The sequence below is a fragment of the Leishmania braziliensis genome, chromosome 12 (assembly GCF_000002845.2).
Source record: "Leishmania braziliensis MHOM/BR/75/M2904 complete genome, chromosome 12".
Classification (NCBI taxonomy): Eukaryota; Euglenozoa; class Kinetoplastea; order Trypanosomatida; family Trypanosomatidae; genus Leishmania; species Leishmania braziliensis.
In genome coordinates, this window is record NC_009304.2 from 1 (window position 1) to 108,183 (window position 108,183).

Below are 108,183 nucleotides of genomic sequence, written 5' to 3' on the forward strand. Positions count from 1 at the left end.
CCGAGACGTCTGCTCTTACTGGGACTCTTCCGTGAGGGCACCGAAGCTGCTCATATCCAGGGCGGCGACTTGCGAGCCATCTGCTCCGATGATGGGTGCGTACGGCGCGCCGCCTTCCAGGAGATCGCTGCCGTCTCTTGGCGGTGTCCGAAAAATATCTCGTGGGCGTGTTGTGTGCGTGCCTCCTCCTTCGATCCTTTGGGTGGTGCTCCGCTGCTTCTCGTTCTCAGCCGCTTCAAGTGTGATACGGTTAAGGTGTGCGAGTCGTTCCGTTTCCGGAACGAGAGGTGCGTCCAGCCGTTTCAACACTTTACGCCATTGTCGCATCCCTCCTGCGACGGATTCGGCGACTTGCACATTGAAGGCAAGCAATCGCGACGAGCACGTCTCATCGACAAAAATGGACAGCCATTCGGCAATTCTCTCATCGGCGCTCATTTCTTGTGCCTCTGGTCCGGACAGACCGAGTAGAATTGTCGCCGTTGCCGCGGCCATTGGGGACATCTGGTTCGCCAGGATCGCCGATTCGACCTTGGTTTTATATCCCTCCAATGGGTCCTTTGTCGCTTTGATCTTCGCCCGGGCTTCTTTCCGCTTATCCTCCATGTCCATCACCTCTTGGAGTTCCTTGTCTGCGAAGATATTGTGAGCCTCCATCATCTCCTTCTTGACGTCTATTGATGGGGCTCCTTTTTCGCCGGCTTTTTCCCACAAGGAGTCCGCCATTGCCGCTGTCATTTCCAGGAACTCGCTTGTGTTCGTTTTGCCCTCCATGTATTGCTTTTTTGCAATTTCCGCCATGGAACGGGTTGCCTTGTGCGCAAGGTAAACTTTTAGTGTCCTGTCCAGCTCTGCCTCTGTGAGGCGTTCCTGTTTGTCGGACATTTGTGATGTGTGTGAGTGGGAGGAAAGGGAAAACGTGCGCTTGTGTCGCAGGGACTCGAGTATGTGTCGGGAGGATCGCTTAACGTTGTGTAGTCGTTTTTTCGTCGCGGGCCGCATCAACACTTAGAGTGGATTACTTCATTTATGAATAACACATTAGAGAAGAAATAAAGGGACAATAGAAAGTAATCATTCATAACAGAAACACATATTTCCGACCTGTGGCCATAATTTCCAATCGGGAAACATTATGGCACCCAGTCTGTATATTTCGCAAATCCATCACCACATCCCACCAACCACCCCCATCCCCCTTCCAGTTCTTTTGCCCAGACAAATTAACCCGGCCAACTATAAGGTCAAGTGCCATTCGATTGCCTTTGTGGTTTTGCACGCCGCCAATGGAACCCTAACCCTAACCCTAACCCTAACCCTAACCCTAACCCTAACCCTAACCCTAACCCTAACCCTAACCCTAACCCTAACCCTAATGCCACCGTCCTGTGTGATAGGGTGCTCGCGAAGATATGATTTCTTGAAGACAAGTAAAGGGCGAGAAGGGAGAAAGATTTGTGGAAGGCAGATGGGTATGGAGAGAGTCTTCGCGACCCCATTGGGAAGCGGCAAGGCAGGCACGCAACCACGACCGCGGCGCCGCGTCATGATTATGCCGCCGGTCCCCTCTACCGCGCTCGGTCGCGTGAGGAGCACATCAAGTCGTCTTGGACTTCTTTTGTGTGCTTTTTCTTATGGCTTGGCACCGGTACCGGGGAAGCCTCCCCCACCGGGTGCCCATTCATTACGGTCAGAGGGCGGCATGCCAAACGGACATGCGGGGAGTCGCCAGAAGAAAGGAAACGAGTCGGTCAGCCGCCGAAAAAACAATCAAACTACAAGCGCCAGCACCAGCGGGGCACGCAGGGACGCACGTACACGAATCCAGGCGGCGCTGCGGTCGCCAAATCTACAAAAACGGAAGCTACAGAACCCGAAGGGATCGCTGGGAACAATCGGGAACCCATGCCGCAGAGGAAACTACAAAGTCAAAACTACAAACGCACAAAAGTAGAAAAACAGGGTGGGCTGAAAAGAAAAGGGGAACTGGGTGGATGATGGGCGCGCCCACTCGCTTCCAATCGTGTCGTCCGCGAGGGTCTGTGCTGTCCAAACCCGTTCCCGCACCTGGCTCGTCGCGGTTCAAGGTTTCACCTCGCCAACTCCGAGTCTCGGGGCGACGCTGGGTCCGACATCCGCATAAAACCAGGGCCGAGACCCTGTTTGAAAACGGTGCATCTCGTGCGCCTTCGGGGACGAGTCCCCAGGTGAAGACCGTTAGGGTCCATTCTCAGGGAAGGGAGAAAACAGCTTAGCGCCAGGCGCCTGCCATCAGGAAGGAAAAACAAGAGACAATGAACAATGATTAAAAATGAGAAATTAAAAATGAGAAATCACTTCAAAATTTACCTGAAACGAAAGCCATTCATGTTAGGAAAAAATACAACTCGCAAAAATACAACTCGCCTCCTGCGTTGGTAGGCTCAACTTGCGGTTCGTCCACGCCGTGGTCGGCACCCGCACCCTCCCGCGGTTCCCGGAGCACACACACACCTCCGCGGAGGGAAACCGGTTCGCCGTTCTGTGGCCTTCCGGTCCGTTCCGGACATCCGAGAGATTCATGTCTAGGGTTGGGTGGGTGGGCGTTTTTCCGTCGCTGGCCGCATGAACTCCACTTAGTGTGATTACTATATACATTTGGAGAAGAGATAGAGGGACAACAGTAAAGTAAGAATCCATAGAAACAGATGCAAGTACATATTTGCCGACCTGTGGCCATAATTTCCAATCGGGAAACATTATGGTACACAGACGGTCACACATCACAAGTGGAAGTGAGGAGTCGGTTTCCGAGACACACACACTCACTCAGGATTCCTTTTCCACGGATACAAGAAACCGATTCAGCTATCGGTCAAATTTCCCAGATCCAACACCACATCCCACCAACCCCCCCCCTATAAGGTCAAGTGCCATTCGATTGCCTTTGTGGTTTTACACGCCGCCAATTGAACCCTAGCCCGTGTACCCTAGCTCTGTCGCTTTATAAAAGTATGCGCGTCCGATTTCATGGGTAAAGCGAAGAGTGGGCTGGCAATGAATAATTTGGGAAATGCGGACCATTTTCTTGAGAAGGTGAGGAGTGAAGACTGCTAGAACTAGCGTTTGAGGAGGCGGAGGCCTTTTTACTCTTTGAATGTTTGTTTGTGCAGCGCACGATTGGTGCTTGATGGTGCCTTTTATCGCTTTCCCGAAGGCGTATCTTCGATCCGCGTTGACATTTCTGGTGTTTTCCTACGGAACCTAGCTGAGATTTGTTTATTCCACATGAATTTGATGTGGCGGGGTGCTGTTTTTGGACTCCTTTTTTTCATTTTCCTTCAGCGCTACGATGTGGATCATAGCCTCTTGTAAATCACTGCTTTTCCCATGATCACGATTCCGTAAGTTTTATTGGCCAATGCTGATGCAGGTGGCGCGAAGAACGCGGTACGTGACAACCGGGCTTCCGGGGCCAGCAGCGTTTGTTCTTGCCCAAGCTGAAACGCGGGGACTTACGAGGCACGAAAGGAAGCCCTATGGCGGGCCTCGTTGTAGGGCTGCCGTGAACAATCCGCAGCTTTGTGTTTACACATGTGCCGAAGGGAGCGTTTCTGTTGCGATGAAAACTGCGAGCATGGTCTTTCTTCTGCCTTCAAAGAAGCGCGAGGGTGAGATTCCACGGGCTGTGATAATCACCTCTTGAGAGCTTTTTGTTCATCCGGAGCTATTTTGGTGTGGTTCAAAGCTTTTTTACCGGCCCTTACGGGGCCAGGGGGGTGCGCAGTATCATGTCCTGCATTTTTTGTGCTATCGGCGGCAACCGCATGCGCTGTTTTCTGGAGACATCTGCGGCACGAAGTTGGATTCACAGAGGGGGGGCCTCATACCGTTTAAGTGGCCGGCCGGCGTTGCATGCGGTCATTATGTTACCCTCACATTATTTAAAACTGAAGCTGGGAATTGTTTTTCTTGTTGGCCACCACTGCCTACCCTTTGTGGTGCGTAAGTGGTTGATTGGGGTTCGGCAGCATGCCATTTATGTAACCCCGGATCGTTCCGAACGTGCTGTGCGCGCCCTTTTGGTAGGGAAGAGGGATGATGGGTGGTCCTGCTGGGCCCTGGGGTGCGTGATTTGATACATAGTGTTTCCCACATTATTTTTTAGAGGTGCGTGGTGCGCACCCTTTTTCACTCACCCATGGAGTGAACCGTGCTATTTTACACTCATTTTTCTCACATCCTCTGGCTGCACGTTCGCGCCAGTAGGTAATATAGTGTTGGCAGTCGAGCCCATTTATCGCTTGGAGGGCTCCTGACCCCGATGGTGTTACTGCGCAGAATGGAATGATGTGCAGATTCCCGAGCTCGCCGCATGTTAGTTGGCGTTGTTTTGTTGCTCTTGCAAGTGAAACTGTGAGATGGTCAGGAAGGTTGTCAACTCATCTCTTTCATCTCTTGACGTCTCATCGACTTTTCTTTTCCTCTCTGTTTATATTGAAAAAACGCTTCATTTGTGTGTAGAGGTTACAAATGAATACTGCATTCATTCTTGTGGACACAAGAACTGGTTTTCACTTGGCTTCCAGAAATCTGAATGCAGTGAATTCAGAAATAAGGAGCAAAGAGGCCTTGGCTGTGTTGTGTACTACAATCTTTCTTCAATGGACATGTGTTGATGAGAATTCTAGCGGCGTTGCCTCGAAGGGTACTTCGTCTGCCTTTGTGGCTGAGACGCAACTGAGTAACAGCACATGTGGCGATGTGCAGTACTTTCATTTCAAAGGGTCGTTTTTGTGTGTTGTCTTTTCGAGAAGGCGGCACGATCTCTACACACGCTTTGCAGAGTACATGGTGGAGGAAGCGGTCTGCGGTCGGACACGTGAGCTGAGCGCAGGAGCATACATTAGGAAGTGTGCAGAAGTGGTTTTGAGAGAAGGCGTGTGTGCTATCTTTGGAAGGGCAGGTGTCACTGACTACGCAGTTTTTGTGCACGGAGGGCGGTCTTCTATTCACCTTGGTGGGGGCTTTTTAAGGGATAGGAGCGACTCTCTCAAGGCCCTTATTTCTCGCTCTTGTTGCTCTGGCGTGCACGTTTCAGGCGAACTAGCGTATTTTGTGGATCGAAGGGGTGACTCTGCGTATGCGGTTGTTACGGTGGGTGTATCTGTCGAGTGCTTCGAAGCGCTTATCGGCGATTCAATTCTCGCTTCGTGGGCGTTGACTTTGTGTGATAGTGCAAAGTCGTAGTGCATGAAGAAAAAAAAAAACTGACTATTCCGTATATCCAATGCGCTGAAGAAGGTGCATGTTTGGTTTGCAGTGGATAAAGATCGTTTTTTGGTCTATTACGAAATAGACTAGGGATCTTGCTGGTAATACTAGGACGCCGATTGTACCTTGTACTCTAGTTTGGATTCTTCTTTCTCGCCTTCTCTTGTTAGTTAAGAGTTACTTTGGTGTGTGTGTGTGTGTGCGTGTGTGTGTGGCTTTGATTGTGTATTTAGGAACCCCTATATGTGTGGAAAAAAAAGATGGATGTCCCAAGCGACGATTACGATGTGAGTATTATGATAGAGGCAATTCACGAAGTGCAAGCTGTTCTGACCTCTCGCCAGTTTGCTACCTTTTCCGAGGTAGACACCGAGATTGCAAAGACACTTAAACGGTATGAAGCTTTCGGTGATGGTTTCGAGCGATTTCACGTGAGCTTGACTAAAGATGTTCTGCAGTCGAACGATTTACAGAAGAGTCTCAAGGATATGGATAAGCGATGCCGAGATCGTCTAAAGGACTGTGAGTCTAGTCAGAAAGACCAGATTAATGATATCCTGCCGTTTATCCGTAAGTCATCCGCGATTCTCGTTCACGGATCGGGTAATTTACTGGCACTCACTATTGCCTGCTCTATTCAGGAGCATGAGGGCGTCCGCTTTTACATCTGCGAAGGGAGACCAGCACGCAAGGGTTACCCTAACGGCTCTGGCGAGCAACTGCTAAAAAGGGTGCTTGCAACACCAGAGGGAACACGGCTAAAAGATAAGCTGCATCGGTACTGCACGATTGTGCCTGACAGCGGTGTGAGCTCGGTGATGAATAATGTTGACTTTGTTGTGATGGGTGCGAACTGTGTGACGGAGCACGGTGGACTGGTTCACTCTACAGGCTCCCTTCAGATCTCCATCGTGGCCGCCTTCCGAAATGTTCCGTGCTACGTCCTGTGTGAGACCTTTAAGTTTGCGCACATTTTCCCTTTAGGCACTGACGATCTGAAACAGCCTGAGGATGGTGTGGGGCAAGTGGTTCCTTTGGTGGAGTTTGTGCCACCATCCATGATCACGCTGATCTTCTCTGAGCAAGGTATTATGCCCCCGTCTGCAGTGGCAGACGAGATGTTTCGCTTTCACACAGCTCCTTCTGCTCCAGGAAAGCAGCGATAAGAGAGCAACCGTGTGGAGTGTGACGTGTGATGTGTGTCGGTGTGGTATTTTTTCCGCAAATTTTTTCTTTTGGGAAGTCTTATCGTTTAGTGCTACTCGCACGATTTATGTCTGTTGTGCTAAAGCAACTTTGCTGATGCTCTTTTCAGCATCGCAGAGCCCCTGTTACTCCGCGCATGTTGCTTGGATTAGCTGCATTAGGTGAAGAGCATACTTGCGTGAGGTCTTCTTCTGCATGGAAAAATAGTGATGCGACACATGTGCTTATTATTTTGAGCCTGACTCTTACTCATCATTCTTCTCGCTTTTTTTCTTTGCTCTCGGTCGCCTAAATATGCGCTTACGGCTGGCTTTCAAGGAAAGTTTCCTGATGCTTTCGCGTGGAAGAAGAACGAGATATTTATAAGCTTTGCAATCAAGGTATCCACATGCCGTGTAACTGTCGCCAAGGAACTGCACTCCACAGTCATGTGGACGACCAACTGGCAAGCGAGGGAGTCTTTGGTATCGGGGTTCCCTTGAACGATGCCGTAGATATTAGTGCTATTCAACTCTGGAATAGCCGAAACACACCCGCCGAAGCAGGCAGGCTTTTTGATCTGAGCATGTCATCGAACCAGGACCCGATCTGCAGTGACGATGATCAGGAACTGCTGATTTCCGCCCCGCTTTCGTCTCTGTGCCGCATTAAGGGTATCTCGGTTGTGGCACCGGCGAACGATACTGCGCCGTCACGAGTCAAGATCTTTGTCAACCTCGTCAGTGTGTCAGGGTTTTGCTCTGTTCGGCGGCTGGTTCCACAGGAGCAGCTGCAGCTTGCGGACGGTGGCTGCGAGGATCGTATCATCTACAGGGTGAATGCGACCAAATTCTCGGCGGTCTCCTCGCTTACCTTCTTCTTCGATGAGAGCTACAATGGCGAGGAGACAAACGTGCTGCGCATCGAACTTTTTGGTGAAAATACAGGCAAGTCTACGCAGCAACAGGTGGCAACGAATATTGTATACGAGGCTCGCGGAAATCCGGCAGATCACCAGAGCGGGGAAAACAAGAAGTCGCTGTTCGAGGTCAGATGAGAAAGAGAGAGGATGGCATGTAGGTGTCTGCCGCTGCTTTGCCTATTTGACGGCTGTACTCTGTTCTGCAGAGAGGATACAATGCGCGTCTTTGTCGAGCTAAAGAAGTGAAAAAGGGAGTTGTGTTTTTTGTGCCCTCTTTTGGTGACGCTCTAGAGGACCTGCTCGTTGCCAGTCACTGTATCCCCGATATAGCCGCAGCGTTTTGCGGCCATGGTAGTGTTTCCATTTCTTTCACTTCTCACAGCTGTCACATTTTCTTCCCTCTTTTCTGTTCTTGCTGCTTGCTCAGTGCATACAGTCTTCCTCAGTTGATTTATACAGCTTTTTTGCTTCTTATCTGTCCTTGCACTGGTTCTCACATCTGACTGAAGAGAAAAGAAAGCGAAAAGATGCTCCAGCGGCCTGATCATACCCTTCTGCAGGATCCATCGTATCCGAAAGACACAAGGCAGAAGCTGACGGAGAATGGCCCAGCACAGGCGGCCAAGGAACTGTTTCCGGCGGATGCTGCCGTCATTGATCCGCAGCTAAGCGAGGCTGTCTCGCTAGGCACAACGATTCTCGCGGTCTCGTACAAGGGTGGTGTTGTGCTGGCCGCGGACTCGCGCACGTCGTCGGGCACATATGTCGTAAATCGGGCCAGCAACAAGCTAACGAAGCTAACCAAGAAGATTTACTGCTGCCGTAGTGGTTCTGCCGCAGATACACAGGCGCTCGCTGAGCGCGTGTCAAACTACTTAGGTAGCTATCAGACAGACGTTGGCACAGAAGTGAACGTTGCCACGGCAGCGAACCTGTTTCATAAGATGTGCTACATGAACAGATGGAACATCTCTGCGGGTATTATTGTCGCGGGGTACGACCCCATCAACGGCGGCTCAGTGTACAGCATCCCATCTGGGGGCTCGTGCGTGAAGCTTGACTACGCACTTGGCGGCAGCGGCTCTATCTTTCTGTACTCTTTTTTTGATGCCAACTACAAACCGGATATGTCGAAGAGCGAGTGCGTTGCCTTCTGCCAGCGCGCTGTCGCGCACGCGTTCAGCCGCGACGGCTCCAGCGGCGGTCTGATCCGCACCATCACCCTTGATGCTGGCGAGCCAGAACACCAGACGATCCCGTGGAACACCGCGCCCTACTGTATGGAGAAGGACCCCAAATATCAGCAGCAGGCTGTGCTGCACCAATCTCTCAGCAGCAGCGCAAAGGTTACTGGAAATTGCATGTCTTCTATATCGTGAAAGCAGACGCTGTTGCATGCACCTCCGTTTTTCCTTTGTATCTGCCCTTTGTAGGTGGAGTCTTTTTTTCTTTTGCCTTTTCGAACCCTCTAGGAATTGAACGTTGAAATGGTGGTGAAAAGCGGCCGTATGAATGAAGAAGAGATCCTGTAAATCTTTTGAGTAGACTGATAGGGTGTCGCGTGACTTTGGCAGCGTATGCAGGCGGGTTTATGCTCCACCTATACCCCTGCTGCGCGAAATAACGACGCAGCATGTCGTCTATTCTCTAGCTATAGTTATTGATGAAAAGCGTCCCTTGTGGTGCCCGGTTTTTGCGGTAGTACCTCCAGTGTGTTCGTGATCATGTAGCTGTCGAAAGTGAAAGTACCCGTGCCTCTCGACCGCTGCTTCTCCGCTTCCCTCATGGCCTTTTTTTTTTTGATCCTCATGTCGATTTTGTTTCCGGCTGATGTTCTGATAGCCCAACTCCTGTATCGTAGCACTTCTGTGCGCTAGCAATGAGAGGACAGCTTGGGCGAAAAGGCGTGGCGGCCCTTTACGCCGGCCCAACAATCACCTCCTACACGGATGCGTGTGAAGCCCCAGTGGCCATGTGGGAAGGCGCAATTCCGCTGAAGCATGAGCGTGTAGTTAAAAATGGCATTGCCACCCATGTAGTGAAGAAAACATACGCCCATCCGCCAGAAATTCATCCGACCAACCTAAGCTTCAATGACATCGATTCCATGTACTGCCTGGGAAACGATGAGCTGATCAAGTACTTCCCAGAGGGCGTGGGCGGAAAGGTGATGCAGCTCATGCCCCCAAGTCATCCACGCGGTTTCCTGTACCGGAAGCAGAGTCACCTCCTTAATTGCTTCATTGATAAGCTTCCCTTCTGGCAAAGCAAGGAGAGGGCGCTGCGCTCTCTCACGAACGGGCGACCCGGATTCATTATGGATGGTCCGACTGGGAGCGGCAAGAGCGCACTGCTCTGTCAGGCAGTGCACTACGCACGCTCTCGCAATATCATTACCCTCTACATCTCTAACGCGAAAGCATGGACGCACGGGGAGTGGTGCTGGCCCAGCACGATCCTGCCAGGCTTCTTCGATGCACCTGATGCAGGACGAGAGTTTCTTCGCACAGTGGCAGAAGCAAATCGGCCTCTCCTGCAGACGTGGGAGCTGAGGGTGACGCCGCAGGACTTACCTCTAGAGCAAGGCGAGAAGCAGCCACGCTCCCTCTATGACCTTTGTGAGTGGGGTCACCGCGCTGTTGCGCCAGCGTCTATTGACCGTCAGAGTGTGTGTATCAAGTTTTTCTTCGACGAGGTCAGCGCCGAGAAAACGAAGCCGATTGTCATCGCCGTGGACGGGTGGAATCTGTTTTCTCACGAGACGCACTTCCGATACCCACACCCCGACTTCCTACGCACTTTGACTACGCTGAACGACGGGTCGACGGACGTTGACTTGTATCCACAAGAGCTACCTCGCATTCCGGCGTCGCGACTGAGCTTTGTGCGCGGTCTCAACAAACTGATTCTCTCAAAGCAGGACCCCAACAAGTTTTTCATCACTTGCACCACGCGTGACTTTAAGCCCTTTGACGGCATCAGCGGATTCACCGATGTGGAGAACGACCGTTTTAAGAACAGCCTCGACGAGTACGCGCCGTATGATCCAGAGAAGGACTCCTTTTTTCACCCTATCGAGGTGGACAACTTTACTGAGTACGAGTACAGGGCGTTCCTCCGTTTCATCATCAACTCTGGCGAGTTAGCTGGCCTCGGCTGGGGCCCGATGTGGCACTACTCAAGCGACTTTGAGCGGAAGTTGTACAAGATCGACTTTATGTCAGATCGCAACCCGCAGAGGGTGGTCAATCACTATCACCAAGAGCTCGTGTGGCGTTACGAGTACAAGCGCACGCGGCAGAAGCAGTACCTGCTAGCGCGACGCAAGATGTGGCAAGGCGCCGAGGTGTCTTACGGACTGCACAACGGCAAGTGAGAAGCACGCGCCTCTCCTCAGTGCGGCGGAAGCGAGTTTGTCTCGTAGCTGTTCACATGCTTTTTGTGTATGCCTATTTATTTCCTTTTGAGTAGTTCTTCTTGGAGTGGCTGTGAGGTGTGCGTTGCAGTGGCGACTGCAGACGTTGCTGCGGACGTCTACAGAATAAAAACAATTCTATGCTGTTCGTCCCGGACGCAATCCGAGTTAGGCCCGGACTCCACTGAGGGTAGCTCCTTAAGTGATCTGCAGGTGCACGCGGCTGTGCCGATGAAGCAAAAGGATGTGGACAGTGTTTTGGGGGCTCCGTCGAAGAACGTGGTACCGCGCCGCCCTCGCGGTGCTCGATCCAAAACCCAAAGGAAGGGCCTGACTTTTGCGTATTCCGACCCATCATATGTTTGGTGTCCATTTACCTCTCAAACGTGACGAAAGCCTCTCTGCTCTCTGTTTTCCCTCTCATCTGCAAATTGATAAGGGAAGAAAAATAGGACGCGCTGCTGCTTCCCTGCTCCTTGACAAAGCAGGTAACAAGCGAGGGTACAGCCCGTTGCCTCTCTTCCGAGCCATGCTAACCGGAAAGCAGCCGCGGAACCATAATGCCGAAACGTGACAAAAGGCGCACAGCGCTGGTGCAACAAAACTTTGACAGCTTGAAGAGGTTCTATGCAATTTCGCCCTTTGTGGCTGCGGAGCGAGCGGCTCTCCCACCTGTTTACTCTGGGGCGTACAGTCGGCGTGCCGCGATGAATTGCTACCACATTGTAGGCTCCTCACGGGAACAGATTGTCTCGGACGCCATGCGCACCTTCACCCCATCCACATGTACGACGGAGGTGATGAAGTTATACCTAGAGGTGGCAGCACTCGTGTCGCTTTACTTCGATACGAAAGAGCAGCTGCTTGCGCTGCCAGATGTTTGACGATCGCTTTCAAGTGGGCAGGGCACCTTCCGAAAAAAAAAAAAAGATGCTATATTTCGTATGCAAAGAGTCGACGTGTTTCTGGTTTCACACATCCTGCATCGTGGGCCCACTTCCTCCACATACCTTGGTGCACACGAAGGGGGTTTGGCCGTCATGAAGGCCGCTACCGGTACTCGCCTGTGCATGATGTCTTTCGTTGTCGAGGACATGGACTGTAAATGATCGAGCTGCACGTTGTATCCTTCCCGCTCCAACACCACCTTTTACACCGTGAACTTCTTTTCCCTTTTCTACACCGTTTCTACTTGCCATGTCACTTCTCTCGCTAATGAGCTTGTCGTGTTTCCTCAAAGACAGTGCTAATGCCTGAGTATGGCGAAGTCACTGGAAAGCACCAGTAATGCTTCCGACGAGCTAGTAGTCTGGAAAGCTGCAGAGCGAGTTAGACAAGGCGCCTCTTTACACCTATCAAGGGTAGCTCTCTGTATCGCCTCTGCCACGGAACTGCTGAAAGGCAAGACAAAGCTGGTGGAGCGGGTCTCCGGGGACACGATTGTGTTTGGCCCTCTTCGCGGCCACGCCACCGACTTTGCCAATATTCTGTTAACGAAAGTGCTTCCTAATCGTTGCGTCAGCAATATTGTTTTCTTGGGTAACTACATCGATGGGGCACACCAGTCGCTGGGTGTTCTGTACCTAATCTCGACGCTCATTGTCTGCTCTCGGTTCCGCATTGTACCTCTCATCGGCAAGCACGAAATGATGTACCCTGTCCAGCCGGAGAGCTTCGGTTCTCTTCGAAACGAGATGCTTCTGTGCTGCACGCGCGAACGCCAGCCGCTGGAGCAGTACGAGGGTGCCATGAGGGCGTTCTTTTCAGTTCTTCCCGTTGTGTGCGTGGTGGAGAACAAGTTTTTCTGTGTCGCTGGTGGACCCTCCTCGGGGTTTCGCACGTTGGAGGAGATGGAGGTGATAACGGTGACGCAGGAGGCGCTGAAAGAGTTTGTCTTGAATGAGCCAATGGATGAGGATGAGGAGCGTATCGCTGGCGGAAGCGCTTTTGTCGCCTTACAGGGGAGAGAGCTGGCGTTCCGCTATACATTCAACGCTGCCTGTAACTTCCTGAGCCGCAACAAATTGGCGATGTTTATCGTGGGCATGGAGTACCATACAAGCCTTCCAGACTACAGCAGCTTTACTCGACCTAACCACTACAAAGAATCAATCTATTTCCCCGGATACATTCTAGGTCGCATCTATCCAGAGACACAGTTGCCGGCAGTGCTGTCGGTGTTCTCTGCCCCGTCGTTCTGCGGGGTGAACCGCAACAACGCGTGCATCGCCGAGATCACAGCCAAGCGGTTGGAGGTACAGGAGCTGAGCGTTTATGCGAACCGCCCTCTTGTGACGCCTGGAACACAAGATCACGCGTTCTCGTGGGCGGAGCCGATGCTGGAGCGTGCAGTCGTAGCTATCACACGCGAGATCATTTTTGGAGGCAAGGAGGATGCCGCTCCTGATGTCGATGCTCGCCATAAGCGCTTGGAGGAAGTTGCTGTGGCGAAGATGCGGCGTATGGGTATGCTGCTGCGGATGTACAACATCCCTCTTCCCGATATACCCAAGCTTACGCTCGACTGATGCGGCCACAGTGCTTCTTTCTCGTGTGTGTGTGTGTGTGTGTGTGGGCGTGTATCTGTGCGCTGTGCTTTATGTTAGCAATTGCTTTTCTTGGTGTAACGTTCTGTTTCCGCCTTTGGAGGTGGTGTACATTTCTTACTTTTTGTGGGGAGCCTTGAGAGGGTCTGGCATGTGCGCGTGTGGCTCTGCGTAGATTGCTGCTGACGCTCACTTCCCATGCATTCTTGTTGTATAAACGCCGCTGTATACGGTGGCTGTCTCACTGAGAGGCTTACGAGTGGGTTTGACAGTGTATGTACATTGCTTCTTAGGTGTGAATGTCCTTGTCTATCTCCCTGAACGCTCGTTCTCTGCACAAAGCGAAAGAACCTCGTGCATGTGCTATGGTGCCTGCCGTGAAAGTGAATCTTTCTGCGCTTTCTTATCTCTGCTGCTCCACGGACTGTGCCATCCCACCACTGTTTTCCATCGACCACTCCCGTACTCGAATCTCGATTCCCTCACTTCTCGTGTGTAGCTTTATCCGCTGCTACACGTCATTGCACAGAGTTTCAGGTTCCTGCGTCTAGCGAGAGCATACTTAGTCTCTTCCCCTGCACCTTGACTTTCTCCAGAACGCGATTTTCCACCTAGTATAACCAGTTGAAGCCACAAAAAGCTTCTGTTGAGAGTCATGTCCCGCTTGATACCACATTACTCCATGGGGAAGACAGCCTTCCTGTGTGTCGATCTACAAAAGGCGTTCAGCAAGCGTATCGAGAACTTCCCAAACTGCGTCTTCGTTGCCAACCGACTGGCACGAATGCATGAGGCACTGCCCGAGAACACCAAGTACATTGTCACAGAGCAGTATCCGAAGGGTCTCGGGCACACCGTTCCGGAGATTATTTTACCCGAAACGGCCCAAGTGATCGAGAAGACACGCTTTTCATGTATTGTGCCGGAGGTGGAGAAGCTGCTGAAAGACGTGAATAATGCTGTCGTCTTCGGCATTGAGGGACACGCCTGTATCCTGCAAACAGTAGCTGATCTCTTGGATATGAATAAGCGCGTGTTCCTTCTAAAGGACGGTCTGGGCAGTCAAAAGAAGACAGACTTCAAGGCCGCGGTAAAGCTGATGAGTTCATGGGGCCCCAACTGCCAGCTCACCACCTCCGAGTCGATTCTGCTTCAGATGACAAGGGATTCCATGGACCCCAACTTCAAGGCGATTGCAAAGCTGCTGAAGGAGGAGCCTCCGATTCCGCTCTAAGCAAGTGCACGACTGACAAAGCTGACGAGCGTACGAATCCAACAGGAAGGGATCTGCCGCAGAAGTCCTGCAGCAGCCTCGTTAAACATCCACCTTTTTTGTCTCCCATCTGTGTGCAGAGGGTGGCTTCATGTCTGCTTGATGGCTCGTTAAAAGTGGCATGTGTTGCTGTTCATGATTTGCAAACGAATCTAGTTCATGTGCAGCTCTGATGGGAGCAGGAGTTCCAGGCACCACTTCTCTGTTTCCTTTCTAGAGCCTCTGGTATCCAATGGTGTTTCCCTATTAATCACCTTTACTCTTTTTGTTTTACGAGTACATATGCGTCCTTTTTCGTTTGACTTGCTTCATTTCCTTTCCTTGTGGCTTACAGCACCTTTTCTTTTCTCTTTCAGCAGATTTCACAGGATGTTCAGGAGTGGCCAGCGGTGCTCTCCACCCTCAAATTACAGTGAAAAGATAAGGAATCTTCGCGTTCAGCGTGCATCCAAGTACGGATAAGTGGCGCGCAGGCGTAGGTTTCGAGGGCACGGTCAGATCTTCCCTTTTCGTCAGACTAGCTGTACAGCCTCTCTAGAGACAGTGCTGAGTGACGCGTCGAAGGTGCGTAGTTTGCCATTCCGGCAGATTAACTGACCACATACACGCACATACCTGCTGCACACAGCTCGTGTGCCTCTGTTTACACTAATTGTGGCGGAACGAGCTAGAACGCGGCTACACGTTTGCCCTTTTGGGGGGGGTATGCCGTCATGCGCCCATTCTTTGCTATCCTTTCCTCAGTCTCACCTTCATTTACTTCGTTTTCTTTTTTCACTACTTGCGCGCGACGTGGCGCACTACTGCGCGGTGTTTGCGTGTCGATTCAAAGCATCCAGAATGGCTGCGGAGTTCTCACTGCTACAGTACCTCGGTGTCACCGTGGACAAGTGCGATTCCTCCGCAGATCTCGACTCTTCCGCGCTTTCGAAGAAGGCAATGTTTCGGGTATGGGCACCAACACAGCACCCGCCATCCAAGTGCGGTCCACGAGAGGAGACGTGCCGGGTACTGGAGAAGAATCGAAAAGGTGCCAACCCCTGGTATGCAGACCCCACCGGAGAAGTGCTTTTGCGTCGCAAAAATGGGGTGGAAGTTCAGTACATGGTGCACAACTCCAAGATTCCATCTGTCTATGGTGTGAACAAGCAACTTGCCGAGAAAAGGGTGGATCGAGAGCGCGAGGAGAACTCCCCTTTGGTCCACTGCAGTCTTGAGGTAGGCAAAGATGAAGCTAGGCAGAAAGAGGCGCGACGCGAGCTGCTACGAGAATTGCTTCGGTGCAACCAGGAACAAGCACGCCTGAAGAAAGAGGAGGAACTTCGCGAGCGCGCTCGACGGATAGCACACGAGCGCGCCGTTTTGCAGTACAACGCGGCTGGGGTTGTACGTGGAGAGGTAGTCCACAAAAAAGCAGTGCATGGGGAAGCCATGCGCGAAGCAGCAGTGGAAGCCCCCACCCGACGAGAGGAGCGCCGAGCGGGTGCAAATGTAGACGCGAGGGATGTTGTGGTTGTGTGGGACGGCAAAGACCAGGATGATCGGCGCCGCCTTGCCGCAGCGGAGCGCACACGCCAACTTGCCGAAGAGAACCTCCGTGTTGCGGAGCAGCGACGCGCAGAGCACAAAGCGCAGGAGCAGGCGGAACGTGAAAGGGCGCAAGCAGAGCGCACGGAGCTGCAGAGGCAGCTCGCGCAGGAGCATGCAGAGAATGTGGAAAGACACCGCCGTAACGCTGAGGCACTGCGAAGTGCCCAAGAGGCCGAGCGCGAGCGCTGGTGCAGGGCAAGCACCACTGATGCGAACCTGCAGGCGGCGCCGCTCTTGTCCCTCTTCGACACGATGGAAAGGCGAGAGCGGGATGAGGCGATTCGGGCACAGCAGAAGCAGGTGGACGACATGGCTCTGAATGCACGTCATGCTGCGCAAAAGCGGGAATGCGCGCAAGCCGAACGGGATAGGGAGCGGCAGTGCACCGCGGATTATGCCAAGGCAGAACTGGAGAGCTTTGAGCGTGAAGTGGAGAACGCGTACCAGAGGCGCGAGTACGAGCGTCTGCAGCTACAAGACGCAGCAGAGGCGGCTGGAAAGGTGCGACAGGCCCATGCAGAGGCCGCACGGCAGCGACAGAAGTCTGTAGAGCCTCTTCTCTTCTGGCCAGCCGCGCATTCACCGAGAGCCGAGGATGCTAAGATAGCCGAAAATCGTAGGTTTCACGAGGACCTTCGCCGTCAGGCCGAGAAAAAGCGCAACGATCGTGCTCGTGAAGAAGAAGCAGAACGGGCAAGCGTCCGTGCGCTTATTGAGTACGATACTCGATCGGCGCAGGAGGCTTTCGCGCATGAGCGTAAGGTGGCGAGAAAAAAAGCAGAAGACCTCCGGCGCACTTTGGAAGCACAGATCGCGCAGAAGCGCAAGGGAGCCGAAGGGCAGCGGCAAGCATGTACCGCTGTCGATGCTACACGTGTGTCTGCTACCGAAGCAATGATACTGTATCGTTGCCCCGTGACGGGAGAGCTTCTGCCTGCCAGCGCGTACGACTTCGGCGTTCAGCGAGGACGTAAATGAACGGTATGTTTAGCTTGGCCACAACCATCTGTGCTGCAGTTACTGCAACCTGAGGTTCTCGCACTTCTACTTTCACTAGTGATGGAGCGTGCGCTTTGGGGAGTTGTAACGCCAAGTCCGACCGGACTGTGAAGGGGGCGGGCGCGATGTCGCGGGCTTTCTTTTTGTCCCATACTGGCGACCATCGCGCTTTTTAGATCGCATCCCTGTACATATCGCCACCGTTGTGCTAGACGAAAGGGAAACAACAACAACAGGAGAGAGCAGCCCCCAGAAAAGGTAGCACAAAAGGGCCTTTCAATACTCATGAAGCAGCTAGTTTACTGTAGTGGGCTCTGCTAGGGGGTCGACTGGGCGGCCGTGCGCCATGCGCACTGTTCACGCCGCTTTTTTTTCCTGAAGGCTCGTGCGGCCTCTTTGCGCTTTTGCCCTGCATACTTTGTGTATTATGCTCTCTACCGCCTCCTCTGGAAAACACGCGCCTCTTTCTGAACGGATGTCACCGGTTGTTTAACCATGCACACGAAAAGCTGCGTACGCCCAAGCTACTATTGCAGACTAAGCAATAAGCACCCAATAACAGGTTAGCAAGACACAGCATACCCGAAGGGCTCTCACGGAATCGTGGACGCTTCGACACTGATTGGCAGTTCCCGTGGACGGGCTGACACTCTCTGGCCAAGACGTGTTCGCTGCCACAACCGTAAGGGAAGTGCGACAGATGCTCATATGGACCAACACTACGCCGATGCTGCTCCGTTTCAAGGCGTGTGGTTTGGGACCACCCCAACACACGACTTCTACCTGACGACTCTTGAGAAAGAACTGTTGCGGATGTCGGCGATGGAGCACTTGCACGCTTGCTGTTTAGATGACCCCCAGCTGCCTACTGCGCGTGATGGTGACAAGCACTCACTTCTGCGTAGCGTGCTGCACGAATCGGCGCGAGTGTTTCTGTCTCTGGTGTTGCTCCTATGCCTTCTAGCACACCTTCTCAACTGACAGCAGGATCATCCAGAGGGTGTGGACTCCCTTACTTGGCGTGCCATAGGCTAGCACACGTTTTTAGCTATCTTTTTCTGCTCACTCTTTGCTCTGTTTCCTGCTCAGTGCATTGCTTCCTGTAATGTAACGTAAATCCGTGATGAGAGTGTTGGCCTCCTTTGTGCTCGTGTGACAGTGCAGCTGTTGCGTGTGGGCTGGTTGCTTGACCAGTCAGTTTCTTGTCAGTCATGCATGCCTTCTCTTCCTCATGTCACCAAATGTCAGCTATGATCTGCGTCAAGTGTTGCCGCATATCTGCAACTGGAAAACACAAATCGCTGGATGGTCCTCCGTGGCCTGATGTGAGGTTTCTGTTGTCTATCTCGTTTGCCTCATCTTACTCTTATCTTGCTTTTACTCCCGCACTTCCTCCTGCTTTTACGTGAACGCCAGTGGGCTTGCAGGAGTGATTGACTGAACAACGGCCCACTACGCGCTGCCAGTAAAGCAAAGATGCACTCAGTGCTTCCCTACACCACCAATCCAGCGCAGATGGCGTCAATCGAGACGCTTAAGCTCATAAACCCCTCTTCAGCAGCTGCTACTGGACCCTATGTGAGCGTGCGGGATCCCAAACTAGTCGTCGGAGGGCTGCTGCACAACTGGGATGCAGAGGCGGCGCACGCGCTTCTTAACGCTCCAAAGTCCGTGCAGACGTGGGACTTGTCTTGGACTGAAGACGAGACCAACTGGGAGGAACAGGTGCATCGCTGCACCTACCCAGAAGAGGTAGAGGATTTACTGCCAGCAAAATGGATCGGCTACTGTGTCCAGAGCGATGTGGATGAAACCCTGGCACGCGTTTGTAAGCTGTGCACAGCGCTGGTGAACAAGTTCATTTCGCTCTCTCAGGGCAACAACGCCAACTTGTCCACTGCTAAGTGGCGCCAGCGCCAGGCTCTGTATGACAGACTCGGCGCCGTCATGGAGCTATTGGAAGCGTCTGTTGGTGAAGCGATCCCTATTCTGAAGCTGAAGGACCCAGAGTTCATCCACAACTGCTGGAGCCAGATGCAGGATGATGAGCGAGTAGAAATTATGTCTGCGCTGGGGACCAAAGAGTATGACTAGACCTGCAATCTTGTGAGCACGCTCCTCCGATTTTTGTCTGTTTGCTTTTACCTTTCTTTCTCTTCTCCTCCTCCCTTGCATATCACAGACGAGTTAACCGCCTATTGGTTAGCTCGTCTGTAGGCGTCTCCATCGCAGCTGTCATGTGGGGTTAGGAGAAGTGAAGGGGGTGGGGACTTTTTTCTCTTTGCTTTGCGCCCCCCCCCCTCCCACCGCTAGAGAGAGCCGCGTGACACGGGCGCTCGATGTTGTTGCTGTTTTTATTTGCCTTTCCCCTTTTAGATCCCAGCGCCTAGCACGCGCAATGCTCAAAAAGAAAAGGTCGTATTTTGTAGCTGAGCGAGGTGCTCGCGCTTGTTTCACAGATCTCTGGGTATAGTTCTCCTCGCTCCTTCGCGTTTTTCTGCTTCCCTGCCCCTGATGACCTCTGGTGTCTTTCACTCGGCGGTGGGACTGCAGGTCGTGTTTGCGACTTCAACCATACCGCCATGTTTGCTCCTATTTTCCCCATTCTTGTTCTCCGTGCTGTGTTACTCTTGCACCCTTCATGGCCACTTTCATACGTCATAGCTGTACTAGTAAGCTTGCTAGACGCTGTTCTATGCGCCGTTTCACAGCCTGGCTCCAGCTGCTCACATTTGAGGCACTTCTGTGCGGAACACATGCCGTGCTACCGTCCCCAACACGTCTTGCTGCCGCATGTGCTCACGCCAAGGAGGAGTTTGCATCGCAGTGCAGCACGAGCGCGCCACCGCCAACTATGCTGACGACGGCTGTTGTGGCCACTCACCTATTGAGCAACAACCTCAGAGAGGCCGCAGCAGTGCTTGCGTCGCACCCCCGTCAGCAGCAGGTATTGGAGGGAGTGCGGGATTATGTGGCGCGTCATCCTGGCGTGTTCGCAGTGTCTACGCTGACGGGCATGTTAGAGGAGATGCAGTGTGTGGGTGAGGGCGCGGCGGCTACCTTTCTGTGCGCAGCCGTCAAGGAGTTTCTTCACAGTTCATCCACAGTAGATGCAGCGAAGGACGAAGCGACCGAGTGGAATGCGCAGCGCGAGAGCTTGCGCTCGCTGGTGCTGCGACATGTTCGCCTTCACCCCACCTATGCATCCGCTCTCCTGGGTTCACTCTGTGCAGTAAGCCGAGGCTGTGCAGAGGACCGCGATGACGTCATCGACGTAATGCAGATCGCCATGCGCGAGCACTCGATGAATCCGCGGGACTTCGGTGGAGTGTTGGATGTTGTATGGAAAACAGGAGAGCCGCGGCGTGTCGCGATGATGTGGAGCTGGATGCAGCACACATCCGCCTGCTGGGATGTTCGCGCGGCTTCGATCGCGATCATGGCGTTTTCGGAACTTCATCAAATGGATGAGGCAGTGGCGTGCATGCAGAAGCTTGCGGAGGCTGACCGCGACCCGACGATCGACGCTCAGGTCGCCTTTGTAAGGTTTCTAGGGGTGCGAGCACACGCCCTCCTTCAGTACGCAGCTCGGTTGGTGCTTCACTGGCATCCCTCCGGCGAGCAGCTTTGGCGCGGGGAGGCTCAGGCCGTCGGAATGGAGCTTGTTAAAGTTTGCTGCGCGTGCGGCGAGCGTAAGCTGGGTATGGAGATGCTTGAACAGATGGTGGCGACGAACGCTGGTGTCCCAGCAGAGCTAGACGTATTTATGCTGCGGCCAGGTGCTGCGGCGCTCGGTGAGGAGGTTCGTGCATCGGTGGTTACGAGCAAGGCGCTGCAAGAATTGTTCATTGACGTTCCCTTGCGCCTGTCCAGCTTGGGTGATCAACCAGAACTAGTCGGGCTTCTTCTTTCTCTTGGGATGGCGGCCAATCGCCTTCCAGAGGTGTACGACGTGCTGGGTAAGACATCGCTTTCGCCTGCCAACTTTCAATGCGCCCTTAACTACTTTACGAAGGGAAGCGCCCTGAAGATAGCGAGTCCTGCCGCCGTGCTGGCCTGCGTGCGGGAGGCTGGTGCGCGAACGGGTCATAAGGTTCCCAAAGAGATGGAGTCGTGGCTGCAGCTGGTGATAGATATGTAGCTCGAGAAAGGCTAAGAGAGAAGGGGTGTCAGTCGGCTGCACCTTCCCCTTTTTGTTGGGAGAAGATGAGAGGCGGAGGTGCTTTGATGATAACGTTGCCTCTCACCCGTACGAACGTGAAGCACCCAGTGCATTCCTGAGTAAAGTCAACAGTGGTGAAGGGGGGTGAGATGGAGAATGGTGAGCACGAGCGTATCTCCCTATTTGCTGCCAGCTGAGGGGTGGGTGGTGTTGCCTGGTTGCCGGCCCTTGACTGTTATGAGTACGCAGGGGGGCTGCACCCACAGAGCAAGCATGAGCAGCTTCATACGAAAAGGATTACGCTCTTTTTGTCGCTCATATTCGTGACTTTTTATCAGCGGGGCCGTGCCAGCTGTAAAGTGAGAAGACGAGATGTGTAATGAGAGACTGGAGAGGGGTCGTGCTCCTCCCCTCGCACCTTCATCTTCGCACAGGCACACAGTAAAGAGAATGAAGCGCGCCCCCGTTGAACAAAAGCGCATGCACAAAATCTCATGATTATGGGGAGAGCGGCGCGCTGCAGTGCTTATCACTTTCCATCACTCTTTGGCAGCTGGGACACGATCAAGACTGTCGCCAGCGGTGGGATGAGGTTCCCCGCTTCACTTATTTATGCCACAGTCTCACTCTTCTGCCTCCAGACAGTTTTATTTTGTGCCCCATCAACACCAGCCTGTCGACGAGACGGCCCTGCAGCACATTTTTGCATTCCCTCTTCTCTGTCGTTTTCCGGCACACGTCACCACATCGAGACATCCAGAGTTGAGTGCGCACCATAGCGCACGCACAGGCGAGTCAATACGATGTCTGCCTCGATGAAAAAAAAAACGTTGGCGTGATGTGCTGCCAAATAATAAAGGCGCCATAACTGATCACCAATCACGGCATTATCGGTGAATTTGTCGCTTTACCAGAGATGTTGGACTTCTCCTCATGCCCTTGTCTCCCAAGTAGACGCAACGGGCGTACTACACGCAGGACAGGCTACTCGGGTGAGTACTTTCCATTGAACTCTCAATTTCTGGGGACATTCCACCAGACAAGCACGCCAGCTCAGGGTGCATTACAGAGGCAGCGTCTGCCGACCTAAAAGGGTAGAGCTACCGTCGACGCTGAGGGATAGAGTGCCGTGAGTATGAGGAAGTTTGATGCCTTTCTCGAGGATATGGCGTTGGCTTCCGGCGAGGTGGTGCAAGTGGCGCAGTGGATGCGTCTCTGTGGCGTCGCGCGCAACAAATCGCGTGCCACTTCAAGGCCTGCTGTTCAGCGCTAGAATATGTGGTGTGCTTTGAAGACTGTATAGATGTGTCTGCCAATTGATTCAGAGGAGTACCAACGTACAAGTGGCTGTGCGGCGCATACAGGCGAATCCTGTCGGTGCTGCAGATACAGCGCCTGTGAGCGCCTCAGGTATCGGTGCCACCGACGAGAGTCAAGGCGCGACGGATGAAAAGCCCAGCTGTGCGACAGTGCCGGCTAACGTGGTCAATATGAATATCAGCAGTGACATTCCGTTGGCGCCAACGCTGGCCTCTTCGGCGCTGTCGGTGAATCAGGTGATGACCAAGTGCCGGAACCGGACCTTTTCGGAAGTGAGGTATGCCGGGTAGCATATTCAAATTCACATGCGAGGCCATCAGCAAATCCTTTCCCTTCTGCCCGCTCCCTGGGGCCAGCGCGGCCGGATAAGTACGCGGTTCTGCAGCCTTATGCACCACCTGCAGACCATGTGCGCTGACCAGTGTGTCCTTGATGGGGAAACCCTCATGGCAAATATTCAGACGTGTCCCCCTCCCCTTTGGCACTCTCGGGGAGCACAAGCACACGCAGTTCAACGTCACGCCCTGCGTGTATTCCTGGACGACATTCTTTACTGGGATGGGTAATCGCTCTTAAAGAAGCCGCTGGGGCAGCAGTGCGAGGAGATGCGAAAGGGCATGTAAGCCATTTGAAGCCGTGTGATTTTCTTGCTCCGCCCCATCGAGGGCTGATACAAGCAGGGAGGAGCCGAGCTTCAGCAACATCTGCGGCGAGCCACCATCGAGGGGCTAGAAGAGCTTGCCATCAAAGGCACAAGGAGCTTCTATGAGCCGCATGCATGCAGCTGGCTGACGTTCAAAAAGGTCCACCTCGAAGACCTTGCGGACTCTTCTGATGTGCTGGCGCTCTGTGCGGGGTACAGCCGTGGGAGCAAGGGCGGTCAGTTCTCCATTGTCGCGAGGGGCTATCTTGAAGCTTCCCTTCCCACCGATTCACCTGGGCGGCACAAGACGGTCTGCAAAGTAGGGGGTGACCTCAGCGAAGTCCAGCTAACGACTATCACCCATGCCTATCGTGCGCGAATGGTTGTCGTGCCACGCGGACGGGGGCGGCGTACCAACCGGCTAACCTGTCCGATGTGGTTCTGCGCCACCCAAGCACGGCAGACATAATGGTAGTCATTGCAGCGAAGTTGTCTCTCGCCATAACACACACCTCTGGTATGTTGGTGTATTCTCCCTGCATCTTGTGTATACGCCCTGACAAGATAGTGCCCACGGCTGCAACCCTACGCGAGCTGCAGCACATTCAGGCACCTGAAAAGAGAGCCTCACCTTTGTCGGGGTGTCTATCCACTTGCGACTTGTGGACAGGGACACCATGCTTCCGCATGAGGAGGAGGGCTCTTCTACTGTTTTGCCGGGGCTGTCGGCCTCGCGGAGCAATGACGCAATCGTGCCGAAGATAGCGCTCAGCGTCTCTCATGAAACCTGGCAGCGTAGTCGTATATACTGTCTCAAGCGGGCACAGCCAGAGGGTGATGGCCTGCGTGCAGCTTCATGTATCCTTTCACGGAGCTTTACGGCCCCATTGCGGCAAAAGCGCACGGGCAGGCGCCCTCGCTCAGCTCCGCGGGTCCGACTCTTTTTATCGGGGTCAGACCTGCCAAGTGTATATGACGCGTGCTTGTTGCATTCATGTTCGTGCAGCACTCAACGCTACCTGGCCAAGTATCCCAGATGGATCGAGGATCCCTGGAGGAGGTACTCGCGGAAGCTGCGACGTATGCACTTCGCAATGCCGCTCCACTGCACGTTGTGGTGTCGCTCGTGGACACACAAGTCCAGGTTTTTCCGTTGCCCCAGCTCGTGGAAACCCTCAGCGAGCAGCGTTATGTTGCGATTGACGTGTATGTTGTCTTACGAGCAGCCCTCGGTCTCCCGACCGCTGCGTACCCCTGAGAGAAAGGTACCACCTTCTTTGGTGCAGCGCAGCACCATAACTTCTTCGGCCTTTGTTCGGAGGGGAGGCGAGACTGGCGGCCAACATTGCTGCGAGAAGGGTTGACTCAGAGTGTCTATGCCTTGCCTAATGTAGCGGTCGCGAAGACTGTGCAAGCTGAAGTGGCGTACATGCATGGTCGCTGTGTGCAGCTTACCACTACGCATCTTTGTAAGATGCCATGCACTCATCTTCTCTGCGTCGATAACGCCTCACTGGTTCACCTGGAGGGATCTTAGCGACAGCCTACTGCAATTGTTAGCGCTGAGCAAGTGCACGATTTCTCCTGCGAAGGCGTGCGCTACACCGAAGGCATTTACCGACTGGAAAGCTCGTGACCGACTGCCCGACTTCTCGCAGGGTAGACCGTGCTGTTCAGCGGTGCGTTGCGCAGCAGGAGGCATGGCGCGGTGTTATGAGGTCGACCGCTCTACTCGGCGACGAGGTGCACTGCACTTCACACATGGTTAGGAGATACTCCACTATGCTGGCTCTCACTGACTTCTGAGAAGGCAGCTGTGCAGCAGTATAAACACTCGCAGGAGGGTCACTCGCTGCCAGCGACGTGAAGACTGCGCCTTCAGAGGGGTAGTGCTACCTCTGGATACCTACGTCTTTGCCCTGCTTGCAGATGCACGGGCAGCATTGTGTAGCGCACGCCTCTTGAGGGAAATACCCCTGTAACTGTGGTTCCTGCCCGACCACAGCATTGATGCACTCGCCACCGTGACCCGCGACAAGTTTGGCGCCAATTCGACGAACACTGGGAGCTGTGCATAGCACGCTCTGTTCGCGCTGGGCTCCGCTGCTGCCTGCAAAGCTTCTACCGACGCTAGAGTCGATCTCAAAAGGGGTATCAATGTGGAGTAGAGACGTCACTATGACATTGCTGGGACCCACATCGCAGCTTCTTTCGTGAGCAACCCCGCTGAGGAGGCGTCGAGCGTCCGTGACACCACCGCTTCCGCCTCTAGCGAAAGCACAGAAACTTTACCCAATGGATTCGCGAGCAGCTACGTATGGCGGCGCTGACGGCTAGCCTGGCAAACGCCATGCGCGATGTGGTTGTGACCGCAGCGACAAAAGTCGGCACGCATTACGGCATCGGAAGGAGAGGATCACATGAGAGACGTGCACGATTTGGCATTGCCACGCGGAGGCTGCGTTTGCCCTACCCGCTCACTCCATCTCTGTTTAAGGCTCTCTTTGCATCCGATTGAACGATATTCAGCTTCTCATGGACTGAGTATTTGCACCTGCGCGTGTTCACGCTTCGCTGCAAGGAGTGACTATGTCGCAGTGCTTTTGGTTTTATTCTACCCCTTTTTCCTCCGCAATCGCTCCGTGCACACGGACACACTCGCACCGTCTTCATTGTCTTTATTCCACTGAAATGGCGGAGCTTCCACCGAATCCTCTTTTCCTCTGGTGGACATACATGCACGCGTCCGTTGATGCGCTGCTCTCTGTTTTTCAAGCGATTGAAACGACAAAACAATCAGTACTGCCAACGCTGCTGTGTATCCATCTGTTGTACTGCAACGACGATGCATTAATGATGGTGCCCACCCATGAAGCTGTACGGAGTAAGAGGTCTTGGGTGATGTGGTTACCCCTTCGCCCATGCCGGGAAACGGGCTGTGTACCTACGCCTCACACCCATGTCTGAGCAAGTGTAGTGTGTGTGTGTGTGTATCACCCCGAGCGTCTTATGGGGGCCTGGCTGTGGCTCTACCACGCCGCGCTTCTACCTTCCCCCTCCCCTCCTCCTCCTTCATGACTCACGCTGAACACGCTCGAAATGCAAAAAACACCCCCAAATGTGTGCCCCGCTTCTATTGGCGCACTGGCAGTGTGTATTCACATTGCAAGCTGGAGTCAGCGCAGCAGGGAATTCATCCGAGAGCGCAAATGAGCAGAAATCATGCGAAAGGTTCGGCGAACGCGCCGCCACTGGACATGCTCCAGAAGCTGCAGCTCTTTCGGTCAACCCTAGTGAACTTTTTAGAGTGGCGCAACTTCAGCGACGTGGTACATGGCTGCTACGTTCGTGTACTACTGGAGATGCGCAGCGCCGAGGAGAGTCGACGCGAGAGTCCCGATAACTACTACATCGCGCTTGTGAAGGGGGCCCAGCGTGGGCCGGTTTACTCCGGCTTCTCCGCTGAAGCTGTGACCACAGAGTGGCACATTGTGATTGAGTTACCGCCGTGCTTCCGCTCGACGCAGAACGGCAATGTTGTGCAGCTGAACTCCATTTCGAATTCCCCATTTAGACAGGCGGAGTATCAGAACTGGGTAGACATGACAAAGGAGACGAGAGAGCTATCCTTCCCGAGCCTCCCGCAGCTGCAGTTCCGCCTAGGGATGCTGGAAGAGCACAAGCAGCAGGCCCTCGCGCCGGAGCCACGCCGCCATAAACACGGTGAGGACGCGCAGACCGCAGAGCTGCGAGATCGAGCGTTGGAGGAGAAGCGAAACCGCATTAAAGAGGAGATCATGGCTACGCACGTGAAGCTGCGCCGAATCGACCAACTGAAGACACTTTCGTTGGAGGACTTGCAGGAGGTAGAGCGAGAGATACTCGATTTAATCACAGGGGTGCGAATATTCATCAATGAACGTTCGAAATGCATGCTTTGTCACAACAGAATCTGCACGGAAATCTGCTACCCATGCAAGCATCAAGTACTCTGCAAGGACTGTGCCAAGTCGATCTGTGGACGATGCCCAGCGCCAATGTGCAAGACACATGTGCAGTACACGTTTGAAGCGTTCACATCGTAGCATCTGCGTGAGCCTTTTTGTGTGGGTGTCGAAGCTCAGCAGGGCCTGCGCTGCCTGTAATGCTGCATCTTTCGTTTCCTCGCTTGACTTTTTGTGCCTCGCCGCCACCCTACCACCCCTTCCAGTGTCGCAACTCGTTACCGGTCTCTTCTGTCACTTTTGGCTCTTCGACCGCCGCCGCTTCGGGTGAACCGCTTTCTCTATATGCGGCACCCTTGCTCGGCTCGACTAACGGCCTCAAAAATGGCGACACTTTGAGGTGTTGGCGTTTTCTCTGGCGGCATGTACTCTCTCACTCTCTCTATATTTCAGTGGTGCTTCGCTGTTCTCCGTGACTGGGCTACGGCGGTGCACTTGGAACTCATGGATGTGTGCCACGGTGCTTTGGGTCTCTTTTCCCCTTTGCTTGCGCGCATTTTCTCGCCTCTGCTTGCTGTAGTTTTTCTCATAACTTCTTCGCATCTCCGCCTTCGTCTCGCAAGTTTGTTTTCGGCAGCCTCTGCGTCGTGGCAGCGTCTGCACTGTTTTGTCTGCGTGGGCACAACGGTGTGGTGGCTCTTCCCATCGTTTCCCTTCGCCGGCCTGGCTGCGTTGGCGTCTTTCCTTCTTGCTGCGTGTGGGTGTGTGGGTGTGGGTGCGTACACGTGTGTGGAGGTGATGCCGTTGAGGGTTGTCATCGACGGGAGGGAGGCGAGAATGAGAAGTACTTTGATGCCCGAGCACCCCATGTGCGCTCGTGATCGTCCTCCTCCTCCCCCTTTGGCCTGACGCTGACCTTTTGTACTTTTTGTTGTTCTTCTTTGCTCTCTCTTCTCCCTCCCTCGATCTTCAATAAAAGCCACTTTGGTGCCGCTCGCCTATTAGAACAGATAGACACGTATATCAGAAGACAAGCGAAGAGAGCACACGGCAGCACAGTCACTCATTCTGTGCCACTTGTGCGAATTGCGGCTGCTGCATTTTCTCACGAGCCGATCGCCACCTCTGGCTACTCGAGCAACACAGCAGACCGATGGGATGAGAGTTGGCTCAAGCTGACTGTGGCAGACATCCAGCAAGCATGCACACCCGCAAATCGACGGCGTTCCTTCACTGCAGCGACTTACCCTTGCAAGGATAGGGCATTTTGTCCAGCATGTGTAAACGGTGTGACGGGAGAGGTATAGGACGTGTTTCCTCTAGGTCCATTCTTACCAAGGTTGCACTGCAGCACTACGGTGCGGCCCACCGCCCCCCTCCTCTACCTGCTGTCTGCTGTCCCCTCACTACACTAGTCTCCTTTCTAACTCTAACATTTTTGTCGCCTTCGATGTTGACCCTCTTCCGTTTCACCTCTTCACAGCGATCTCTCGCAGCCGCTACCACGGCGGGCTGGCGAGTGCCACGTCGTATAGAAATAGATAGACAGGAAGCGGCACCGATCCCTTGAGTGGGCGCTGCTGGTGCTTTTCTCCCTCTTGAGCAAATTCACACAAAGGACTCTCCGGCACGACTCATCGAACCCCATCTTTGAAGGCCTCCTTACCGTGGATTCCCATTATTGTTCATAACCCAATTGTTTTAGTTGCTCGTCACCCCATGCTCGCTGGGTCCCTTGCGCCAAGGCACAAGGCTGTATCACTACTGCTTCAATTATTCCCAACAAATCAACCCCTTCCACCGGAGAGGAGAAATAAACAAACCTATTACCCTATCGCGTTGGAAAATGCTCCGGAGCGTACCCACGTTTCAGGCGGTCCCCCAAGACGAGTGGCCCATCCCCTCCACCGCGCGCAAGTGTGTTCAGTGTGGCAAGGCATTTGGGCTCTTTCAATCTGCGGGAAACTGCCACGGATGCGGCCGCATATGCTGCCCCGGCTGTCTCGCAGAACACCTTGTGCTACCGGGTCAACCAGGCACTCAGCCGGTGCCCGTGTGCGCCATGTGCTCTAAAGCCATCAAGCGCTTGCTCGAAGAGGCGGAGATGGCCGTACACCGCTGTCGTCTACTTGAGGAGATGCTGAATGAGCAGGCCATGCAAGGCGAAAAGCTGCGTACCGATCTACACGAGCAGCAAGAAGAAAACAAACTCTTGACGCACGAGAAGGAGAGCCTTAAAGCGACCATTGCGAGGATGGAGATCGAGGCCGAGGTGGCGGCGGCGGCGGCAGCTGCTGCTAGGACAGTCAATCCAGTAACGCCAGGGCACACTCCCGCCTCGACGCCCTCGAAAGCAAACGCTGAAGTGCACGTTAATGCTAGTGCGTCGGCCGAATCTGTGGCTGCCGTGGAGGAAATGCTGAGCAAAAAGAAGCGGCAGCTGGACGTGCGCGAGGCAACACTGAAGGACGCGCTCAAAAAGGTCTCGGCCGACGCGGCAAAGGTCGCGGATCAGCGTGCTGCGCTGCAGGAGCAGGAGAAACGGATGACGGCACAGCTGACAGCCCAGCTCACCTCTCTCTTCGAGGAGGAGAGGCAACGCCTGGAGGACATTTGCGCAGACGCCGTCACGGATATGCAGAACACGTACAGGGAGTGGATAGCGCAGCAGCGGGACGCTGCCGTAGAGCGCCGACGGAAGTACGAGCATGTGATGGAGACGCGTCTGCAGCGTGCGACTTCAGAGGTAGCCGAAATGAGGGCGGAGCGTGATGTGCTACAGCAGACACTGGAGAATCTGCGCGCCCAGCTGGCAGAATTGCAGGAGAACGCGTCGAGGGTACAGACGGAGAGGCGGAGCGAGACAAAGGACGGTGGCCCCTCGTCACAGTATGCAAGAGAAGAGAAGGAGTCACTCCAGGAAGCCGTTGCGGAGGGCATACCGCGTGCTGGGGCGGCAAACGAGCGGCCTCGTGCAACTCAGACAGACCCGGACTTTACCGAACTCTTAGGCGGTGGGGAACAACCGAAGCACGCTGACGCGGCTGCTGCGTACGCAGCGCTGCAGCGGCGAGCGCAAGACAGCATTGCGGCCCTCATGCGTGACATGCGCGCCAAGGAAGTGGAGTGGGAGAGAGCGAAGGCTGCTGCTGTGGCTACTGCTGAATCGGCTGCGCGCCTCGCGGAGCGTGAGCGGCTTGGGCAAGAGGCCGAAAAGATTCGACAGGAAAGCCAGCGTGAGATCAAAGAAGCTATGAGAATTGTGACGCAGCAACGCGACTCCGCGATGGACGCACTCCGTACGCAGCACCAGCGTGACAAGGAAGAATGGCTCTCCAGGATGCGCCGACTGGAGGAGGGCCAACAAAATCAAGAGGAAGCCTGGCGTGCGGAGAAGGCGGCATTGCAGAAAAAGTGCAGCGAACTTGAAACGCACCTAGAGGGACGCAAAGCAGCAGCAGGGAAGCTGCAGCAGCAACTGCGCGACGCCAAGCGGGAGCTGTCAGAACTGAAGGCAAAAGCACGCGACAATGAGGATGCCGTAGCAGAGGAAAGACGAAAGCGAGCCAACGCCACTGCGAAAACTGTGCAATACTCGGCATCCTCTCTCCTTAAGGAAGCTCAACAGGGACAGCAGCGGATCCTCGCAGCGCATGCTGGCGCTCTGGCACTTCTGCAGGAAAAAATGCAGAAACTAGCGCAAGTCAACTGTGCAGCTGCGAATTCCAGAGATGAGAGGCGACGTGAGGTGACTCAACGGCTGCATACGGAGTTGGAGTGCACTCGGCAAGAGCGGGATACGGCACTGGAGCAGTTGGGTAAGATGCAAGAGGCGGCAGAGGGCATGAAGGCGCGAATGAATGAGGAGAGTGCGCAGTTGGGCGCGCTGCGTGACGTGATTCAGAGGCAGCAGCGAGATCTAGCTAGACTCCAGGAGCAGCATCAGCGCACCGTCGACGAGCTGCGCGCGGCCCGAGCTGCCGTGTCAGCACCCAGTGCCGCTGATGCTGCTGCGTCGTTAGCGGAGTCGGAGAATCCCGTGATGCGTGCCACGGACGACACCTGTTATCGTGTGTTACTTCGACTGGAGCAGCGCTGGGTGCTGCAGCAGGCAGATCTACAGTGCTGCTACTCGGTGGCGCTGTATGCGGTGGTGCAGCGGACGTGGACGCAGATGATTGGCAGGATGACGTCGTCGTTGGTGGCAGAGGCAGAGCGGCAGCGGCGTTCGCGCGACCGAAGCGCAGAGGCTCTTGAGAACACGACGAGCACAATCAAGGAGGTGCAGAGAGATCTGCGCCTGCGCATGCAGGCGCTGCTGCAACAACAAGTCGACGTTGAAGAGCGTGAAAAGCGTCTGCAGGACAAGAAGAAACGAATGGATGTGGTGTGCCGCAGCCTGCACACGGTGGCTCAGGAGTTGCGGAAAAAGCATCTCGACGCCACAGAGAATCCCACTTTGGAGGAAGTAATGAAATCAGCTCGTGTGATGAGTGAGTCCCCGTAAACTACTGTCATACACTGCATGAGCAGAGTGACTGATGCTGCATGCGTGGCGCAGGCGCTCGTGCTGGAGATGGGCAACGTCGGTGGCATTAAAGATGTGGAGGGGGCGTCACCCTGGGCACTTCTGGTCGGCACGTCTGTCGATTATTCTCTGCTGTTTTGCGCCCCTTTCGGGCGTTCACGACTTGTGGGGCTCGCACGGGCTTTCCGCTCATTTTGTTCTTTGGACCATTTTAGTGCCGTCACCTCAACTAGAAGTCGTACATTGTGTGCCGGGCCCTCTCTCGAATACCCCCGACTCTCTGCTCGACCCCCAAAGCGCACATACACGCACCAACACCTTCGGTGCGCTCACCTCTTTGATGACTGCACGTGCCTCTGTGGGAACCTCTTCTTCTTAGCCCCATGCTGTTGTCACGTATGTGTTGTCACAGCGTGATCCGCAGCGGCTGCACCCCTCGGCTACGTTTCGTTCTAGGCCGATGTGCTGTGAGTACACGGGCGCCAACAAACACCCCTGCGTACCTCCCGCGTGTCTTCTTCCTGGTCACCAATGACACGAATCGCCCAATTTGCTTTGATGCTGCCCGTTGGCTCTCGCCCCCCCCCCCCTCCCCCTCCTCTTTTCTGCGCTTTTCGAACTGATTTTCCGAGCACTTACGCATCAAGAGAAACGCCTTCTGACGTGAATACTAGGACGCTGGTGCGCGTGACTCGAGCCTTCCGTCCGTGGTTGAGTGAGCCATCCACTGCGTCCTCTTCCTCGCGACATCTCTACAGGGGAGGAAGACGCATGTCCATTGCCTTTACGCCAGCCTTCTGTTGTCTCTCTGTCCTGCCTCGCAGACGCAAGCCTGCACTCGCGACTGCCTGAAGCGTGTTACGCGTCTTCTCTATCTACAGTCATATTTACAAGTCTCCGCCACACCCCAACCCGCGTCTCCCTGACCGGTACACACACACACGCACGCACACTCGTGCACAGTACCATAAAACGCCTTTTTTGGCCAGCTGTAGAGAAAGCGAATAGGCGCCCATCGTGCCACCATCCGTAGGTCAGTGGCATTCCAGGGGGGGGCCATTGCGCACATATACCTAAACATACACGGAGGGCAAGCCGCAGAGCAAAATGTCCTCCTTCTCTAGACCTGCACTGGAGATGCTTCAGGCAGCTGAAGTTGCCCTCACGCAACGGCGCTGCTACGGCAGCGGTGTACGAGAAGGGACAGGCACTTACGCCTACAAGACCACCGACACGAGAGGTGGCGACTACCCTACTGGGCACTGGTACAGAGACCCAAACAATAGAGCGCCGTTACCCGTCGCGAACGTGGAAGAGCTGCAGCAGCAACTTAGTCGCGCCATGCGTGAGCTGATCGAGTTGCGCGCTGAGCTCGCTGCTGAGCGAGATCGGCGGTACGAGACGCTGATCGCGATGGGACGACAGTGGAAGGAAGACGTGTTGGTCGAAGTTCACCGGCGTGATGCGGCCCTTCACTCGGATGTGTCAGCTGTAGAGGAGAAAATGGCGGCGCAGTGGAAGGAGAGCAACGAAGGTCGTCTTGTGATGCAGCGGCAATTAGAGGAGGCCATGCGCGCCGGTAAGGTTCGCGACACAAGCCAATTTCAGCTGCGCGAAGAAATGCAGGAAACGGCTCGGCAACTGGAGGAGCGGGTGGACGTGGCCATGTCGCAAAGCAGCGCAGCCCGCGCGGATTGCAGTCGGCAGCTCGAGCAGGAGCGGGCTACTCTTTCTCAGCGTCTGGACGCTGAGCTGCTGCGGCTAGTTGAGATGCGGCGCGACGATCAGCGTGCACTACAGCAAGCAAAGGCGCTGATCCGTGAGGAAGGCCTGAAGGTGAAGGGCGAAATACGGAGGACCGTCCAGGAGGTGTGGGAGGCGTCAGCGTCCTCGCTTATGAAGACCGCCACAGAACCCCTCGAGCAACTCCGCGCGGAGCTTCGACAAACCAAAGCAGCTGCGCATGCAATGGAGGAGAGGGTGGCGGACTGTGTGCGAACGTGCCAGGCAGAGTGCCGAATGCTTACTACGACAACGACGGAACGACTTCATGCGCTGGAGTCCAAGGAAGCAGTTGCCACCTCGTCTATCGATCGTGTGGAGCGCAAGGCAGACTCCGCGTATGAGACCGTGCGCCACATAGAGGCCACGATAGTGGCGGCGAACGAGGCAACAGAGCGGGCCATCGTCCAGGTGGCCGGTGCTTCGGAGAGGACACTGAAGGTAGAGCACGCACTTACAGACCGTGACAATCGCCTCGTTGCTATCGAAGCGCAGCTGCATGCCATTGCTACTGCAGAGGGACTAAGAGCGGAAGTGGAAGCCTGTAAGCGGCAGGCGGGTCGCCTGGAGAGCCACATAGAGGCTGCGGGGGCGATGTGCACACGAGTGGAGAAGCTGGCAGACCGCAGTGCTGAGCAGGTGCTGTCGTTTGCCAATCGCATTGACAGTTGCGAGAGATCGACACAGCGAGGTGTTGATGCAGTGCAGAGAGTACAGGAAGGTCTGGAGGCCTGCAAGTCAGAAGTTCAGCAGATGCGCACCCACTTCGACACCAACGAGGCTGTCCTCCAGCGCCACACCCACCTCTTCGCGCAGCTGGAACAGCGGGTTGCTGGGCAGGAAAACCGCCTGGGACTATGGCGGCAGCAACAGGAGCAGTACGTGAAGGATCAGATGACGGTGCAGCGTGAACTGACAGAGCGCGCGGAGGTAACGCACAACGTGGCATCCCGAGCTCAGCAAGTCAGCAGTGATGCGCGTGCAGAGGTGCACCGCCTGGAGCGGCGCCTCGACGACGCTGACCGTAGCCTCACTTCTATTTCCGCCGAAACGACTACCCTACGCGGCTCCATCGATAGCCAGCGCACGCAGGTTCTTGAGGTAGAGAGGCGGCAGAAGCAGCAGGTGGCAGACGAGTTACGGTCGTTGGAATCTCGGGTAGATGCGCAGATGGCCCCGGTGAAGAAGCTCGAGAGAAAGTCAACGGAACTGATGGAGCTGGCGGAGGCTCAGACGCAGGACCTTAGGAAGAAACTGGTGGAGTGTGAGAAGCACCTTCACGAAATGGGTGCCCGCGTGCAGGACTACCTGGAGGATGCCGTGCAGCACCACGTTAGTGGAGTTCAGAAACGCCTCTTCACCGCTCTGAACGAGTGTGTGTCGGGGGTGACAGAGCGAGTGGCGGCGGTCGAAGAGGCGACAGAAAAGTCGCAGCAGCGTATGGCTGATGTTCCACAGCAGCTGGCCACCATGCAGCAAGCGTCCGCGAAACTGGAACTCCAGGTTAAGGTTCTCGAGACCAGTCTTCAGTCCTTAAGCAGGCAGGCGCAGGAACTCGCAGCTCATGCAGACACGCAGGCAGGCAACTGCCAGTGCTTGGGCACCATGCAACAAGAGGTCATGCGTCTCACGGCGGTGCAGCAACGCACGCAGCAAGACATGAAGCTTCTCCAGGAAGCAATACGAGCACTGCAGGCCATGGTGACTGCCGGCTCAATTAGAGAGCGCTCGCTCAGCGAGCTGGGGATATCACAAGCCCGTACGGCAAGCACGGATATGGTTCCTGTGGCAGAGGCGATCTCGTCGTCCCCGTCGGCGCACCAGCCTAACTCCTCCGGCGTGCGCACATCGCCGCACACATCGGTAGTCGGCACACCCGCTCAGCCGCAGCCACAGCGGGCAGCCGCAGTTGCAGCACCGCCGCTGGCAAATATTTCTAGAGCTTCTTTGCAGGAGCTGCAGGATCGCCAACGTGCGTCTTCTGGCAGCAGGAGCAGCAGCAGCAAAGAGGGCAGCGGAGAGCGGCAAGCGCTGCATCTCAGCGGGGTGTCTTCTGTGCGGCCCTCTGGTGAGCAGGAGGAGCGCTTGCACTCTTTCGTCGAACCAGCAGATCACAGCGCTGCGTCTGCGGGCAGCGACGATGCTGTGGAAGCCTTTGTAGATAGCCCTGGTGCGGTAGCGGGGCTGCGACGCACCTCCGCCGGGACTGCAAGCTCGGTGTCGGTACCACAACTTGCCACGGCAGCAACGGAAACGGTGGAGCAGCTGTCTGCGCCGGCACAGGCCTCGACGCAGGCCTCGGCAGTCGGCACTGTCAGCCAGTGCACCGCGATTCGAGAATTCACCACCATCACCTCGTCTTCCTCGTTATCTGACAGTGACTCAAGCGAAGATGGCGGGGAAGAGACGCAAGAGCGTGTGGTGCCCGCCCGGCGTGCAGCGCCTTCCGAGGAGCGCACCGACGACGTGTCAAGCGACTTGACCACCGCCATCACGCTGACGAGCGAGGCATCGCCAAACCAAAGCAGCCGACGGCACAACCTCCCGCTATCGTCGTTGGGGCAACGACGGGCAGTGAAGATGTCCGCCGCCTGGGGGCAGGGCTCTTCTGGGTCGTCAGAGGAGGGGACACCAGCGTCACGCGGCGCAACAGTGGCGAAGGCGTCCCCGTCACAGCCGCAGCAGCCGACTTTTCTCAGCAAAGGTGAGCTGAAAAGCGCGTCGCAAAGGGCCGAGTCGATGGACAGCAGTGACGATCGCGTACAGGCGATGTCGCAGCACAACTCCGACACAGAGGGAGTCAAGCCAGCAACCATGACGGAGAAAGTGAGCGTCGACGTGGAACACCTGCGGGCCACACGTATAAGCCAGGCGGCCACTGCGAGAGACTTTGCACTCCCCCCCTACAACCCAAACTGGAATAACTGGGACGAAGACGCTGAAGAGGACAACGGTGAGGGGCGCCGGGAGAAGAGCAAGGAACGAGGTGAGGCATTTGAGCCGCAGCCCTTTAGACCTCCCGGAGCGCTACACACAGCCGTTCCCGCTAGTGAAAACAAAGCAGATGACGCTGCCATGCAGGTTACGAACGTGAATACGTCGAGCGACACGCTAGGGTCACGAGGAACCAGTTCCACAACCCCCGCTGCGGGGCCTGCTGCAACAGTACTGCACCACCGGCAAGACGCACCTGATGAACTGCGCGCTACGCCGCGCCGAGTGTTTGTGAGCACCTCTGCCCACGGCCGAGGTGTGGGGACGCAGCAACAAGCAGAGCAGCTCTCTGACTCCGTTCCTCGGCACGGGAGGAGTACAACTTCGTCTTCTTCGTCGACGGAAAGAGTGGAAGCACTGAGTCTTCGAGGTTCTCGGCAAAGCCTGCCGCAGCGCGCACCCACGGTAATGCGCCAGTACACCAACTTCGATGACTCCACAAGCAGCGAAGACGCCTAAACGTGCAGCACGACTGCTGAGCGACGTGCAGCCGTTCTCTGCTGTCGTTTCCTCTGCTACGCCCTGCGACTCGGTGAGGCTGTTCTCCTTACTCTTCTCTGCGCTACGATGTGAGGCGGGCGCCTCACAACGCGCGTTTGTGTGTTGCGTGTGCACCTCCACTGTGCGCCCCTTCCTCAGTGGACTCTGCGCATTAGACGCACTCGACTGCGTTTTGTCACTCCCCCACGCATGTAATCCGACGGCGCATGGAGGCAGCACCGCTTCTTTCCCCGCACCTGCACCGCGGCGACGACGATGACTCTTCGAGCTACCTTCATGGAGGTGCGGGGTACACATACACTCGTGCGGTGTGTCTGCGCTTTGTGAGTGTTGGTGCGACTCTAGTGTTCTCCTTCACATTTGTAATCGCTTTTCTGCTCTCCTCCTCTTCGGCCCTATCGATAGGCCCGTGCATGCCAGGGCGCACGCGCACGGATAATCATACAAGCAAAGGTGGGCTGGTGTCCGTGAGCGCTCTCCTCTACGTGTGTCCTGCAGGAAAGGCCAACAAGTGCAAACCCACGCTCTACCACCTTTCTCAGCTGGACGAAAGCTAAAGTGTTGACACAACGGAAAAGCGCTGATGTGAATGCGCCCAAGTGTGCGTCGAGGGCGGATAGGCTCCAGTCGTTACCTGGTTCATATGTCATCCCTCTCTCCGCCTCGTATCCCTCATTAGTCCTTCTTGGGTAAAACGTGGGGAGGATGGAAGGTGGTCGGTGGGGAACTCACTACGTGTTCGACGAGGACTTACTCGCGTATGGCTTCTGTGTCCTCCTCTCCTTCCTCGCACGCGTCTCCCTGGGCAGGAAAGAGGGGGCGCAGCGAGGCGCAAACCACCGCGAGGCCCTTTCACAGCTGCGGAGACTGCGCCATTTCTGAAGAAACAAAACGCGAATACATTTTAATGGCTGGGGACACCCCCAATGCGTGGTATCTCGAGGGTTCAGGGGCCACGCATTGGGGGAAGAAGCCAGGCTGCCCCCTTCCTCTTCTCCCTGCCAGTGCCGAACCACCGCTGGTGGTGACAGGGCCAAGCACCTACGATGTGGGGAGGTCAGAGCGACCTGCGGCAGTGAAGACGCTTGTGCCACTCATAGGATGGGCAAGGTGTCCGCGTGACTCGAACGCACCCCACCCGACCATCGCCGCCTAGTGGCATGGGGTGCCTGAGCCACCCCGAGAGGGATGCACCAGATGGCGAGTGGCATGGTAGGAGCGGCTGTGTGGCAACCTGCGAAGCACATCGGTGGGCAGGGTCTGAGATCGGAGCCGTACAAAGCTGACCGAGTCGGTGCATTGCTGCAACGTGTGTGTACGGCTGCTTCGCACCAGGCGATGGGCCCGGTGGCAGGCGGGGGTCGGGACGGTGTTGAGCTCGTGTTGTGTGGCAGCGAATGAGCCTGTAGAAAGTCACTTCTCTTCGCGTATGGTGCGAAGGCCGCGCTGTCCACCGTGTCGCCTTGTCAGCGCCCCGCGACACGCCCTTTTCTGTTACCCCTCCTTTTGGAGTCGCTCTGCTCCACCGCTGTGTGGGGTGGCGGGGCACACCGATACACCACAGTGGCGATCAGCATCCTCACAAGGGGAAGGGGAATTCTCAATCGCTGAAGAATCGCCCCTTTTCCACCCCGTGCAACAAAACATCTTCTTCGCGCTGGAGCACCGCTGCTAGCAATCCAGGGCCCCTCCACCCCACCCCCAACTGCTGGCGCTTTCGCGCGTCTTATCATCTCTCACTCTCTTTCTCTCACTCACACTGGCGACAGCCTCGCGGCTGCGCTCCTTTCTTGTCGTGGGTGTTATTGTTTGTTTGGCTGCACGGAATGGCAGCACCGGCTCCTCCCAAAAAGGCGCTGGAGGTTTGTACCACGCTAGCACGCCTAGAGGGAGGGAGCGGACAGGGTGCTGAAAAGCTAAACAGCGGAAGTATGTCTGTGGGTGTGTGTACGCGCACAGCAGTGTTTAGCTGCAGTCTCCGTGCTCGCCGGCGTCCTGTGCTCTCTTCATCGCAAAGGGTTCCTCCCAGAGCCTATATGTCACCGCGTATGACCAAGGCGCCATAACAAGTTCGCTCTGCAGTGGCACGCACGTTGCCCCAGTCTTGGAGGAGTAGGGAATTCGCGTATGCAGGCGAGCTTGTTTGCGCTTGTCGGCTCTCTTCCCGCCGCAAACAACTTTCCTACGCTTCGCTTTCACTGCTCCCTCCCCTTCGCCTCTTCCCGTGTGCACTGCAGCTGTGCCCCGTGCGTGGTACCAAAGTTGCCTCCACGGCAGTCTGACGCGTCGGCGTAGCCCTACTCTCTCCAAAACGAATACCATTCACTGACTGCGCTCCGCTACTCCTCCCTTGCCTCTGTGGTTAGCGCCTGACCCCCCTTTCCATCTCTTCTCTCAGCTCCCTCCCTCCCCCGCACACACACACACACTAATCGACCACCCGCAAACAGTGGCCCACGGAGGGCTCAACTTCCCCCCCCCCCTCATCACAAACCCGCCCCGATAGCGCCTGCAGAAGAGAACGTACGCACACGCGTCTCACCTCCCCCAGTCACCTGTGTTCACTAACTGCGCAAGAACACCACTACGCTCGGGAGTTCAGTAAACCATTTGAAAGTCAGTACCCTCGCCGCATCTCACTCTTCCTCCCTCGCCGCCACCTCCGCGAAGGGAAAGTGACGTCGGCGTTCGTACTTATTCGACTCGCCTCCATCTCTTTCTTTCATTATCGCTATCGGGGAGAACTTCCGGAGGCTGCGCATCAGTGATACGCACTCGCCTACGCAGTGGCCTTTCCCCCTCTTCTGCCCTTAAAAGGGGGAGCTGAAACGGCCACTTGGTGGCTCTGGTGGGCGCTTTTCTCTACCTGTGTGCTTCCACACTGTACGCGGCTCGTCTGCTGAGTGAAGCGTGTGAGCCTTTGTGCGCTGTCCGTGCTTACGAGGGCACCGACGCGAGTGCGCCTACCGCCTCTCACAAACAAAACTTTGACTTCTTGCGCAATTTGCTCTTCATTTCTTTCCTTTGCTATTTTGCCTACCGAGGGTGCAGCTGCGGCTGTGGTGAGGGGTTGTACAGCGAGCGTATAAGTGGACCTTCCTAGCGCCTGAGATCGGTGTATCGAGGCACCGCCTCTCTTTCCTTGTTAACCTTCTGGTAATCTGGTCTCTCATCACGTGGCATCGGTGCCGCCGTCTATCGCGTGGTGCACCCGGTGCAAGGAGGCAAAGCGGCGCACCACTTGCCCAAAAGGCGTGGCCTTTTTCTCAGCTTCTCGTCTCCTTTTAATTTGAGCCGCTCCACGCTTGTGTCTGTCTCGGGCTCTCCGTCGACGCTGGTGGCGCACGCAGAAAATTATCGGTGCCTCTCCCCGGCCCTCCTTTCCTTTTGCCCTGGATGACTCGCGCGGCTTTGCTCAGCGATTTGTGTAGAGAAGACCGATTAACCGAGTGAGGAAGAGGGCGGGGGGTGTCTGTGTTGACTTGCGCCGTTTCCTTCACGCTGCACATCGGGTAAAGGGCGCCAGCGCTTGCCTGACACAAGCATCAGTCTGCGTACTGGAGCGACTTTCCTCTACTTCAAGCGTCTTTAGTGGCTACCCCGCCTCCTCCTCCCCCCTCCGCAACACTACAGTAGTCGGTGCCCAACGCCGCGCTTCTCAAAAAGCCAAAGGGAGGTGTGCCCAGGCTGCGGTGTACGTACTCTGGGACCTTATTTTAGCTGCAAGAGCCCACGGGGGTGTAATACCAAAATCGTCATGGGCGATCACCTTGGCTCGCGCTTCACCGTCATTGAACAGATCGGCAGCGGCAATTATGGCTCTCTCTACCGCGCCATCGATGGTGAAGCGGCGACGCTGGCCGACCGAATTATCGCCACAAAGAAGTTGAAGGACACGATGAACCACCCACACGTGCTGCGTGAGGTGAGCGTGCAGCGCCATGCTCAGCAGTGCTCGCCGCACATTGTCAAACTGCTTCACGTGGTGCCACGTGATCATGTGCGGGCAGCGCTGGTGCTCGAGTACGTGCCGCTGGACTTGCGAACCTTTCTGAACGCCTTCTACTGTGACCGAGCGAAATCATCGGCACCGCCGTGGTGTGCAGCTGCTGGGGCCGGTGCACTCAAACCGGTGTCGACGCCGCCGAGACACATACCCTTGATCTATGTGCGGCGAATGCTGCGAGGCCTCGTCGAGGCGCTGCACTGCCTGCACTCCCGCGGCATCGTCCACCGTGACGTGAAACCAGAGAACATTCTCGTGGAGCCGCTCGGACTGGGGCGCCCACTTCGGTGTGTTTGCCCGCCTATGGGCTCTTCTGGGACCGCAGGTGAGGCTGCGGGCTGTTGGGTGCACGCCCCTCACAGCCCTCACCCACAAGAGGAGGAGGGTGTAACTCAAGCGAGACACCGACCTGGTACACTGGAGTCGTGCCAATTTTTCTGTCAAAACTCAGTGGCGCTGCATCATGAACTGACCGGCGACGAGCTGGCGTCCGCCATTCATCGGATACACTGCGAGACGTGTCGGCGCTGCCCACACGCGCCTGCCGGGGTACAGGAATACGTGCTTCAGCGCCATGAAGACAGCAGTAGAGTGGCAGCAGGCACCTTCTGCTCGCAGGAGCGGCAAGCGGGCGCCGTGGACAAGGAAGGTTCAGCGAAGATGGACGAAGACGAGGAGGACAAGTGCGCCGCGTCTACGCCACCGCTCGTCCCGGATGTCAAACTATGCGACTTCGGCTCTGCGCGGCACATTGGCACGTTGCGTCTGCGCAGTGCAGAGGAGCAGCGAGAGGAGCTCACCCCGGGGCCCACAACACCGGTGTACTGCGCTCCCGAAATGATGTTACTGCAGCACTATGGAACGTCGGTGGACATGTGGGCTGTTGGCGCCATCCTCTATGAAATGCTCACAGGCGAGTTTTTTCTCAGCGTGGGTACGCTGCGCTCCTTCTCCGGCAATGTCATTGTTCAGGACGACTACTGCGTGATGCACCGACTGAATCGCATGTTCCTCCACCTCGGCACGCCATCCCTGGACGAGTGGCGGTCTATCGCTCACCCCCTCTACTACCCCGACGAGGTGCTGGCCCACCTACCGCAGGTGCGTGATGCAGCACTCTTCCGCTGCGTAGCCCAGTCCATCAGCCCTCCCGAGCGTCTTCTGCAGGACAGCGGCGACGGCAAGGCGAACGGTGACACCGAAACGACTGATGAGCAGAAGGACCTCAACGTGCAGCCACCTGTCGGGCCGTGTTCATGTACACCACAAGCGTCAGTTAATGGTGCGACAGACTCGAATGTCGCAACAGCGTCGGAGCCGTGCTACGGGATGCCCGGGGTGCCGGCCCCGTCGAGTCTCTCGGACTTCCTCTATCAGCGCACAGGAGCAAGCGGCGTGGATTTTTTGCTCTCGTTGCTGCGGTACGACCCGGCACAGCGCATGACGTCCGCGGAGGCGCTACGCCACCCCTTCTTGAATCCTGAAGGGGCGAAGGGGTACACTTAGCAGGGCGGGGATATCCGCTGCGCACGACTCGTGCGCGACGGCAGCTGAGGCGACGGACGTGCATTTGCGATGGTGGGCGGGCGGTGAGTACGAGGCGGGGGATTGTTGCTGTGCTTGTGGCGGCTTCTGCCGTTGCATCCGCCCCTCTCCTTTTCTGTGCTCCACTCCACTGGGTGGTCGGTGCTTGGGTCGCTGGTATCGTGGGTCTTTGTGCTGCCGCGAGGGAGCTCGGAACACCTACTCGTGTAAGCACTACCGAACGATCGAAGCGGCATTCAGGGTACTCCCGACTCTCTCACACCGTCCGCCCTTCGCTCTCTCCAGCCTTCTATGCTTCTCTTTTCAAATCTCAAGTCCGCTACGCGCCGGTCATGTGCGCGTGAAGCCGATGGAGGACTGAAAGGCGGCAGAGTCGGTAGTCGCAGAGGAGCGAGAGAGAGAAGAGGTGTATGTGGGTGCGCTTTTTTCTACAGGCTCATTCGCTGCCACACAACACGAGCTCAACACCGTCCCGACCCCCGCCTGCCACCGGGCCCATCGCCTGGTGTGAAGCAGCCGTACACACACGTTGCAGCAATGCACCGACTCGGTCAGCTTTGTACGGCTCCGATCTCAGACCCTGCCCACCGATGTGCTTCGCAGGTTGCCACACAGCCGCTCCTACCATGCCACTCGCCATCTGGTGCATCCCTCTCGGGGTGGCTCAGGCACCCCACGCCACTAGGCGGCGATGGTCGGGTGGGGTGCGTTCGAGTCACGCGGACACCTTGCCCATCCTATGAGTGGCACAAGCGTCTTCACTGCCGCAGGTCGCTCTGACCTCCCCACATCGTAGGTGCTTGGCCCTGTCACCACCAGCGGTGGTTCGGCACTGGCAGGGAGAAGAGGAAGGGGGCAGCCTGGCTTCTTCCCCCAATGCGTGGCCCCTGAACCCTCGAGATACCACGCATTGGGGGTGTCCCGAGCCATTAAAATGTATTCGCGTTTTGTTTCTTCAGAAATGGCGCAGTCTCCGCAGCTGTGAAAGGGCCTCGCGGTGGTTTGCGCCTCGCTGCGCTCCTTCGTTCCTCTCCGGTACCTTTCTGGTCTCTTTTTTGCTTCCGCGCCAAGATGTGCTCATTAGGACAGTGTAGGATACATACGCGGGTGGGCGGGTGCTCGGGCGCCATCATGTGCGGTGGCATCGAGGGTGACAGAAGGGATACCACTCCTTCACCACGACCACCTTTTCCCCTTTCCTTGCTCTTGCGGCGTCTAACGGCGTACGCACGTCGTGTTCGCCGTTCGCCCCGCACTTCTCCGGTGCCTGCGCCCGTGTGCACGGGGGCTCTCGTTGTGCGGTCTGCTGCAGCCTTTTTATATATTTATTTCGGCGTCCGCTTTGATGCTCAGCAGCGCTATACGGCGTATTGCGACTGTCGCTGCGGAGGCGCACTATGGCCCGCCTAACAGTGGGTGTGTGGGTGGGTGTGATTGAAAGGGCATGACTAGTCGTGTCGATTGTTTGCTGCGCAAGGCAGGGCTCTCGAACGCGCGCTGCAACTCCAATTGCGTGTCACGTCCTCGCCGCCTTCTCCGAAAGGCTCTCTTTTCTGGTCTGACGTCAGTTCGTGTTTTCAAGAGATGCATGTTTGCTGCTGCTGCTGCTGCTGCGTTACTTCTGGGGAATGCATGTACACGCGTGTGTTGGCTGCGGCGGTGAGTTTTATGATCGCCTCTATGTCTGTCTGTGTGGTGCTCTCCAGGCCATCGATACTTTTAAGGCCTTAACTAACACATGTTGGAATGTTTGTGGGGCCGAACAGAATGCGGCAAATGAGAAAGAAGCGCAAGCACGGAGGGATGGGAGGGCTCGGGAGATGTCGTTTGCCAACGTTATCCTCCTTCCCTCTTCCTCTGCCGCCCGTTTCAGGATGCAACTCCGTGAGTCTTCTCCCTGAATTCGTACATGAGCCGCCGTCTCTCTCACTCACAACGAAGAAAGCAGCAGAGAGCCAAAGAAATGCGAGCGGCGAATGCACCTCTTGCACTGGTGGCCCCCGGGGTGAGTGTAGCGCGTGCCAACTCACTCCACAGCGACCTATTCGGAATGGGATTTGGAGGGCGAGTCAGCACGCCCCGTGTGGGTGTGTCTGTCTGCCAGCCGCAGTCTTGTGGGTGCAGGTGCGCGTCTTCTGTGATCACCGCCCGTTAGCGTTGATTCCCTCAAGCCACCACCACCCTACCCTGCAGACGCATCGCGTATAACGATAGTGATGCTACATGCATCCACACGCATCTGCCCCCACCTTCTCTCCTTTACCAACCTCTCGACCCTCACAATTTTGTGCGTTACACTTCTCCCTCTCTTCGTGACTGCTGCCGCCGGCTTTGCAGTCAGCACACACGCAGCCGTATTGGCGCCCACACATACTTGTCATCAGGGTGACAGCCGGGCCCTGCTAGTCGCCGGCGCCATCTCATCTTTTCTCGTTCTCACGCAGGGGCTATGGACTACACTCTGGCGTTGTGCATCAGCCTCCTCTATGCCCCACACACCGTCCTGTGCGGGCTGGCGCTGCTCTGGCAGCCCATCCTGCTGGTGATCAGCCTCCTCGCCTCCTTTGTTGCCTTTCTGCCACTTGTGATTACGGGGCTAGTATTTCAGGCGCTGCGCTGGACCGGTACTGCGGATGTGTCCACTGCAGCGGGGGTGGTGGTGACTCACTTCGTTCTGCAAAATGTGACCCGAGTTGGAGCGCTGAACTTGTGCTTGCGCGCCCAGCGACTCGGGTGGCATCATGGCTGCCTGCTGGTGCGTAGCCGGTTTCCTTTAGTGCCCCTGAGCATCGCCATTGGCGCCGGGTTCGCTACGACGTCGCTTCTTGCGAGTGGTGGCGTCCTTCTTGCGGAGGCTTGGGGAGTTGGAAGGGGTTTGAGTGAAGGTGGGCACACCGCATCAACCTCGACTGCCGCTGCGCAGGAACTTGACTTTCTCGCTTCCAGCGGCGGCTGTGCGCGGCTTCCTCGGCTTGTGCAGTCGTGCTTTCAGCAGACATTCTTCAGCTGCGGGCAGGTGGCGTGGACGGTGATGATGGGACAGGCGTACGCTGCGCTGTGGCCTCGGAATGTAGCCATGGGCTTCTCGGGACATACAGCGTGCGCGAATGGTGCCGATGAACCCGCGACCCTCGGGGTTGAGATGGCGGCAGAAGCCGAGGAGCATGGCAGCGCACCTACGCCATGGGCACTGAGAGCGGAAGAAACTTTGCGGCAGGACTTCGCTGGGCTCCTGGTGGTGGATGAGGAATTTGCGCCGGTAGTTACAGACCACATGCCAGAAACTGCAGCTTACAGCTGGAGTAGTGGTCATGCGTCTTCCACTGCTCGGCCGAAGACGCGCGAGGAGGCCGAGGTAAACCAGTACTTGCCCTGCAGTGCTGTGGGCTCTGAGAGCGGTGATGCGGGTGCGGTGGCTGACACAGTACCATCCGCGACACCATCCATGCGTGAAGCGACGAGATCTTCCACTGTAAGGAAGCATCAGAACACGCCATCGTCGCCGTCGCCGCCAGCCGGGGTGGTTGGGTGGCTTGTGGCTGACTCGGTACTCGCGCAGCGGCTGCCCACTGCTGTCCTCACCGGTGCTGCCGCCTTAGTTCTTCACTTGATATTTGTACTGCCACCTCTGACGGCAATGGCAGCAGACTCGGCCTCTGCGCGGAACACGTTGATTCCTTCATCAGCCAGACGCTCGAACAGTTGCCTCGTTGGCGTATCTCTACAGTGCATCGTAACGATTGTGTCGCTGGTATGGGGGCTGTGGATTGTAGAGCTTGAACGTCACCCTTCCACCTACATGCTTCTCCCATCATCGACACACCCGTGAGTGGGCCAACGTGCGTCGCAGCTTGCCGGATTGACAGTGTATACGAAGTGGTTCCTCTCACTTTCTGTGTCTTTGGCGAGTGGGTGTGGATTGGTCTGGGCGCTGCTGTTTCTGCTGATCTCGCCACTGGACCCTCTCTCCAACGCCCCCGCGTCACCAAGACTGTCGCCTTCCACCTTGCTGCAATACAGTTGGGTGCGTGTTTGCTGGAGGTCTTCTTCCACGGAGTTGTACAGAAATCCTCGTCGTCGTGTGCACCATGCGGCATGTGGATCGCAAAATCGGGGGGCACCCGTGTCACTGCCTGGACTTTGCAGCAGGCGGTGATGTCAGTGTAGTGCGCAAGCGCATTCTCCGACGACTCGGTGCTCAGTCAGGGGGAGGGGTACCGAGGCATCTTGTCAAGGCTCGGTAGGGCCCCTTGCCCGCCCACTGGCCATGCGCATTCCTTTGCTTGTTTGTCTGCCCCATCATGCCGGGTCATTCCTGTTGGTCATCATCATCATCATCTCTCTCTCTCTCTCTCTTCGCTACTTCTTCCCTGCTGACCGCGGCCTCTCTTCCTCATATGCCTGCACGCCTGCAACTTTCCCTTGAGCAGCAGACATCAGCGCTGGACACCGCAGCGGTGTCATAGAGACTTTGAAAAGACTTCGAGTGCACTATCGGTAGAGCAGCTGACAAGGGCTTTTTACAGTAGCGCTCAAGCACACGTGGGTGTCGAGAAACACGCACGTGCACAGCAGAAGTGAAACCGACCACATACGCAAGCACACTGATCATCCCCGTCGTCATATCTTCGTAAGTCGAAGGTGAGCACCACCACCTCTGCTCCTTCCTGTGCCGCCGGTGCGGAATACAGCGGAGCTCTATCGCTCACACACACACACACACACACACACACACACACACACACACATGCAGGCGCACGGTGTTCTGGACTTCTCCCTTTGCTCGGTATTTCCTACGCCGCTACGTCCGTTCTCTGCCCACGCCGCTCCCCTGCCTTGCATCGCGTAGCCCGTGCCCCTCTATCGTGCGACATCGTGTTCTCCGTGTGTAACTCCTCGGTGGCACTTGCGATGCTGGGCGAGTGCGAAGTCTACTGGAGCGGAATACGTCATCGTGCAACGACCACAGCAAGCGGAATAGCCAAAGACCCAAAGGGCGCTTTTCGCTGCAACCCGCCTTCTCCACTTTCCCTCACCTGCGAGGGCAGAGCTGCCACCTCGCTGCACGGCTGCTGGTCCGGTGCGCTTGCTGCTATTGCCTACATTCGTGCAGGGTAATCGTAGCGCTAGCCCCTTGCGCAGACTCGCTGCGGCTACTCTGTGCAGCTGCGCTGACATCATTAGCACGACAGTTTCAGCTCTAGAAGAGATCGAGCCGCGCACTCACGCGGCTTACTGCAGTCGTTTGGAGAGGCTTGTAAAGGCACGCCACGGTGCAGGACGATAGTGGCCTGTGTCCTGACGTTGTGGAACACGGAGAGTGAGGGGCGACCTATAGACGCATTGTATAGGCGCCCGCTCGTGGTGCAGGACTGGGTGCGTCGCTTTTTGAAGCCTCTCGTTTGCCATGGAGACGCAGAGTGCGGCCAAGGGTGCCTCAAGGAGAAATGAGGTGGAAAAAGGCGCCGTACCCCAGGCGGAAGGGGGCATGATTGTCTCAGCCGCCGTGCCGTCAGCGTTGCGGTCGGCAATCAGCAAGCGGGGCGGCTTCGCTCACAACAGCAGCGTTGACAGGTCCCTCGCTGATGAGCCGAACAGCACCACTGCACTGTCGTCGTCCAGTTTGGCTTCCGCGAGGCTCTACAAGGATCCGTACGCAGCAGACCTCGGCCCGCGCGAAAGTTTGAAGGCGTCTCCTCACACAAGGGCGTCAAAGGCGTCGTACGTGAGTCCTGCTAGCTCCGTGAAGCGGGAATGGAAGACCGTTGCTGCAGCGATGACACAGTCGTCTCCGTCTCCCAGTGTAACAGCACCGCTGTTGGGCAACTCTGCCGCCGCTGCCTCCTCCGCAGCGTGCTCAACGGGCGAGTCACCCACAGGCTCGTCTGTGTGTAGTGGTGCTGAGTTCAATAGAGCACACAAGAACCAAACGAGCATCAGGTGTCCTGCTTTACGTTCCAACACCGATGCTTTCGACGAATCTCCAGCCGCCGTCGCGGCGTCTCGGACATCCAACTCACCGACTGCAGTGCTAGCGGAAGCGGCTGAGGTCTTGTGCGTCGAGCTGCCAGAAGTATCTCTTTCTCAAACTTCACGAATTGCCTCCGCTGCCGGGGGTGGGCGGCTGGAGGTGCGCATGCGAGGGCTGGTGGCGCTTCCCTGTCTGCACGTGCCGGCATCATCTACCCCACCATCCCTGGATGAGAAGAAAGCATCGGCTACGTCGTCGTCCGCTCACGGCAGCGGCGATGTCGTGGCCGGGCGTCTGCACGCTGTTAGTTTTCGGCAGAACGCAATCACCAGCCTCGTCGTCCAGCCTGCTCGCAGCACGTCGAGCCCGAAAGTCTCACCAATCACACCTCGCAGCTCCCCTCTGCGCTGCTACGCACACGTGTCCTCGCTTGATCTCACACACAACGCACTTGCATCGATCGCTGGGATCGATGCCCTGCGATGCCTGCGCTCGTTACGTCTAGGGTTCAACAGACTCACTTCACTGGCGCCGCTCTGGGCGTCACCGTACGTAGCGGAGCTCGACGTGCTTGATGTGAGCTCAAATGCGCTGACCGAGTTACTCTCCGCAGATGATGTGCACGCCTTGAAGAGGCACCATATTCGCATCGTCACGCACCCCACGCAGGCGCACAGCACCGCCTGTGCCCACCGAAACAACAGTTCGAGCGGGCAGAAATATATGCAGCTGCGGGTGCTGTACGCATCTAACAATCAAATTTGCGAGGTGCCAAGTGCAATCTACTCCTTTACGCAGCTAGCAGATCTGCGGCTGAACAAGAATGTCATCAATCGTGTGCCGGACGGCTTTCCGGCGCGTGTGTGTTTGCCACTGCTGACGCGCGTGGAGCTGAGCATGAACGGACTCCCCTCAGCCGTGGTGGAGGCTGTGGCAGCGCGCGTTGAAGGGGCGCACCGTTTTCGCGGTGGCAGCGGCCCCTCTGCAGAGGCAAAGACTGCCGCCTTCTCTCCGTCCGCCTCCAGGACAGGGGACAGCGTCTCATCGGAAGAAACGAGGAAAGGCACTGAGCGCTGCACCGAGCGGAGTCGCGATCACCACTTACTCCGACCGGCTGGTGGCGAAGAAAAAGCCAGAGCACCGGCAGACGAGGGCACTGGCGCGGCGGCCTCGGCCAGAGCTTCCGCCCCGTTCAAGCGGAAGGCTGCCGGCTCTCTGCCGCCCACGGCGCCTGTCATCACTACCGCATCGGCACAGGAAGCAAAGCACCAAGACGCTGTCCAGTGCATAGCGGAGAACGTGTACAGTGTTGACCTCAATGTATGGGCTGCTGCGGTGCGTCGACGGCTTGAGGAGTTGCTGAGGAGATCATGTGACAGCGATGCGAGTGGCGCACTGAGTGCTACGCCAACGTGCTCCATGTACGAGCTTCTGGTATCCCTCTCCGACATTCTCAGCGGGAACAGCTGCGGCGGTGGCGCAACGACGCTGCCGCGCTATCGACGCCGTCTGACGACTACGGCCCGCACGATCGCATCACTTCTGCCGTGTCTGCCGTCGTGCTTCCTTGTCTACTACGAAGAGACCCAAGTGCGTTGCCCTCCTCTTCTTTTGCTCACCGGCGTCACCGCTTCTATGGCGGCAGACCAGAGCGAGCTGCTCCTCTACGAGGTGTTGGCCCTTCACATTGTGCAGAACTGCCTGTGCATGGTGAGGGGTGCCACCGGTGGGGTAAGTCAGCCGTATGCGAGATTCACGCCCTCCTCTCTGGCGCTGCATTCGCCTGAGCTCTCATCGCAACAAGCGTGTAACGCCGAAAACAGCAGCGCGTCAGCCCTTCGTACCGAAGCGCCGGCGGCCAATCGTGCGAGCGGCAGTAAACCAACTCCGCGGCGGCCAAGTAGCCCTGGAACCTCGCGGCAGTTGAACTTTGCTGTGCCTCTGCAGGTTATCCATGTGATTGCTTTCCCCGAGGCTGCAGTCACCACCCACAGCTCCACGTCGGGCTTGTGGGCATATCTGACCTGGCGGCAGCGCTGGGAAGCCGCCGTATCTCGTCGCCGGCTCCCAAGCAAGAGCTTTTATGTATGTGAGCTTGGGACACAGCCGGCGGGCGCGCATGCGTCACAATCACTGTCATCTGCAAATCAACCATTCACGGCGGGAGAAAACTGCAACGGTACTCACGAGACCCCGAATCCTGCAGAGCCGCGGTCTCTTTACCCCTTCACTGCCAACACCCCCATCCCACGCGTACTGGAGTGGCGCCGGTTGAACGAGTACAGACCCGCGTCGTACTGTGCAGTACCGCCTGCCTGGGACCTCCTCTACGATCTGCTCCTCCGCTCCTCCTTGCCGGAGAGTACCGCGCCAAGTCAGCCGCGCGCACTTGCCATGCCGCCACCGTTGACTGGGGTGGGCAGCCGCGTGCACCACGCACGTGGCATTCCCGTCTCTCTCGCATGCGTGCTGTTGCGCGCCATTGAGTATCCGAACTGTACTGGGGCGCCAATAACGTTTGCATCGCCAATATCGCCGCTGCTGCGCTGGCCCACGCCAGGCACTGGTGGCTCTGCTGCCAGAGGAGCTCACAGCGGCACCTCTACTACCACCGCGCCCTACGCCCCTTGTGAGGACGTCATTCGCAGCGCCCTTCAGTGGCGCTACTACAGTCAGCAGCTGTGCAACCGCGTGGAGAGTGAAGTCAACAGTGTCGCCGCGGAGCAGGTGACGGTGTGCAACATGCCGCTGTACAGCGCTGAGGAAGTACTCCAGAGCCAGCAGAGAGCGGTTGCGGCGCTGAGCTCTCTGGGCCCACAATACACTCGCCTGCGGTGTAAACCGTGCAGGCAGAACGACGTCTCAGAGAAGCCACTCGAGAGCGCCGCCATTTCTAAGGAGGCTGCGTCTAACCTGCCCCTTGGGCGTTCCGCTTCAACGAAGCCGAGATCGCAAGCGCTACGCTCTACTTCGAGCGCTGTGACGTCCTATTTCGCAGGGCCATGTGCGAGCGAGGCCATCACCACGCCGGATACGACCGCGTGGAGCCACGAAAGTGAAGCGATCGACACACCCGCAGTGCCGGTTGGCGCTGATCGCGGAAGCACGCCGACTGCAGGAGCAGATGCGGAGGGCGGCAAGGCAGATGAACTGGGCGGCATCAAATAACAAGGCGCTGCTGACGCAGTTGCGAGATTCTACCAGGTGGGTGATGAGAACACGGCTGTCAACGCATTTTCGGCTGCTGCGACGGTAGCGCAGAGGACTGACCTCACCTCGAGGGATCCCTAGTCTGTCTGTGAGAGCTAACGAGAGTGCTCAAGAGTAAGTTAATCTTTGTCGGTACGATGAGCACGACTACGTGTGCGTGTGTGGGTGTGTGTGTGTGTAGGGGAGGGGGGTATGCCGCGGGCACATTTGATTTCTGAGAGTTCACAGGCGAGCGAACGATCGCACAAATCTGAAGGCTCTGGCCTTCCTGCAGAGGCAGTGCACTAAAGCGACGCGCTGCAGAGTCGTGTTTGCTGGCGCATCTCCAAGCATGGCTGAGCACATCTTCGGGTACGACATCCCGACAACTTTCGCGACGACAAAGCGTCTCGCACCCACTTGTGTGGATATGCGCGCAGTACTGCGCAGACACCCGCTCCGTTGGGCGGGGTCGCCGCTGATAAACTTCCCCCACCTTCTTCCTCTGCCACTTTTCTCTTCCTCCTCTCTACAAGCTTACCTCTCTCGCGACGGACGACGCTGAGGCTGCTCTTCTGCGGATGCCCTCTCACTCCCCCCCCCTCGTACAGAGGCACTCACGTGTCTCGTCAGTGCGTCGGTGCCACATGGTGAGGTGCGCGTCCGAAGTACGGTGCACACCGTCCGCCTTTCTTCCAAAGCCCTCACATCTGCGGCGCTCCCTGTCTTCCGTGCTCTTCCTGCACCATCAGCAGCGACACGTTGGCATGACCGCCTCTTCGAGAGAGGGATCGCGCTGCCAGGCCAGAGAGGATGAGGGGGTGAGGGCACATACCCTCTGCATAACCACGCCTTAAACGTGGGGGCACGGCTCTTGGGCCTGTCTTTCCCCTGCCCACAGATCCACCACACCCCTGTCTTGTGCCGCTGATCCTCGGCGCTCTTCTCCCGTGCACCCTCCCGCTTGTCTCCCTCCTCATTTACTGCCGCGTGTGGGCGTGTGCGCGCGGAAACGCTGCTGGCTCCAACGAAAGGCACATGTTAACATGATAATCTTTGGGGGCTGGCAGGTACCGCTCCCGCTCTGCGCTTCTACAGCCGCGGACGATTCTCGTCTCGTGCCCTGCTGTATCGCACCTGTGCCATCGCACGTGTGGGCAGGCATGTGCGTGGGTGGATCGGGAACGCTGGAGGTGTGAGTAGCAACCCCATGGCATCCTCCTCCTGCCCCCTCGACTCACAACCCTCCTCTCTCCCGTGGTGTGACCGGGCACCCTCTGCTACTACCGCTATAGCCCTCTCCATACGTACCCCCTTGTGATCTCCTATCGCGTTTCCTGCGTCACCACCACCACCTTCGACCCCATCCCACGCCTCTGCTCGATCAGGGCAGTACCGCCCCAATGGGCGCTTGGACGAACCAAATCACGCGCAACTGCGGACTGTAACGCACGCGTCGTCGCGCACAATTTGCGCTGTCATCCTTCGGCGAGCCCCGTGGGAGTCATCGCGGCGCTCTCATGCCCTCCCGGGCAGCGGCAGCGCGCACCATACAGGTGTGGCTGCGCAGACGGCGCGAGCTGCAGTACGCGCATCGTCTGCTCCTGTGCCTCCATGTGGTGAAGGTCCTCCGTGCCCCCGACCAGTTACACTGCTCGGACAGTGTGAACCCGCTAGTCTTCCTCGCCTTGGGGGGAGTGACATCCTCTTCCTCTTGCTCCGTCGAGCATGGTGTGCCAGTCGAGGAAAGCCTCTTCACAAGGCTGTACGAGACTGTCGTGGAGTACGAGTCGGCACTGAGGTTGGAGAACTACACGCGGCAACTCCTCTTCGAGGAGTACTGTGCCACCAGCGATGCGGCTCGATTGGCTTCGCAAACTATGCGTCACATGCTGCAACAGCGACATCCAGCTCTACGCCCGCTGTCGCTGAGCGTGGAAGTCATGCAGCAGGCTGTGGCAGGTTTTACTTCGGCCCCTCAGCTCACTGCAGACTCGACGATGACAGCGGCGGAAAAGCTACAGGCCTATCTCAGCCCGGCGCACTTCGCGTGGTGGCGTACATCACAGGTGCCCTCCATCGTTAGTGCATCGGTACCCACAGCGGCGCCCCTACACACCAACGGCATGGTGAGCAATGTGAGACCGCAACCCCCACTTCCCCTGCGCATAGAGCATAGCAACACACACGCGGCTGAGAGCCCGCAAGGCGAAAGGTGGGAGCCTGTGTACATGGAGGTGGATGACCAGGAAGAAGAGACGAGTAATTACGAGGTCGCTGTGAACGCGGCGTACACCAGGGAAAGGGAGGCGGCGGAGAGCGCTGCACTTCTCGCTGCTCAGCAAGCCACCATGGCAAGATGCCCCACCGGTTTCACAGCGCATGACGGCCGTCAGCCTGCAGACGTCTCACTGTACAACGCGTCTTCAACGTTTCTGCCGGAGGAAGATGACATCAGTCTTGTGGTTCAGCCTGTCCTCGGCTGCGTTGCACAGAGGTGCTGTCACAGCGTCCATGAGTACCTGGACGCTGAGCCATCATTGATGCCGAGCCCTGTCATGGTAACTAAGTCTCAAGTTGGAAGAGAGACTACAACACAGGTGTGCGCCGTGTGCGAGCTGGACGGCGTCGTCGCGAGTCCGTACAGCAACTGTGGCAAGGCGGCGGAGCGGTGGGAAGAGGACATGCTGCACCCCTGCGATACGTGTGGCGCACTGGTGCACCTCTGCTGCGCCTACTCGGGCGCCACCGCCGATACCCATTTCTGCTGTGGGCACTGCTGTTCAGGCGGTGGCACTGCGTGAACAAGACGATCGGTGCCGAGTAGAGGGGAGAGAGGGGGGAGCGCACGGCTGCACCGGTGCTTTTCTCTCCGCTGCTGCTGCGCCTACCGTTTGGGTCTACCTTCATACGTGTGGGGGTTTCTGCATATATGAGAGCGCTCTGAAGCTTCGCCCACGCGCCGCACCGCTGCCACGCTGCCGTTGAGCGAAAAGAGGGAGAGAGGGGCGCCGATATTATGTGAAGAGGTGGAGCGCACGCAAGACACGATGCACAATGCGGAAACTCGTTGGAACGATAGGGAGCAAAGCCCACAAAGGTTTGTACGTGTGTACGTGTGCGTGTGTGTCACAACAAAGTGGCACGGCTGCTTGTCCACTCCCTTCCCCCCCCCCTCCACCGCGCTTTCTCCCCATTTATGCGTGCAGCGAGGGTGGAGAGAAATGGGTCCAGGTGGGATGCTGAGGTGTGCTCCCCACCAATCCCTCCGGTGCGTGACATGGGCTGAGCCGCGGTCGTTGGCGCACACCGTACCTTTCTCCTCTCCTGTCCGTCACTCTTCTCCATGTGACCTATGTGTCTGACCGCTCCGCCGCGAGTGAGGCCATGCACGAGTCCCCCTCTCCTCCTCCTCCCCACACACATGAAAGGTAAAGTTATTCGCGCGTACCGGACGCACCAGCTCTGCGAGCTGAGGGATTACGACGGAGAGAGAATACACTCACTGGCCGCCAGCGCGACTCATCCACGCACAGGCACTCACAGGGGCAGCCGCCATAGAGCACAGAACGTCACTCACTCCACATCATCTCTTTCTTCTCTCGCCGTTGCAGGTTGGTAGCCCATGTCTGACGTGCTTGGATACCTCAACGGGGTGCTGCACCGAGTCTCGGCGACGTTCATGCCGACTGAGATGGACGATGTCGCCTCTTTCTTGCGCGGGGATGCGTGGGTGGTTGCGACAGCGGCTTCTGCGTCAGCCCCGCAGGCAACACAGTCATCCTCCACAGCAGCGATTGACTTGTCGCGTGGGGCCTCGATGCCGACTTCGGTGCGTTACCCTCTTGGTGCTATATGCTGGGGCCATTTCATTCCGCTCGGCATTGCAGGCACCGCGCTCGTCTCCGCTGCTACTTCCGGCAGTCGTACTGTGCTCCTGAACTTCTTCGAAAACAGAGGATTTGCGCAAGTGTTCACCGTGAGCCTCGTACCCACTGAGCAGCAGCAGCAGCAGCAGTCGCAGTTGTGTCCGTCAATGCCAGGTGCGATGGGGGGTGCGGGCTCCTCTGGCGGCCCCGCTGTCTCTCGCGAGGGCCACCGTTACGCGGGTCTCTGGCGCACCCAGCAGGCTGCTTCCTCCTCCTCGCTCAGCGGTGCTGGCGATACGACCGCGTTTCGTAAGCGGACGCGGTCCAATGCAGCCTCGTCTGCAGTTGTCGACATATCGCTGGACAGTCGCTACAGCACCACTGCGGAGGAGGCGCGACACGTGTGCATGGCTGCCGTGCGCAGCTGGTTCGAGGGGGTAGAAGAGGAGGCTCTGCTAGACTCCAGTGAGCTGAGACAAAGCGAGGATGGACGTGCCGCTGACGGTGCGCACTACCGGCACGAAATACAGCTACGGCGCCTGCTCGTAATAGTGCGGTGCTGTACAGATAATCGTGTTGCGTTCTCCACCTGTGGTGGTGCCGCTGGCGCAGCTCAGGCCTCATCGTCGGGCACAGGTCGTCGGCACCGCCGTGGCGAAGACCCTCTCTACCTCCTGCTGCATGAGCTCGCCGCCCTCACAACGTTATACGAGGTACGGCTTTCTGCCACGTGCTCCACAGTGCGCCCTGCAGTGCTGCTGCTGCCAGAGGACGACAGCTACGGTGGGTCCATGCTGAGGCAGCAGCTCCGGGAAGAGGTTGGACACCGGTATTGGGTTGAGCTTTTCCCGCAGCCTGAGGGTGCATCGAGTAGCAGCGCCGCGCGCCATGGTGGAACTGGCACGGCGGACGCTTACCGAGGGGCAAGGAAAGGTGGTGGGTGGAGAGCAAGGCTGATCAGCTGTAACAGCAGTGCGAGTGGCGCGCCTGGTGGGTCAGGCAGCGTCTTGCGACAACGACAGCATGAGCAGAATGAGACGCCACTCACACGGGCCTTCCGCCTGGCGGCACAGTGGGGTGTTCTGGAACTGCCCTCGGCAATGTCAAGCGAGCAAATGAATGTTGGCGGGGCGGTAAACACGAGCTCTGCAGGGAACTCGTCCCCTTCAATGAGGGTGGGTAGTGGTGGTGGTGGTGGTGCCGCTGAACAGGCGCCGTCATCCATTACAAGCGGCCTCCGAGGTGTGCGGTGCATGTCTACGCAGCAGCAGGAGGAAGAGCTGCGTAGGCACACATCGTGCTTTTTCCTGCGGCCCAGCAACGCTCCGCTGTGTGTCTTCTTGATGGAGGCGCTGCGGCGCTTTCCCGTGCTTGTTCGTCCTGCTGTACTGCAGTACTGGCAATCCACCTGGACAGCACGCCACTCCTTGGCAGACGTGCTGTTCGCCTTCCACACCGTCCTCTGCCCCTTCGTGATGTCGGCGTCTTCGGCTGAGGTGACCGGGCACTCTGAGGCGCCGCTGGGGACAAAGGGCAGTTCGTCGTTTCCCGCCTCCGCGATGCTGCAGGACACGACTGACCTCTTGGATGCTTTGCTCTCCGCCGCGCTCACGCTGGCAGAGGAGCGCGATGCTGCACAGCCGCTGTCAGTCAACGAGCTCACTATCGAGCAAGCAGCCCTTTTCCTTCTTTTCTACGAGGCGCTGGTGCACCAACGAGTGGGTCGTCTGCGTCGTATTCCCGGCGTCGTGCGCGTCCTCATCGATCTATCGGACCGACACGCCAGCGCCACTGCTGAAAGCGGCGTCTCTGACGCGTCTGCCGCCGGTGTGCCGTGTGCTGGGGCCACGACCGACGCGAAGGTTCGCTGGGCGGTGCACCATCTTCTCCCGTTTGCGCCACTGAACCGCTTCTCTGAGCGAGTCGCGCAGCTCACGGCTGCCTCACATACGCGGCGCGACGGTCGGCGTGAAGTGCTGCCGTACCCGATGGACCCAATCGCGCTTCCCATTCGGCGCCTGTCTCTTGCGCCACAACTGCAGCACAGCACGCTGCTTGCACTGATGCCGCTTGGTGAGTCTCTGTTGGAGCTGCAAGGTGCGGCGGACCGCGTATGGCGTGAGGAGCTGCCCGCGTACTGGCGGCGTGTCGTCGCAGCCGTGAGCACACGTGACGACGACACCAGAGTACACTCCTTACCTGCAGCGCTGCGGGTGGCCAGGGACGACGCCGGCACCCTCACACCCACTCAACTCAGCGCAACGAACTTTTATCATCCTCTGGTACCACACGCTGTCCGAGTCTTGTACGTTCTCACTGCACACGCCCTGCGCGCACCGACCGAAGCGGCGAAGCAAGCTCCGATTGTGCAGCTGCAGCTGATCTGCCAGTTATCTGACGAGCAGCTGCTCCTCGTGCTCAAGGAGCTGCAAGTCGCAGGCCTGGCGAGTACAAACCTGAAGACGAAGACGGCACGAACGCTGCTTGACACGATGTGACGCGCAGAGAAGAAGCCGAACGCGAGGGAGGGAGAAGGGTTTGCACTCGCTGGGGGAGAAAGCCGTCACCAGTGAGCCCCCTTCCCCTACCCTGCACATGCGCGCCCTCTCCCTTCTTCAGTTCTCTCTCTCATTAGTGAGGTCTTCTCCGTGCGCCACCGCGCCCTTCGCCGACAACGGCGCATCATGAAAAGGTGAGCAGCATGGTGAGAGGACACGAGGTGGGGTGTTTGAGTGTTTTTGGTGATGACATGACACTCGCCCCGTAGCGCCGGTCCAAGCAGGCGCTGCGCAGTACCTCTTCTGACCAGCGGGGCAGTGTATGCATGCCTGTGTTTGGCCTTACGCAGCTGCATCACCTCTGAGGTTGTCATCAGTGTGCCCCTTGAGTAATTCCTTCTCTGCCTCTCCTCCTCCCTATGAAAGTGCGAAGAGGGAAAGAAAGCTCAGTTGGGCTCTTGTTGTCCGATGCGCAGCTCTCAACTGCTACATCTGCTCTCGTTCCTGGTGCGCAGGCGCGCACTCGAACGGCACGCCCGCAGAACCGTGCGCCACACCACACCACCCCTTGCCGCCTCCTGCGACTCGCTGTGTTCTCCTCCCCCCTTTCTCTCCCCACCCTCCGCGGGCAACTCATCACGCCTGCCCATGTTGGCAGCTCTTCTCCGTGCCGCTCATCCTTCTAGCATTTTCGTTGCACACTCATGCGCCTGGCTGGCAGCTGTGACGACAGTGCTAGAGCTGCCTTCCTTTCCGTGCTCCGACCCCGCGGCGCTTGAGCCCTTCTTTGCTGAGGCCACAGGCGGAGACACACGCACCCAGAGCGGGAGCGGGGCTAAACACGCCAGGTGGCAACGAAAAGGAAACGCCTCGCTGCACAGACATAGAGCGGCGCACCCCTCACGCCGACGTACACACGCACGATAGCTAGGAGCAGCATTGGATGGAAACATGGCCAAGCTCAGCGAGGAGAGCGCGTCTGCAGGAGCAGCAGACACGCAGGTGGAGCGTGACAACACAATGATTCACCAGGAGCCGGAGCTGGAACCGGCGCCGCCGTCACCCCCCGCGGAGTTGGTCGTTGCTGCGAGTTTCCGTGCTGACGAGGTGTCGTTTGGCGATCCAGTGGAGTTCATACTTGGCCGAGTCGACACCATTGAACTATGGCGAGCGAAAGTCGTGCGTCTTAATCTGACGCAGATTGGCGTGTCATTGATGCGCGGTGTACTGCGGCACTGTCGCTTATCAACACCGCCGATGCGTATCTTCGACGCCGTGGAGTCGACACCGCCGGCAGCGCAGGCATCAGTGCAGTCGCTTGGCCCCTCGCCGGTGGTGCAACCGCCGCTGCTTCCCTACACGGCGCTCGAGTCCAGGCAGATGGATGTGCGGGTGGCGGAGCACAGTGAAGCGGTACAGACTTCCGTGCAGGGAGTCGTCCCTGTAGCGCGCTGGCAGGCAACATATCAGCCACCGAATCACCACTGCAGTGCACATCCCTCCCTTCAATTCAGCGTTGCTCGGCGCGCACTCGTGCAGACCGCAAGCCGCGCCTCTGTCCCACTTTACATGGGTATGCTCACGGCCTTCATTGGGTACGGCGTGGCGTCCATGTACAGCGCCGACACAGAGGCCGACTCGCTCAGCGCAGGTGGCGCAGCGGCAGAGGAATCTGTCAAGCCCCCGGCGTCCACGCCCGGAGCCGCCGCCGCCACAGGTTTCCAGATGCCTGGCCGCCGTCTGCAGTTCACCGCCGAGATGAACAACGCACTCCACGAGGTCCATCGGGCAGCGGCCGAGGTAACGTGTATGATAAATCATGAGGCGAAGGAGATGCACGCGCTCGCGACGGCGGCGCTCCAGTCGACTAGCAAGGTGACAAGGTATCTGACCGACGAGGATGAGCGGGTGCAGGACTTGCGCCAAGCGCAGCTCGGTCGATCATGTCGACACCTTTGCCGCCTCGTGGCAAATCTCTACTCTCTCGTGTCCCTCCTTGACTTCTTCGCCGTTGAGGGCGCGTCCCTGCCGACGCAGGCGCCGGCGCCAAACACCGCGGCTGCTGCCATCGCCGCTTTTCATCCGTCGGACGGAGAAGTAGCCAGGGTGATGGGAAAGGTGGTAGGCACTGGAACAAGTGGCGCAGGTCACTCCGATACAAGTAAAACCAACGTCAGCCTCCTATCCTCATCTTCCGCTAGGAGGGCTGTGGCAATGCGGATGGAGAAGCACCGCGCTCAGACAACCCCACTGGCCCCGCGCACAGACAGCAATACTCTCTGTGCCACACCCACGTCCCCCGCCGCTACGAAACCTGTCGCCACCGCAGTCGCACTGACAGCAGCAAACCAAACCTTCGCGGGGGCACCTGCGCACGCCTATACAACGGAGCGCTTCCATAAGCTCTTTGGCGCATCCGGTCACCTACCGCAGAGCGTGTGGATGGTGTTCTCCCCCGTAGCTGAGACTTTGAGCCAGTTTGCAGTGTCCTGGTCTCTCACGACGGGTGATGCGAGAAGTCGGCAAGCCTTCAATACCGCAGCCTGCGCGATACTCGGCGAGGATCAGCGCTGCCTGCTGCTGCAGATGCATCGACTGTGCACGCGCTTTATCGTGCTACGGCACCAGGTGTACGCACTGCACCCCGTCAACCCGCTGCTCTTCAAGGTGAAACAGATGCTGGAGTGGAACGGCCTCTTCGACGCCGACAAGCCAGACGCGTGGTCGTACAACAATGGTGGCATTGACCGGTGCGACTTACACACTGATCTACTGCACAACACCTACGCGCATGGTCCTCAGTGGTGCGTGAACTCCTGCAACAAGATGGCGCTTCAAGCGGTGATAGCGTGGCCGTACACCACAACTGCTCGCAACTCGGCGCTGCGTGGGATTAAAGAGGTAAGCACGTTTTCTCCAAATGGTATCGCCTCTGCCGGTGCAAACGACGGAGCCAACGCCACCCTCTCTGGGCTTCTGACAGAATCACCGTCGTCAATAACTGTGTCGCCAACACAGGGTTCCAGCGTGGCCGCACTATCCCAGCTCTCTGCTGTGCCAGGCTACGTTGGGCTGCGGAACAGTGGCAACACGTGCTTCCTCAACAGCGTTGTCCAGCTGCTCGCCAGCGCTACCTTGTTCTGTGACGACCTCATCGCTCGAGTGCAGGACACCGTCTTCGGCCACTCAGCGCACGCAGATCACCGGACTACTGTGGCCGAACATGCCGTCGATTCCAAGGCGATGGCGACTCTCTTCACCAAGTACGGTTGTCGCCTCGCTATGGCGCTTCTGCTCGGTGAGCTCCAGTGGCGTGGGAAGCACCGCCACAAACGCCACGCAGTGCTGCCAGACTACCTCACTCCACACCTGCCCCCGCCGTTCGATGACTATCGACAGCACGACGCCTCGGAATTCTGGCACGCACTGATGGACAACCTGGACGTGCCGAGCCAGCCCGAGGGGGCGGTGGTGGCGAGTTGGTTTAGCGGCCGAACGGCGACGACGATTACGTGTGTGACCTGCCAGCGCCAGCGCCTGCACAATGACACCTTCTGGGATCTCTCCATCCCACTCCTGCGCTCTGCCTCGGCTCCCTCTGCGCCAGCGGCTGGGACGGATCGGTTGGTGAGCCAAGTGGAAGTGCACCACTTCGCCCGCGCCACCGCTGTCACCACCACGTACGCAGACACGCCAACAGCCGACTTGTCAGGCAACATGCCCATCGCAGCAGCCGCCTCCGCAGGGCTGGAAACGGCGGAGCGCACAGAGGAGGGGGCCGAAGAGAGAACTAACGAGAAGACAGCACCGACTCTGCGCCATACTGTGGTTCGCGGTGTGGCCGAACCTCATTCCGTCACATCGCCGCTGCCGCCCTCGATGGTGGCAGCCAACGAGGCATGCAAGACGCTGCAGCATCTGTTGCTCTATGCGCTCCACCCGACTCTCAACAAGGAACTTCTGTACGGCAGCAACGCCCTGGACTGCGAGCACTGCCGTCGATGCACCAACACCGAGCTCACAACACACCTTGTCGCGGAGATCGAAGTGGAGGGCGGAACGGGGGCCGATGTGGTAGCAGCAGATGTGCCCGATAAAGGCGTGGGCGTCGTGCAGCATACGTGCGTCACTTCCGGCTGTGTAGCCGCCGTGGCAACGGGGGAACTCCACGTTGAAGGGGAGTCGCCTAAACCCCTTGCAGCAGGTGCGCATTCCCCTCCCCACGGCGGGTCGGCGCTGCCACAACCTCTGACCAGCACGGCAGCGGGAGGTGGCCTCCCCTACTACCTCGCTATTCAGCTGAACCGCTTCGCGTACCAGCGCGTCACGCAGTCCTGCGACAAAATCGCCGATGGTGTACCCCTCAATGAAGTCATCATCGTTCCGGTGTACCCCGAGATCACGGCGCTAAATGGGGTACCGGCATTCCCTGCCTGCTCACAGGGGCCCAACCGCCCGCCTGGGGTGACCAACGAAGAGGACGGCGACGCCAGCACACAACACGAAGACAACCATCACCACAACACCCCTTCCCATCGAGCCCCTACAGCACCGCGCTCTGCGACACCGGCGGCTCCAGTGTGGATTGCGTACCGTCTGCAGTCCATCATTATCCACAGTGGCTTCACCCCGAGTAGCGGCCACTATTTTACCCTCACACGCCGTCCGGTAGCGGCACCGGCACAGGTGAACATCGATGATATCAACCACGACGAAGACGAGCACCATGTGAGTGCTGATGCGGACCTGCGGTCCATGCGCGCGTATGTGGAGGAGCTGGGGGCCGCCCTGACGAGTTGCCTTTCCACAGAAACCCACTTCTCCAATGCGGAAGTGGTTCAGACAACAGTGGACGCGGGCGGCGCTTCGTCAAGGTGCACCGATGTGGAAGGCGCAGGACAACAGTCGAAGGATGGGCCCACGTTGGTTTCCTTCTCGGCCGGCACAGGGGAGACGGTGCAGTCCCCAACCCTTTCCTCACTGCCAACTCTGCCAACCGCTGCCGTGTCCGTGAGCGGCGGCCGCCTGTACGAGAACTGGGTGATGCTTAACGACTCCAGCGTGCACATAGTTGAGCCGGACACGATGCGCCGCATCCTACACGGGTACGGAGGTGGTGTCTACTCTGCGTGGGAGACGCCGTACATCATCTTGTATGAGAAGGTGCCCGTCGCGTACGAAGGAGCGGTATCACGCGACGTGTTGCCAGGGAAGGAAGAGCAGACAACTAAATGCATCGCTGATCCCGCACTTTCAGTAGCGGCGAGGCTGCAGCGCTTGTGGGAGTCCCGCCACGCCTCGCTAGGGGCTCGAAGCGCCACCTCTGTCGGTGATACCGCCGTCAAACCGATTCACTTTGCCCCTGAAGTCCTGCAGATCTTCAACGAAAGGCTAAAAAACGACACGGCGTGCAGCGCCGCTCTCAATACGGCCTCGCATGCCGCAAACGAGCGCAGCTCTGCGTCGTTTGACAGCAGCGGGTCACGCTCACGTCATGCGTTGCTGCGCACGGTGGAACATCAGGAGGCGTCTGCCACGACTTTGAGGACTGCTGTAGCCTCTCCCCTCGGCGCCAGGAAGGACACATCCGCATTCTTGAGTGACAGCAGCAGCAGTGCTGACCAGGCTTTCGCATCGCCACGGCCGCGTCGGCTAATGTCCACCCCCAAGGGCACCCGGCGTTACAGTGTCAATCCCAACCACCAAAGCGCAGAGGAGCACCGCAAGCATAGTGGCGCCGAGCACGGCGCGGCCGCACTTAGCTCAAGTTGCAGCGACGCAAGCTCAGACACTGACGACGAGTAGAACAAGTCTCGAAGCTGGGGCTTCAGAGGGCGCAGACAGCAGACAGCAGACAGCAGAGTGCGCATCGCTGCGCTGTGTGTGTGTGTGTCGGTGGGTGGGGATGACCTGAGGACTCAGCCGCTTACTACACTCGTCATGACATTTATGCGTGTCGTTTGACTCTTAATTGCTCAGCAGGGAAGGCAGGTTACCGGCGACAAGTCAAACGTGAATGGTGAACAGCGTCGGGGGTGGAGGGGAGCACAGGGGAGATCCAATGCGGCGAGACGCGTACCATGACGGAGCGACACCTTTGGCTTCATTTGCGCCTCATAGCCACGCGGGGGCATCTCGCCCTGTTACTGGCTGGAACCGCAAGTACGGAGGTGCAGCACTGAGCACTCGAGTCCCTGTCATCACCGGCGCACTCATGTAGCCCCCTGTCCTCACGGCACCAGGCCCTTCTCCCTGTGTGCGACTCTGCGCGTCCACCCCTGTAGAGTGACTCCTCCCTTTCTATGCACTCTTTGCGTGCTCCCGGATGATGCCGCCCACCTCACCGTGCGTGGGATCGCAGGAGTCCACAGCCACACTCTCGGTGCGCAAGCGCACGCTTATGCACGGGGCCCTCCCGCCTGGCACACCCGCTGCTGCCACAGACTCACGGCGACGTCCCGCCGGGGGCGGCACGCGCTGTGAAGCTCAGCTGGCCGGGGGGTATCGCACGTGAACAAGGCACGGAGAGATCCGCACCAACCAGCCCCGAAGCGCACGTGTGCGAAACACGCAGCATCTCCCACACCCGACCGAGTGGGCTGGTGCAGCACAGATGCCGGAAGCATGGCGGGAGCACCCCAAGCGGCACTATCAAGTCCTCCAGACTCCGCTCTGGAGAGTCTCCGAGGGACTTGACCTGTGGCTGGCCGGCCTCCTCCTCGAACCCATCGGGCATGCACCCGGACCACCCTTTGTTGCCCGCACGGCAGACGCTACCGCCTCCGCCCTCGAGCTGGGCCCTGAACGCGGCCCGTTCGCACCAAGGCGTGGCGTCCACCCACAAGTCCGGGTGGCACCCATCGCGCAGCGCGTACGCAGGGAAAGACGAGAAGGGGGCCCGTGAGACGCATGGCCCGACTCCGCGGCAGGCAGCTTGTCCCAGGCAACCAAGATTGGGTTGTGGGGGGACAGACGTCGGTAGACTGTGGCTGCAAGCGCGTGCCTGCTAAGTTGCTTGTGGTAGAAGAAATACATAGAAAGAAAAGCTGCTCGTTTCTCTCTCTTGTGCTGTCCTCGTGATGTTACACCGACGTGCGTGGGGCATTGCCGACATACGGCTGCGCTCGCACTCTGTGTTGTGTCTACGCTTGCCTCTAGCACCCATCCGCTACCTCTCCCTCTCCCTCTCCCTCCCCCCTCCCCCCTCTTGGGCATTACACACACACACGCAGGTGTTCACTCAATCAAGGCTTGTTGTTGGGTAGTGCCAATCTCCCCCCTCCCCCCCCCCCCCTCCTCTCTCTCTTGTGCAGAAAGGCGGCTATTTTTTTTTTTACGGACATTAGGGGACACCCCACCCACACAGACAAGCGCATGGTGGCACCTCGCTTGTGCATTGCGCCTACTTTCCTCGCTCTGACGTTCGGGTCACTGCCTTCCACCGCTGCGCTCCTCCTCCCCTGTGCGTAGGCGTGGTTGACGCCCTCGCGCACACTCACGCGTCGCCTCGCGTGTGTGTGTGTGTGTGTTCTTCGCCTTCTCGTGCCAACGTCTTGTGGAGCTTTTTCTTCTCCGTCGAACTTCTCGCGCCTACAGGGACACTGGAGAGCGCTGCGTGAGCGCTTGTCTGTGAGCGTGTCTGCGTGTGGGTGGGTTTGTGCTTATCATTCTTATCCCCCGCCCTTCCTGCTACACTGCAGACGACGCTGCCGGCTACAGAAGCATCTCGCGTCTTTGCTGGCGCTAACGTCCTCCTGCCCTCTCGTCGTTTTACTGGGCCCACCGTGTCTCTTCTCTCCACGCTCTACAGCTTGAGTCTCCTCCTTCTCTTCCGGCACCATATCTGCCTCTCTCGTGGGCTTTCCATCGTCACTGTGGCTTTACCTCGCCCACATACATCACGGTCCTCCTCCCTTGTCTCTCGCTGCTTTCTTTCCCGTGCTCCTACTCTCCCCCACTACGCCGTCTTTGGTTTGGTCCTGTTCTCTGGTGAGTCGGCGCCGTGCAGGAGCGTGTGGGGGGTGCGTCTCTCACGACATCCCCTTCTGTGTCTTCCACCTTGTTTCATTGACTAGCAGTGCGCATTGTTCTCTTACTTCTTCTGTCTCTTCGAGCCTGTTCTCGAGTGCGTAGTGCCGACAGGCATCGCTGTCATTGTCCTCAACCCTACCCCTCAGCTGCGTGCTTCGCAGATTTGCTGTGGTGTTTCGCCAGGACGCCATTTCACATAAGGATGAACAGACGACCGCATCCTTTGCCACTTTGATCTCCCCTGTGTTATCGTGTGTGTCCGCGCCCAGGCGAGTCGTACTGGTATCCAAAGTCCTCCAAGCGTTGTTCTCAGCTGCAGACGAGAAGCCGTGCTCGGTAGGTGCTGTTTCATATAGACCGGGCGCACCCACCGTACATCGCACTTGTTCGAGCTATCCTGTTCCCTCCCCCCCCCCCCTGTCCCTGTAGGTGCGGCTCTGTGTGTGTGTGTGTGTGTGAGCCCGTGTACTGGGGTAAAGCGAAGGTAGCCGCATTCGTGGGCTCCCAGCCGCTGCCTCTTTATACATCTCCTTCTACCTGCATTCGTCTACTTTAATTGGCCCTACAACACTTTCGTTTTTCGCACTGTTAGGCAATCGTGTCTCTCCCTCCTCTCCCTTCCTCATCTTTGCATTCACCCCCGCTCAGGCACGCGCAGTCCTGCCAATCTGTCGTCGCTTGTATGCTTGGCCACGTGTCTCTCTCTTAGCTTTCTCTTCTTTCCTTCATCATCACTGGTCTCTCTCCACCCACCACTTCCGTACTCGAGTCATCGTGACTGATCCTGCTCCTGCTGCGGCATCTTCTTGAGTGTTTCCTGTTCTTCTACCTCCCTCTGTCTGGGTGCCGCATCGCTTTACCTCCTCACCCGCTCCCGCACACACACACACACACGTTGTTACCGCCCAGTGAGCTCCAGCAGTGAAGCTTCAGCACCTCTGCTGCTTTCTCTCTGATTTATTTTGCTGTCCCCCCGTGTGTGCTCGCCGCAGGAGTCGAAGGGCAACACGCGCACATCGTTGATCCCCCACTTCTCTGTCGTTATCGGCTTCTTTCCTCCACCTCTTATCCTGCCGCCTCGTGTCTTGCGCCCCTCAGAAGCGTCGGATCGACTTTGTCTCCTGATCGACTCCGTACGCCTCGTTGACTTGCTTGTCGCTCAGGGCTCATTGGACTTCTCTGTGTCTTCGTTTCTGGCATCTGCTTCCCCTTCGTAGCCGAGTTCGAGGTGACCGTCTGCTGCTGCTGCTGCTGCCATGCCGCTGGCGCAGTCGTCATTCCCCGCCCCGCCTGACTCAGACGGTGGCAGCAAAGAAGGCAAACCCGAAAAGGCCAGCATGACACCAGAGCGTAGGACGCAGGAGCGAATGTGTTCATCGCTCACCTCTGCCAGCGTTCTCACAGGTACTCCTGGTGCCTCTGTAACCACTTCAGGGAGAGGCAACAAAGACTGTGAGGCTGAGCGCATCGATGCCGAACACCACGCTGTGTCAGACACACAGGATCATGAGCCCCTGCTGCACCAGTTGTCGTCCTCGACAGACATTACGGACTCTACATCGTCACTCCTGCGACCCCAGCTATTCACCCTCCTCCACGGTGCCGGCACCGCAAGAACTGCTGCTGGAGACGGCGCGAGTAGTAGTGTGGTGAATCCAATTCTCGCGCCGATTTCCTCTTCCACACCCACAACGGCGGTGTCTAAGGTGAGTGCGGAGCCGCTTGGCACACCCTCGCCTTGCCAACAAATTGAACCACAGCTGAGCTGTGACACGAGTGCCGCTGCTGCTCTAAACAGCAGCAGCGCAACGACTCCCCTAACAACCGCTGGCGTCTCCGCATGCGTCCTGTTCTTCTCTTCTCCCAGGGGCCGGAATCTCTCTAACGCTAGTCACCGCCTCTATCAAACCTTCTTCCTCTGGGCTGACGCGGCGGCATCATTGGCGGCGTCGTCGTCGACGTCGTCGCCTCAGACGACCCCGACAGAAAAATCCCGCGTACTGCCGCCGCTGAGCAGCAGCAGCACTCGAGCCGGTCATGAAGATGCCTCAGATGCTGGCGCCGCCGCAGCGGTGGGGCATGTGGAGGCAGAGGGCCGATCAGAGTCGACGGGAGTCACTGCGCCACTCCTTACCTGGGTGCACCCCGCCATTGAGAAGCGACGACCGGCGGGTACCGACCTGCCTGATGATGGGACAGCAGCAGCGACCGCAGCAACGCCATCCGTGACTCGGCAAAGGCAGGCAGCGGGCGTCGGCTGCAGCGATGTCGTCCCTCCTCGCAGTGTTGCGAGCTCTCTAACTAGCTGCTCTGTCACTGCTGTCACGCAAAGTGGTCCTCAGGCGAAGGAAAGCAAGAGCCACACCTTTACCAAGGCTACTGCAACGCAGGCGCCGTTGTTGCCGGAGTGCGAAGGTGTCGGTTCCTCCTCTGCTCCGGTCATTGGCTGCTCCTCAACAGAAAGCGGTTTGCCCCCTGAGGTATCGTCGCAGCACACCGATGAGAGCGAAAGCAGCTCGTCCGATTTGAGGTTTTCATCCACTGCTTCCCCCAGCATGCACCTCGCGCGGTACACCACGGATGCGGAGCAGCGCAGTCGCCCATCGGAGAGGTCAGGCCATGCGGGTAACCCTCACGACCATGGCGACTGTAGCCGCGACATCAAACCAGGAGGGAGCCGCGACGATGGGACGAAGGAACGTAGGCCTAACCACGACCACAATAGCGATCGCCACGGCGCGGCGCGATCGAGGGACGGGGATGTCGCGTATATCACCATGTCTTCTCTCATCACCCAGGTGGCCGTGCCTCCAACTGTCCATGAGGTGCTTCGTAACGCGAATGCCACTAAGGAAGAGCTGTGGATGGCACTGCGAACGGCCTGCCAGCAGTGTGAGTTGCTTCAGCGTCGTCTCGCACGAGCTGAGGGAGCACTAGGAAAAGGAGAGGAGGGTGAAGCGACTGAGGACGAGGAAGGGGCAGCGGATGAAGAGGGTGCGCTCACTAACACCACAGCGCACCGACGCCGGTGCCGCCATGTGGACAAGCCCTCAAAGAAACCCTTGCGCACGCACACGGTAGAGGAAAAGAAGAAAGCTACAAATAGGGGCAACACTGTCAAAGTCGTGAGCGCGGCGCAGAGCAGAACGTCAAGTACGCGGGCCGATTCAGCACAGATGCCCAGCAGTACCGCTCCACCGACTCCTACACAAACGAGCCGCCAATCCAGCTCTGGACACCAGGCGCGGAAGCGCTTTGCAAAACCTGTCCCTGCTGCGGCATCGACTCCCCCAACTTCGGCATCTGTCCTGTTCAGCGGACGCACAAGTACTACCGCCGTGAACCTCCATGGCAGAGGCTATTGTAGTAACAGTGATGCGTCGTCAGCGCTGCGCAACCGCGTATCGGAGGCGATTCGCCGCTTCGAGGCAAAGCGCAAGGCCCCACCGCACTCTCCGCGCGTGCGCCAGTCACCCGAGATGCACACACGCCCTGAAATCTGCGGCTTGGGTAGGCCAATGAACTCGCGTGATGTCACGAATGGTTCGCAGCTTTCTCGTGCATCAACTGCCTGCAAAACTGTGCGTGATCCCCAGCACTCGCCGCACATGGAAAGCGGCAGCTCTCGAAGTAGTTCTGACACAGGCGCAGCGTCGTGGTGTGTATCGAGGAGCGGAAGCGCCAATAGTTTAGGCGAGGCGCCTGTCTCCAGCGGCAGCGGGATCCTGATGATGCCCGAGCAGCAAGTCATCGCTGGATTGGAGGCGCAAGATCACGTCGCTCAGCGCGGCTGTAAATCCACTGAGCGAGTGCAACCGTCACCGAAGCGGCAGAAGTCCCGCCACCGCCATCGTGAGGCGCCGTTGTTGTCAGTCAACTTAGTTTCCGCAACGCAGGATGAGAGCGTCTGCTCCAACGGTCCGGCTGCCGCCACGGAAAGCCTGACAGCACTCTCCGGAGCTGCAGGCTCCATCCCGGCCACCTGGCCGTCATACGGTATGCAGGCGTTCTGCAAGGGTAGTAGAGGTGCGGAGAGCCGCAACGGGGGCCCACGTGCGGCCTGCAGCCCCATGCAGCTGAGCACAGCGCGGCGTCAGTCCGGATGGGCGCAACCGACGAGCGCCAACGGTGCCTCGGCAGCGGTTATTGCCAGTCTGGTGACGCCTCTCAGTGGTGCATTGCCTGCTCTGCACCCCTCCATTGTTTCCAGACGTTCGCCCACTCTACGCCCCACCCTCCAGAGTGGGGAAAGCATCTCCTCTGAATCAGCACGGTTGCGGCAGCATCCTTCGCCGAAGGCGACTCCCTACAGGGCTGCCGCCGCGCGCGTCTCGTATCACACCACTCACAAACAGCAGCGTACGTCTCCTCAATCGCGCAGCCCCAAGACAGCGGCGCTTCCAGCAGCCTCTGCAACGCTGGAGATGCTCAAGCAACTACAGCAGGAAGACGCGCCGGTCCCGCCCGTCACCAGTGACGATCAGAAGGCAGCGCTGCGCCAGTGGAGACGCGAAGCAGCAGTAATGAAGGTGAAGGGGTCCGCGCCAACGTGCTAGGCGACGCGGAAGCCTCGCGCAATGCGAAGTAAGAGCTTCTCTTCATGGGTAGGTGCTCGTCTCTGCCGTGGGGAGGAGGGGGGAATGTCCACAAGCACGAGCCCACATCTTCGGCACTGTTTCTTACGTACATTGTTTGCTCTACTCCAATTCATCAAGGGGGGGCGGCCCTCCATTCCAGAGCTACGCGCCGAACGCCTGCTGTGATGGGCCCCATCCTCTCTCCCCTGTTTGTCTTTGCTTACTCGGGTTCGTTTTGTCCTTTGCTTTGACCCCCTACACACGCACACACAAACTCACCCTCCCCTCCCTCTCTCCCTCCGCTCGCCCCTCACCTCAGGCTTTCACGGTGCCACGTCCCTCGACCAGCCTCGCACGTCGCCTGCACGGCGCTCTCTATTTCCCCCCCCCTTCTCTCTCTCTCTCACCACTTTGCCCTCTCCTCGCACTTTCATTTGCTGCGGCGCAGCACTGCCCGTCTGCGTCCTCCGGTGTTGCCCTTCTCGTGTGTAGAGAGTCGTCGGCTACAGACCCGCCTCCTCCGCCCGCCCCGCCCTCTCTCCTTCATTGTACGTTGCGCGTGTCTGTGCGCCCATCTTCTCCCTCCCACATTCCTTTGGCCTCCACATCTACGCTGTGCTGTGTCCGTGGGTGGGCCCAGTCGCTGTGGTCGGGCTACCCCTTCACCTCCATGCGTAGAGCGGCCTGCCTGCCAGTGCCCCCTGTCGGCGCGCCTAACGCCGGGCTTGGACGGCGGCTTTGAAGCGCTTTTTCTTATTTCTCTCCGGTGTTGCGTCTCTCCATCTCTGGCTGTCCCTCCCTCCCTCTCTCCCTCCTTCCCTCTCTCTCTCTGTGCACCACTTCGCTCAGTCTCCGTGGGCTTCTGCGTGTGCGCTGGCACGGATCGATGTAGTGTGTTGAGCCCGCATACTCGGGTACGCTCTTGCACTACCAGAATACTCTGTAACGCTAAGAACAAGATTTGTGCAATCAAAACGTATGGAAGTGGGGGGAGGGGGGGAAGCGCATCACCCTCACCGCCCCCCCACCTCCACCACCACTCATCATTGTTCGTATACCAGCGTGGCAGGCTGCGGTGGGAAGCTCGTAGCGCTGCTGCAGCAACCGTGACGAAGGCCCCTCCCTACCCCTCCACCGTTGCTGGCTGAGGATGGGCCTACACAGGCTGACTCCAGTGAGCCTGTGCACGGGCAGAGGAGCAGAGTCTGCAAGAGTGGCACACCGCATGCGCCACGCATGGACGTCGTCCCACAATCCTCTCATTCACAGCGCACTCGCTCACTCTCTCTCTCTCTCCTTCGCGCACTCCTCGCCAATGAGCACATTCCCCCTCTCGTCGCGCCTCGTCTTTGGCACCACTTCACCGCACCACATGCAAACACGCCACCCACACACGGGCAGTACGTGTGATTGCCGAATTACACCCCCGTTGATTTGATTGAAATACATTCTCTCTCGCTCTCTCCCTCTGTTTGGTTGCTCCGACCGGCTTGTTTTCCGAAGGTGTTCATCGGCGGTGCATCCTCGGGTCGCCGCTCTCTCTCTACCTCTACCTCTCTCTCTCCCCCCCCCCCTTTTCGCTCTCTGAGCGCACCCTGTTAGGAGAGCAAAGAGTGAGAGAAGACGCGTGCTGGCACTGTCCTTGTCGGCATCTTCAATCTATCAAAGGTCAGCAGCTGCCCCTCACTGAAACCTGCTCTAGAGTAACAATGGCCACCCTCAGCGTCGCATCCGGGTCGGCGACGAGGACCTCCGCTCTTACCGCCAAGAAGATAGAGAAGAACGCTCACACGAATCGCTCCCTCTTCGAGGAGTACGAGCAGCTTAGCAAAGATATCAAGCACACACAGCTGAAGACGATGATCTGCAGGACCGAGACGCATCAGCTGATGAAGGAAGAGAGCGCGGCGAAGCAGGAGGTGAAGCGCATCCAGGCCGTGCCCCTCGTCCTCGGCAACTTCGTCGAGGCTGTGGACAGCGTGCGCGGCATCGTGAGCGGCACGAGCGGCTCACAGTACTTTGTGCGAATCCTCTCTACCCTCAACAAGGAGCACCTCAAGCCGAACGTCAGCGTCGGCCTGCACAAGAGCAGCAACGCCTGCGTGCAGCTGCTACCGAGTGAAACAGACGCAACAATCACGCTGCTCAATTCGAGCGACAGGCCCGACGTCACGTACTCAGACGTGGGTGGCCTGGACATGCAGAAGCAGGAGATCCGCGAGGCGGTGGAGCTGCCGCTGACCCACGCGGGCTTGTACGAGCAGATCGGTATTGACCCTCCCCGCGGTGTGCTGCTCTATGGTCCGCCCGGCACCGGCAAGACTATGCTGGTGAAAGCTGTGGCACGGCACACGAAGGCCTCCTTCATCCGCGTTGTCGGCAGCGAGTTTGTGCAGAAGTTCCTCGGCGAGGGCCCTCGCAAGGTGCGTGACGTGTTTCGCCTCGCCCGCGAGAACGCGCCATCGATCATCTTCATTGACGAGGTCGACTCCATCGCGACCAAGCGCTTTGATGCCCAGACCGGTGCCGATCGCGAGGTGCAGCGTGTGCTGGTGGAGCTCCTCACCCAGATGGATGGTTTTGACCAGACAACGAACGTGAAGGTCATCATGGCCACAAACCGCTGGGATACGCTGGACCCCGCGTTGCTACGCCCTGGCCGCCTCGATCGCAAGATTGAGTTCCCCTACCCCGACCGCCGCCAGAAACGCCTTGTATTTCAAGTGTGCACATCGAAGATGAACCTGTCGCCGGAAGTGGACCTCGAAGACTACGTTACGCGGCCGGAGAAGCTGAGCGGGGCTGATATCCAGTCAATCTGCCAGGAAGCGGGTATGCTGGCAGTGCGAAAGAATCGCTACGTCATTCTGCCGCGAGACATCGAGAATGCGTACCGTACGGTGATCAAGAAGACGGGAGAGGAGACGTACGACTTCTACTCGTGAAGATCGCGTGGCTTCTTTGTCTGGGCGCAGGGGTCGAACCCTTGACGCTCCTTATTTCCCCTCCCCCTCCTCCCCCCCCCCCCCACACACACTTTATCTTCTTCTGCCTTCTCCCTCCCTTTGGGGCGCAGGTGTGGCCGCTGTGATCGGCCTTGCAGCCTACGCATGTGTGAGTGTCGATGTCTGTTAAGTTGTCTCCCTTGGTACGTCTGGGCGCTTCGCATGGTGATGTGTGTCTCAGCGCTCGCAGCTGGCAAACAGAAGAAACGAAAGGTAAAAGCAGCGACGAAGCTGAACAACACACTCGCGGATCGCGCGCTCGGCATGGGCGGCTCCACCGCGAGGCAACTGTGGGGGGGGAGGGGAGGGGGGAGGAGCTTCTATGGGCAGATGCGCATCCCCACATACACGTCTGGGCTGCCCCGCGCTACGGCGGACTAGTCTGTCGCCTGCGTGCATCGACTACACCTCCCTCATCTCTCGTGGCAGCTGTGTCCTTAGGAGGGAAGTCTGGCAAGTCGCTTCTCTCATGCCTCGCTGCCCCACTCCCGGCCTCTTCCTGTAGGCTTCCGTCCCTGCTCACCCGTACCTTGAGAGCCCTTCTCCCTTCCCATCACTAATGGCTGCCCCTCCCCCCTGCCTCCTCCTCTCGATCTCGCTCTACTCGCTCCACCACTTTCGCCGCCTACACAGGCTCTTTCTTCAGCGCCTCCCCACTCGCACCCACGCACTCAACACCCGCGCACATCTACGCAGAACTGTTCAGGTACTACCTGGCGTCATGCGCAACTACTACACGAAGAAGTTCGGCTCCACCTTCTCCGTCACGGTGGTGCCCACCCTTAAGGATAACTTCTCCTACCTGATCAACGATCATGCCACCCACACGCTCGCAGCCGTGGATGTGAATGCCGACTACAAGCCCATTTTGAAGTACATCGAGGAGCACCTGAAGCAGCAAGCTAACACCGGCGTCACGTACAACTTCCGCGTCATTCTTAGTACCCACAAGCACTGGGATCATTCAGGTGGCAACGCGAAGCTCAAGGCAGAGCTAGAGGCGATGAATAGCTTGGTGCCAGTGGTGGTGATCGGCGGTGCCAACGACGACGTCCCTGCTGTCACACAGCCAGTCCGCGAAGGCGACCGGGTCCAGGTTGGAGAGCTCTCCGTTGAGGTAATCGATGCGCCGTGCCACACCCGCGGTCACGTACTGTACAAGGTGCACCACCCGCAGCACCCCAACGACGGTGTCGCCCTCTTCACCGGCGACACCGTGTTCATCGCCGGCATTGGCGCCTTCTTCGAGGGAGACGAGAGGGACATGTGCCGCGCGATTGAAAAGGTGTACCACATCAACCAGGATAACAACTACGCCCTCGACGCGGTCACCTTCGTCTTCCCCGGACACGAGTACACTGCCGGGTTTATGAATTTCTCAGAGAACAAATTCCCTGACCGTGTCGGTGACGACCTGTCGTTCATCCGGGCACAGAAAGCAAAGTACGCGGCAGCCGTGAAGAAGGGAGATCCATCGGTGCCGAGCTCGCTGGCAGATGAGAAGCGGCAGAACCTCTTCCTGCGCGTGGCTGACCCGGCCTTTGTGGAGAAAATGAATCAGGGCAACATGCAAGAGCTCATGCTGCACTTGTACAACGCCTGTGACTGAGCACCGACTGCAGCGCTCTCTGTGAGTTTAGGAGGGAAAGGCGGACAAGGGGCACTGTGGCAAAGCTGCGCGACAGCGAACAGCGTCACACGGTAGGCTCAGAGGGCTCTCCTCAGCAAGGCACCGGGGGAGCGGGGGGGGGGAAGGTAACTGGGAAAAATTCGTTTAGCAGTCGGTGTGCTCGAGCGCGGAACCGCAGATGCGCCTCTGTGCTGGTGCGGACAAGGCCTACAGCAGTGATATCAGCAGCGCTGCTGCGTCGTCGTCTCGGCTGCCATCGGACACTGGAAGCGGGGGAAAGAGCAGTCTGGTGCGAAATCTACCACACCCCCTCGTTCTCGCCCTCCACCGACTCACGGGTCACTCATCAATCTTATTCACCTCACGTTCTCCGTCCCCACTCAGCCCACTCACACATACCACAAGCACTCGTACCCAAGCACGGCAGTCTTTCCGCTCCTCCCCACCCCCGCACTTCCCCGCATACACGAAGGTGAAGGACGAGGAATGCTGGGCTACAACGGCTCTCGCTGTTTTCTCGTCTTTGGCGCAAGCGGCTCGTGGCGCGGTGGGGGAGGGACTTCCGGCGCGTTGTGTGCCACTTTGACTGGGGTAGGGAGGAGGTGTGCTCGTCTTCGCTTCCGGGACGGCACCTGCGGGATTTATGCCTTCAGAAGTGGACACGAACGTGCGCGCTGGTGATGTCCTCAGTGGTCGTGAGCGTGCGACGCGAGTCTCACGTGAAAACAAAATCGAAAATAGAAACGCAAACCTCCTTCTCCGTCGCTCTGGTGTGGTGTTTGCACACACCGTGCAGGTGCGCGTGTGTGCTGGTCACTCAAGCACGCCAACCCTCCTGCTGCTTCGCATTTTGCGCGGCGTTCTCTACCACCCTCTCCGCCTCCCTGCCTCCTCCCCCTCCCCTCTTCCTCTTCATTCATCACGTGCACGCACAGCTCGAACACGCGCGCGTGCACGTCGACACGGCAGACACACGCGGAAAAGGCTCGAAAAGGGGGGAGAAGGGGAGCGACTGGCCAAACAAAACCCGCGCGCCCTCCGACACAAAGAGTGGTCCCAAGACGCACAGCGCAGCGCACGTCAAAGTCATCAGGACTCCGCTCGAATTACGCTGCCGACAGTGGTGAGACTCCGTAGAGAAGCCGCCTCAACTCATTTCGCCAATTCTCGTCATGAGCGCCAGTAGTAACCTTGAAAAACTGCTGCCTTCTCTCTATGAGTTTCTCTCTGTTCACCCGTCAGATGCATACGCGCCGGCTTCAGCTGCGCCGACCCAGCGATCCGGTGATGACCTTTACCCTGGCTGCAGCAGTGACAACGGTCGCAGCAACGCCACAAGTCCCTCAGCCATCTCCTCTTCCTCGCTCGGATCTGATCTGGCATGCGCGACTCCAGCCATCATCGTACAGAGCTATACGCGCTGGCGGCGGTGCATCACCGTGTGGCGAAGGGTGATCGGCAATGACAGCTTGTTTCTCACCGTGCTTCTGCACGCGGGTTGTCTGTGGTGCCCCAACTACGCAGCACTCTATCGAGCGAAGCGCGACATCACCACGCGGGCCCAGCAACAGCGCCGGTCTGCACAAGCAACCCCTGCCTCAGAAGACAAATCTGCATTGGAGGTTGGCAGCGCAACCCTGGAAGGAGAACAAGGCAGCCTCGTGCTGCGGCCCTGGACAACCGCCACTTCCGATACACCACACAACAGCCCTGTCAAGCGGCGAAGCAAGCGCGGCGGCAAGGTGGCAGCAGAGACAGCTGCGCACTCCATCAGCGTCCTGGCAGCGGCAGTTGACGTGCATGCGGAGCTGGCCGCCATGTGCCCCGCAAGCGTGTGGGCGCTGCATGTACTGCATTTTTTGAGGGTGGAGGAGGTGTGCACTGTGCCCAGCAGCGGTAGCAAAGCGAAGTCGGTGCGACACGGTAATATGACCAGGACAAACTCTGAGACTTCCTCATACGCGTCCTGGTCCCCTCATGGGGACAGCGGCGACTCCAGTGAAAACGAATTCAGCAGCACGAGCAGCAACAGTCGTACCAGCCGAAGCGGTAGCCGCGACTCCCACAGCAGCATAGAGAGCGCGCGGGCAAACAGTGATCGGACGAGTGACGCGGTCGATGGCTGCATTGCAAGTGGGCGGAAACCAGCGGCTGGTCGAGGATGGGGTGGCGGGCGGCGCAGAGGCGGTCGCGGCGATGGCGGCGGCAGCGGGCAGCGAGGCATGAAGCGGCAGAATAGACCAGAGCGGGCGGAGCGCCACCTCGCATCCAGTACGAGTGGTGATCGCACGAGGCGGCGCCGCCGCGACGGGGAGCGAGCTTGCGAGGGACGTTTGCCATTCGATGCGTCCTGGACGAAATGGGCAGCGTCCTCCTCGCTGCTTCCTAAACTGTCGAAGAATGAGGGCGATGGAGGGGGTGGCGGAGACAAGCACCTCCGCAGCACACTCGCGGCTGTTCTCTCCGTGCTGCAGCAGCAGGAACAGCAACGCGTCTCTGCTCGCCTCCGTGATGGGACAGTGGACGGCGATGTCGGGGAAACGAATGATAAGACACCGCATGGTAGGGGAGAGGGGTTTGGCGCAGGGTACCGCACCTGTGACTGCGGCAACAGCACTCTCAATGGAACATCCGCGACGGCTGAGCAGAAGCATGCACTGCTGCTCCGCGCCACCATCACCCTCGTAAGCGAGGAAGAACCTCTGGTGCAGCAGGTGGCGACGGCGCTCGTGAACGAGTGGCTCGATCTCATGTCGGTAGAAACCTCCACTCCCCAGTCACGCGTGACGACCACAAGCGCACCAACAGAAGTGATGGGGGAGGTGACAACTCTCTCTGACGGCAGCGCGCCTCGCCGGAGGTCGGGACTCCCCAGGACACAGTCTTCCTCCTGCGCTGATGCCTCCGTGCAGGCGCTCCATCACCATCGCCTATGCGACGCGCGCAACTACTGGCTCTCGTGTCTGCTGAAGATGGTGGCGTACCTCGATGGCGTGCACTCGGCCCTTCGTGAAGAGAACATCCACATGAGCGCCGTCCTCGCCCGTCAGGGCATCGCGCCGCAAGACGCAGAAGATATCTTTACCAAGTCACTGCCAGCCATCTTCAACTGTGTGCTTGTAGAAGAGGCTTTGCATAGCGCGGCCACCGCGTTGCCGGCTTCGCAGCCACGCACCTTCACAACGTGGGCAACTTCGCCCCTGCTGGCGTCCGCTTGCGGAAGTCCGGCCCTACGCTTGTGGATGCCGCCCCCAGCGCTGCTGCTGCCGTTTCACTTGATTGGGCGTGGGTCGGTGTTTGGGGTGTGGGTGCCTCCAGGCGTGGCGGCACGCCAAGGGTCGATCGACTACCTGCCTGCACTGGCGTCGACGCGCACCTCCACCCGTGCGCATGGTCGCTTTGTGTCCTACGTCATCGACTCACACGGACTGCATCTCGGCACGGAGCCGTACTGCAGATGTGGGGCACTGGTGCCGGAGAGCAAGTCCGTCGACACGGAGCGCCGCGGTGGGGTGGAAGCGCTGCAGTCATGCAAGCGAGCGTCTGTGGGTGTGAATGGACAGGATATGACAGCCCACCCTCGCCCTCCTAGGCATTCCTCAGGCCACTGCCGGCTAGGCTTTGCGGTGCGTTGTACGGAGCCCGAATCGCTTCTCGAGACACACTACCTCACCTCGCTCGAGTATCTGCTTCCCGTCCTCCGTGTACCCGACGTGAAGAGCCAGCAGGCCGCCAACGGCGACCTCCCACGCGATCAGCTAGAGCAGCAACCTGCGCTACGGTGGTGGACGTGCACGCTGAACGAGACGGTCGGTACTCCGCGCATGGACGTCTACGCCTCACGCACGCTGCTGATGCTTCCGATACCGACTCAGAACACACTGGACAGCACCGCTGGCCATGCCGCAAGTTCAGCGCGGGTCGACGCCGGTACCACCACCAACACACTCACCGTAGGCGGAACGCACCACGCAGAGACTCGTGCGAAAAGTGGGCCGAGTGCGCTGGCGTCCTCGTCGACAACGGTCGGAGCTCGTAAGCGGCCCCGCGGCGGGTTCCACCGGGGGCCGACCGTGTCTGCGGAGGAGCAGGCGGTCCGGCGTCAACACCCGCTGCTCTACCATGCGATGCGCTTACAGCTACGCGCGGGGAAATTCGCGTGTAAGGGAGGCAGTGGCGGCTCTGAGAGTGGCGATACTGAGCTCGTGCTGCTTTACGGTCATCCGCGCGGCGAGGAGACGACGACGCTGCGCCACATGGGCTTCACGGTACGGACTGGCAGTCACCACAGGCTGGGCCGTGGCGGCGCCGCCTTTGCCAGACGTATGGATCTACCTGCTGGGTCGTCCGTGACGGAGCTGAACAGTGGTGTCGGCGGCGGTAGAGGACGCCTCACCTTGTCCAGAGATGCGCTTGGCACCACGCTCGAGGGCATGTACCTGATCGCCCGCCGTGTACTGGGGCTGCAGGGCCTCTTTGTGTCCTCTGCATCTGCGCTCACTACGCCGGCAGCAGCAGCAGCAGCAGCAGAGGCACGCGCCAGCGGCAAGGGGAGCCCTTCCGTCACTGGCGCTGCTGCACTGGGTGATGGGGACGCGTGTGCTTCGCTCAATGGCACTACAGTCACACACATGGCTGCCTCTACTCTCGGTCCACAGACGGAGAAGGAGGCCCTTGGCACCGTGGCAGCCACGCTTGCCCTTATGTGCCTCGTACTCAGCCATAGCCTGCTAGATGATTTGCTTGAGCAGCCGTTCCTCGTGCTCTGGACAACAGAGCTGGCGTCGTTTGTACTCGACGTGTCGCTGCTGATGCCGCGACCGCTCCCTCGATTGCTGAAGGCGGACGGATTTGCTCTAGCGCTTCTGCCGCAGCCGGCACAGTCGCTGCTCCTGATGGTGGGGCTGGCAGCCACACTGGTGACGCGGGAGGTGCACATGGCTGCTGCATCCAATCAAGGCAGCGAAGGGGGCGATGGCAGCAGTGGTGGGAGGGGGCGCGGCGCCGGCGGCACGTCATCGACGTCGACATCCACCATACCTCAGTCACATCCGTGGTGGTTCACCTTCCGTTCGACAGTGCTACGCGACACCGAGCTGCCGAGCTGCCTGTACAGTGGCGTCTGGCCCATCGTGGAGAAGGCCGAGGCCACCCTTGCCACTTTGCTGGCGGAGGCGCGGCGCGACACATCTGGCAATCGCCAAGCAAGTGACGGAAGGCACAGCCATCCTTCTCTGCCGGTAGGCAGCGACGGAGGAGAAGAATACGCGGGGGCAGGAGCCCCGATGCACGTGTCGGGCCGTGGTGGCCGCCGTGGTGGCGCAGGAGGTAGGCGGGTCCTGTCTCTTTCAGCCCCGTCTCCGCCCACGGCTGCGGGTCGCCAACCACCCGTGGATGCGCTGAGCACCTCATCATCGAAGAACCGTGACGTTACGCCTCACGGAAGCACCATTGATAGAGCCAACCCCTATGGCCACCGACTTCTCTTGAAGGAGTCTAGAGCAGACGGCGCGCCTGGAGAGCTCTCTGTGAAAGCAACACTGAACCGCAACAGCAATGCAGCAGCGTGCGGAGCAGGCAGCGTCGTGTCGGCGGACCAGTCTTACGTACCCCGTCGACTCTGCGGGCACGCCGTCCTTTGCCAAGACGATGGCACCTGGAGTGCGGAAGCCGGGTCGAGCGACACCCACGCCGCTTCGAGAGCCTTGCCATTCGCCGAGGGGGTTCGCGTCGTGTCTGGCATTGAAGTGGCGCTGCTCAGGACGAGTTCGGCTCACGTCAAAGTGGTGTCGCCATTGTCGCGTATGTTCTCGCTCTCCTTGAGTGGTGTAACACTGCTGCCTCAACTAACCGCTGCCTTCGCCTCGGCGCTGTGGGTGTCCCTGGAAGCGGAGGAGATGTACTCGGGTACCAGTGCTGCGTAACACCATGGCAGTCGACGCCGCATGCCTTGAGGGTCATCTATGGTGGTGCTGGACCGCCTCCCGCGACCCCCCTCCTCCTCCTCCCCCCTCTCTCATGCGTTCTTGAATAATCACAGCCACTAAAGAAAAGGCGCGGTGGCACCCCTCCCCCTCCTCCTCTTCCTTCTCATTTCAGCCGTGCCTCTCGCCGGCGAGCCGCCATCCTCCCTCCTCGTGGCATCCCTTCTTCATCACCGCCCACGCTGTTTGATTGGCCTCTCTCTCCTCCCCCTCTCAACTCGCTCGTCCCCCCTCTCCTCTCTTTCCTGCAGGCACATCTCCACGACGCGTTTCTACGGACCCCAACGAGTCCCGTCGCAGTACGACAGGCACGCCTACGCACCGATAGCTCGTCATACACGAAGACGCTGGGCGAGGCACGGCAACGGTGTACAGTATCTTCTCAGCCAGCATGGTCTTCCTGGGTCATTGTGCTGGGCACGTTGCGCACGTATGTCTCCTCGGCATCACAAGGCGGCTCTGGCGTCGGCTGCCGCGTCTGCTCATGTGCGCAGTGCTCTTAGCGCTGCTTCTGCTCTGTAGCACCACCGCTCTCGTCGCAGCCATCACAACCATCACGCCCCTCCTGAACATCACCCCCACCGACAAAGCCAACCCTGACGACTACTACAAGCTGTTGGTCGCCCAGGATGCTACCATTGTGGCCGGCAGCACCACTGCTCTTAGTAGCGACGGAATCGCCTATCCGAAGCTTAACATCGTTAAAGGATTGCGGTCCATCTTCAACAATTCGCGGGTGCCAACGCCGCTGAGCACTTCTACGCTGACGGACACCCCCCTGAGGACCTTCCCTGCTGACGCCCTGTCGGAGCTTCTTGTAGTGATGGCGCTCCTCTACCTCGACTCCACCAGCGCGCTGCCGTTCGCCCTCCATGCGCCGATCCCGTCCACGTGCCTGCCGACCTCCTACGCCGGTGGCCCCACCCTCGTCAACCCGTCCTTTCCGAATGTGCCCATCACTCTCAACATGCTGCTGCTGCATGTCTCCTCTATCACCGAGACGAGCCCTGACTTGGGCACCCCAGCTGGGCCCTCCGGCGCCGCGCCGAGCCTCTCCACTTTTGTCAGCTCCCTCCTCTCCGCCACGGGCGCGCCACTCTTCAGCGCCAGCCAGCCCGGCCTATCTAGCAGCTACACCCACTCGCACGCCAACGTGGCGATCGTCGCCTACATCGTAGAGCAGGTCTTGGCGAAGTCGACAAACCACTCGACCCTCTCCGGCATCGGCGAGTTTCTCTTCGGTGTCGTGCTGCCACCGCTGCAGCTGTCGTGCAGCTTTTTACTAAGCCGCGACGGTCATGTCATCGGCACACCCGACCCCTTTCCTAACAGCTGCACCCGCCATGTGCTGAACGACGTCGCCCGCCAGGCCCTTAACCGCAGCGGCAGCGGCAGCCTGGAGAGTTATCCCATCCAGGCCCTGTACTTTTCCGATCACACGCTCTTTACGACCAGCGCAGACATGGCGAAGTTGACGACAGAGTTGCTGGTGCCGGGCGGTGTCTATCACGCTACCATTGGTGCCCTGATGCTCCAGAACGTGGTGGCGATTACAGCGCCGACGATGCCCTACACGGAGGGACGCGCAGCCGGTCTCTTCCTGTTCAGCGCGAACAGCCTGTGCGTTACGATGTACGCCGCCATCTCCTACAGTGGCAGTGCGCCGTACTGCCACTACAGCTCCTCGACAGTGTCCGACTCAGCACCGCCCTTCGGGCTGGTCGCCTCTGGTGGCATGAATGATGAACTCGCCATTCTGTGCGTCCCTGTCGTGAGCAACAAGAAGATATTTTGCTCCATTGCTGAGCTTTCCTTCTCCGACGCTGGCTGTCGCCGGACCAACGTGGCAACAGCGGGGAGCCGCGCCGTCGGGCTTGCCATGGTGAGCTTGGCGCGCTTGACGAGTGAGCCTATCCCAGCGAGTGTAGCCCCAAGGTCTCCACCAAAGACCCAAGCCGTGAGCGGAGGGTTCGTCGTCATTGGAGTAGTCGCCACACTCGTGGTTGTGATCGTCGCCTCCTACCTCACCGACTACTTCATCCAGCCGCCGCCGCCAGTGAAAACTATAGCACCGATTTCGAAGGGTCAAATCAACCTGCGGAGTGGCACCGCGCTGAATAACCCCAACGGCGACCGCGGCGCAGTGGACGGATCTGACAGACCCGTCAGCGGCGAGCTCCCAATGGCGCTTCACGAGAACGGTGGAAACGATGGCGCTGAGGAGCTGTACAGTGGGGCAGACGACGAGGTGCCGTACCTCATGCATAGCGGTGGCCCTGCTCGTGGCGGCTCGTCACTATGTCAGCATCGCCCGCTCCAGCGTCGGTACCGTGACAGCAGCGAAGTGAACTCGCCCAACGGCGGCTCCGACTCCAGTGGTGATGATTGCTGGGGCGATAGCCAGGACGGCACGGATCGCTTCCCCACAGGGTCACAGAGGCCCAACCCGAACGGCATTCTGCGCTTCGACGCCTACACGTAGAAAAGCGGAAGCAGCAGTGGCCGTTGGCCGCAGACGTACGCCCCCTCCCCCCTTCGTTGCACGGCTTTGGATCTCACCGTTGTGGTTGTCAGGCGCGCCCCTCCCTTCTCTCTCCCCCCCCCCTAACACCCTCGCATACACCGCACGCCAAAACTTCGTACACGCCTTCATTGTAGAACTGTAGACGGCTCGACAGAGACAAACACCCCTGAAAGTATTATCGATCTCTCCTCTGGGCGCGCGCCTCATGACCGCCGCCGCCCCCCCCCCCTCCCTCCCGCCTTTTCCATGCAAACTTTCGCATGAGCGCGTGTTTTTCAGGGAAGCGTATGCGCCGCGTCCCACCTCACTGGCGCCGTCGTGGGGAGAAGCGACTGATCGCGGGGAATGATCGCAAGAGATGAAGGTGCCACGTACGTCCTGTCAGCACGTCCTGCGCGTGAGCGTCGCACTTTGTAGGACATGGGGGAGTTTAGAGGGGCAACACACACACACGCGCACATCCTCTCAGCATACACGAGCTTGTCGCTCTCACCCTCCCTGGGCCTTTTCCTGAGACTATTCACGCCTTTTGACCCCACTGTCCTCTCTTCCGCATCCTTCATGAGCGCACGCCGCTGCTACAAGCCACCGAGAAGTTAGCCAAACCTCTATATCGTATTTCTGCATGGCTCGTGCGCGTCTACCTCCGCCCACCCCACCTCTCTCCGATCTTAATCTGATCTTCATCATCGCACTCCCCCTCCCTCCTGGTGGTTTTTTGCAGCAGCCCTCCGTCTCCACTCTGCTGCTCCCTCCGTCCGACCTTCACTCAGATATGGCGCTCATAGTCGTCTGATGTCTCTTCTGCCCCTTTCCCCTGTTGGACGCTCATCCCCCCTCTCTCTCTCGTCCGTTGACCTCGCCCTCCCCACATTGCACAGCACGGCTTGGACGCAACACGCAGCGGCGGCATTTCTTCGCTTGTTTAGCCCTAACTTCTCTCGTGCTGCTCAGTGCCTGTGTATATGGGATGGTCGTACTTCACTGAGCGAAGGAGTCGCGAGCTCCAATGATGCCGAGTAGCCGAGAGGTGGCGGAACAGCTTGGTGCCATTCCGGATTACTCACAAAGTGTTGAGCTGAAGAGCGAATCTCTTAGGCTGCGTCGTTTCGATGGCTGTCTTCGGGAAGACTCAAGCTCTCCCTGTGCTCTCTCTCTCGCGGGGATAGGCTTGTGTACGGATGGCCCGGCGTACTTCTTGTGCTTGAGTTTGCCACCCTCGTTTTCACGTCTCCCTCTCCCCTCTTTCCTGTTCGCAGCGCTGCTCCTAAGATTCAGGTCAAGGCACACTGAAGAGGTTTTACGCTGGCGTCGGGGGACTTTGGGCAACACAAGCGGAGCGCTACAACTTCCTCAAGGCCCTCGACCTGCCAGAAGAGCGCCTGCTTCCCGTCCCGCATGTCATCCCCACTCTGAGCTGCGCACACGCGCCTCGTGGTGGAGGCGAGTCAGCGGAGACGGCGGCATCTCTCCCCTTTTTTTTCGCTCTTACAGAATTACGATGTGACGCGGGGGGCCGGGCGCCTGTGTGGGGCACACGCGGCACGCAAACGGGTGTGGCAGCGCCTCACGGAGGCGGAAGCCGAGTTTGCTGCATTGACACGCCCTCTCCAAATCTTCTCTGAGAACGATGCCCGCTATCCACCGGCGCGCGCTGGAACGTGGGCGTGGGCCAGGGTGTGGCCTGAACCACCGTGGGCATCATCACCCCATCCCCTGTGGCAGCTATGGCCATGACTGGCAAGACTTTGGTCGCTGCAGAAGAGTCTCCGGAGGACGACCTCGTGGCGGCGGTGCGTCGCATCGCTGGTCGGATCGACGTGGCCAACCCTCTCACGCCCCCATGGCGCGAGTCGCGGGCACGCATGGAGGAGTCGTCGTTGGGTTTTGGCTGCCGAGCCAAGTATACTTTTAAGAGCGGAGTGCATATGGAGCGAAAGGGGAAGATTGGTGAGCCGCCCTCTCCAGCGTCTTGCAAAGCTGACCGTGGTGCTGCGTAATCCAGGGCTCTCCATCCGGCCCTTTGCATCGATTCTGCCCCTTACGCTCCTGCATGCTGCACACCACCACCACCACCACTCCTTCCTCAACCCCGCGTGGGCGTTTTCGCTAGCGCGGGCGTGCAGAGGCAAACCTCGCTCCGTTCACGGTGAACTTGGATGGGATGGCCCTCTGCTGTGCCTTAACGCCACGGCGCGTCTCGAGCTGCTCATGTTGGATGCGCAGCTCGTGCGCCGTAAGTGGGCTGGTATGGCGTACAATCGCACCTCCTCCTACCAATGACGGAGGCAACGACGCGATTTGCTTCACAGCCACGTCTCTCGGTGGATGGGGTGCATACGCTCATCACTGTGCGTGGTGGGAGCATCGAGGCGGCAGCCCTACGTCTCACCCTCCCACAGCTGAGCGCATGGCTCTGCGTACCAGCAGACATGGGTAAACGAGTCGGATGACGCGAGACGTACTCGCACGAGGGCAGCACAGTGAGGCAATACTTTAACCCGCCCAGGGTTGCTGCGTCAGCCCATCCAGAGAAGACGCTGCCACTGTGCTGAGGGGCTGTGCTGACGACAGCCTACTTCCCCTCCTTTGCTGAATGTGCAAACACACAGCTGAATGGGGTTGGTGGCGTTAGGCGGGGCCTGCCGGTGGGCAAGCTGGGCGAGTACCCACGCACGGTTGGCTCTACGAGCGGGGCATGGTGGTTGTCTTCTACATAGTGGGTTTGCTGAATCCCGCCGGCACGCTCTCGCGTAGCCTTGAGGAGTACGACCTCGTACCGTGGTCGTCTCTCGTCCGCTCGTATGTGAAGTGCGTGGCGCGCTGTTACCTCCGAGCGGTACCCTTTCCCCCCGCTGTGCGAGGGCCGGAGAAAAGTCACCGAACGACTGTCGGCGGTGTGAAGTCAATTAGAGGATGACTGCTGGGTGGTCACTGCCTTAGCCACAGCAAGTCTTGTAACAAAGCGCAGCTGCGGGTTCAGGGAGCGCCGAAGAAAATTCCGGGTGAGAAGCATCCCCCGGCTGGCTCCGTTCGGCAGGAACCAAATGAAGCTCGCATGCTCTCTCTCTCTCTCTCTCGGCAACCTGCGTCGTATGTGAGATCAACCCTTTCCTTCATCCTCACACACACACACACACACACACCCTCCTCTTGACGGCTTGCTACACGACAGTCAGCCGCCAGCACTCGATCCCTCAGGCCAGCGTCGTACCAACTTGTGTCTTTTGTTGTTTTGTTTATTTTAACTGTTGCGCCTCAGCTGTCCGGATACGCGCAGCTGCGGCAGAGACGAAAACCCTACAAAAAAGTGAGGCTTGCGTGTTGTTTGATAGCGCGTGCCTGCGTGTGGACTTCCTCTCTTCTCCTTCTCTTCGGTATTTGCCCTCGAGCCGTTCATGGGCACCGCTGTTGCGGCACCAACCACAGTCACAACGCACTCGGCACCCTCTCTCTCTCTCTCTCTTCGCGCCCCTTCCTCCTCTTTGCCCAAACTGTTTCGCTTTCGATCCCCCGCTCCGGTGCCACCCGCATCTCGGCAGCCCCTCCGCGTACTGCGACCCGCCTTAGTCAGTGGCTATCAGAGACCTCTTGCGCACCAACGTGCAGTGCTGAGCCGCAGCTCCGTCGCCCTCGCGCCCCTCACCCCTGCAGTGCCGCGTTGGACCGCCACCGCGATGGGCCGCAATCACACTTCGAAAGTGGCAGCCGGCCTCGATGGCGCCAACCCAGTGAAGCGAGACCGCCACCCCGTGTGGTACCCACCGCTGAAGCTGGACGGCAACGGACTGAAGGTGATGAACTCACTGACGGAGACCCTCGAGGACTTCGCGCCGCGAGACGGTCGGGTGGTGCGGTGGTACACGTGCGGCCCCACCGTCTACGATCTCTCTCACATGGGCCACGCACGCGCTTACCTCACCTTCGACATCATTCGCCGTATAATGGAGGACTACTTTGGCTACTCTGTACTTTACCAGATGAACATCACCGACATCGACGACAAGATCATTAAACGCGCTCGCGTGGGCAAACTGCTGGATGATTTCAAGGAAGGGGAGCTGCACCGCAGCAATGTTGAAAAGCTCGTAGCGTTCACGGCTGAGGCTGTCGCCGCCGCCGAGAGTAACCTGGCAAAGCGCAAGGCGAAGCTGTCGGAGCCGATTCCCGAAGGCGCCAACAGCCGCGTCAAGGCGGACCACGAGGAGAAGATGCTGGAGTTGCAGCTAAAGGAGTCGCAGCTCGCTGAAACCAAGGAGAAGATCGCGGCAGCCAAGGACGACTTCGCTGCCCTGTTTGCCGCGGCCAGCGGCGTAAACGGCGATTTACTTGACGAGCGCAACGGCCACAGCATCTCCGATCAGCAAATCTTTGAAGACCACGCTCGTAAGTACGAGCGTGCCTTTTTCGAGGACATGCAGCGCCTGGGTATCCGTGACCCAGACATCGTCTCGCGCGTCACGGAGTACGTGCCTCAGGTGGTGGAGTTCGTGCAGAAGATTATCGACAATGGCTTCGCCTATGTCGGCGAGACGTCCGTCTTCTTCGACACAGAGGCGTACATCAGGGCTGGCCACGACTACCCGAAGCTGAAGCCCGGCGGTGACCGCAACACTACCGAGGAAGAGATGGCTGAAGGCGAGGGCACACTTACGAAGGCCGTCGAGGGCGAGAAGCGCAGCTCGAACGACTTTGCTCTGTGGAAATTCTCGAAGCCCGGTGAGCCGCGCTGGCCGTCCCCGTGGGGTGCTGGCCGTCCTGGCTGGCACATCGAGTGCTCCGTCATGGCGTCCGATGTTCTTGGAGAGAACATGGATATTCATAGCGGCGGGTGGGACTTGAAGTTTCCGCACCACGACAACGAGTGCGCGCAGAGCGAGGCGTGCAACCTACACAACCAGTGGGTGAACTACTTCCTCCACTGCGGCCATCTTCACATCAAAGGGCTGAAGATGAGCAAAAGCCTCAAAAATTTCATCACCATCCGCCAGGCGCTGGATGACCTCGGCGTCACGCCACGCACGATGCGGCTGCTGTTCCTCGCAAGTCCATGGTATAAGCCGATGAACTTCTCGGACCAGTCACTCGACGAGGCGAAGGAAAAGGAGCGTGTCCTGCGTGCCTTCTTCGGCAGCGTTGACATTGTCCTCCGCGCCGACAACTGGAAGGCCACGCAGGGCGTCAACACGTACGACCGCGAGTTGCTGGGCAAGTGCATCGAGGCGGAGGCAGCCGTGCACGCGGCGCTGCAGGACAACTTCGACACTGTCGTTGCCCTGCAGCAGCTCATGTCCCTGGTCGCGGCGACGAACCAGTACCTGCTGTCCGGCGAGCGACCGAGCGCAACGCTAGTGCGCAAGGTGGGGTGCTACGTGACGAAGATGTTCCGCGTCTTCGGAGTCGTGGAGGGCTCTGACGATGTTGGCCTGCAGAAACAGGGCTCTGGCGATGACGAGACACGCTTCATCGAAGTCATGAATGCCCTCGTGCGCTTCCGTGATGAGGTGCGCGATGCAGCCAAAGAGCAGAAGGCGGTGGCGGCCTTTTTGCCCTTGTGCGACAAGGTGCGCGACGAGTGGCTTGTCGACGCTGGAGTTCGGCTCGAGGACAACCCAGCTGGCCCGACAGCGTGGAAAAGCGACGAGCCCGCATTGCTTCGCAAGGAGCTGGCGGAGCGCCGAGCTCAGCAGGAGGGCGACCGCAAGAAGAAGCTGACAAATCAGGCGGAGACGAAGCGCAGGCTGGTGGAGAAATGGCGGCAGTTTGTCCACCCGCCGTCGGATTTCTTCCGCCGCCAGGACGAGAAGAAGTACACCGCCTACGACGACGTCACTGGCCTCCCGACGACGACTGCGACTGGTGAGGAAGTGAGCGAGAAGGAGTTGAAAAAGCTGAGCAAGGAGCAGGCCAAGTACGCCAAGTCGTACGACGAGTTTGTCAGCAAGGGCGGTGTGACGTGGCTTCAGGAGCAGGAGGCAGAACTGGCCAGCATGGTGGCCGAGCTCGAAGACAAGAAATAGGCGTAGGTGGTAAAGTGCTCATCACTGGGCAAAGACGTCCAGCAGCGTCGAACGCATCCCGGTAGCTGAACAGTGAGCCCCCGAGGGAGGAGCACACCGCTGAAAGAGGGCGAAGGGTGCAGAGGAGGTGTGGATGTGAACCGACTCTGCTCCATCCTCGCTTCTCAACCCGTCGATCGGCCGCGAAGCCACGTGTGCTACGGAGGGAATTAATCAGGGGAGCGGGGGAAGGGTGGAGCAGTGGTTGGCGAGCAACGCATGTTCATCCGAGAGGACGGCGGCGGCATCGGCAGGATGCTGAACGTTTTTCTACGTCTCTCTGCAGTGGAGATGGTCTCATGTGCACAGACGCATCCGCACACACGAGGGAAGACGAGAGTCGGTTGTACGCAACAGTGGTGTCCCCTTCTCTTCACCCTACTCACCCCTCCCCCCCTCTCCTCCTCCGTTCTCCTCGGCCTCACACTCAGGCGCGCGTGTGGGTCTGCATGAATGCCCCACGCCCCTGAACGAGCCGAGAGGATGCGCTGTACTGCAGCAGGGCGCCTCTGGTGTTCCGCCTTGTGATACGCACGCTGAACTCGCTAACTTCCTCGTGTTTTTCTCTCGGCGCTGCGCTTCTTCTTTTCCCTGATGAGGCGGTCGGCGGCTTTATCGCGCCTTCTTCACTCCAACTCACCCATCATGGCCTACCTCCCCTCCTCCGTGCGCGGGAAGAGAGGGAGGGGGACACATGGTTTGAGGAGGGGGGCGTAGTGGAGGGATCGGAGGCTGGCGTGCAGCTCCTCATGAGAGAGCGCCTTTTGGGAACACGCGAAAGGAACGCAGGCGAAATCATCGTCGCGTCAGTGTGCGCGGATTTTTACGAAAGTGAGGGGACAAGGGAGGCATCAAGGCCGGCCGCTGTGTTGCACAGGGTGCTGCAAAGCTCCACACAGCGCACCCGGCGACACTGATGAGGGGAACGAGAACCAGGAAAAGAGGGTGTCATGTCCCTGCTGTCGCTCCTGGTGTTGCCTTTCAGGTGGTCTCTCAGTCTTCGGCTCCTACCCTCGCTCCCGCATCCATCATCAGTGCAATTTCTCCAGCTCCGCCCCCTCCTTGACCTCAAACGCCTCCGTGAGTACCCACTCATGTATCCCCTCCAACGCACCTCGGCACACACTCTTCGCACACTCCATACAAAAGGTGCGACAACGAAAAGGAAAAACCCCCATGTGAACCAAACTCATCACCTCTGCACCGCCACCACCTCCACCCGTGCGGTAAGCGGCAACATGAACGGGACGCTACCAGGCCTCAAGCCTGGCCAAGGTAACTGGGCCATACGGGATGCCTTACACTGATGGCGTCTCTTGCCCAGGCCTGGCAAACATGACGGAGGCCTTCGAAGACGCCCGCGCGGCAGAGAGCTTCAAGCCATACGAAGCCCCCTCCATGGAGGATAAGGGCAGCGTGCCTGCGGTCCTGGGGGGGGGGGGGGGTTATCGGCTAGTACAGCAGAGCTGAGCGGGTGCGTGAACAATGAAGGTCTGAGAGCTGGCCGTCTTGCAGCAGACCAGCTTTCCTGGGGATAAGACGGCGATCTTGGCCGCTGCGAGCGACCCCCCAAACGCCGCTGAGGTGTCGAACAGGCCGGGCATGGCGAAATATATCACGTGGCTAACAACGCGAGTCGAAGGCGGGCAATGCGCTCTTCACGCACGACTGCGACCACGGCACGTACACTCACTCTCAGGATCCGTACGAACAACACGATCAGGCAATTTGACCCCCCCCCTCCCTCCCTCCCTCCCTCCCTGGACAGCGCGCCTCTCCGTGGAGGTGCCAGTGGGTCATCGTGCGCGTGGAGTGAGAGGGTACCCGCGCTGCTGACGGATGCCTAAAGCAAAGGCGAAGAAGAGGGGTAGGCGGGTCCTTTGAAAGCAACGTCGGGCACAACTGAACAAGGGACGCACTGAAAGTGCTCGTGATGGTGATAGTGCGCGCATGGCGTTGACCATTTCAGACGCTGCGCACGAACTACCTTGGCTGCGTTCGTTCAGGTTCTAACGAGGAAAAGTAAGGCGGCTCAGAGAGGGGAGATGAAGTGGAAGAACGGAGACCCGCACAGCGGAGTGGAACTGTACAACGAAGGTGGACAGTGACGTAAGAAGAGCGAGGCTCTCTCCCTTCTATACGCTGGTGCCCCGCATCCCACTCCTCTTCTACCACCTTCCCCCCCCCCCCTCCCTCCCTCCCATCCCTCAAACATTTCGGGTATTACGGCCCTGTATTGCTCTACCAAACTGTGTCTTTCCTCGTGCTCTCCTCCCTTCCTCCTATGCCTTTAGGCTCGCCTTCGCGAGCCTCCCTCGACCCCACCTCTCACACAAAACTGTACAGTCCCTATAAACCTCTCTCATTCTTCCCCATGTGGGGCCCATGGCGCACGGGGTCATCCATCTCGTCCTCGCAGACGGCGTCAAGCAACAGCGTACGGGTCGTTGCACTCAGCGAGCCCCGTCGCGGTGGTAAGCCAACTGCAGAGAGAGTGCCTCTTGCGAGAGGACAAGGGTACAGCAATACCGTCTTCGCTCCATCACGCCACAGCAGCCGCTTCATCTGTGGCTTCAGCTTTTCGGTCTCGGCGATGGCTCTCCGGACAACATCGCTTCTGTTGTGCTCGCACCATCGCCATAAAACGTTTGCGAGTAGCAGTGAAAGTGCGGCGCCGACTGCGTCATCGCTTTCGCAGCCACCTTCTGCACCCTCCGCAACGATGCTACGCAACGTGCCCACGGCAGAGCTGCTGCGCAACATAGCGCGTCGCGGTGGTGTGGCCGTGCGCCGCGCACAACAGGGCACTCCCGCCTCTGCCGCAGCCGGCTCACCGCTGCTGCGTGTATTTGAGGTTACACCTGCCCCTCTCTCTACAATGCCGCCCCAGTCGGTGGCATCAGGCCCATCAGAAGCTTCCGGCGGCCGCAATGCCAAGAGACACTCCCGTGCCGGTGCACCGCACACGGGGGGCACAGCAAACTCAGACGCAAGCACGCTAGCCGAAACTAGCACGGCAGTGGGTAGAACACCGTCGTCTGCGCCTCCGTCAGCACCCAGACCAACTCCCCCGTCTCGCACGCTCCTCCACAAGCTGCTTCACACTATACGGGCTGAGAAGCGAGTCCCGTGGGATGCCCTCTCTCGGCTGCACCCTGAGGTACTTCACATGCCCCTCTATGCGTGCCGCCACGAGTGGTGTGAGGATTACTGCGCTCGCGGAAGCGCGACACCTATCCCCTCACAGGCAAAGACCGATTCTGCCGCCGCATCATCCTCGTCTGCTGTTTTGACTACCACGACTGAAGAGCTCCGTGGCGATTACAACGGCTGTCGACGCCAACTCCCTCCGCTGCTTCTCTGCACTGCGTCCACCGGGACCGGCAAAAGTGTGCTTATTCCGCTCTACGCTCTCGATGCGCACTGGGCGGTGCTGGAGCGACGATTGGTGCGGACGATTGACGCCTACGACAACGCCACGGAGGCGGCGGCGGGCACAGCAGCGGCGCGAGGCGACTCCCACTTTGCGGAGGCGGAGGCAGCCAACGCTGCTTTTCAGCCCTTCCCTCTCGACTCGCAGGAGAACTTCATACGCGAGTTCACAGCCTGCAGCCGCCTGCGCATTGTGGTGAGTCAGCCAACTCGTGTGGCATGTGCGGAGCTTGCCGCGTATGTAAGCGCGCTCTTGGACGCCGGTCGCACCTGTGTCGGGGCCAGCGGCAGCGCGGCAGCGGCACCGAAAGGAGCAGCCCTCGACGGCGAGTCCCGCAGCGAGAACGAGCAGCGTGTCCTGAGCCGTCAACTTGTTGGTAAGCGGGTGGGATTTGCTGTCGGTGGGGAGTCGCGTTTCTGCTCTGAATCAGAACTTCTCTTCGCCACTCCCGGCTACGCTCTCAACGCGCTGAGGGACTCCCATCCTCAGTCGTCGCCGTCGTCACTGTCGCTGTCACCGACCACGCTTGTGGTGGATGAGGCACACTGCCGCGACGTAGAGACCGATGCCTTGCTTGCCTGGATGAAGCTGTCGCGAGAGTGCAGGCAAGGGGCGGATGCATCCGCGCCGTTCCCGGTGCTCCGTCAGTACTATGTGGTGTCCGCCACTATGAACCTGCAGGCGATGGACACCTATCTCTGCCGAGGGCTTCAGAACGGCAACAGAAGTGGGTGCAATGTGCAGCCGGAACCACGCGAAGGACTCACTCGAGGGCTCACGCACAGACTCACCGACAGCGACGCACTACCCGAGGATGCCAAGGGAACTGACTGCGTGTCGGCGGACGCGCCACTTCTGCTTCTCTCTCCGGCGCAGCGCCATCATGTGCGGCGGTGGTGGCAAAGAGAGCAGTCACACAGCGCTGGCGGACGTATCGATAGCGCAGACGTGGACTCCGCCGTCGCGCGGGCTGTGGCGACGGACCGACGCGTGCGCGCGGCCGTCTTGCAGCTCGTGGAGGCCGCCGAATGCTACGGCGAGTGTGATGATGGTGACCGAGAGGAACACCTTCCCACAGGTGATGCCGCGAGTTCGGTGAACGGCTCACCCGCTGGCAGCGCCACAGATCATAGAGTGGCTGGCCTCCTTGCCAGTGGTGCCAAAGACTTCACAGCCACCACAGCAGCGGCGCCCTCACGTGTGTCGCCACCCCGCCCCGTGTCAGCGCTTCGCGGCGCGGACGGTGCGGCGATTGTAATCGCGATGAAACCGTACCGTGTTGAGCGCTACTTTGTCGATGACCTCGATCCGGTGAAGGGATGCTTTGCGAGCTCGCGGGTGCTGTTTGATGAGGCAGCACGTCGCGCGGCCACCGCCGCTACATCGGCAGCCGCGCCACGCACGCCCTCCAACGCGCCGCAAGGCGTGGCTAGCGGGCGTGGGAGAGAGGACAGGCAACCGAAGCAGCAGGATACGGCAGTCCTCTCCGCATCTGCCGTCGGCGCCGCGCAGCGGTCGACCAGAGGCTTCCCGATTTGCCTTACCGACGATGGTGCCGCACTCCGAAGACGATTAGTCGATCTACATGGCACACGCGCCGCTTCGTATGTCATGCTCAACAGCCACACACGCGCGCTTGTGGAGCTGATTCTTCAGCTGCTGCAAGCCGCACGGTATCGATGGATCGACGGTGCGGCAATGCCCAGCACCAGTGCCGCACCCCCGCGATCGCAGCGTTGCGAACAGTCCCATCACGAAGACGGCACTACCCCTGACCGAACGCCAACGGCTCTCGCAGCCGCAAATCCGCGGGCAGTGGAGGCCCCGATCACGATACTGGTGTTCGTCGCCGGCATCGGGGAGCTGCACCAGATCATGTCAGCTCTCGAACGACTATGCGACACTGTGCAGCCCTCGTCCTCAGCGGCAGGGTCCCAATCCACCAGCATGACAGACTCCAGCGCGCCCGCTACTCCCGTGCTGCGCCACGGCTCTGAAGTCTTTTCGGTTGGTCTTCTGCACTCCACCGCGGTAGGGAGCCCACAAGAGCAATTGATGGCGACGGAGCACTCGGGAGCACCGCTACGCCTGCTTCTCTCGACCAACGTGGCGGAGAGCTCCCTCACCATTGCGAACACCCGTATCGTGGTAGACACATGCCTTGAGCGCAGCACCAGGACCGACAACGTCACCGGCGCTACGCAGGTGCTGACATCCTTCGTTTCACCAAGTGGGCTGCGGCAGCGATGTGGCCGGGTTGGTAGGACTGGCGATGGCATTGTGATTCACTTGGCGCCAAGGCGGTTTGTGCTCCCAAAAGCCTTTCTGCGCCCACTGGCAACGACGCAGGCGGCATTGCCCCCACCCTTAACGGTAAACACGTCCGATCCGCCACCCGCGGCGCTGACCTTTGAGGCCCTGCCCGATGGCATCGTGACGGTGCTGCTACGAATGAAGTTCCTCTTCTCAAAGGTAGGAGATGCTGTGGCGGCGCTGCCCTCGCCGCCGAATGCTGCAGCGGTGCGGCTGGCCTTGCAGCAGCTCTCAGACATGGATCTTCTTCTCTTGCCAGAGGCGGCGACCCCTCAGGAGGCGACCCGCGACTTAGCCGATGCCGTAGCGCACACACCCTTCAATGATGCGGACGCCCTCCACAGCTGCGACGGCGCGCTGCTCCCTCTACTAGACGGCAGCACCTTCACTCCGAAGGGTCACTTTGTGGCAAGTCTACCGCTACCGTACGAGCACGCCACACTCGTCTATCATGGCCTCCAATTCCGCTGCGTCGAAGACGCCCTGATCGTGGCGTGTGCCATGGCCGTTCCGTCGCTCTTTTCGACGCCGCGTGTGTCTTCCTACAGCACGATCCAGGCGGGGGCTCGACGCAGCACCAATTCAGACTACGCCCTACAGAAGTGGGACGCGGACCGGAGGGCAGCCCTCTCACCGCTCGAACAGTTCTACCGGCAACTCTGGGTGCAGCGCCACTTCGCCGGCTTTGCTGTTCGGCGCATGGTGCGCCCTGCCACCTGCCCGTCTGACGGCAGTGAGGCGACCGACAGCCGCCGAAGCATCGACAGCAGCTCCGCGAGCGACACCGATAGACACGCGCCCACCACGGCCGCTGCTACAATGGAGGAGCGGCAAGCGGGACAACTGAGTGAGCCGCTCATGCTGCGTGCCCTGCTGCGGCAGTGGTACGCCTTTTCCAACGTGGAGGCCTGCATCCAGTTCCAGAACACACACGGCTTGAACAGAAGTGCCATGCGCCAAGTGGACAACATGGTGGCCCAGACCTGCGGCCGGCTTACTCGAATACTGCTGCAGCTGAGCGCTGCGTCGGTGGATACCGCTGGAGCGGCGGTAGGTCCTGCTGCCAGGCGCTTCGTTGTGGAGGATGCTGAGGCTGAGGTAGATTTCAGCGCCTACGTATGCCAAACCGACGCCACTAGCTCCTGCTCAGTCGTAGGTCCGAGCGCAACGAACGCGCTGTGGCGTGGCAGCAGCGGCAACGGCAGCGCTATCGGCCTCATTCCTTTTCTTCAAGACTGGCCTGCAGAGGCCCAGACGCAGCTGCTGCGCTCACTGCGGCGCCTCCAGCGAGTTGCGGTAAGTCGTGTGCAACTGTGCCATACCAGACAGCGGCAACGCTACGGCCTGCCGCAGTGGTATGACAGCGAAGAGTGGCGGATTCGATTGTGGGGTCGTCCATACCTGCGATACCACCCCGACAACCACTCAGCCTCACGTACCGGCGGTCGAGGAGCAGGCAAAATGGGCCAGAGCTTTCGGGAAGAGGAGCGAGCCGCGCGCGAGGCGGTACGACGACACCCGTGCTTCACATACTGGGCCGATGGTCTGCCTGCTTTGCGTCCTCCTTACCCCTCTCTCTACAAGCAGCAGTGCCTGAAGCCCGCCGCTGCTAACGGAGTCATCACCCCCTCATCGCTCAGTGTGCCACCGCCACTGTCTAAGCAGGCCACGCAGTCCAAAGTGCCCACTTACCGCCCGCCAGCTCCGCCACCACCCATCCCGCCGGTCGTCTTCGTGATGGGGCGCACCGAAGATCGACTATGCGCCGCCTTCGTGGCAGCATTTGGGCAGCGCACTTTGCGCGGCGAGGATGGCGGGCACCGCTTTCACCACCGCCGTCTCCTTCGCAACATGCAGGCGCTGGAGAACGATGAGGAGCATGTCTGCACCTTTCACATCGATGTGCAGCAGCAGGAAATGGAGTCCCTGTCGGGGTCTGGCAGTGGCACATCGAACATGCCAGGGGTCCTCCGTGGTGGGTCGAGTGCACAGCAGGGTGGGCGGAGCGCAGAGGGTCCACCAACATGCGCCGCGCCACTTTGCCCGCGGCCCAACTCCTACGACCTTCTCTCCACATTGGGGGTAACGTCCAAGTCGGTGGAGCAGGCCCTCTCCCCATATCTGCGGGGCGCCGGTCTGCAGCAGCTCGAGCTCTTTCAAAGCAACCGTCTCGCGGTGGCAGCTCGCTTCGCCAGCGATGGGTTCACCGGCCTCTTTGACAGTCTCTCCCCCACCCCCTCTGTCACCCTCCCCGCCAGCGCTGACCCCGGCAACAACGCAGAAGAAGAGGGCGGCAACAGGGACGCTGGTGGCGTCGACGCCGCATCTATGCAGCGCACTCATGCTGTGCGGGATGGACAACACACCACTGTAGGGGGCGCGAGGCGTGCTGAAGCCGAGTCTCGGGTCACAACTTCAGAGGCAGCTCCGACAAGCACTCGACCGGTAAGCTCGGACGGTACGCATGGGCCGCCAGCGGAGGATCTACTGAAGGCGGCGGTGCTCCCCTCTTCACTTCGATGCACTGACATGGTGAGGCCGCCACCGGTGGCGGCCTCGCCAGACCGAGGCACCTCTACTCAAAGAAGTCATCCGTACGTGCAGCTGGCACCCTTCGGGGTCAGCCTCCTCGCTGCCGCGACGGCAGGCACCGGCAGTGGGGGTGGCATCAGCGGTCTTGGCGGCCTCCAGCGCATATCCCTGGCCGGAGCTGCCACCTCTGCACTAAACTCGCCAACTGCGGCCGCGCCGCCCTCCTCATCATTAGCAGCTGCTCCCACCTCTCCCTCAGCATCGCTCGCACCCCAAGCGGGCTCAGCTGCGGGTGAGCGCTGCAATGTGTTTTTCTCGGAGGTCCCTCTGTCTTCCAGCGCTGCGACAGCACGGCTAATACGTGGCGGCGTTGCAACCGCGACTGTAGCGACAACAACGTGCGTAGCTTGGTCTGGCCACCTGGGCATGGGTGGCCGGTCCGTCACTCGGGCCGCGGCGGAAGCCTTGGGGTTGGCAGACCTGTTTCCCACAGCACCTCCGCCGTCGAGGAATGCATCGCTGCTCGACAGCCGCGGAACTCACACGCGTCTCAACAGTGGCGACAACGCTGCCGCCGCCCCTGCACCTTCACCGGTGTCCACCATCTCACAGCTATCGGATGACACGGCAACGCCGTCAGCGCTTACAGTCAGTGTCGTGCCGCCCATCTACATCACCCGCAGCATTACGTGGAAGGCGCCTCTGCCCGCCCTTGTGCCCTCCGCCTCTTCGATGGCGCATGCCGCGCGCAGTGGAAGCGCCGGTGCTGCGCAGTCGCCAGTGCACTACTGCGTCCTTTGCAATCACCTGTGCTCGAACCAAGGCGCTCTTGACCAGCACTACCTCTCTGTCAGCCACCTTGAGCACCTCTTCCACGCAATTCAGCTCGGACTGCGCCGCGAGCACCTGGCGGTACTCTACGGCTGGGCCCCACGAGTCGCAAGCGACCCTCAATGCTCGGGCACGAATGAAACACACACACGTGATCATGCGGGCTTCAGCAAAAGCGAAGGCAGAACCGGCACACTCCACCCCGCATCATCTGCTGCTGCCTCGCTGCCGCTAGCGTCGCTACTCTCCCTTCAGAGTAGCACCCACCTACCGCTCACCCAGCACGTCTACCCATGTGTAATCGATGCTCAGTCATTTCTGAACTGCCTACAGTGGTCCAACAGAGAATCCCCGGCATCGTCGTCATCCCTGTCCTCATCACACGAGCAGAAGGCTTCTAGCGCTCATAAGGCGAAGGGCAGAACAACAGGGGTGGACCGGGCCACACCGCTTGCGGTAGCTGGCACTCTCGTGGCGCTGCAGAGCGTCACCGATATTCTTCCTCCGCCGCACCTACGGCAGCCGATTCAGCCAAACCCGTGCCGCGGTAGTGCTGGAGTGGAGGCAGCGCCACCGTCGTCCTCGGTCGGTGCAGAGACGCTCTCGGCGCACCACGTTTGGGTGCTGAACCTTTCAAGCAGTGGCGAAGTGGGCCCGGCTGCCTCGGCAACTACTCACCCACCGATGTCAGCGCTGCTCGTGGTGGCCGGCTACCTCGCCGCTGCCTCGCCGCAGGCCAGGGCAGCGCTGCTGCTCAACAGCACCCACACATACCTCCACGCCGTAATGTTGCATGGCTGGGGCGTGTGGCGGCTGCCGACGCCTCTGCCCATGGAAGGCTACATGGGCCTCCTGGAGCAGATCGGACGCGGCGGCGGCTGGCCCGGTGTACTGGTACCCATCGCCAACGATCCGCTCCATAGCAGGCAGCATGGCGGGCGTGAAGAGTCGTCGGCGGCAGTGCATGACCCCTCCGATGGACTGCACTGGTGTCTTCCGGAAGCAGCGTGTGCCCTGACCACAGACGAGCATCGCGGCGGCTTGTCGGCGAGTGGGGGCACGAGAGACTGCGACGCCATCGTGGAGGCCACGCTGCTTCTTGTCCTTCATGAGTATCTGCAGGCGCGTCGGAACATGGTCACCCTGGCGGACTACGTCGAACGCGTGATGCGCAAGCTTCAGCTTTCTCCCTTTGTTGGACCCGGCGCGCGTGCAGCGCAAGGGACGGGACCATCACCAGCAGCAGTGACAGCCGCAGAGATACTGGCCACATACCTGAAGCGCGTCCGTCACGGCCAAACCATTCAGACCCTCTTGCGCGACCTCGGTTGCATTTTCGCGACACCGCCGCGTGCTCTAGCGACGCTCCTGCAACCCACAAGTTGGTCTACCTTTACCGAGAATGCCGAGGGGAGTTGCAGTGGCGCACAAGGAGGACAGCGTGATGTGGGTCGCAGACGTGGGGCATCCGTGTCGCCTGCTGAAGCACTGTCAAAGCGGCTGAGCTACCGTGCGCTGAGTGCCGAAGGGGCGGCGGTGGAAATGATGTTCACAGTCCCACCGGCGCTCCCGTCGCGGCTGCCGTCGGTCACATTTGCTGCGAAACTGCGTCAGTTCTACGTTGACCGCCACGCGCACCGCTGGGTACCGCAGAGTCAGGCCCCCGCAAGGCCGACACGCACTGGCAGCGCCGCGGCGGCCACGGCCCGAACTGGAGCTGAGCAGCTCACCAAGAATAAGTCGCTTAAGCGCCATGCACAGGCGCTTCAAGCCCGAGACAGTGCTGGCCGCCTGCGCAGCCCCCGCAAGGTCTACAATGCCACTGACGTCGCTGACAATGGGGTGGACCCGCCGCAGTTTTAGGGCGCAATCGAGGAAAGGAGAGGAAGGCGCTCCTGGTGTGCTGATATCGGTGTTTCGCCCTCTCTCATGCTCATCACAGAGTACGACTAACTAAGCCACAACGCACAAAGACTCGCTAACTCTATCACCGACACAGACGTCTCTCTGCCGCCTCTCTCCCTGTGCACAATGCCTGTTGCGTGCATGGCGAAAGAATGGAGTGTACGAGCAGCCAAATCTGGAAGCAGCGCGCGCTGCGCTGTGGGGCATGCACGAGTAGACCCACGCACACGCACGCCGAAGCATGCCGTTGCGGATGCCCCTCAGCCCAGCGCCCCTCCCCCCTCTCTCCGCATCCCTTTCCTCCTCCTCCTCCTTATGCCGCTCGGCTTCCCTGCCTCGGTCGCTGACTCCGATGCCCCTCACCCGCCCTATCAGCGCTCGCGCACACATACAGTGAGCAATCGAGAGAGCGAGCTGCAGCCACCCCAGTATCCCTGCGTGTGTCGGGGTTCGTAAAGCACCCCCCCCCCATATTAGGCCACCACACACAGTAATTGCGGCTCTCGCTCAGCGGTGTGTGGGCTACCGTTGCGGGGGAGAACCGCTTGCGTTGATGTTACGGCGGGAGTGCCGCGCCAAGACAAATAATGTCACGTCTCGCGCACACTGAACAACGTGCGATGTCGACCTTGTCCGCTTCGTCAATCGCCCTGGCTGCATCTTCGGTGTCTCGACGTTCAAAGCGGCTGAGCTACGCCGATGCAGATAAGGTCTACGGCGAGAAGGCCACGACAGCACCATCCTGGAGTCTGCTGCAGGGCCCTCACACTGAATCGAGCAGCACTGCCGTCTTCACCAGAGGTACCACCACCTACCATGCATCATTGCGCACCCGCGCGCAGCAGCGCTGGCTGACGCTGCTTCTTAGGCTCATGCGTACACCATACGTCGGTGCGCTTGCGATGCGTGTGCTCGAGGCCGCAGCCTACGCCGCCTATGTAAAGGGGTCTGTTATGTTATTCACGCGTCGGCGTGTGGGGCCACCGGTGGCGACGGCAACGGGGCCGAACTCTTCTTGCGAGATCGACATGTGCAAGGCACACTGCAAGGGCGATCTCTCAATGGTGGGCACCTTCTCAGCGTCGTCGAGTCTCTCGCCTGCCGGCCGACCCTCCGCCGCTGCCTCCTCTTCGCTCCCCTTCTCTCATGGCGCACCGCTGCGCGAGCACGCACTTGACTGTCTCTACATCGGCAACAGTCCGATTCACAGCAGAGGACTGTTCACGGCTCGCGCACTGCCGCGAGGCACCCGCATCATCGCTGAGCCGCGCCGCTCCCTCCTCCTCGCCCCACACTTTGCTACCCTTCTCGCCGATACACACGAGAAACTGCCGGACACATGGCACTACACCCAACCTACCGGGTGCATCGTGGAGCTGGTGACACAGGCGCAGCCGCATCATCTAATGAACCACAGCTGCGCAGCGAACGTGTGCAGTGGACTCTCGCATACCTTCTGGGAGGCTGCCACGATTGCAGGTAAGTGGCAGCAGCAGCGCTTGTCGCGGAGCAGCTCCACTGCCGGTGGAGGCAATGAGCGTACGGAAGTCCCCCACAGCAACGTTAAGGGGGGAGGAATTCGTAGCGACACGGAAAATCGTTCTTCGTTGTCATCGCCATCATCATTTGTCACCCAGTCGCACAGCGCAGACTGGCGTGAGCGGCTGACGCTGTGGTCACACTTTGCCGACGCGAACAGCTTTTTCGTGACTCGCGATATCGCGGCAGGCGAGGAGCTCACACTGGACTACAGCACTCGCATGGCCCCCCTCTACGCAGGGGAGTTGGCACGCGCGCTGCAGTCGCGCAGCTGGTTGCTCTGCCGATGTGGACAACCATTCTGCCGCCATTATGTGTACCGCCCAACGCCGGAGGTCATATCCTTTCTGCGCGCGCTGCACACGGGACGGTGTGGACAAGAACGCAGCGCACAGCCACCAGGGCAGCAAAGCGCACCCCGGATGCCCGATTGTGCTGCGCCACCTAGCACGATGGACGTGTGTGACCCCCTGCATGTCATGGCAAAGTTGCTCGAGCTCGGCTTTGATGATGAGCTTGTGCTACTGAGCTACGCCGCCAGCAGTGCGGATGTGGTGGCGTATCTTTACGGACAGCCACTGCCCTCACTGCAGAGGCCCTCACTAACTCAACCGCGAGCATCATTCGCTCGACGGTCCCTGTCCTCAGCGAGTGCACTGTCAGCGGTGCAAGAGGGCATTGATGTGGAGGTGCGCAGGGTGTCGAAGCGTCAGCTTCTCGCGGAATATCGCTACGTCTTTCGAATCCTGAACGAGGCGGTGCCGGTGCGCACATGAATGCGTTCCTTAGCTGTGTTGTGGGTAGGTGGGTGTGTGCACACCTCAGGGGGAGCGAAAGGCTCAGCCGAAGGGCCGCAGCGTGTTGGAGCCAGCGCAATCCTCGTCCTTGGCGGTACCCCCGCCTCCTCGCATCTTCCCTTCAGCCCCCTCCCTTCTCCCTCATCTCCTCAGCTCCCCTGTTCTCTCGCACCCACGAGTAGCGATGACGGCCCGTATGAGTGATTCTTTGGTGTTTCCTCTCCACACACACACAATTAACGAAAGCGCGCACGCATACGTGCCAGCGTGCAGACGACCCGCGCCGTCGAAAGACCCCACCGATATGATGGCAGAAGAACGCCGCGAGGTACTCGCGGGCAGAGTCACACGCATACATAAGTACAAGCATTCGGGCTCCCCCCCCCCCTTACCTTGCTGATGAAGCTCCGCTACTCAAGATGACCTCTGCCTCCTGCGCCTCCACTGGCCCCTCGCTCTTCCTTCTCTCACTCTCTGAATGCCGTTCTCACTCTTCCCCTTCACCTCTCATGCTCTCCGCTCAACAACTACGCCTGGCCACGCACACAGCGCAACTCCGCCTTCCTCGCTCTCCCCGCTCCACTTCGCATTGCTCCGTGCCTTTCCTGTTACTGAGCCTTCGCTGTCTCTTAAATCATATTTCTTTTGCCCGTCTCATCTCCCCTTCTCTGGCCAATACCCGTCTCCTCCCCCCTCTTCCTCCCAGACTTCTGCTCACCTTCAGGAACCTCTAGTCCAGCCTATTCACCCTCGCACTGTGTTTCTCTCGTTCGCTTCGTCTCCATCTCCCGCTGCCACTGTACTCCCCCGCAGTGTGCGCCGGCTCTCCTCGCTTTCATAGTGTCCTTCCAAGGCGCTGTGACTCTCTGTCCTGTGTGAGCGGTCGCACTTCGCTCTGTCGTTGACGCGCTCTTCTCAGAGATCGATGAGTACTCATGACCTCGCTCTCTGCCAAGTAAGCCACTACAATCATGCCAACTATTCAGACCTTGCACCGCGGCCTACGGTCGGCGATGACGATGGAAATAACAGCCTGTTCCATGGAAGCGCCTCCGGAATGATGACGATGGTACCGCCGGTGTCTGTCCTCGACGTCGATGCAGTCCCGGATCGCCTGCATACCTGCAAGAGACGGCTATTGGAGCAGTACCACATCGACTCCCGATCCATCACCCTCAACCCACTGAGCCGGGCCAACACCACCGCCGGCAGGAATGAGGCGGCGCAGCTCAGTGACGTGGATGCGCAGCAGCCCATCCTGCCGACTGAATGCAACAAGCAAACGCCCGAGTACGTGCAGGAGGTGGCCCTGGGTGCTGCTGCAGACTCGACTGTGAATCAGCATACCGCTGTCGCAGCCAGCCAGGACATTGTGGACCTCTTCTTCCTCGAGGGAAGCCAGGCCGTCAACGGCTTGTGCTTCTCGCCCTACCCCACCTACGGCTGGCGCACGGCGGAGGAGCGCCGGGCTGCCATTTATGCAGTGTTCAAGAAGTACAATGTGGCCACGCACCTGCCTGCCTCACCGGCTGCCCTGGCCACCGCGCAGCACCACCACAGCCATCATCAGCACGCCTCCATCCACGCCATCAACAAGATGGCGATCGAGACGCGGGAGCAGTACTGGCGCCGCCTGTCAAACGTGTACATCGAGAAGGGTGTGAAGGCGGCGGCAGCCACCGCCGCTGCGACTACAACTCCGACGAACTGTACCATCTCAGGTGTCCCTCGCCACGAGCCCGAGGACCCGTTCTACATCATTGACCTCGGCCGTGTCGTGGAGCAGATGGCGCGCTGGCGCCACGAGCTGCCGATGGTGCGGCCCTACTTCGCCGTCAAAAGTAACCCGCAACTTGCACTTCTGGAGGTGCTCGGGGCCCTCGGCTCCGGCTTTGACTGCGCGTCGAAGGGGGAAATCCAAACGGTGCTGGACAACCACCTCGTGGCGTCGCCAGACGACATCATCTTTGCCAACCCATGCAAGCAGCCTGGCGACATGCGGGAGGCGCAGGCACGCGGCGTGACCTACGTGACGGTGGACAACCTGCTAGAGATTGAGAAAATCAGCCGCCTCATGCCCTCAGCCCGCGCGGTCATCCGAATCAAGACAAACGACAGCAAGGCCAAGTGCGCCTTCTCCACCAAGTTCGGTGTCCCCCTTAACGATGTTGAGAGCCTGCTGCAGGCGGCTCGCCAGTTCAAAGTCGACGTGTACGGCGTCAGCTTTCACGTCGGCAGCAGCAACAGCGACCCGGCTACGTACGTGTCCGCAGTGCGCGACGCCTACCACGTCTTCCAGCAAGCCTCCCAGTACGGCTTCAACTGTACTCTGCTTGACATCGGCGGCGGCTTCCCGAGCGTGGAGACCAACACGGCGAGCGGCGAGGCCACTTTCGAGGACATCGCCCGTGCGATTCGGCCAGTGCTGGAGGAGCTCTTCGGGGGTGGTGATGTGACCATCATCAGTGAGCCCGGTCGCTACTTCACGGCTTCCACGCACGCACTTCTCGTGAACGTCTTCGCCTCCCGCAAGCTGCGGATGTCCGATGTGGAGAAGGCGAGCTCCCAGGCCCTCCAGTCTGTCGTGCCGATGGACGAGCCCGAGGAGTACCAGTACTACGTCAACGACGGCCTCTACCACAGCTTCAACTGTATCATCTTCGATCACGCCCATCCGACGCTTCTCCTGCTGAACGACGGCGACGGTGCTGACGCAGTGGAGGGCAACAAGGAGGAGGGCGAGACCTCGCTGAGCAGCCGCACACGCCGCCCGTTGCGCATCACGACCATCTTCGGACCCACCTGCGACTCGCTGGATTGTATCCTGAGGAAGCAGCCCTTCCCAGAGATGAAGCTGGGCGACTGGATTCTGGTCCCGGACATGGGCAGCTACACCACTGCCGCCGCCGCCCCCTTCAACGGCTTCTCGACGCACCGCTTTGAATGGGTGAGCTCTATTGCCTTATAGTCGAGAAACAGGCCTGGGTAGGGCAGATCTAAAAGACACGTTGAGGTAAATAAGCGGGTGAGTGAGTGGGGGTGGGGGTGTGAAGGAGAGGGCAGGAAGACGGGGGCTGTAGGATGGGTGGATGATGACCAAAGGACCTGCCCTATGGTGCATCTCTCGTTACCCTGTTCCCTCCCCGCCGCCAGTTTCTATCACTCGCTCCATCATCGCCCTCCGCTGTGACGGTGGACGTGAAGAACGAGCGACGAGCATAACACACACACGCTCATGCAGACACCCGAGATGACCACCAGAGCGGGCGCGCAGGGGGTGAGAGGAGTGGCAGGAAGAACGCGAGGCTGTACGCCCCTTTCGTTGTGCGCCTGCCACGTTTGCCTGTCTCCCAGTCCCCACTCCCCTCCGTGACACTCCGACTAGCATTGACGCGACTACACACACACACACAGCAGCAGCAGCATCAGCATCAGCATCAGCAGCAGCAGCAGCGAGCGCGGTTACGCGGATCAGAACGCGAAAGAGACGAAGGGGTGCGCCTTCCCTCTCCATTTGTCGCTCATTTTTCACTTTCGGGTCGTGTGGCTGCAGACTTACACAGACGAAAGAGTGGCCGCCTACTCGGTCGCCGTTGTCCTAGTCACTGCCACCCTCGCTATCTCATTAACTTTGGTTCTTTTCCTAACGCACCTGTGCTCTGTGTCCCTTCTGCGGTTGATCACCTTTTCATCTACGTATCCGTGGCTTATTGCCGTCTCCTCCCCTCCCCCCCCCCCCCTCTCCCCCTTTGTGCTGAGCACCCACAACCAAAGTTAAGGATACACGCACAGGCGTGCATAAGTGAGCATGGGTGTTGAGAGTCACTCAGTATCGACTTTGACCGATCTCTCAACATGGCTCCTCTCCCTCCTGCCGTCCATGTCCAGCCGACACGTGTGCTGTATGCCTACCCGCTTGTGGGTACCCCTCTGCGGGTGTGTGTCTTTTCCTTCTCTCTCTCTCGCCACCTCCCCTCCGCCGTTACGTCGGTGAGGCCACGTAGCGGAGTTTTAGGTCTTGATACCACTGTGATGATGAGGTCGGGTGGACACAACATTGGGCCGCAAGCACGAATGAGACCAGGTTGAGCCACTGTACGAGGAGGGAGGGGGAAGAGAGAGGTGTGAGGTGGCAGTGTAACGCACGCGTTTACCTCCCACTTTACGCACAGCGAATTCTTGGCAGCTTCTCACATGGGCACCAGCGAGGCGCGACCTGCACACACGCGCGTACGTGAAGACGCCATAGCATACCCCACGCCGAGATGTCTCAGGAAGGGCATCTTCATTAGGCCTCGGTGCGTTAGTGTGCAGAACATCCCGAGTTGTTGTCGTCGTTGTCGTCTTCTGCTTCTCGCCTCCCCTCCCCTCCCCACCTTTACTAACCCCTTCTCTCTCCGTAGACCAGCGCCCGATCACAAGAGGCGTGAAGTTCTGTCGCCTCCCACCTCCCTCTCGTGTATCGCACATGAAAGTAACCGCGCAAGCCCCGCACATACAACGCTGACGTGCAAAGGCGATTACGAACGTGATGAGCTAAATCAGTTGTTCTAGGTGGGGGGGGGGGGGGGTGTTGTTGTCGTCATTGCTGTAAGCGCGCAGGGCGTGCCTGCGTTGTACGTCGAGGAGGGTGCGCTCATCTCTGACTGGCTCCCATTGGAGGCGGGAGGGCACTCTGTATCTCCCTCCTCGCCCTCCCCTCCGCTACGCTTTGCCCCACTCCCACCCGCACTTTCGTCTGCTTCACTGCTGCGGGACTGACGGACAAAACAGAAAGGAAAGGGAGAAGGTGGGGAGAAGCCGCGTGAGACACATGCATGTGTGCACGCCTTCATGTGCTCCAGAGAGAAGCGAAAGAGGCCGCTGAAGATGGGGCAGCAGCAGCAGC

General features: G+C 58.9%; 30 protein-coding genes across 30 annotated transcripts; 29 read left to right on the plus strand and 1 right to left on the minus strand.

Annotated features, from left to right (window-relative positions):
• Positions 1-15: 15 nt before the first annotated feature.
• LBRM_12_0010 (hypothetical protein) lies at positions 16-1,002 on the minus strand (the record flags this gene model as incomplete). Its single annotated transcript, XM_001563001.1, has 1 exon — positions 16-1,002. The coding sequence occupies one exon, from the start codon at positions 1,000-1,002 to the stop codon at positions 16-18; it is 987 nt and encodes a 328-aa protein (XP_001563051.1).
• A 4,511-nt stretch (positions 1,003-5,513) lies between these two features.
• On the plus strand, positions 5,514-6,419 carry LBRM_12_0020 (putative translation initiation factor EIF-2b alpha subunit; the record flags this gene model as incomplete). Its single annotated transcript, XM_001563002.1, has 1 exon — positions 5,514-6,419. The coding sequence occupies one exon, from the start codon at positions 5,514-5,516 to the stop codon at positions 6,417-6,419; it is 906 nt and encodes a 301-aa protein (XP_001563052.1).
• A 605-nt stretch (positions 6,420-7,024) lies between these two features.
• Positions 7,025-7,495, plus strand: LBRM_12_0030 (conserved hypothetical protein; the record flags this gene model as incomplete). The annotated part of the gene is made up of 1 exon (XM_001563003.1): positions 7,025-7,495. One exon carries the CDS (start codon positions 7,025-7,027, stop codon positions 7,493-7,495), a length of 471 nt encoding a protein of 156 aa, XP_001563053.1.
• A 392-nt stretch (positions 7,496-7,887) lies between these two features.
• On the plus strand, positions 7,888-8,739 carry LBRM_12_0040 (putative proteasome beta-1 subunit; the record flags this gene model as incomplete). Its single annotated transcript, XM_001563004.1, has 1 exon — positions 7,888-8,739. The coding sequence occupies one exon, from the start codon at positions 7,888-7,890 to the stop codon at positions 8,737-8,739; it is 852 nt and encodes a 283-aa protein (XP_001563054.1).
• A 500-nt stretch (positions 8,740-9,239) lies between these two features.
• Positions 9,240-10,736, plus strand: LBRM_12_0050 (conserved hypothetical protein; the record flags this gene model as incomplete). The annotated part of the gene is made up of 1 exon (XM_001563005.1): positions 9,240-10,736. The coding sequence occupies one exon, from the start codon at positions 9,240-9,242 to the stop codon at positions 10,734-10,736; it is 1,497 nt and encodes a 498-aa protein (XP_001563055.1).
• A 599-nt stretch (positions 10,737-11,335) lies between these two features.
• Positions 11,336-11,659, plus strand: LBRM_12_0060 (conserved hypothetical protein; the record flags this gene model as incomplete). Its single annotated transcript, XM_001563006.1, has 1 exon — positions 11,336-11,659. One exon carries the CDS (start codon positions 11,336-11,338, stop codon positions 11,657-11,659), a length of 324 nt encoding a protein of 107 aa, XP_001563056.1.
• A 375-nt stretch (positions 11,660-12,034) lies between these two features.
• On the plus strand, positions 12,035-13,303 carry LBRM_12_0070 (conserved hypothetical protein; the record flags this gene model as incomplete). The annotated part of the gene is made up of 1 exon (XM_001563007.1): positions 12,035-13,303. One exon carries the CDS (start codon positions 12,035-12,037, stop codon positions 13,301-13,303), a length of 1,269 nt encoding a protein of 422 aa, XP_001563057.1.
• A 673-nt stretch (positions 13,304-13,976) lies between these two features.
• LBRM_12_0080 (ribonuclease mar1) lies at positions 13,977-14,555 on the plus strand (the record flags this gene model as incomplete). Its single annotated transcript, XM_001563008.1, has 1 exon — positions 13,977-14,555. The coding sequence occupies one exon, from the start codon at positions 13,977-13,979 to the stop codon at positions 14,553-14,555; it is 579 nt and encodes a 192-aa protein (XP_001563058.1).
• Positions 14,556-15,299: 744 nt separating this feature from the next.
• LBRM_12_0090 (conserved hypothetical protein) lies at positions 15,300-17,162 on the plus strand (the record flags this gene model as incomplete). Its single annotated transcript, XM_001563009.1, has 1 exon — positions 15,300-17,162. One exon carries the CDS (start codon positions 15,300-15,302, stop codon positions 17,160-17,162), a length of 1,863 nt encoding a protein of 620 aa, XP_001563059.1.
• A 729-nt stretch (positions 17,163-17,891) lies between these two features.
• Positions 17,892-18,164, plus strand: LBRM_12_0100 (hypothetical protein; the record flags this gene model as incomplete). Its single annotated transcript, XM_001563010.1, has 1 exon — positions 17,892-18,164. One exon carries the CDS (start codon positions 17,892-17,894, stop codon positions 18,162-18,164), a length of 273 nt encoding a protein of 90 aa, XP_001563060.1.
• Positions 18,165-18,659: 495 nt separating this feature from the next.
• On the plus strand, positions 18,660-19,277 carry LBRM_12_0110 (conserved hypothetical protein; the record flags this gene model as incomplete). The annotated part of the gene is made up of 1 exon (XM_001563011.1): positions 18,660-19,277. One exon carries the CDS (start codon positions 18,660-18,662, stop codon positions 19,275-19,277), a length of 618 nt encoding a protein of 205 aa, XP_001563061.1.
• Positions 19,278-20,037: 760 nt separating this feature from the next.
• On the plus strand, positions 20,038-21,324 carry LBRM_12_0120 (conserved hypothetical protein; the record flags this gene model as incomplete). The annotated part of the gene is made up of 1 exon (XM_001563012.1): positions 20,038-21,324. One exon carries the CDS (start codon positions 20,038-20,040, stop codon positions 21,322-21,324), a length of 1,287 nt encoding a protein of 428 aa, XP_001563062.1.
• A 5,193-nt stretch (positions 21,325-26,517) lies between these two features.
• LBRM_12_0130 (conserved hypothetical protein) lies at positions 26,518-27,393 on the plus strand (the record flags this gene model as incomplete). The annotated part of the gene is made up of 1 exon (XM_001563013.1): positions 26,518-27,393. The coding sequence occupies one exon, from the start codon at positions 26,518-26,520 to the stop codon at positions 27,391-27,393; it is 876 nt and encodes a 291-aa protein (XP_001563063.1).
• Positions 27,394-29,314: 1,921 nt separating this feature from the next.
• On the plus strand, positions 29,315-31,759 carry LBRM_12_0140 (hypothetical protein, unknown function; the record flags this gene model as incomplete). The annotated part of the gene is made up of 1 exon (XM_001563014.1): positions 29,315-31,759. The coding sequence occupies one exon, from the start codon at positions 29,315-29,317 to the stop codon at positions 31,757-31,759; it is 2,445 nt and encodes an 814-aa protein (XP_001563064.1).
• A 1,362-nt stretch (positions 31,760-33,121) lies between these two features.
• Positions 33,122-37,015, plus strand: LBRM_12_0150 (conserved hypothetical protein; the record flags this gene model as incomplete). The annotated part of the gene is made up of 1 exon (XM_001563015.2): positions 33,122-37,015. One exon carries the CDS (start codon positions 33,122-33,124, stop codon positions 37,013-37,015), a length of 3,894 nt encoding a protein of 1,297 aa, XP_001563065.2.
• A 3,799-nt stretch (positions 37,016-40,814) lies between these two features.
• Positions 40,815-42,569, plus strand: LBRM_12_0160 (putative protein kinase; the record flags this gene model as incomplete). The annotated part of the gene is made up of 1 exon (XM_001563016.1): positions 40,815-42,569. One exon carries the CDS (start codon positions 40,815-40,817, stop codon positions 42,567-42,569), a length of 1,755 nt encoding a protein of 584 aa, XP_001563066.1.
• A 2,488-nt stretch (positions 42,570-45,057) lies between these two features.
• On the plus strand, positions 45,058-46,437 carry LBRM_12_0170 (conserved hypothetical protein; the record flags this gene model as incomplete). The annotated part of the gene is made up of 1 exon (XM_001563017.2): positions 45,058-46,437. One exon carries the CDS (start codon positions 45,058-45,060, stop codon positions 46,435-46,437), a length of 1,380 nt encoding a protein of 459 aa, XP_001563067.1.
• Positions 46,438-48,015: 1,578 nt separating this feature from the next.
• On the plus strand, positions 48,016-51,747 carry LBRM_12_0180 (putative leucine-rich repeat protein; the record flags this gene model as incomplete). The annotated part of the gene is made up of 1 exon (XM_001563018.2): positions 48,016-51,747. The coding sequence occupies one exon, from the start codon at positions 48,016-48,018 to the stop codon at positions 51,745-51,747; it is 3,732 nt and encodes a 1,243-aa protein (XP_001563068.1).
• Positions 51,748-53,288: 1,541 nt separating this feature from the next.
• Positions 53,289-54,572, plus strand: LBRM_12_0190 (hypothetical protein, unknown function; the record flags this gene model as incomplete). The annotated part of the gene is made up of 1 exon (XM_001563019.1): positions 53,289-54,572. The coding sequence occupies one exon, from the start codon at positions 53,289-53,291 to the stop codon at positions 54,570-54,572; it is 1,284 nt and encodes a 427-aa protein (XP_001563069.1).
• An 821-nt stretch (positions 54,573-55,393) lies between these two features.
• LBRM_12_0200 (conserved hypothetical protein) lies at positions 55,394-58,135 on the plus strand (the record flags this gene model as incomplete). Its single annotated transcript, XM_001563020.1, has 1 exon — positions 55,394-58,135. The coding sequence occupies one exon, from the start codon at positions 55,394-55,396 to the stop codon at positions 58,133-58,135; it is 2,742 nt and encodes a 913-aa protein (XP_001563070.1).
• A 951-nt stretch (positions 58,136-59,086) lies between these two features.
• Positions 59,087-63,940, plus strand: LBRM_12_0210 (putative ubiquitin hydrolase; the record flags this gene model as incomplete). The annotated part of the gene is made up of 1 exon (XM_001563021.2): positions 59,087-63,940. The coding sequence occupies one exon, from the start codon at positions 59,087-59,089 to the stop codon at positions 63,938-63,940; it is 4,854 nt and encodes a 1,617-aa protein (XP_001563071.2).
• Positions 63,941-67,422: 3,482 nt separating this feature from the next.
• LBRM_12_0220 (hypothetical protein, unknown function) lies at positions 67,423-70,722 on the plus strand (the record flags this gene model as incomplete). Its single annotated transcript, XM_001563022.2, has 1 exon — positions 67,423-70,722. One exon carries the CDS (start codon positions 67,423-67,425, stop codon positions 70,720-70,722), a length of 3,300 nt encoding a protein of 1,099 aa, XP_001563072.2.
• A 1,880-nt stretch (positions 70,723-72,602) lies between these two features.
• On the plus strand, positions 72,603-73,688 carry LBRM_12_0230 (putative proteasome regulatory ATPase subunittcc1l8.3; the record flags this gene model as incomplete). Its single annotated transcript, XM_001563023.1, has 1 exon — positions 72,603-73,688. The coding sequence occupies one exon, from the start codon at positions 72,603-72,605 to the stop codon at positions 73,686-73,688; it is 1,086 nt and encodes a 361-aa protein (XP_001563073.1).
• Positions 73,689-74,469: 781 nt separating this feature from the next.
• Positions 74,470-75,357, plus strand: LBRM_12_0240 (putative hydroxyacylglutathione hydrolase; the record flags this gene model as incomplete). The annotated part of the gene is made up of 1 exon (XM_001563024.1): positions 74,470-75,357. The coding sequence occupies one exon, from the start codon at positions 74,470-74,472 to the stop codon at positions 75,355-75,357; it is 888 nt and encodes a 295-aa protein (XP_001563074.1).
• A 1,193-nt stretch (positions 75,358-76,550) lies between these two features.
• On the plus strand, positions 76,551-81,302 carry LBRM_12_0250 (conserved hypothetical protein; the record flags this gene model as incomplete). The annotated part of the gene is made up of 1 exon (XM_001563025.2): positions 76,551-81,302. One exon carries the CDS (start codon positions 76,551-76,553, stop codon positions 81,300-81,302), a length of 4,752 nt encoding a protein of 1,583 aa, XP_001563075.1.
• A 451-nt stretch (positions 81,303-81,753) lies between these two features.
• Positions 81,754-83,844, plus strand: LBRM_12_0260 (hypothetical protein, unknown function; the record flags this gene model as incomplete). Its single annotated transcript, XM_001563026.1, has 1 exon — positions 81,754-83,844. One exon carries the CDS (start codon positions 81,754-81,756, stop codon positions 83,842-83,844), a length of 2,091 nt encoding a protein of 696 aa, XP_001563076.1.
• Positions 83,845-87,563: 3,719 nt separating this feature from the next.
• On the plus strand, positions 87,564-89,906 carry LBRM_12_0270 (putative cysteinyl-tRNA synthetase; the record flags this gene model as incomplete). Its single annotated transcript, XM_001563027.2, has 1 exon — positions 87,564-89,906. The coding sequence occupies one exon, from the start codon at positions 87,564-87,566 to the stop codon at positions 89,904-89,906; it is 2,343 nt and encodes a 780-aa protein (XP_001563077.1).
• Positions 89,907-93,114: 3,208 nt separating this feature from the next.
• On the plus strand, positions 93,115-100,917 carry LBRM_12_0280 (conserved hypothetical protein; the record flags this gene model as incomplete). Its single annotated transcript, XM_001563028.2, has 1 exon — positions 93,115-100,917. The coding sequence occupies one exon, from the start codon at positions 93,115-93,117 to the stop codon at positions 100,915-100,917; it is 7,803 nt and encodes a 2,600-aa protein (XP_001563078.2).
• A 629-nt stretch (positions 100,918-101,546) lies between these two features.
• LBRM_12_0290 (conserved hypothetical protein) lies at positions 101,547-103,274 on the plus strand (the record flags this gene model as incomplete). The annotated part of the gene is made up of 1 exon (XM_001563029.1): positions 101,547-103,274. One exon carries the CDS (start codon positions 101,547-101,549, stop codon positions 103,272-103,274), a length of 1,728 nt encoding a protein of 575 aa, XP_001563079.1.
• A 1,078-nt stretch (positions 103,275-104,352) lies between these two features.
• LBRM_12_0300 (putative ornithine decarboxylase) lies at positions 104,353-106,263 on the plus strand (the record flags this gene model as incomplete). Its single annotated transcript, XM_001563030.2, has 1 exon — positions 104,353-106,263. One exon carries the CDS (start codon positions 104,353-104,355, stop codon positions 106,261-106,263), a length of 1,911 nt encoding a protein of 636 aa, XP_001563080.2.
• Between the last annotated feature and the right edge of the window lie 1,920 nt (positions 106,264-108,183).